Consider the following 139,093-nt stretch of genomic DNA (forward strand, 5'->3'; position numbering starts at 1 on the left):
ATTTACATTCTGCTCTTCCCTTACCTCATTTCCTCCCAGTCCCTCCCTCTCATCTCTCTTCCCTCCATCCTCCCTCCCTTTCACCTCCTAGAAGGAAAGGCCTCTCATAGATATCAACTCACCTTGGCGTATCAAGAAGGACTAGGTTCATCTTCTTCTATTGAGGCTAGACAAGGTAGCCCAGTTAGGGGAAAGGAAACCAAAGGCAGGCCGCAGAGTCAGAGACAGCCCCTGCTCCTGCCGTTAGGGCTCCACATGAAGAGTAAGCTGTATATCAGTTACATATGTGTAGGAGTTGTAGGTCCATCCCCCGTGCATGCTCTCTGGTTGGTGGCTCAGTCTCAGTGCGTCTCTGTGGGCCTAGGTTAGTTGATTCTGTAGGTTTTCTTATGGTGTCCTTGACCTCTTTGGTTCCTTCAGTCCTTCCTCCCCATCTTCCACAAGAGTCCCCGAACTCTGCCTAATGTTTGGTTGTGGGTCTCTGCATCTATTTCCAGCAGCTGGGTGAAACCTCTTAAATGACAGTTATGCTAGGCTTCTGTCTGCAAGTATTGCAGAATATCATTAATAGTATCGGGGGTGGGCTCTCATAGGATGGGTCTCAAGTTGGGTCAATCATGGGTTAGCCATTCCCCCAGTTTCTGCTCCATCTTTTTTTTTTTTTTTTTTTTTTGGTTTTGAACCTTTAATGAGAAAAAAAATATACTATGGAGCTCAAGTACACGATGGTCGGTGAATCATTGGGGAATTTGGGGGTCATACACACATCTAGTTAACAGACCATACAACAGATAACACACACAGTCACGAAACACCAAAGATGTGGCTAACAAGGTTACGTCTCGGTTTCCTCATCATTCAACAGCATATTGGGGATCCCACGGCTGATGGGGAAAAGACGACCAGATTCTGGGCATTGCAGGGTGCCCTCCAGCACATCAACCTCAAGCAACACATGGTGCATCTTCCTCAAAAACGTCTCATCGTGCTCATAGCCTTCAGTCGGCTCTTTGGGTACCTCGGCCAAGTTTAAGGTGTCCGCTGCCTGCACAAGCGCCGCCCACTCCACTTTGGGGATCATCCGCGCCACGAAGTCGGGGTTGAACTCCACAGGGTTGATGCGGACCTCCGTGGCCTGCAGGCGCAGCGGGAAGCCACGCGTGCCCACGCCCGGCACATGCGAGCTGAGGAGATTGTGGGTGAGCAGTTTCATGTTGTCGCACCGGAGCTCGGGAGGCCGGAACCGGAAGGCTCTGCTCCATCTTTATCCCTGAGAATCTTATAGGCAGGAGAAATTGTGGGTCGACAGTTTTGTGGGTAGGCTGATGTCCCCATTTCTCAATTGGAAGTCTTCCCTGCTTACAAGAGGCAGCCATTTCAGGTTCCGTATACCCTATAGCTAAGAATCTTAGCTCGGGTCACCCTCACAGATTTCTGGGAGTTTCCATTGTCCAATGTTTCTAGCTCATCCCAGAGATAACCCCCCAAGAATTATCCCAGTTTTCTCTCCAAGTTCTCTCTCCCGCCATTCTCTCAACACTCAATCCCTCCTGTTTATCTTCCCACCCTCTATCCTACCCAGTTCCCTCCATCCACACACCCCGATGTGTATTTTATTTCTCCTTCTCACTGAGATTCAAGCATCCTTCCTTGGGCCCTCTTTGTTACTTAGCTTCTTTGGAACTATGGACTGTAGCACGGTTATCCTGTACTTTATGGCTAATATCCACTTACAAGTGTTGTGTTTCTGGGTCTGGGTTATCTCACTCGGGGGGGTCTTTTCTAGATCTATCCATTTGTCTGGAGGGTCTTTTCTAGATCTATCCATTTGTCTGCAAATTTCATGACGTCATTACTTTTTTTTTTTTTTTTTTTTTTTTTGGTTTTTTTTTGGAGCTGGGAACCTAACCCAGGCCCGCTTCCTAGGCAAGCGCTCTACCATTGAGCTAAATCCCCAACCCCGGGTTTGTTTTTTTTTTTTAATTTAATCTTTTACACTCTAGATTTTGTTCCCCTCCCAGTTCACTCCCTAACCGTTCTACATCCCATACCTCCTCCCCATTCCCCTATCTCCACACCGATGTCCCCACCCCCCAACCCCAGACCTCTAAACTCTCTGAGGCCTCCAGTCTCCTGAGGGTTAGGTGCATCTTCTCTGACTGAACCCAGACCCAGGAGTCCTCTGCTGTATATGTGTTGGGGGCCTCATCTCAGCTGGTCTATGCTGCCTGGTTGGTGGTCCATGTCTGAGAGATCTCGGGGGTACAGTTAATTGAGGCTGCTGGTCCTCCTACAGGGTTGCCCTCCTCTTCAGCTTCCTCCAGCTTTTCCCTAATTCAACCACAGGGGTCAGCAGCTTCTGTCTGCATCTGACTCAGCTGTTTGCTAGGTATTTCCGAGGGCAGTCATGATAGGTCCCTTTATGTGAGCACTCTATAGCCCCAGTAATAGTGCCAGGCATTGGGGCCTCCCCTTGAGCTGGATCCCACTTTGGGCTTGTCGCTGAACCTACTTTTACTCAGGCTCGCCTCTATTTTTGTCCCTGAAGTTCTTTCAGATAGGGACAATTATGGGTCAATTTTGGCTATAGGATAGCAACCCCATCCCTCACTTGATGCTGTCTTTCTGCTAGAGGTGGGCTCTGCAAGTTCCCTCTCCCCACTGTAGGCCATTTCATCTAAGGTTCCCCCCACCCTTGAGTCCTGAGAGTCTCTCACCCCCCAGGTCTCTGGTACATTCTGATGACGTCACCCCACTTCCTGTCTACCGTGGTTGCCTATTTCCATTCTTTCTGCTGGCCCTAAGGGCTTCAGTCCTTTTCTATCACCCAATACCTGATCATGTTCCCCTCTTCCCCTCCCTATCTCCTTTCCCACCCATGTCCCTCCCTCCCCCCTTGTGATTCCTTTCTTCTCCCTTCCAAGTGGGATTGAGGCGTCCTCACTTGGGCTCTTTGGATTACTGACCTTTTTGAGTTCTGTGGACTGTATCTTGGGTATTCTGTACTTTTTTTTTTTTTTTTTTTGTTTTTTCCACTTATTCTTGTCATACAGATCTTTCACTTGTTTGGTTAGAGTTACACCAAGATATTTCATATTATTTGTGGCTATTTTTAAGGGTAATACTTCCCTAATTTCTTTATAGCATTTGTATGAAGGCTACTGATTTTTTTTTAAAGTAATTTTGTATCCAGCTACTTTGCTGAAGGTGTTTATCAACTGTAGGAGTTCTCTGGTAGAATTTTGAGGGTCACTTATATACACTATCATATCATATTATCTATGAGTAACAATACTTTGACTTCTTCCTTTCCAATTGTATCCCCTTGATCTTTAGTTGTTTTGTTGTTCTAGCTACACTTTCAAGTATTATACTGAAGAGCTATGGAGAGAGTAGACAGCCTAGTTGTGTCCCTGATCTTAGTGGAATTGCTTTAAGTTTCTCTCCATTTAATTAGATGTTGGCTTGCTGTATCATGTGTCATTCTGAGTCTGCCTTTGCATGTTATTTGGTCTTTTATCTTTGTAGCATTGTTTGTTTGTTTGTTTGTTTTTTCAAGGCAGGTTTCCTGGCTGTCCTGGAACTCACATTGTAGACCAGACTGGCCTTGAACTCAGAGATCTGACTGCCTTTGCCTCCTGACTACGGGGGTTAAGGGCCTATGCTACCACCACCCAGCTTCCTTGCAGCTTTTAACATCCTGTCTTGCTTCTATACATTTAATATCCTTTCTTTGCTCCATTCGTTTAGTGCTTTGATTATTATGTGTAATGTGCACTTTCTTTTCTGGTCTATTTGGTGTTCTGTACACTTTTTGTACCTTGATAGAGTCATCCTTTAGGTCAGAGAAGGTTTTTCTCTATGATTTTGTTGAAAACATTTCTGTGCACTTGACCTTGGTTTCTTGTCCTATTTCTAATCCCTATTATTAGTCTCAGATTTCCTGAATGTTCTGTGCCTGCATTTTCTTAGATTTAATATTTTCTCTGACTTCTACCTTGTCTTAGATTCTTGCAGGCTTGTACTCTGTTGGCAAGGTTACCTCTGGGGTTTTGTTTGATGTCTTAAATTCTTCATTTTCAGTTTTGTCTCAGTTTGTATTTTCTTTAGTGATTCTCTTTTCACTTTCATGTCTTGAAATATTTTCAATATTTTATCCAACTGTTTCTTTGTGTTTCCATGGTCTTTGTTAAAAGATTTATTCCCAACTTTTCTAAGGTCCCTGAACCCATTCATAATCGCTGTTTTGAAGTCCTTGTCTTGGCGCTTCAGCTGTCTTGCGTTCCTCAGGCTCTACTGTAATAGGATTACTGGGTTCTGGAGGAGGCATGCTGTCCTGGTTGTTCATATTTTATTCTTGTTCTTGAGCTGTTGCCTAGGCATCTGGAGTTAGGTTTGAGGTGTTTCTCGGTGTTGATACCTAGTCTTGTCTTTACTAGATGCGTCTTGTGTTCTTGGTGGTGGTGGTCTCCCAGGATGCTAAGGTAAGTGAGGTGCCTAGACGTCTAGGTTTTGTGGATTGATATCTTCTTCCACCTCATTTGGGAGACTATGGGCTTGCTTTGTCTTGTTCATTCCTTTTTGGACAGTCTGGTCTCAAACGCAATATGTAGTCCAGAGTGGCCTTGAGGTGTTGCTGAATGCCTATAATCCTACCGTACCTGGCTTATGTGGTGCTGGAAACTAAATTCTCTGCTCCTTGCTTTCTAAGTGAGCATTCTGTCACCAGAGCTATATCTCCAGTCCTGGTCATAGTTGCTGTAGATTTTTTCTACCCTAATCTTTCCCGCCTCGTGTTTTTGAGATTGCAAGTGCTTGCATGCTAAAATGCCTGATGGCGTCCAATGCTTACTTCCTTTTCCCAGCCTTTTCTGTGCACCCATGTGCATCTGTTGCGGTAAAAAAATAAAAATAAAAAAGCGGCGGAACCGGTTCCCGCGAGTTCTCACTCGGAGAGGATCCATGGGAGCCACGCGCTCCGGCTGTTTCTCTGCCAGCTGCTTTCACACACTGTCCCTTTGGCGGGCTGTTACCACACTTGACACACACATCGTGTTCCTCGGGTTGTTCTAGAGTGGCACCATGACACGCTAGCCCGGGCATTCTATAGCCTAGCACAGCTTTCAGAACTGAGACAGGTTGTCTCTGCCCGCCGGGAACTTTGCTCACATCCTCTTGGCCCGGTAAATCAAAGTTCTAGAAACTCGTAGTTTAACAATTAGATGTCTATGTTAAATTCTCAATCTATGATACATTCACAGAATAAATTCACTGCCAATTAATAAAGATAGAAACCGGGGATGGGGATTTAGCTCATTGGTAGAGCGCTTGCCTAGCAAGCGCAAGGCCCTGGGTTCGGTCCTCAGCTCCGAAAAAAAAGAAAAACAAAATAAAGATAGAAACCGCCACATAGACAAGATAAAATTGACCTAGACCACCTGGATAGGAATCATCCTCCTCTGCTCCATCTTCCTTCCTGGCTCCTCCTCCTCTCTCTTTCCTAGACTTTTCCCCGCCTACCCTTCCTTCTCATCCAATGATAGGCTTCACCTTATCCTGGACCCGCCCTGCTGCATAATGACATCATCCTACAAGCATCAGTCTAAAAAATGTCATCTTCTCACGTTCACTGGTTTTCTGTATATTCCATTCTACTGTTAAGTCCCACCCACTGAGTTTTATTCCAGGCGTAGTATTACCGGTCTAGAATCGACTTTGTTTCTTCATTACTGACAGTGAGTGGTCGCAGCTCACCATGGGAACTCGTTTCCTCCATGTGCTAACTTACCCTTACTTTCTATTCTCACAACAGCCACTTAGAACTCACTGTGTGCCCTGGGTCAGTTAGTGTTGTTTCATACATCTGTTTATAAATCCTATTTTTCTGTTCTTTCTGATACCTACGTTTACATGTCATGGTAGACATCCTGATTACTAAAGTCTTTGGTGTCAAGATTTGGTCATGATTCAGAATCAACTCACCTGAGCCCATAGGGGCTCACAGAGACTGAACCACCAACCAGGGAACCTGCATGGGATTGAACGTGGCCCTTTGCACATATGATGCAGTCGTGTGGCTTGATCTTCTTCTGGGAAGCTAACAGTGGAGCAGTAGTTGCCTCTGACTCAGGTGCCTGCCTTTGAGAGCCTTCCCCTGTACTGGGCTGCCTTAGCCAGCCTTAATAGAAGAGGAGGTGCCATGGCTGGATGATAGCCACTGAAGTCAGTCCTTTTCTGAAGAGAAATGAGGAGTGGATGAGGGTGGGGGATGGGGAGGGTCTGGGAGAAGAGGCGGGAGGGGAAACTGCAGTCGTGATATAAAATAAATAAAATAAAGTTTTGGTTGTGATTTTTTTCAGGCAGGCAGTGATTTGCTACTCCGGAGTCTTTTGAGCTTATTTTTAAGTTTCCTGGGAAGATCTATTTAGTCCACATTTTAGGACCAGAACAACTCTACTTCTGATACATGGCTTTTCTTCTATGTCTTTTTTTTAGGTTTGTTTATTTTAAATTTTTTTATATTTGTTCAATGTGTTTTGCCTTCATGCATGTACATGCCTTGGGCTCAATGAGGTCACAAGAGGGCATGGAATCCCTTGGAACTGCAATTAAAACTAGTTGTGTGCTACCACAGAGATACTGGGACTTGAACCTGAGTGATCTGTAAGAGCAACAAGTGCTCTGGACTGCTAAGCTAATTTCCCAGGCCCAATAAAAGGTTTCACATCGATAGATCGATCAATTGATTGATTGAGTGTGTGTGCGTGTGTGTGTGTGTGTGTGTGTGTGTGTGTGTGTGTGTGTGTAAAGTACATGTACCACAGCATGCATTCAGAGCTCAGAAGACAACTTGCAAGAGTCACTTCTCTCCTTCCACCATGGGGTCCTCAAAGATGAAAGTTAGGTTGTCTCGCTTGGTGGCAAGTACCTTTACTCACTTACCCATCTCACCAGCCCAAGGCACAGGTTTTTTTCTAGAGTTCCAGTTGAATGATAATATAGTAAGGTCTTTTCACCCCAGCTAACAGAGGTTTCTAGATCACCCCCAGCATGGCGAGGCCCATAGCTACTCTCTGTTAGGCTTCCAGAGTTTCACCTCAAACCAGCTTAAAAGTTTAGCATTGGCTGAATACTTAAGGACCCTATGGTACTGCGTCTCCGTGAACCCTCCTTTCTCACTCACCGACCCTCAAGTCCCAGCCATGTGTCAGCCTTTGCAAGCTCTGCTTGGATTCCCTGTCACTGCAGCACCAGAGGGTGTGTTCAGGAGGAAGCCAGTGGGACAGTGGGATTCACTTTTCTGCTTCTGTTCTACCAAGGCTCACAGTTTCTCCCAGTTTATGTACGATGGCCGTCAATCGCGTCATATAGTTCGTCCAGTTTGACAGTGGTTCTGACTCTGAGACTCTGGGGAAGTTGTCAGCCATGAGAAAAGGATGTAGGGTGACAGCTACTTCCTCACAGAGTTGCCTTGGGAAGCACATGAGATGCTGTATATGAAATGCTTAGGAATCTTTTTGGGACATGATAAGTACTCAAAGTTGTGAGGGCTTACACTATTATTTATTTATGATATCCTTACTGTTACAAAGAGCACAATAGTGAGCAGTCTAGAATATAATTTGTTTGCAATTTTTGTATGAGCTTGTCTTTGGAGAGCTTGATGTATTGACTATAGGCCTTTTTGTTTATTTTGCTTTGTGAGTATTTTTTTTTTAATTGGCGTGGATGTATGATGTGTGTGGCCGTGCACATGGATGTTAGATGACAACTCTGTAGAGTTAATCCTTTCCATTTGCTTTATATGTTTATATGTGACGTTGGGCTGGAACTCAGTTCATATGCATGTAAAGCAAGTGCTTTATCAGCCGTGAAGTCTTGCCAACCTTTGTTGTTATTGCTTCTTGTTCATCATTCCTTTAGATCTATCCATCTGAGACAAGGTCTCCTGTAGCCCGGGCTGGCTCGTATTCACTGTGTAGTCAAGGAGGACAACCATGACTCCTGATCCTCCTGCCTCTACTTCTCAAGTGTTGAGTTTACAGATACACATGACCACAACTGGATTGGTTCTTGACCTCTTACCAAATCTTTCTTTCAGCCCCAGTACATTTTAATGTCCCTGTTTTATGAGGAACGTATGGTTTTTGTATTCTATGAGTTATGAATACTATCTGACAAGGAAGTGTGTCATGCTTCAGTCACAGAGCTGGCGTAATAACTTGGGAACTGCCAAAGCCCAAAGAAGGGCACTGTTCATGCCCGAGTACATTTCAGGAACAAAACAGGATATTTAGTCAACCACCAAGCAACCCCATCAAAAGCATCAAGCAGCTGAGTTCGAGTGTGTGGGTAACACAGTTAGCGGAGTATCGTGTCACCTACCTGTTAACTCTGGGCCAGTTCATTTTGCTGTTGTATACTAACCAGAGAGACCAAGACAGATGGTCAAGTGACCCCCTAAGAGCTCTGCACTTGTTTTCCTTCCATAACCTGCTTGTCAGACTGTTGCCCAGTCTAAGCCCCAACCTGTAAACGCTACCAATCTGATGGGTGTAATGGTACTTTTTAAAATTCCATTTAGCCTTTTTAGGTTACTTAACTTTTTAAAGATAAATCGTTTGAGCAGCCACTTATATCCATTGACTCCTTTGTTATTCCTATGAGCTCCTGTTGTAGTCACTCATTTTAATTTTAAAAAGAATTTTAGGTTTATGTTATTATTTCACATTCATGGGTGTTTTGTCTGCAAGAATTGTCTATGGACTACATGCGTGCCTGGTGCCTTCAGAACTCAGAAGAGAGTGTAGATCCCCTGGGACTGGAGTTACAGATGTTTGTAAACCACTATGCTGGGGGCTGGGAATTGAACCAGGTCTTCCACAAGAACAAGTGATCTTAACCACAGAGCTAACTCTCCAGCCCACTTTTGATTTGTTTTAATTTAATTTTTGTGTATGTACATACACACCACATGACCCTGTCCTTGTATGGAGACCAGAGGACAACTTTTAGGAGTCAGCACTCCTTGCACAATTGGCTCTAGGACTGAAGTCAAGTCATCAGAATTGGTGACAAGTGCCTTTAGCCAATGAGCCATCTCACTGCCCTTTGTTATGTTTTCATTCCTCAAATCAATTATACTGAGTAGATATCAAAGACACAACAACAAATAAGACCACGCTCGTGGCGTTTCTGGCCCATCTACAGAGACAGAGGACTAAACATGCAGTAAAAACAAAATGGCAATACAATTATTTCAAATCCATTAAGAAGAAAACAAGGAGTCTAAGTGCCAAGGGCAGCAGGCACAGTGACTACCACTCTCCCCCAGGAAGAGTGATCTTCAAGGAAGGAGCATCTGAAGAAATGTGGTCCAACTTGTGAGCAAATGACTGAGAAGGAGACAGAGATCATTTGTTAGGTACAAGGAACTGCCACACACAAATCCAGTTCAGGAACGAGCTTAGGGGCAAGTAAAATGGCTCAGCAGGAAAAAGCACTTGCTGTGAAACTTGGCAATGTAGATCTGATCTCTATGCCCTACACGGTAGAAGAAGAATTGATTTGGGAAAAGAAAAGCCACTGTGGAGGGGGAAAACCACCTAAAAAGGTTGGAAGGTGGACAAGTACCACTGGGTTTAAGTTTTATTCAAATTCAAGGTAAAAGAGTGGCATATTTTAAGCAGGAAGCTGATTTGAGTGTTAAAGATCTCTCCAAGGGGCTGAAGAGATAACTTAGTGGTAAAAGTGTGGCGTCCCTGGTCAGAGTCTCAGAGCAGTGCCTGAGAAATGAAACCTATTGTCCTCTGATCTCCACATATGCATACACTCACTCCAGTGAGTCTCTGTGTCAGACAGACAGACAGACACACACACACAGAGAGAGAGAGAGAGAGAGAGAGAGAGAGAGAGAGAGAGAGAGATGCCTGTCCAGCCTCTTTATAGAAAATGGATAAGGTGATTCAAATGTAGATAAAGGCAGGAAGGCTAGAATCAAGACAAGCAAGCCCAGCTTGGGCAGGAACGCAGCCTTGCAGTCAGAAAGAAGTGACATTTGTTTCCAGGCGTAGAGCTAGCTGGACTTGGACTTGGTACTGAATCAAAGTGTGTGGTTGGTTTCAAAAATGGCTCTTCTCTTCCTTGTGGCCCATACATATACAGCCACCAAACTAGACAAGATGGATGAAGCAAAGAAGTGCAGGCTGACAGGAACCAGATGTAGATCTCTCCTGAGAGACACAGCCAGAATACAGCAAATACATAGGCGAATGCCATCATTAAACCACTGAACTGACATCAGGATTCCCATTGAAGGGTTCAGAGAAAGGACTGAAAGAGCTTGAAGGGGCTTGAGACCCCATATGAACAACAATGCCAACAAACCAGAGCTTCCAGGACTAAGCCACTACCCAAAGACTATACATGGACTGACCCTGGGCTCCATCCTCATAGGTAGCAATGAATATCCTAGTAAGAGCACCAGTGGAAGGGGAAGCCCTTGGTCCTGCCAAGACTGAACCACCAGTGAATGTGATTGTTGGGGGAAGGTGGTAATGGGAGGAGGATAGGGAGGGGAACACCCATATAGAAGGGGACGGGGAGGGGTTATGGGGATGTTGGCCTGGAAACCAGGAAAGGGAATAACAATAGAAATGTAAATAAGAAATACCCAAGTTAATGAAGATGAAAAAAAAATGGCTCTTCTTTGGCTCAGTTTATCAAATCAACAGTGTTTATAACAACGAGGAACTGAGAAAGACAAAGAAAGGAAGGGAGTTTAGGAGCAGGGAGGAGACAGGAAATTCAAGCTTGGACATGTCAATCAGACAAGATATCCCAATGGAAATGGCAAAAAGGCACTGGATACATGAATCAAAGATCAAAGGAGTTTGGTGTAGAAGCATATGTGGCCAGACTTTTGGCTACTTTATGGGTTCCTTTTCCCACTCCTCTCTCTACCCCAATCCCTTTCAACCTCCCAATATTAGGTAGGAGAGCAAGAAGAATAGGAAAGAGGGAAAGGGGGTGTCTATCTCATTAGACTACTTTCTGCTGATTAGGGGTATTGAGTTCCTTGGGGCAAGCTTGATCTTTGTTGTCAGGATATCTCCAGCCAGCAGCCAGCAGCCATCAGGCAAAAAATACTTTAAAAAACCTCAAAGTAATTAAAAATATTTTTGTTTTAAAATTTTCTCTCTCTTTTCTCTCTCTCTCTCTCTCTCTCTCTCTCTCTCTCTCTCTCTCTCTCTTCTGTGTGTGTGTGTGTGTGTGTGTGTGTGTGTGTGTGTGTGTGTTCTCATGCCATGTATGTAGGGATCGGAAGATATCTTGAAAACTTGATTCTCTCCTTCTATCGTGTGGGTCCTGGGAATTGGACTCCAATCGTTAGACTTGGTAGTAAGTGTGACTAATGGCTGAGCCATCTTACTGCCCTGTTTTTGTTTTAAAAACAGCATCTCACATAGCCCAAGCTAGTTTGGAACTCTACATAGCCGACAATGACCTTGAACCCCTGAACCTCTTGACTCCTACCTTGCAAGTGCTAAGATCTAAGCATGGGCTCTATGCTCTGCTTATGCCTACTGGAGGTCAAACTTGGGGCTTCATGCGTAGGAAGCAATCATTCCATCAACTAAGATATCCCCAGTCCCTAAATATATAAAATTAACTGGGAAGACTCTTAGTACTTTCATCATGAGGTCTGAGAGTATGGGAGTGTGTAATAATAAGTTCATAGAGTTTTACATACTGTGGTTGTTTAAGTAAGAATGGTCCCTATAGGCTCAGATTTGAATGCTTAGTCACCAGAGAGTGGCACTATTTGAGAAGGATTAAGAGGTGTGGCCCTGTTGGAGTGGGTGTGGTTTTGGTGGAGGAAGTGTGTTACTGGGTATAGACTTGGATGTTTTAAAAGCCCACAAATGGCCCAGTGTTTCTCCCTCTGCCTGTCTGCAGATCAGGATGTAAAGCTCTTTAGCAAGCCCCCTAATTAGATGCTTTCTTATGTTAAGAGTTGCCTTGGTCATGGTGTCTCTTCACAGCAATAAAATAGTGATTAAGACTCAGATTCAAAGTAATGAGTCATGAAGCAGCCTCGCACACAGTTTAATGGATGGGAGTGAGGAAGCATTTAGCAGGGAAGGCAGTACTCCATTGCAGGAAAGATGCTGCAGTCTGCGCCTCCCCCATTGTGTGGGGTAGCCGCTATTGGACAAAATCACTCAACCAGTTATGAAAAACAATCTCATTCTCCTTAGTTCTTAAACGCCCCTGAGAAGGGGCTTCTCTTTTCCAGGACTCCATGTTTAGCCTTTGTAGGTGAGGAGGACATTAGTCTGAGTGTAGCAAATAAGTAAATGAACAGAAAGTATTAGTCCACTGTCTGTATTGACTGAGCTGCTATGAAACCACAGCCCTACAGAGAGAGGGCATCTGCTTGAAGTTTTAAGCCACTTCTGTCCTAGAACCACGTCTCAAAGGATCCGTATTCTCATGAATCTCATGTTGAACAGGACTTTAAAAATACACAGAAGCAAACAGGAAGGGGGAAAAAAAAGAAATTGTGACTAACTCACCCAAGTTGTTTTCCAAGCAAGGTGACTGGCACAGACAAGCTACCTGAATGTCAGGGTTCTCGCTCTTGGTTGCTATAGCAACCCTCAATACTTTTAGGTTAAAAGCCATGGACCATGTAGGAGGGAAATAGAAACACAAGAAGAAGCTGAATTGTGAAGCTGTAGGTTACTCTGGAGCAAGAGGGAGTCACTGTGGGATGGCGGTGGGCATCTCCTAACTGGATGGTGCCAGTTGTAGTTGTCATTTCGGTATGTCAATGGCTTCTGAAAATTTGACGTAGGTCAAGAGTTTACCTTCATTTCATTCTGGGATGTGCAAAAGCCCCTTTCCCAAATGGTTCAATATCCTCTCAGTCTCATCATAACTGATGTGACTCCTTTTTCTCATGTTCTTTATGAGGGTCCACATCCTCCCTTGTGTGTGTGTGTGTGTGTGTGTGTGTGTGTGTGTGTGTGTGTGTGATGCATATGTGTGTTTTGCATGTGTGTGCACCTATGTGTATTCATATGCATGCACAACTATGTTTGTGTGTGAGAGCCAGGGGTTGACATTGGGTGTCTTCCTCAATCAACTCATCAATTTCTTTTTTAAGACAGGGTCTTTCACTGAGTCTGGAGCTCACTGATTCAACAAGAAGAGCTGCCAGCAGCAGCCATGATCCCACCCACCCACCTCCTGAATGCTGGTACTACAGTGTCCTGCTTTTTACACAATGTAACTCGGGGACTCAGCTGACCAAGCCATCTCCCCAGCTCTGTGAACCCCCCCTTTTTTTCTTTTCTTTTCTTTTTTTCGGGGCTGGGGATTGAACCCAGGACCTTGCGCTTCCTACGCAAGCGCTCTACCACTGAGCCAAATCCCCAACCCCTGTGACCCCTTTTTGATCCCAATCTCATTTTAGGAGCATCCTGTGTCAACATTTTTGTCAGTCACTCAAAGTTGGGGAATTTTGGACCTGTGGAGTGATGTCCACGCAGGAGGGACAGAGGAGCATGGGAGAGGAGGCAGAGTCATGAAACTACAGGTTGCACTGGAGCAACAGAGGGAGGCCTGCGGGATGGCGTGGTGGCCTGTGGAGTGTCGTGGAGTCTGGGCCACCCTAACGTGACAGAAGAAAACTGACAGCATAAGGAGTTTTGCTAAGGTAAAACACCATGACATGAAGCAGAGGAAGACTGTTCAGCTCATAGCAAGGGAAAGTAAGACAGAGGAAGAAGCCAGAGTCCTACCAAGTCTCTCATCCGGGACACGTCTCCAATGGACAGAAGGCATCCCACCTCTGACACGTTTAGCTGGAACCTGATGAGTCATTCTCCAAATCCAAAGAACAATTCAAATGGAATTAGATATTAATCTGCTAATGCGATTATTCAGATATTGCATCGGCAGTTTCCCAAACTCTCACTGTGGAGTACAAAGCTTGTTCCTGAGTGGGGAGGCAGGTGACCAGGGATCTGCAGGGCAGCACTCCCTCTTGCTGTCAGTATCAGCTGCAGGGACACTAAGGAATGTGCAGTGGGTGCTTTTTAAAAGTCACTGAAATTTGCTTAGAAGTGACTTGGCAGCACAAAACAAGAGCCAAAAATGTGTTTTTATATGTGACTCACTCATTGCACATGCAGAATTTATCCTAAGAACATGCTTCAAAATACAAACCAACATCTGTAACAAAAGATGTTCATTATAGAATTGATACAAGCAAAAGCTCTACCCAAAAGTCCAACAACGGAGAAAAGGTTAAATGCATTGTGTGTGTGTGTGTGTGTGTGTGTGTGTGTGTGTGTGTGTGTGTGAGAGAGAGAGAGAGAGAGAGAGAGAGAATATTCTATAAGATTATGGTGCTGCTGAAAGTTTTCTGTGACCTAGTGATGTATGGGACAACAGATAACATTCATCTTTGTGGAGATGCTGGCGTCAGTAAGCCTACTGTGCTGCCCATTGTATCGAACTGTGGTTCATGCGGTTATACATGCTTGATAATAGTGACGTGAGTATGTGCTATGGGTCACTTATTACCTTTTATACCTCCTCCTGTTATTTTAGGATGTATTCTTTCTCTTATAAAAAAGAAAAGCTGGTCTACCACCAACTGAGCCATACATTTTACTTCACCCTTTTTTGCATTGTATGTGACATGTACGCAAGCACGTGTGTTTAAATGTGTGTGGATACACATGTAGGTGAGCACATGCATGTGGAGGCCAAATGTTGAAATCAGGGGTCCGCCTTAATCATACTTATTTACTGAACAGGGGTCTCTCATGGAGCCCAGAACTCATCAATTAGTGATAGATTATAAGTGGCCCACAATTCTTACCTGGCTTTTATGTGGGCACTGGAGACAACTCCCGTCTGTGCAGCAAACACCTCACTGTACATCTACTGACAGCACAAAGAGGCCATGGCAAGTGACTGACCTATCTTGCCTCAGTTGAGTAAGGGTACTCAATGATGTTTGCACGGTGAGGAAAATGCTTAATCGCTCAGTGAATACATGTGTGTTTGTCTATGTGCGCGCACGTGTGTGTGTGTGTGTGTTTGTGTGTGCGTGTGTGTGACATATGCTGCATGCAATGATGACATGCTACACTGAAGAATCTCCACATTTTGAAATTCAGCTCAGCCTTCTTGCTTCATTTCTAAGAGATCCTGTGTAATGTTGCATCAAGATCTCTGCAAAAGCTGAATGTAGTAGTCGCCTTTACTCCAAGCACTCTGAGGCAGAGTTCTGTGAGGTCCAGGAAAAACAAAACTGCATAGTGAGATTCATTAGGGAAAAAAAGCCCAGTGGTGGTGGCAATGCCTTTAATCCCAGCACTGGGGAGGCAGAGGCCAGTGGAATTCTGAGTTCCAGACCAGGCTAGTCTTACAGAGTGAGTTCCCGGACAGCAGAGATACACAGAGAAAACCAAACAACAGACAAAAAAACCTGCAAAATGTTTTCAATAAGCCTATAGCACTCCAGATCAGTCCCGGGAGCAACCTGAAGGCCTGATGGAACCTTGCTTCCTTCATTTGAGAGAGGCAGGTGCACAGCTAGGAACAAGTGGGCAGTCAAAGAAGCCAGAATAGCAAGACTGAACCATCCTCCTTTCTGAACTGGGGGAGGGGAGGTCTTGTACCAAAAGCATACACTGAACCTGATGTCTAAGAAGTTCTTCAGAGAGAATCTGAAGGTCCGGAAGGAGTCTGGGGCAGCCCCAGTTGCCAGTTTTCATGGATGACTCTAGCTCCTAGGCTAGATCCTCCATCATATTGTCTCTAAAAGAAAGGGCCAACAGACTTACCTCCTGGTATCTTTGCTACAAGTAGCAGGAGCTCAGTAGATAGATACCTCTTGGGTATCTATGCTCCATACAACAATAGCCAGAAGACTGGTTAAGGACTTACTCTGACTTTTTCTCCACCAGATCCCTCTCAACCTTCTGCATTACTACAACTACAACTCTGACAGAAAAGAGGTTTTGGGACCTCTCTCCTTGGCTGAGCACTGTGTGCCTTCGGGACTTCTCTCCTCAGTTGGAACACCGTGTGGCATGCTTTCCTGATAACAATCTTATTTGATGTTCATCTGTCGAATCATTTAGCTAACTCCTACTCTGTGCTCAGTGCAGGCTGGCAAGCCACCAAAGTTTATCGAAAACCAGATCCCTCTACAATGAATCTGATCTTAGAGATGAGAGGGTCTTGGCCAAGTATCCAGCCCTCCTCAAGTGCTTGTGGACTTTGTAAAGTGTACGATGCATTAATGGTCCAGCAACTACAGGTACAACTCTGTCTAAACAGCACCCACCCCAGGCTATCCCAATGACCTTCGGCAGTTCTATTAGTCCAAGTAGACCGGATTTGAATTGCTAACCAGGAATTAAGCATATGACGTATATCATGAATACTGAGAGTTCATTCAGGATCAACAGAGCCCCGGAAGCAATGGAGTGATTTACCTGGCCCCACACAGGCTTAGGAATAAGATTTATCTTTGTATGCTCATCTGTGTAGGATGGTGGGGACGTAAAAGTACAATGGGACTTGCAGACCTGTGTTTGTCTGGGTGGAAAGCACAACACATTCCTGTGAGATTCCACACAGAACTCCCAACTAGGATGCCTTGATCACTGTCACAAGTTGTTCCACAAATGTGCCTCTAGGCAAACCCACCATCACAAGAACATCATAGAACCCACATGGTACAGACAGTGTATGTCTGAAGCATAGACTATCACTCCCAAGGCCATGATGGACAATAGCATGCCAATTAAAACAGGCGTAAGGGAAAGGATGCACTCAGGCCTTGGGTAAACATCAAGAGGCTGTCCCTGGCATAACAATGGGCATTGTTTGGCAGCAAAACATATTTGAAAGCAAAACAGGGCATTCTAAAACAATAGTAAAGGCCTGCAAAATGGTTTGGTGGGTAGAGGCCACTAAGACTGACCACATGAGTTCCGTCCTCCAGACCCACATGGTGGAAGGGACAGTCTGGTCCCCATAGGCTGTCCTCTGTAGGAATGTTATGTATGTGCAGGCAAGCATGAGCACACACACACACACACACACACACACACACACACACACACACACACACACGGGGGGGGGGGGGGGAAGGGGAGAGAGAGAGAGAGAGAGAGAGAATTATAATAAAAGGGAGCACAGCCGATACAAAGAAATGGCCAGAAGGAATAATTCGCAGCTCTTTTACTGAACCACAGACAGTGACTTCCTTGTGACTCACTTCTCTGACTTGACTGATCCTGGCCCACACAGTCTTGGACTGGGTGATAGACATTCCACAAATCTTGAATAAAATAATGATTAATGTTTGGTAGGGGGAGTTAGGCAGGACATCATCCTACTAGTAATATTGCTGTGCAGCTCAGGCTGACCGGGACTAGTAGCAATCCTCCTGCATCAGTTTCTTGAGTGTTGTGATTATAGGCTAGATAGGAACCACTACTCCTGGCTATGTTGGCTTTATTTTTCATTTTTTAGAGTAACTTTATAACCCAATTATAAAAGTAATACATTAATTTTTAAAAATTCAGTATATACTAAAAACTGTATAAATTATCTCTCTCTCCCCCTAGGCAATTACGCCTATAATTTCTTTCTAGTTTCTTTCAATTGAACAATTCATGCCAAAGATGAAATTCCATCATATTATTTTTAATATTCTTTGTTTGCCATTCCTTAAAATAGTGATTAAGGTATTTTTGGAATTTTGATGCTGTCACAATAAACATGTTTTCCTAATAAACATTTTTTTTCCCAAAAACGTTAATCAAGACTGAGGATATAGCTCAGTGGAAGAACACTTGCCTACCGTGTACAATGCATGGGGGTCAATCAACCTCTAGCATGGAAAGAAAAGGTAAGAACATTTTATCAAGGACTATGTCATCTTATGTCATTGTAACTCTGAAGTCCAGACTCCTCTTACTTCTACTCCTTTTGTACCTGTCAATATAGCTCACAGCCTGGCCAGTTAAACTTGTTCCTCGATTCTCATTATTTGGGCCTGTTCTAGAGAGTGGAGAGATTTTCTTACCGTCAGAACTTGGGGCTGTTTCCAACTTCTGCTATTAAGCATACTAATTTTTGCACCTTTGTGTAGTCTCTCCACCCCCTACTTTCCCAGGAGTACAATTACCCCATCAAAGGATCCCAGACCGATTTACAGCTCTGCCACAGCTGCCAAATTGCTGCTCAACGGTTTTTTGAAAGGTGTGCTGGTCATTCAGAGTGGTAGCTGCAGGGACCGTCATTCTTTTTTTTTTTTTTACATTGGTAGAAATCTTTATATTTGATGCAAAATTAAGATCATACTAGTCACATTGGTACAAAAATTTCATATATGGATACTGAAATTAGGTTTTCATACATTGGTATAGGTCATTATATGTTGATACATATTTAAGATTATGTTTGATACATAGTATATATATATATATATTTGAAAAACCATATTTATATAATTCTTTTTTGATTAGATATATTTCTTTTTTCTTCTTTTTTTTTTTCCTTCGGAGCTGGGGACCAAACCCAGGGCCTTGCGCTTCTAGGCAAGCGCTCTACCACTGAGCTATATATTTCTTTACTTATATTTCAAATGTTATTCCCTTTCCCAGTTTCCTGTCCATAAGCCCCCATCCTCCATCTCCCATCCCCTCCCCCTCCTCCATACAGGTATTCCCCCCATCCATCCCCCTTACTGCCCCCCATATTGCCCTGCACTGGGGGTCCAACCTTGGCAGGATCTAGGGCTTCCCCTTCCACCAACAAGGGTATTCTCTGCTACATATGCAGTTGGAGCCCTGGGTCAGTCCATGTACAGTCTTTCGGTAGTGGTTTAGTCCCTGGAAGCTCTGGTTGGTTGGCATTGTTGTTCTTATGGGGTTGCAAGCTCCTTCAACTCTTTCCATCCTTCCTCTAATTCCCCCCAAGGGAATACTATGTTCAGTTCATCTCTAGCATTGACCTCTGTATTGGACATGCTCTGGATGTGTCTCTCTGGAGACATCTATATCCAGTCCCTTTCAGCACGCAATTTTTAGCTTCATCAATCTTATCTAGTTTGATGGCTGTATGTATATGGGCCACATGTGGGGCAGAATCTGAATGGCCATTCCTTCAGTCACTGCTCTAAACTTTGCCCATATCCCCTCCTATGGATATTTTTCCCCTTTTAAGAAGAAGTGGCAGCATCCGCATTTTGGTCATCTTCCTTCTTGAGATTCCTGTGGTCTGTGGATTGCATCTTGGGTAATTCGAGCTTTTGGGCTAATATCCACTTATCAATGAGTGCATACCAAGTGTTTTTCTGTAATTGGGTTACCTCACTCAAGATGATATTTTCTAGTTCACTCCATTTGCCTATGAATTTCATGAAGTCATTGTTTTTAATAGCTGAATAGTACTCCATTGTGTAGATGTACCACATTTTCTGTATCCATTCCTCTGTTGAAGGGCATCTGGGTTCTTTCCAGCTTCTGGCTATTATAAATAAGGCTGCTATGGACATAGTGGAGCATGTGTCTTTGTTGTATGCTAGAGCATATGGGTATATACCCAGGAGTGGTATAGCTGGGTCCTCAGGTAATGGAATGTCCAATTTTCAGAGGAAACTCCAGACTGATTTCCAGAGTGGTTGTACCAGTTTGGATTCAACAACAATGGAGGAGTGTTCCTCTTTCTCCACATTCTTGCCAGCATCTGCTGTCACCTGAGTTTGTTTGTTTGTTTTGTTTTTTTTTTTCATCTTTATTAACTTGGGTACTTCTTATTTACATTTCGATTGTTATTCCCTTTCCTGGTTTCCTGGCCAACATCACCCTAACCCCTCCCCCCTTCTCTATGGTGTTCCCCTCCCCACCCTCCCCCCATTGCCGCCCTCCCCCAACAATCACGTTCACTGGGGTTCAGTCTTGCAGGACCAAGGGCTTCCCCTTCCACTGGTGCTCTTACTAGGCTATTCATTGCTACCTATGAGGTCAGAGTCCAGGGTCAGTCCATGTATAGTCTTTAGGTAGTGGCTTAGTCCTGGAAGCTCTGGTTGGTTGGCATTGTTGTTCATATGGGGTCTCAAGCCCTTCAAGCTCTTCAGTTCTTTCTCTGATTCCTTCAATGGGGTCCGTTCTCAGTTCTGGTTTAATGATGGCATTCACCCATCATTCTTAAGCAAAGTGTCCATCTGTGGTATCTTTACAGGAAGTTGGAACACTGAACTTTCCCAAGGGAAGATGGAAAGTCCCCTCCTTGTTCTGAATCTATGATCTCATCAGTAGATAGGAGATGGGCTTGTCTGTGGAAACTGCCAAGCTTCTCCTAAGCCTGTTTTGTGTCCCCCTTTCATGGATGCCAAGATCTCGGGTTTACATATGGTACTTGACTCAGTCATGTTTCTTCCATTTGGAATTGTTATGAGAGTTTTTACAAGTTGTCCAAGTCAGAACCTGGGTCCTGGCAGCCCTAAACAAACCAGGCCAGCCATTCTACCTCAACAGGCTTATTAAATATACAACTAATAATGAAAATCAGACAAGGGAAATTGACTCATTGTGACCACACTGGGAAGAGGAAAAAAGAAATGCAGGGAGACCTACCCTCCCCACTCACCACCTGCTCATCCCCACAACACTGCCAAATCCATCTTGGGGTCTTGACATGTTGTTCAGGTTTAAACAGAAGTAAAATTTATGACAACCAAGCCATCCTGGTCAAGGTGAGGCCTTGCCCATCACTACTGTCCAAACTCTGGTCTCTCTGCAGAATCACATGAAATTTGTTTCTGGAGACAAGCTCCTCCCCTGGATGGCACCAGGCTTCATCCTTTTCCTTCTCCCAGGATAAGATTCCTGAGGGAGGGCTGGCAGTGGTGCCACACATCTTTAATCTCAGCACTCGGAAGGCAGAGGCAGGTGGAGCTCTGTGGGTTAGAGTCCACAGAGCGAGATCCAGACCAGCCAGGGCTACAAAGAGAAACCCTGTCTTGAAAAAAAAAACCAACAACAACAACAGCAACAACAAAGAGGAATCACAATTTCTTAGGGTTAATTGTCTCAACAGTGTGCTAGCCCAGGCATCGTTTTAAGACACTAGACACTGGGGTCTGGAGAAATTGTTTCGTGGTTATGAGCACTCATCGTTCTTGCAGAGAACTCCCAACACCCACATGGTGGCTCACAACATCTCTAACTCCAATTCCAAGGGATCTGACACCCTCTTCTGATCTCCTCTGGCAACAGACACACATATGCTGGGTAGACATATGTGCAGTCGAACACATGTGCACATTCTATAAAGTACCTTTTAAGACAGACAGCAGACACTCAGGGTACCATCAGAGCACCCCAGAACTAGCAACATCAGAAAGGGTGGCAGCGCCGAAGAGTTCTTCAGGTACAAATCCACACTCGGCCACCTTAGCCCTGCGACACCGCGTTCGACCTTACCCCAGCTCAGCTTCTCCCCCTGTAAGTGAGGTTGGGTTAGTTTTTGCCTCTGCAACAGGAAGTAAATGTGTAAAATGCTGAGAACCGTATTTGACGTGTAAGTACTTGTTACCAACAAATACTTTTCCTGGGGACCCACAAGTGTCTGTTCACCCCAGATAGGGCACCGGTGGTGACCAAACAAACAACCACACCCACCTCTAGTTTAGCAAGCCAGCAAGCTTCCTGGAGTTACTTAAGGGAGCATGGGTAAATGGGTGAGGGGTGACTTACAGGCACACGGACAATTCAGGTAGCTGTACTACCTACCAGCCCACCCCAAGAGGCTGGAGAGGCGGCTTGGCAGTTAAGAGCACTGTCTGCTCTTCCGGAGGACACGGGTTCAATTCCTCAAGTCTACCTGGCAGTTCACAACCATCTGTAACTCCAGTCCCAAGGAATCCAATCCTTCTTCTGGTCTCTGGGGGGGGGGCATAGACACACACATGCAGACAAAGGGTACATAAATATAAAATATTTCTTTAAATCCACCACAGCGTGGGTGATGACTCAGCAAAGCAGCAGTTACTTGTACTCTAAACCACTTGCCAAGAGACTCCTTTCTCTGGCAATGGCTTGCCCGCTCACGGAATGCTCGAGGGAGGAACTGAGGATCTGGGAATGTTCTTGTGAATTTTATAAACCCGCTGCCCTGGTCATCTCATGAGGAAATACTTCACACTGGGGGGGGGACAGCTCCACAAGTGTTCCCTAAAGTGCTGGTTAAGGAAATGGGGGTGGGGAGACTGGAGAGATGGTTCAGCGGTTAAGAGCACTGGCAGCTCTTCCAGCACCCACAGGGCAGTTACTGTTTGTAACTCTAGTTCCGGGGACTTCAACCCTGTCACACAGACATGCGAGGAAGCAAAACACCAATGAGCATAAAATACAGAGAAATAAATATCTTTTTAAAGAAAGAAATGAGGGGTTGGGGATTTAGCTCAGTGGTAGAGCGCTTGCCTAGCAAGCGCAAGGCCCTGGGTTCGGTCCTCAGCTCCGAAAAAAAAAAAAAAGAAAGAAATGAAAGAATCAGAGCTGGAGACAGTGCTCAGTGGCAGAGCTGCTGCCTTACGGGACCCTAGAACTAAAGAGCCCTGAAAACGACATAAATGAATAAACGGTAAGGAAGAGAATCCAGCACCTCCACACTAGATCTCCTCAGTACAGCATCTTCTGAACTGACACACTCACTGCCTGTCAACTGTGTTCCCCTCCCTCTCCCTAAGGCCCAGAGATCAGAGTTTTAGCTTCTGTTGCAAAATCTCCTGGGGCGGGGCAGTCTCTGGATGGCCTTTCCTTCAGTCTCTGCTCCAAACTTTGTCTCCGTATTTCCTCCTATGAATATTTTTATTCCCCCTTCTAAGAAGGACTGAAGCATCCGCACTTTGATCGTCCTTCTTCTTGAGCTGTGGTCGGTGGATTGTATCTAGCCCATAGGCATACAGCCACCAAACCCAGATAATATTACTGAAGCCAAGAAGTGCGTGCTGACTATAGCCTGATATAGCTGTCTCCTGAGGGGCTTTGCCAGAGCATGACAAATGCAGAGGCAGATGCTCACAGCCAAACATTGAACTGAGAACAGGGTCTCCACTGGAGGACTTATAGAAAGGATTGAAGGAGCCAAAGGGGTTTGCAACTCCATAAGAACAACAATACCATCCAACCAGATCTCCCAGGGACTAAACCACCATCCAAAGAGTACACACAGACAGACCGATGGCTTCAGCTGCATATGTAGCAGAGGATGGCCTTGTTGGGCACCAATGGGTAGAGAAGCCCTTGGTCCTGCCAAGGCTCACTCCACCCACCCCCACCCCCCAGTGTAGGGAAATGTCAGGGCAGGGAGGTGGGAAGGGATGGGTGGATGGGTGAGGGAGTAACTTATAGAAGAAGGGGGAGGGAGATAGGATGGGGGCTTATGAACGAGAAACTGGGAAAGGGGATAACATATGAAATGTAAATTTTAAAAAATCCAACGAAAAAAAGAAAGAAAGTAAAAAAAAAAATCTCCTGGGGCTAGAGGACAAAGGTTTGAAGTTCTGGGCTCTTCACTTGAGCTGCCTAAAAGTCAGGAGATCATTAGTTCCATAGGATCTCAATTTATGTAAAAAAACAAAAGAGAAATGAAGACAAACAAGATTATAAAAACTGTGGGGTATTTTTAATGTTATACAAAGTAAATTACTAGCCACCACCCAATTCAATAAATGATATAGTTTGCTAAACTGGCAAAGGCTCTCAGAGAATTCTTTTGAACAGCATAACAAGCCCAATATTTTAGACAGTGAAGCAATGGGGATTTTGATTTATGGAGGCTTGGCCCTGGACGGTGGTGCAAGTTTCCTTGGCTTAGAACTGGCTGTGCTATTCCTCCTTCACTGGAAGCCTTGCCCACAAATAGCCTTGACCCTGGGATGACCTCAGCAGCAGGGGTCGGGCCCCCAAGTCCCATCCCCTCACCATCAGCCCCTAAGCAGACTCTGAAGGAGCCAAAGGGGTTTGCAACTCCATAAGAACATCAATAGACCCAACCAGATCTCCCAGAAACTAAACTACCATCCAAAGAGTACACACAGACAGACCGATGGCTTCAGCTGCATATGTAGCAGAGGATGGCCTTTCCTTCTATTCACCTGTCACCTGACTGAGCCAAAACAGAACTGAATACGGTCATGCACTAAGCCTAAGGGGGTTTATTCATGTAACAAATAAGAGAATCTCAATCACATCAGCTGAACTTTCAGCCAATCACAGTCTGCACATTGCCCAGAGATGAATGCAAATACTGAGATGTAAGTAACCAGGTTCTTCCTCTAGATCACTTCCTCTTCCCGTCCATAAATATCCCCAGCCTGCTTTGCTCTTGGAACCTTCTTTCTGAACCTTCTCTTGGCTCAGGCGACTCTCTGATTCCTAAGTCTTTTCTCAGCACAAATAAAGCCTGATAAATTTAATTAGTCTAAAGGTGTTTTCTTTTCTTCTTATATTAACAGATGGGTGTTGACTTAATTGTGTAAACCAAGCTTATGTTATTTTTTTAAAAAAATATGTATGACTGTCTTACCTGTATGTATGTATGTATGTATGTATGTATGTATGTATGTATGCATGTGTGCCATATATGTACCTGGTGGCTGTTGGGGTCAGAAGAGCATATTAGATTCCCTTGGAATTATAGTTAAAGATGTTTGCGAGTCACCATGTGGGTGTGGAAACCAAACCCCTGACCCTCTACAAGAGTACCAAGTGCTCTCAACTGCTCAACCTTCTCTCCAGTCTTGGGCTCATATTATCCTATGTAGGTTTACAGAGAAAGTGAACTCATGGTCTAAAAATTTTCAGCAAAAATAAAAGCCCCACAATGATGGCTAGCGTTTTAACGTACCATGTCTGTAAGCCACGATGATGGTGATTCTTCGTCAGTATCGACCTGATGGACCACCATCGCCTAGGAGACACGCCTCTCGGGATGACTGTGAAGGGTTTCCAGAGAGGACTGCCGGAAGAGAGAAGGACTGCTCTGAAAGTAAGTTCCACAATTCTATGGGATCCTGGACGCAGTGAAGTGGGTAGAGGAGAAAGGCATCCAAGTGCGAGCAATCCTCTTACCTGTCTCCTGGCTCGCCTCGCTATGACCAAGCTCGCAATGCTGTTGCTACTGCCGTGGCTTCTGCTTACGCCTACGCCTACCCTCACATGAGGAACCGTAATAAATCCCTCCTTCTTAAGCTGTACCTTGCCAGGTGTTTTGGCACAGCCATGAAAAGCAGCCAATGCAGCAATCTAAGCTTTAATTGTTCAAACTTTGTGGTAAAGGGCCAGCGAGGCAGCCTAGCAGGCGAAGGTACTTGCTGTAAGCCTGATGGCCTGAGTCCAGTCCCAGGGACCCACGCGGCAGAAGGAAAGGACAGATTCCTGCAAGTCGTCTTCTGACATCTACATGTAGGCTGAGGCATGTATGGTATTGCACTGACACATACAGGTAAACGCGTACCCCAAATAAATAAATATGATTAAAATTTTCATATAAAATTAATACTTCTTATGCCAGAATGGTCGAGCACTGTTATCAAGAATAGAAAACTGTCACCTCACCAAAGAGAAGAATGGTGCTAAAACGGATTTCCAGCAACAGGTGCTTTGGCGGCCTCCAGAAAGTTTTCGAACATAGCAGCGTTGAGATGAAATGTAAAATGAAAGGTGTCTACCACCCCGGGGCTGAGAGTGGAAAGTGCCCTGCACTTTACTGGCTGCCTGGCTTAACTTGCACAGAACAAAATTTCATATCAAAGTCTGGCTATCAGCAAGCTGCCTCAGGACACCGTCTTGTGGTCATTGCTCCTAGAGCAGCACCCCTGATTCCCAAGTGGCTTCAATGTTAAAGGGGAAGATGACATTTGGGACTTTGGCACTGATGCTGGGTTTTACGTGAATGCCACCGAAGATCCTTGGAACGCTAACTGCAGAATGTAGGCTTACGTAACAGAGGAGCTTCCGCAAACTCATAAATGCCAATTTCCCGGTGGACCCACAGAGGTCACTCCGTGGGAGGCCACGGAGCTCTGATTTGTGCTTTGAGAAAAATTCTGGGAAATACAGATCTGTGTCAGCATTTCTTCCAATTTGCAACCCTGTGCTCTGTCCTTGGGGCAAAAAAGCTTTTAATGGATGTTTGGGACCAGATCAAAGTAAACGGAAGGCATAGGAGGCAGCCTGTCTCATGAAGGCCTATTGGGGCTCACAGACTGACATACTAACTGATCAAGGAAAGATGAAGAGTTTCTCTCAGATAGGCAGTTACTCCCTGACAACTTCACCGCTGCCTGAACAGAAAAGAAAATCCCTGTTGATTTTAGGCTCCAAGAGGGTTATGATCATAGCTACCACCTCATTGCAACCTTCGTCAGTGACCACATCAGGCATCACGCAAAGTACCTGAGTGCATGAAGAGCTTCAGACAAGAGAGCCTCATCAGGATGAGAAAAGTTGGAATCAACAGGATTGCTGACTAAGAGATTTCCTCTCAAACGTCATGCTCCTGCAGTCGCTTTTCTGGATAAATATATCAAACTTTCTGCTTTAAAAAAAAAAAGAGAGAGAGAGAATAGGGGCTGGGATTTAGCTCAGTGGTAGAGCGCTTACCTAGGAAGCGCAAGGCCCTGGGTTCGGGTCCCCAGCTCGAAAAAAAAAAAAAGAACCAAAAAAAAAAAAAAAAAGAGAGAAAAAAAAAAGAGAGAGAGAGAATAAAACTGAGGCTGAGGAATGCGGGACAGACAATCTAGCTCTCACACTTAGCCAAAGCAAGAACAAAACCTCCTAGGAGGATAGAGGTGAAGTTCTGGTCCCAGGAAAGTTCCCTATTACAGAAAGGCTAACAATACACGGAATTGTTAGAGAACAGGCCCTGTGCCATTGAGAGGAAGCTTCTCGAATGGAGATCGCTAGACTCACCAATCCACACACTGCTGGTGGATACCACCGCTGAGGCTGTGATACAAACTTCATGATTAATCGTGTCCTAGTGTCTCCTGACAATTAAGGCCGCTAAAACTGGATAATTCTGACTAATAACTAGTGACACACAGAGGTGGTGCCTGCCTGTGATTGCAGCACTTGGGAGACCGAAGCAGGGTGATCAGATTATTACAACTTGGAAGCTAATCCGCTCATCACAGTGAGTTCCAGATCACCCCGGGGCTATGTCTCCAGGGACAAAACTAACAACAGTCAAACACAATGTGGAACTAAAATCACTAGAAATAGTAAATGTTAAAACTATATACAAAGAAGGCAAGGCCTGCCTTTCTTCATTTTTATTTTTGTCTTTAAATCTTTTAAAAGCTGTATTTTTCTTTGTTTATTGGTGTGTGTGTGTGTGTGTGTGTGTGTGTGTGTGCGCGCGCGCGCACGTGTAGGCAGGTAGGTAGGTAGGTAGGTAGGTAGGTCAAGATGCATATGTGAAGGCCAGAGGATAATTAACAAGTCAGTTCTCTCCTCGATACATGGGCTCCAGAGATGAACTCAGGTTGTCAGCCCCATCACCGGTGCCATTACCGACTGAGCCATCTTGTCAACCTTTATTTTTCTTCTTTATTCAAAGGTTATTAGAAATAGCATTTACTCTGTGGGGCATTCCCGAAGACATCACCAGCGAACGAGGAAGACTAACTTTCACTGAGCAAGTTGCAAAATGGCATAAGGTACCACAAACCAAGGCCGTCCATCAGACAAAGTGAAGTCAGGTGGATCATCTTAATCAATGTTCCTGATGGCGATCACGTCAACTCCCACCGGGAAACACGAATCTATGAATAAGGACTGAGAGCCATCTCCTGACAACAGAATCACTATAAACTGTCACACAGGTAATATGGAGCCAATACCACAGCATTTTTTTTTTTAACCAGGTACAAGCGGTACTTTGAGATCCAGCAAGTAATAGCACCCAGACCTTACACACACTAGAACCTGGAGACAGGCACTTTTTAAAAATAACATCAGAAAACAGCTGACCTTGAACTCCATTGGAAGGACCCTCCATGCAGCAAAATTTCAGAGCCTGAAATCTTAGATCCATATCACTCTATTCCAAAGGATTCCTTGGATCTGGGAAGATGGCTCACTTGGTAAAGTGCTTGCATTTTCCTTTTAAAATGTTTGATCTGCAGAACCCATGTTTGAAATAGCGGCAAAGTGTTTGGAATTGCAGTACTGGTGAGATGGAAATAGGGTCTTTTGGGGATCAGTGGCCAAGCACGTCTAGTCAAGGCTTCAAGCCAGAGACCTTGCCTCAAAGGAGGGGGATGGCATGCCCATGATTGTTTTCTGACCTCCACACATACATGTACACCTGTGCGTGACCATGGGAACACACACACACACACACACACACACACACACACACACACACACACACACGCTCACACACATTGTGGATTAAGGTCCCCAGACTCTTGGAATTACCCCTTTTTATCACTGAGCAAAGGTGATCAAGGACTTTGCCTCCTGAAGTAGCAGGCTCCCCAGACACAGACAGCTTTCCCAAGATCAAAGGTCAGGAGTCCTTTGTCATCCAGAAGGCTTTATTTCCCTCCATCCGTTGCTATCCTCAGTACCCCTCTTTCTTTTCGTAGGTGTGTGAGCATGCTTGGAGGTCAGAGGGCAACTTGTAGGAGCTGGTTGGTTTTCTCCTTCTACCATGTGGGTCTCTGGGATTAAACTCAGGTCTTCAGATGTCAAGGGCCTTTATCACACTGACACATCTTCAAGTTCCTAGCATTACGTTCTTGTAAGTCAAAAGTGTTGGCCAATCATAGCAGACAAGCCTTCTGTTAGCCTTGGTTTACAACGTGAGCAAAAGCCGGGAACTGTAGCCAGTCTATTTCTTTAGGTCAATTCCCTTTCTTTCCGCATTTGTGAACTGCCCACCTTGCTAGGAAATGGATCTCTGAACGTCTACTGGGCCAGGGTGCTGTTTTGTTTGTTAAAGCCACTGTGTTTAATTTGTCACGTTTCCTTGGGGCAGGAAATTAATAGAACATTTGCCTTAGCACAATGCGCTGCATAAAACAGGACGTGGGTAACTCGTGCCTGTAAATCCAGACCTCAGGAGAATCAGAAGTTCTAGGTCATTCTCGGCTACACAGTGAGTCCGGGGCCAGCCTGAGCTACATGACAACCTGTTCCGAAACTATTTTCTCTTTTGTATGTCCACACCAAGATTCTATGCGCCCTCGGGGCTTCCGCCTTAGCCACAGCAAGCTGTGACTCACCGGAACCGTTATCCCTACCATGCTCAATAAAACCCCATTCAAAAGTGGAATCGCCTGGAGACCACTTTCAGGCACCCGCGAGGGGGCGCGTCTCTGCCGCCCGCAGTAGCCGGAGTCTCTCCCGGGAAGGGGTGGGGGTGGGGGTCGATCTCTGCTGGCCCGAGAGAGGAGGAGCTCGCTCCCACGCCACTCGGCTCAGCCAATGGGAGAGCGCGCCGCGGGGCTTGGAGGTCCGCACCAACGGTGCTGAAAACCCTGCGCGCGAACGGCGGTCTCCGGGCGCGCGCTCGCGGCAGCCCGACTCACCCCTAGTTGGCGAGGCTGGCGTGCGCTGCCCCGCGGCCCCCGAGCGCGCGCCTCTCCGGCTCCGGCTCCGGCTTCCCCAACCAGGCTTATTATGGCTCCCGACCCGGTGCAGACCCCTGACCCGGCCTCCGCCCAGCTCCGCCAAATGCGCTACTTTACTTGGGAGGAGGTGGCACAGCGCTCCGGGAGGGAGAAGGAGCGATGGCTCGTGATCGACCGGAAGGTGTACAACATCAGCGACTTCATTCGCCGCCACCCGGGAGGCTCCCGGGTCATCAGCCACTACGCTGGTCAGGATGCCACGGTGAGCGCGGACAATAGGCGCGTCTGCACCCTTGGGAGGGACACTGGCGAGGGGAGAGGCCTCTAGACCCAGAATGCAAGCGCCAGAGAGACCAGGGCTGCAGGCGGTGGCCAGAGACACGCACATTCAAACAAAGGGCTGGCTGCAGGTCGGTGCTTTGCCTCTGGAGTCTCAGGCACGGGTTGGATCCGGAGCTTGATAGAAGGGAGTGAGCTTTTGAGGCACCCGGACCACGATGCTTGCAGCCTAGATTAGTGGGAGGAGGAGTCTGAGAAAAGAGTGGGAGTCGGTCTTGTCTGCAGGGCTGGGAGGGTGAACACAGCCTTGTCTGACGGGATCCGGAGCGGGAGAGGACCGCAGGCGATAGGGGTAACACTGAGAACCCCGTGCTTTTGCATCACCTGTACATTGTGAAGACCGGAGGGTAGGGTAGTGAACCTGTGCGGGTCCAAGAACTTGAGGTCGGAGTCGTAAAACTGTTCTCGGATTCTTAGTGCGATGTCACTTGGCGGTAGGCCAAGGAGGTCTTCAACTATTCCGAGAATAGGGCTCCCGCGTGATTAGACACTTCGCGGGATCGCGTCCCTTTTCTGCTGTAGCTTATTGAAGGCAGAGTCGGTCCGCGCCCCCAGCCTCTGTCTAGTGGCCCTGTTTTCTCTTTATAGACCACATCCTCCTGACTTACCCCCTTAGGACCCTAAAGTTGGGGCAGAGCATTCCTTGACATGATTGCCAACTGTTGGATCCCTACATTCGGGTCCATCTACCTTCTAACTACCTAATGCTATCCCTCCTACCTCTTATTCCTTGGCTGCTAGTCTCACTGGCTCCCGGGGTCACTAGGGTTCCTATTAAGTTGTCCATGGAGTTAGAGGTGGAGGGCACTCGGATTCAACACCAGCCTTAGAGATCAGGCTAAAATGAGCCAGTAAATAAAAGTAACCACTCCAGAATCCAAACAGCAGTGCATTCCTATACGGATTTATGAACAGATAGAGCAGACCTGCACCGTCTAGGCTTCCCATTCAGTGTGATTTGGGAGCCTAGGATTTCATAGCAAAGACAGCGATTGGTCTCGATGTGTGGTGCCATGCCCACAGACTCCACCTCCCCTAAGGCCCTCCCACTCACCTTGTATAACCCTATCAACTCCTCCAGAGCAGGGAATGGTCAGTATTGGGGGAAATGGGGAACCCTGTCCAAAAGAGGAAGCAATGTGAAGAGTTGCCCAGCTCTGGCATAGGGAGTCCAAAGAAGGGACTTGTTGAAAGTGCTATAGGAACAAAAGCCTCATAGCCCCACCTATTCCTGCAAGCTGCTTCTCTCCATGCTAAATTCCTACACGAATGTCTGTAGACATGAAGCCAGCGTCGTAAGGTCTTTCTGTGTGGCATTCAGGGGAGTCTTTCCAGTCTTTGGTGTTTCAATGGGAACCCAAATGCTGGGTGATCTGAGGATGACAGACAGCTGAAAGCACAGTAGCCAGAGGAAGGTGGCCTTCGCCTCAGCGTTAATGCAAACCTTGTTGGCCTGGAGGATGATCTTTGATGTGAGGCCCTTGGGAGCCTAGGGGTCCTCACTGTCTTCTCCCTGTATTTTCAGGATCCTTTTGTGGCATTCCACATTAACAAGGGCCTTGTGAGAAAGTATATGAACTCTCTTCTGATTGGAGAACTAGCTCCGGAGCAGCCCAGCTTTGAACCCACCAAGAATGTGAGAGGCCATATTTGCTGTTTGGAGACTTGGTTGTGGAGGGAGAGGGGGAAATGCCTGCATAGGACATTTCCAAGAACAGGTGACAGTTCTTGGGCGTCTTGAGTAGTCATGGGGTAATAGTAAGCCCCTTGGAGCAGGAGCCTATATTTCTTCCAATGCTGCCACCACCGATGCTCCCCACAGTAGTGCTCCCCTCAGCAGTGCTCCCGTCAGCAGTGCTCCCATCACCCGTACTCCCATCACTAGTGCTCCCATCACCAGTGCTCCCATCACCAGTACTCCCATCAGTAGTGCTCTCATCACCAGTGCTCCCATCACTGACAGCAGACCTAGTTACTGAGCATTGTGCATCAAAGTAAACTCATAAAATAATCTTTACATATGTCTACATAAGAAAATAGGCTCAGAGAGGTTAAGCTGCAGAGCCAGAGATCACACAGTGGAGACCCAGACCATCACTGACAGCAGACCTAGTTACTGAGCATTGTGCACCAAAGTAAACTCATAAAATAATCTTTACATATGTCTACATAAGAAAATAGGCTCAGAGAGGTTAAGCTGCAGAGCCAGAAATCACACAGTGGAGACCCAGAGTAAGTCTGTTTAGCTGCTGGACATGAGGCCGTTTGTAGGTACTTCCTGTCCTCTTTCCCTATCAGGGTATCTTTGCCTAAGACTGACTTCCCACAGCTACCTCCCTGGGAGGGTCTCTTCAAGGGCTGGGGTGCCACTGAGAAGAATTCCAGCCCCTGTCTCCCACAGAAGGCGCTCACTGATGAATTCCGGGAGCTGCGGGCCACAGTGGAGCGAATGGGCCTCATGAAAGCCAACCATCTCTTCTTCCTCTTCTATCTGCTGCACATCCTGCTGCTGGACGTGGCCGCCTGGCTCACTCTTTGGATCTTTGGAACTTCCTTGGTGCCCTTCACCCTCTGTGCAGTGCTGCTCAGTACAGTTCAGGTGAGCACCCTCGCCTGCTGCCTGTTCTTGGAAGTCCTAGTGAAAACACCAAGCCAAGAAGCCCTCCTGGAATCTGTAGACACACCGGGACTCGGCACGGGGAGAGAACACACACCCCATTGTGTGGCTTTCACCTGCTCTTTACCCACGGGCTTATTTTGGTTCAGTCACAGCCTCTTCAGCTTCACTTCCCTTTCCTCCTCTGAAATTTCAAGTTCAGGTTCTACCACAGGCCAAGAACCAACGGCTGGCCCCCTTCCCACCATTGCTGTTACCTAGCATGCTACCAGCCAGTCACGGTCCAGCACCAGGATTTGGACTAACAGTCTGTCTACTGAATGTCAGTTTGTCCTAAGTCATGGCACTTCAGAGGAAAGAAGGGAGTGTGGTCTGCCTCAGCTTACCTGTGACTCGGGGACCAAGAGGGATTGGGACCTGGGTCCCATGGCTTATCCCAATGTCCTTCCTTTAGGTAGTGCAGCAGTCCAGTATGGAGAAGCTGAAGGGGCTGCCAAGGTCTGTGAGAAGGACCCTAGCTAGGCGCAGGGTGCCCTGAGCCTAACCTTTCTCTTTTAGGCCCAGGCAGGTTGGCTACAGCATGACTTTGGGCACCTGTCCGTCTTCAGCACCTCAACATGGAATCACCTGGTACATCATTTTGTCATTGGCCACCTGAAGGTCAGTGAGGTTATCGGGTTCCCCCAAATCCCAGTCATTCACAGTTGTCAGAGGGCGGGAGAAGTGCTTATGACCCTGGGTTTTCTTTCTACAAAATATATTTATCTTATGTGCACGGGTACCCTGCTTGTGTGTATGCCTGTGTGCCATAAGCAAGGGCATCAGATGCCCTGGGAGTAGAGTCATAGACAGTAGCGAGCGGTCGGTCGTGTGGGTGCTAAGAACTGAAGCAGGGACTCACACTGGGTTTTCGTCTCTGTAGGGGGCCCCAGCCAGCTGGTGGAACCACATGCATTTCCAGCACCACGCCAAGCCCAACTGCTTCCGCAAAGACCCCGATATCAACATGCATCCCCTCTTCTTCGCCCTGGGGAAGGTCCTTTCTGTGGAGGTGAGCTGGGTGTCAGTGCAGAGGGGAATGGAGTAACCTGTTATGCAGGCTAAAGGGAAAAGTGCTTGTTTGCTCTTATCAGAGAAATAGGAAGGACATCGGAGGCTAAGCTACAAGGTTCTTGCTTTCTGGAAGTTGTGGAGGGCAGATAAACCAGGACTGTTTAAGACCAATCCGTCAGCAAACAGTTACGACATTAAACTAACCCGGGTACTCTGCCAAGGATTCAGTGGGCTACAGGGGAGTCTACGCAAGCCCCTGCTCATCTCTGAAGATGACTAAGATAGCTCTTTGGGGTGCTGTTTGACAACCCTGCTCCAGGAAGGCACCCCACAGAACTTGGTGTTTCCGTCTCTTATCTCTGCTGTGGTATAGCCTGCCTTGCCTAGGACCTCACTGTCTCACATGTCTGACATCAGTGCCCAGAACACTGCTGAATACAGCTGGCTTCTGTATCTTTAGACTCTGATCAGTGGATTTAAGCAGATAATCTGGGAAAAAAACCCACATCCATCCTGAACACGTACAGGCTGATTGTGTGTGGGCACATGTGCTACGGCACATGTGTAGAGGTCAGAGGACAACCTTTGTGGGGTCACTTCTCTCCTTCCACCTTTATGTGGGTCTCAGGGATGAAACTCAAGTCACCAGGTTTGCATGGCAAATACCTTTACCCACTGAGCCATCTCACCAAGCCTAGTGGGATTTTCACCTTTAGTTTTGGTTGGGCGCCTAGCATGTAACAGCTGAACCATCTCTGCAGCCCAACTTTGTTTATTATTATGTGAGAGCACGTGTCAGAGACAGCCTAGTGGAGACAGTTCTCCATCCACCTTCCCTTGGGCTCCGGGTTTGAGCTCAGGTCATCAGCTTCATCAAAACTGCTTTATCCTCTGAGCCCTCTCAGGAAGGCTTCTCATCCCCTGGCTCTAGATCTTCTTGATTATTAGTTCCTAAGTAACACATTATAATAACTATTTTTACGTAGTGTTGACATTGTATCAGGTATAAGCCATCTGGAGAGGGCTTATTATATGCCGGAAGGAGGCTAGATATAGCTTAGTGGTAGAGCATTTGCCTGGCTTGAGTGAAACCCTGGGTTCAATACACAGCACCAAAAAGAAAGAAAGAGAAAGAAAGATCAGGTAGGAGGGAAGGAACAAGGCCAGGCATGGTGGCACATACCGATAATCCCCGCACACAGGAAGTGGAAGCAGGAGAATTAAGAGTTTGAAGCTAACCTGGGTTACATAGCAAGACCTATCTTAAGGAAGAAAAAAAAAAGACCAAAGTCTCATCTCCCAGCCTTCAGGGTTAGGAGGGCATGTGTCAGTTATTACATGTATGATGCCACTTTATACAGGGGACTTTGACATCTGTGGACACCTGGAACAAGTCTCTGTGAATACAGCTGTGCTCTCCCCCTCCCTCCTGAGTCCGGCCTGTTGCGATCAGCATTGGCTTGGAGCAGTCAGCTGAGGCTGTGATCTGGAGGAAGAATGTCCCAGGGTGGAGAGCTGGTGAATTGGCCTGGCATAAGCAATAGAAAGTTCCAAATGCCCAGCAGAGTTCCTTGAAAAGTTAATTAAAAACCCTCCCGGAGTTCTGCCAGCTCCCCTCCCCCCACCTAATGGCAGCTGCTTGAATTAAGCTGTCGAACACAGTTCATTTCCAGGCATGAGTTCAAGGTAGTCTGGCTGCCCTGTCGTCTCTGGCTGAAACCTATTGTGGAAGAGCCTTGGCAGCTCTGGCTTTGCTGGCACAGGGCACTCAGAGCTTCAGACTTGGGCTCCATCTGTCCCTAAGACTCCCATTTTCACAGTTCCTGAGCACTGGCCTCTGCTGGTCTGTTCTGTGTGTTCTCTTTTGCCCCGACAGCAGTGCACAGTAGGGAACAGGCCTGTGTCGTTCCGAAACAGGGCAGACAGCTCATCAGGAAGAGCACCGGGCTCGAAGCACTTCTCTTGTCTTTAAGGGAAGGAAGGGAGGCCCTGGCTGGTTCTCGGTACTGTGGCTTTCAAGAGACTGTAGTCCACAGATACCAGAAAGAGACAACAGGGGCTAGGGAGATGGGTCCGTGGGTAAAGCGCTTGCCGTGCCAGCAGGAAGACCTGGGGTTGGATCGTAAGCACCTGAGCACCCAGCAGCTATGTCTAACCCCAACCACAGGTATAGAAGACAGCGTGAAAATAAGTACATCCCGAGGCCTCATTGGTCAGTCTAGACTAAAAAGGAAAAGGTGAGCTCCAGGTTCAGCGGGAGATTCCAGCCCAAGAAACAGATCAATAGAGACACGCAGAGCTGACCTCAAGTCTTCACCTGCACACATGCATACACCTCTCCCCCCGCCCCCCGCCCACAGACAGACAGTGAGAATGAATGGAAGTAGGAGGCTTGGCTTGGTCTCTCTGGGGACAGTTTACCTAGTGATGCTTGGCTTCGTGACATCTGCCCAATGCCTCCTAATACTCTTGGAGTGGTACAGGGAACACTTTGCCCTTAATCCTCAGAATTCTGAGAGTCTAAGCACTGTGGGCAGATCATAATGCACTTGATCTCATTGTCTAAGGGGGTTAGCAGGGGACAGGATTCTTTCCCATAGCAGTTCCCACTCACCCCACCAACCAAGAGGGGTGCTTTCCTTCTATGGACTCTCCCTGGTTAATGTTGTATGGCTTCTTTACCTGTCTCCAGATTATATGCTAATTTCATCAAATTATCCAGCTCCAGTGCCCCCTCTATCTGGTAACTGTAGATACCACTTCGTGTCACTGTAGCAAAATACCTGAGGCGGGGACTTTATAAAGAAAATATATCTGCTTAGTTTATTGTTTTCAGAGACGGAAGGTTGAAGATGGAATAGCCCCATCAGTTTGCCTCTAGGAAGAGCTCTGGGAGAGACACTGGTGGGAGTGGCTGTGAAAGCGACGTGGGGTGAGATAGAAGCCAGATTAGTCTTGAAAACAATTCACTCTCAAAGCAAACTCGCTAGGCTCCCACTGGAATCAGAGGAATCCCTTCAGAGGCTGATTTCATTGGCTCGCAGCAAGCTGTGCCTCTTGACATCACTGCATCGGTGACCAAGGATGCAGTGTGTGAACCCCGGGGAAACAAAGCACACTGCACCGCACCCCCACGGCAGCACTCAGCCTGACCCGTCTTCTGCTTCATTTGCCCCTGTAACTGTATCTGCGGTTCACTTCTGCTCCTCTGGGCAAAGCCACCACACATAAAACACAGAGAGGACCGTATGTAAGTGAGTCCAAGGCCTGCAGTACAGAGTAGGTGGTGGTCAGACTTCCTGAGGCCTGAGTAACCCAGTGGCCTTCCCTAGTTTTCGAGGGTGAACCTCGAGAACTTCGGTTCCAGCTCTGCCCTGTGCTTCGACCGCCTTTCTTTGGATTTGTGTGCACCTGCCACTCCCCATTATTTAGCTATCAGGTCCCGGGGAAGCCAGGCCTGAGCATCTTTGCCCAAATACTGCCTTTCTGTCTGTCCTGGTCTCCCATCTGTTATCTGTAAATGATCTTGAACTACATGTTTATTAACCACTTCATCTCCTCAGATGATAAGTCCCGTGTGGATGAGAATGTCCTACTGTTCACCTCTGTCCTCTCGGCACCTCAGACAGTAAACAGTGGGGTACTCTCACACCAGGGATGGTTGATTGACTCCATGAATGTAGAAAGATTGTCTCATCCAGCCAAACGGGCTTGCACAGAACACAGCTTTGATGAATGATTTATGGACACGGCTGCAGATATGTGTGAAGATAACTCAGAATGTGCTCTGGATTGAGGTCACCAAAACTAATTGGGGCAAGAAATGCCAGAGCCATGGAGTGAGCCCACGTGAGTGGCTCTGAACCAGTTGCATGGTCTGGTGACTCCCAGCCAATTTGTTCAGTAGCTTGGCTTTTAAAACAAACAAAAAAACAAAAGAAACAAAACCCACCCAGTGGGCAAAACTTTCCCCAAACCCTCAGATTGCTGGGTTGTTCTTGGTAGTCTTTCTACATATATTACTAAACTTTCAAGGGGTTATGAAATTCATGTTGAAGAGTCTACAAGAGAGGCTGTAGAGATGGCTCAGTGGTTAAAAACGCTTGCTTCCCTTCCAGATGACCTGAATTTGGTTCCCTGGAACCAGTTGGGAGCTCAGAACCATCTCTGCTGCCCTCTTCTGACCCCCACAAGTATTGCATGTACTTGGCGCATAGACAACAAGCAGGCAAAAACACCCTACACATAAGTTTTTTTTTTTCTTTCTTTTTCTTTTTCTCTCTCTTCTCTTTTTTTTTTTTTTTTTTTTTCGGAGCTGGGGACCAAACCCAGGGCCTTGTGCTTGCTAGGCAAGCGCTCTACCACTGAGCTAAATCCCCAACTCCAAGATTTTTTTTTTTTAAAGAGTCCAAAAGATCATGATGGAAAGATTCAGGCTACCTATACAGGGGCAAAAATAGTTTTCTGTGACATCTCTGAGGTCTAAAGTGTACCAGAAGCAGGAGGGGGTTGGGTCTGGAAACCATGTGACAGAGTCTTAAATAGCTATCAGGAATCCTATACACTGCCTAGTGTACACTCTTGTGTGTTCCTTGTCATAGTAGAGTCATAGGTCACCATCCAAGGCGGCCACTTGCTCCAGGCGTTAAGCCTGACAGAGACTTTCAATGGTAGCAGCAAGCTAAAGGCTCTGGAAGTAGGCCTTCGTGTCAAAGCAGGGCAAGCCGGCGACCCGGTGGGAGAAATGGCTGTCTGGTCTCCGCTGCTGACTTGCATTTGTTTCTTCACAGCTTGGGAAAGAAAAGAAGAAGCACATGCCATACAACCATCAGCACAAGTACTTCTTCCTGAGTGAGTGGCAGCCACAGGGTGGGGGCCATAGGACGAGCGGACTCCCCTAGGAGAGGCCTAGGAGGAAGTGCTGTCTGCTGATACCCGTGACCCGGAAGCAGATGGCCGGTCCCCCTCAGTAAAACCAATGGACTAAGGCTCAGGCAGTCATTTGTGTTCAGGGACAAACTCAATCCTCCACTCTTTCCCTTCTTCCAGGAAAGAAGTGGTCAACAGGGGCCTCCTGGTTTAGTTTTAAGCCTTGTCTTAAACCCAGTCATAGAAAGGTGGGGTCCGTTAGGATGACTCCTTGGACAGTGGGGTCAAAGAAGAAATTTTCTTGACAACTGAGCAGAAGACATTTTGGTTATATACTCCCTACTTTAAAAGCCTGCTGCATACGGCCTTAAAATTCCTTTAAAACCTCAAGTTTTGGGAACCAGTTCCTTTTAATGAGCTTTGAGGGTTTGCTTTTGCATTTTGAGTGGAGTTTGTGAACCGGCTTCACACTTGCTCTGTAGGCACCTGTATCTCAGGTTTTTAAAGGAAGGCAGGGAAGACTTGGAGGAATTTATCTAACTGCTTATTGCCAACTGCCCCTTCTAGAAAAAGCTGAACATGATAGAAGGCCTGGGTACAGACTTCTATAAGGAATAATTTTAGGCCTAGGGGGATGGCTCAGTTGGTAAAGGCTGGCTGTGATTTTAGATTTCTAAAACCCACAAAAAAAAAAAAAAATCCAGGGGTGGCAGCACATGCCTGTAACCCCAGCATGGGGGATGGGAAGGGTGGAGAGGCCCAGGGACGGGTGGATCCCTGCAGCTCAGAATAGCTTCATATTTAATGAGAGACTGTCTCAAAAGCTAAAGATGGAAGGTCCGTGAGATGGCTTAGCCGGTAAACCCCTGACAGTGGTGGAAGGAGAGGAAGCAACTTGTGTAAAGTTGTCCTCTGCCCTCAAAATGTGCAGTCTGGCCCACACAGGCCATACATACATTGTATCTATGTCGGAAGGGAGGAAGGGAAGGAGGGAGGGAGGGAGGGAGGGAGGGAGAGAGGGAGGGAAGGAGGGAGGGAGGGAGGGAGGGAAAGGGAAAAGAATTTTAGAGTCTGGGGCATATCAAGATGAAGAAGCTGTGGGTGGGGACTGTCGTGCAGTGGATGGGACAGCATCAGGTGCTCCTCAGGCTGTGACGGGTCAACAGAGTCCTTCCCCTGCCCTTTGACCTACATGGTGGAGCAGTAAGAGTATGACAGGACAGTGGGGGCAGGGCTGTCGTCCAGGCATCGTGGGAGAATTAATGTGCCCTTTTAAAGGCCTGGGAGGAGAGTACATTCCATGCTTGAGACTTAAGCTCCCACATGCCCTCCTCCAGGAGGAAGGGATACAGCTCCCAGCCCTCAGCTTCCCTGGCATCCTTCTGCCGACTTGGCCTTCTCTAGGCTTGTGTTCCTGCCCAAGCGCCCATAGCTTGTGGCTGATGGAGGAGCAGTGAAGTGGCTAGGGGGTGACAGGAGGCAGTCCTGTGCTGGGGACCATCTCACCATAGCAGCCCTTTCCGACCCCTGTCGCTCACACCTCCTCCATCTCCTTTTGCTCCCCAGTTGGACCCCCAGCCTTGCTGCCTCTCTACTTCCAGTGGTACATTTTCTATTTTGTTGTTCAGCGGAAGAAATGGGTGGTGAGTATCTCTGGCCCGCAAGTCTCATGTGCCGGGTTCTCCAGCACAGCGTAAGGAAAGGTGTGCTCTGTGGAGCGTGAAGACTGACTCCAAACCTGACCGAGCAGAGTAGAACCAGGGAGAGAGGCTCTTCTCTAGATGGGTTGAAATGGCTCAGGCTCACCGGTGCTCTGCCTCCTCATGTCGGGCTTCAGGCGGCTGGGTCTCCTAGGGTTCCCAAGCTACCCAGCACTCCAGGAACTGCAGAGAGCAACGGGGCGGGGCGGGGCGGGGCGGGGTCTGCGGAACACAGCAGCGAATGGTCCCTACCCTCCCGGAATGTAGGATGAAGCTGAAAGTGACAGGCCCATGAAAAGTCATGCAGTCCGAAGAGGCTTTGGGGGTCCTCAAAAAGGGTCTGGCTGGGTCTGCTTTTCCAACTGCGTGGGTGTGGGATAGACAGGCTCTGAGCAGACAAGCTGGGAACTGAGGTGTGAGCTTGGACATTGGTCTCAGTGTAGAGGACTCAAGTATTGGGGGAAGAGTTTAGGGCTTGGTTCACTGCGGAAAAGGACCCGGAGCTTCAATCAGTACAGTGGCATAGACAGAGCCTTGGTCCTGGAATGTTCATCTGGTAACATTTAGCTGGGGTAGGAAGGTGCTGTAGCCAGGGAGACTGCAGGGACCTCTGTGAAGGGACAGGCGGGGGGCTGGGGTACCACTGGCAACAGAAGGGGTGCCGTAGATGTTGAGGACAGGCAGCTAAGAGGAGCTGAGGATCACTGGGTGCTAGACACCCACACTGGGGAGGAGGTGCGCACTGTACAGGCAGAGATGGGGAGGGAAAGCAACCGGAGCTGCTGGGCCAGCCTCCTCTCCCATTCCCACTGCAGGACTTGGCCTGGATGCTCAGCTTCTATGCCCGAGTCTTCTTCACTTACATGCCGCTGCTGGGGCTGAAAGGCTTCCTATGTCTTTTCTTCATTGTCAGGTATGGACGTGTAATGGTTGGCAGGGAAAGTACAGGTGCTGGATGGGTCTGGGCTTTGGGGATCACTTGGGGCGTTGGCTGGGGAGAGTCACAGGCTGGTGTTGCAGCTAGGGAGTAAGAACTCCATGCTCTGCTTGTACCGTTTATGGCCATACGCCATATTCAACAGGTTCCTGGAGAGCAACTGGTTTGTGTGGGTGACGCAGATGAACCATATCCCCATGCACATTGATCATGACCGGAATGTGGACTGGGTCTCCACCCAGGTAAGGGGCCGTCACTCGGAAGACCTGGACATACCACAGCTACTGAAAAGGGTGGGTGGTGGACAGAAATAGCCAAAGTTGTTTCCTCAAACAAACCTTGTTAGCTTGAGACACCAGAGATAGGGGGATAGCCCCACACAGCCTCCCTAGGGAAGCCCGAGCCCTCTGCATAGAGACCTGACTTTCTCCCCAGCTACAGGCTACCTGCAACGTTCACCAGTCAGCCTTCAACAACTGGTTCAGTGGCCACCTCAATTTCCAGATTGAACACCAGTGAGTAGGAAGACCCAGGAAGCAGGGGTGGTGGTGGGGAGTGGTTAGAGAAGCAGAAGCCTAACTACTCTGCTGTCCCTAAAGCCTCTTCCCTACCATGCCTCGACACAACTACCACAAGGTGGCACCCCTGGTACAATCTCTGTGTGCCAAGTACGGCATCAAGTATGAGTCCAAGCCCCTGCTCACGGCCTTCGCGGACATTGTTTAGTGAGTATGAGCCCGGAAAGCCAGGAGGAAAGGCCGATGATGGGCATGGAGTGGGGTTGGGGGAGGCCCCGAGGAAGGGTTCCTGGTCATCAGCAATGACATCACCGCGGGGGTGGCAGGGTGTGTTGTTCTGTGACCAGGCCAACTTCCTCCAAGCAAGGGGGTGAAGCCTCTGAGAGAAGGGGACCTATCTGCAGGTGAGTGGCTCAGCGCCCTCACTGTCTGCTCGTACTGTCCCTACAGCTCCCTGAAGGAGTCAGGACAGCTCTGGCTGGATGCTTACCTTCACCAATAGCAGCAGACCTCCACATGGAGGAGGAAGAGGACGATTGGAGCCAAAGCAGGAGTTTGGGGGACAATGCCACTATGAATCTAATGTTTAAAAGGTTAGGGAACGTAGATATTTCTACTCACACCTGCCCCCTTGGCCTTCTGGATACCAAACTTGAGAGCGGAGAACTGTTGGGGCAGGGATGCAAAATTGTTGTTTCTTCTACTTTGGCAGGGGCAAATGGTGGTACCTATAGAGCCCTGCATGAAGTAGGGACCTCACACTAGACATCCCCTCTTGTAAAGTACAAGCCCATCTCCCTGGGCTATCTGATTCTCACCCTCCTTCTTAGTCCGAGGAACAGCGTGACCCCTTGGAATGAGATTTAGAAAGAGGGCATTCATGCACAGAATTCTGGGGCCTGGCACAGCTCCCTGCCCAGGAGCTCAGCTTGCTGCTGAGGGCTGGGTGTGACCATGTCTGCCTCCGGCTGCTGGGAGAAGCTGTTTTTCAGTCTCAGAAGCAGGCGGGGCAAAGGCCAGGACTGTGGTTTGGGAGGCATTTGGCCCTGGAAGATCCTGGCACACACAATTCTTGAGTCTCATTCCATCCGGGTTCCAGAGAGAACATTAGATCTTTAGATCTTAGCTCTTGACAAAATGTGATGGCAGAGTTACCGGCCTTTGATTCATCTCTTCTAATCAGTCCCCAAGGAATACGTAAACAAAGAACGAGGTCTTTCCTCCTACTGAAGATTCCCAGAGTTTCCTTTTGCTCCCCAACCTGTAGTTCTAAGTTCAACAAAACAGTCATCAACGAAAGTGACGGAGGCTTCCATCAGTGTCAGGGCTCTGTGCAGACCCAGAATCCCTGTTCCCTATGTCATGTTCCAGCATTGTATAGCACGGTTCCATGTCACAAACAGAAAGGTTAGGAACACTGAGGTCTGTGAATGTCACTGCTGCAGCGAGGTCATGTCACTCCTCTGTCTACTCTGTCAAGTGTCTTACTCTACTGGACGCCAGATAGAAACTTAAGGTAACTTCTGACATGTGTCAGTCTAACAATAAACTAGGGCTTCGTCATCTTCTGGTTGGTAAAAGATGTGGTCCAGAGAACGTAGGAACGTGCCTGGAGAGACCTAATGTGCTCTTGTTCTGCAAACCCATGGGCATTATTTCCCTCTCCGCTCAAGAGCTCATACTGGAAGCATGCTGACCACCTGGCTGGAATTCGAAAACCTCAGGCCTGAAGGCAAAGTGCAGCACATGTCTGTGGAGAAATGGCAAGCGGTCGAGATGAGGGTGTTAAAGGATACTGGGGTATGGCATAGAGACAGGCAGGTTGCAGAAAAGCTCAGATCTTTCCCCGTGGTTGGCTGTGCTAGAAAAACTGAAGCAGAGCATAGGAAAAAGCGGGATTAAAGAGTATACCTTTATTAGCTCCTTCCCTCCAGAATAGGTGCAAATCCCTCCCCATGCCCGTTCCCTGCCACCTGGGGTAAGGATGTGGCACTGCCAGTCTGTCAAGCCCACTGGCTTTGAGTCTTCAGCTGCCAGTCTGAGCAAATACCAGCGAGCTCTGTTGAACCAAGACCAGGCCTTCAGAGCATCTGAACCACTGTGGCCTTCTCTCCTCAGCCTTCACTGTGGCTTTTGCCTAGCCACGGGGGACATGGAGCAACCAGACTCAGAATGTGACAGTGGTGAAATGAGATATCTCAAATCCACTGACAGATAAGAAAACAGGGTTAGAGGGACAGTCACCTCTGTCACGTAGAGGCAGAATACACGAACTTAACTCTAGTTTCCATGCCTGTCTTTATTACCTTCATCTTTCTACTTCCTGGCCACAGGCGTTTCACTTAATTGAGCCTAATGTCAGTGTGTGTCAATGTCGTTACCACATTCTGATGAAGCTAAAAAATAAAATTTAATTTGGGCCAAAAGAATGTTGTTATTCATTTGAAATCCATGCTGCTTGCTTGCACTTGCCTAGCAGATGCCCTGGTGCGGAGAAGGGGAGCCGGCTCAGCTGGGAAGCACTTCCTGTCCAGGTGTGGAGATCTAGAGCCCAGCACAAGCAGAGGTGTATCCTTGGAGCTTGCTGGCCGGCCACCTTACGCAAACTGGTAAACTTCAGACTCAGTAAAAACTAAGGTGGACTGACTAAGGCAGGGTAGCTGACCCTCTGGCCTTTTAGACATTCAAACACGCAGGAATATGTACACACATAAGTATACACCCGATTCCTTGGTGCTGCTGCTAAGTCCCTTCCCACCTGTGAGCTCAAACCCCCTTGTGTAACCTGGGCAGGACTGTGACTTGCTATGTAAGGACGGTCTGACAAGGCCAGGTACCCATTTGTAGGGCACTGTACTACTGGGATTCTCCTGCTGGATCTCGTGGATGTCATGGTTTTGTCTTCACCCTCTGGTCCTTCAACGTTTCGAGTCATCTCTCCCTTTGGACCTATTTTGAATTTCAGCATGGTTCTATCTGTCTTGTTTGCCTTTCTCTCTGCCAATACTACCTCAATCACGCTGCAAAGCCAACTACTCTCATCTCTGCATACTTCAACTGCTGAATGAAACATCAGAACATTCACGGGGCCAAGCACAAATCGGTACACTCAGAAAAGGCTGAGCAGTTCAAATTTAAAAGAAGCAAGCCAGACTTCTAGATGCTTGCCGACCACCAGGCACACGCCCCTGAAGGCCACTGCGCTCAGGCAGTGCAGCCTTGGCACTTAGCTCACTGCCTCCGCACGCTTAAAATCAAATTATGGAATCAGGCAGGGGGAAAAAAATTCAAATTTAATCTGGCAAAGTCAGTTCCACTCATCAACCGCTGAGAGCAGAGAACAAACTAAGTGCTCTGCCCTCGGGATAGAACGTAATGTCTACATTCACCTAAGACTTCATTTGGGAAACAGGACGAATTCAAGGCTTCCTGGTCTACTGAGTTCCAGGCCAGGGCTATACATAGTGAGACCCTGTGTGTGCTGGGGGTGGGTGGGGGAGTAGGGGTCAGTGACCAGGGGAGAAATTGAAAACCATTGTGCAATGACATGGCAGGTAAGTTCTGACAACTTGAGTTCCACCTCCATGGCATGCAGTGAGGAAGATCCCTGAAAGCTGTCCTTTGACGTCCACGCACGCTCACCTGCCCCCACCGTATAGTAGAATTCAAAGGACTTGAACTCATAGTACTAGTCTAATACTCAATCTGTCAAGGCCTTTTCAACTTACTCGTGTGCTGTTAATAACACAATTGTGAGATCAGAACTCAAACAAGCTAGCTTCCCACTAAGTTTCACCAGTTACAATGGCTTATCAACTTGCCCTGCCTGGAATCCACTAGAACGCAAGCAGCATGAAGGTCGGAAAACTCACCCTAAATCTGGGCTACGCCTTCTAGTGGCAGCCCATACAAAGGACGTGGAGGCTTGTTTCTTCCCTAGGATCCTCTCGCCGAGACATCCTTCTCTGGTACAGAGCTTACATCTTTGGCAGTCTTCACGTAGACTGAAGACCAGCTGAGACATCCCTTGAAGACTGAACTACTGAATTCTTGGCTTTTCTAGACTAGCTGGACCACACCCCGTAAGCCACTCTAGGGAATCTGCTTTTAACATATACATAACTTATTCTAGCCCTTCTGCTCCTCTGGAGAACCCTAAGTGTACTAGTACTTAAAAACTTTCGGGGTTGGGGGTTTAGTTCAGTGGTAGAGCGCTTGCCTAGCAAGCGCAAGGCCCTAGGTTGGTCCCCAGCTCCCGAAAAAAAAAAAAAAAAAAAAAAACTTTCAACTGTTCTCCCTGATCACATGAAATCTCAAAAAGAACAAGGCTTCTTTTACTTACTTACTTGTTTTATTGGTTTGTCAAGACAGGATTTGTGTAGCCCTGGATGTCCTAGAACCTGCTCTGTAGACCGGGCTGACTTGAACTTGGAGACTGACCTGTCTCAGCCACCTGGACGCACTGAAGGTGTGCCCCACCAGCACCTGGTGGGACAAGGTCTCTGAATGGCAAGTGTTTATCAAGTGACCTATCGAAATGCCTGGATGTTATGAGATAGTTTATCTAAGTAACAAGACTGTTCCAGGGGACTCCTTTATCTCAGACCAGTGAACATGTGAAATTCAGCCAAGCTATTCAAACTCCTGAAGTACGAAAGGCTGGTGCCACCACTGCTGCTGTGGCCACATGACATGGGTACAGCGCCACCTTGTGGTCACTCCTAAACAAACACTCGCTACCAGGGCAATCCCAGGCTATTGGGGATTTAAGAGGGGAAAGAAGACCATTCTATTTATTCTACAGGAAACTAAAACACTCAGGGCATTTTCAAACATTCAGAAAGCCACATTCTGATCGCTTTTATAATTTTATTGATTTTTTTTCTTCACATCTTTTAAAATAGAAACAGCCCATGAACAAGTTTCTTCTTCCAAAACCTCAATTAAATTGATTGCCTCAGAAAGGCCGTCAGAACATCACTTGGAGCTACAGGTCAGTGGTACACTTAATTCCTTTGCCCTGGGTTCAATTCCCAACACTGGAGAGGGGAGAGACAAAACCAAACACTACAAACCTAAACCTAAACACTGTGTTTTCACTCCCCTGCGCAACTACTGGGCTCACCAGACAGCAAGTCCACAAAACAGCCAGTCAGTATTAAATCTGTTGTCGCCAGACTCCTCTGTTTCTCTCTTTGCGGCTCTCTCATCAGCTAATCCCAGACTGATGGCTGTCTTCCAGGGCACAGTGAAATTAGAAAGAGCAGTCGTCAGTCGCGCTCTAGTCACCTCTCCCCCACCAGCTGGCCAGCTGGGAAATTATCTCCTACACTCTCTCCCTGCTTCATCTTCTCCCTTAAAATACTGCTAGCAGTTACACAGAACAATGGATAGTGTCCATTAACCTGAGAAGTGGTTTGAGCCTGACCTCTTTCCTGAGCTAAAAATGAGGAAAAGCAGAGCTACGGTCTTCCTGCCACAGGGTCAAGCGAGGGAAAGCTCTGAAGGGCAGGGCTGGGAAGCAATGAACTTGTCCTCAAGACGCGGGGCGAGGGACGAGGGACGAGAGGGATGTGCTCTAGCTGAGGGTACAAAACACTGTCCTGGGGCCAAGGGACAGCGGAGGAAAGGACACATTTATTTTCCCCTTCTGAACTTCCCTGCTCCCCCAGTCTTTGCTTTCTTCTTGGCAGGCCCCTTGGGCTCCGGCTCCTTGCGCTTGGCTGAGGAGAGTGAGCCTGTCACCTTGAAGAAATCATCTAGGCGTCCCTGGGTGCTGCCTTGGCGGCTCTTATTCAGCCGTTTGACCCCACTACGAATCCGCTCCTCAGAAAACTGCTTTTCACCACACATAAATTTGACCAACTCTTCTTCGTTTGGCTCACTCCACTTCAGCTCCACAGACTCTGGGTCCAGTACTTCGGGCTCCAGGAAGAGCTGCTGGGCTTCCTTGTGGAGCCAGTTTTCCGGAACAGGGTACTTGCTGGGATCCAGGCGCCTCACGATCTCCTCAATGCTCTTATGCTTCTGGATGAGGTCCACGGCCCGCTTGGGTCCAATGCCACGGATACTCTCACAGTAGTCGCTACCCAGCAGGATGCACAGATCCACAAACTGCTCCTGGTTCAGACCCAGCTCTTGCAGGACGCGGCTCAGGTGGAACTCTTGGATGGGCAGCTTCTTGGCCTCACTGGCAGTTAAGTGTCGCATTAGCACGGGGCTGCCAAAAGTGAGGCAGTCCATGTCCTCCGTGGCTGCGGCATAGACTTTGCCAGCCTTTGCCAGGGCAGCACAGCTGGCCTCTGCCTCGCTGGGCGCATCAAGGTATGGGATGCCCATGAGGCTCAGCAGGTGTTTGCACTCATCGTTGTGTTGCTTGGTGACCTTCACAAGCCGCTTGGTGAACTTTTCCACCTCCTCCTCTGCCCCCGCCTCCTGAGCCTGCTGCAGCTGCTTCTCGGCCTCTGCGCGCCGCTCACTGCGTTTGGCCAGCTCCCCTGACTTCAGCTGTGGTGGTTTGCCATCAAAGATATACACCGGCTTGATGCCATTCTCCATCATGCGGATGGTACGGTAGAACATGCCCATCAGGTGGCTGGTGGTCTCCCCCTCCTCGTTCTGCAGTACGTCCCCACCCTGACGAACAGCAATCAGGAACTGGTAAATGCTCATGGAGGCATCAATGGCCACTTTGCGACCAAAGTAGCTCTTGATGTCATTCTCACGGATGGCACTGGGAGCCACATCAGCAATTAGTTTGGCAAGGCCTTGAATTCCCATGGTAACACAGGAGCAATGGCTAAAACAAAGAACAAACAACAACAACAACAAAAGACAAGTGAGAGGAGGATCTTGGAGGATACAGAAGGAACAAAAGTTTTAGGGTGCATTTGATTAACCCCATGCTTAATCAAATTTAATACGACGCATAACTGGACTCTAAGTCAACAGAGCAGAAGATGCAAAGGGGAACAAGAAGCCTCATTCAGGACATCTACAGCGCACCCAACTAACAAGCAGGCCTCCTGAGAACCAGAAGCTGAGCTGGTGCTTCAAGGAATGAGACCCTGGATGCTCTTGAATAACTCAAGGGCTCTGAATAACGCAACGGCACAATCTGTCACACAGAGTGACTTCAACTCTAATCTTTATCACGGACCCTAGAAGGCAAGAGTGCTTGGCTCAGCTTGAAGGGTCCTGAGATCACAAAGGCCGACGTGAGCCCTTAAGAACAGGTTAAGTAGGGGTTGGGGATTTAAGAACAGGTCCCCAGCTCCAAAAAAAAAAAAAAAGAACAGGGTAAGTACCGGCTATGCAAATATGACCATGTCTGACTTATTGTTTCTCTGATGCTTAACTGATGCAGCAGACCTAAGGGATACACCTCTGAATGAGGACCAGTGGCCATCTCATATGCTGGTACCCTTCCCTTCCCATCACCCTTAGTGCCTAAGGGTCTGTTTTTATCAGGATGTCAGGAGAGTTTTAAGTCCTCCTCTTGTACTCTCTTCCCACAACTAAGTCTGAAACATAAAGCCCATGACTTCCACTCATATCCTGATTTAAGGGCTGGCCTTCTGGATTCACAGAGCCCAGTACTGCACATCTGTGGTTCAAGACTTCCCTCAAATTGTTCCAAGGGAAGCAATTCCAAAACTTTCCTCACAATTTTTGGCTCTTCCAACTGGAGACATTAATTTTCCTTTTATCTAACCATTTTTCTTTAAATGGATTTTAAAGAAAAAGAGGTAAACAAAACCAAAACGAAACAAAAAACTAGTTGTGAATGATGGCACATCCCTTTAATCCCAGCATTTGGAAGGCAGAGGCAGGTGGATCTCTTGAGTTCAAAGCCAGCCTATTCTCATAGCAAGTCCCAGGCCAGCCAGGGTTACACAGTAAGACCCTGTCTCAAAAACAAACAAAAAATTAAGTTGGGAAAAGAGAATCAATCTTAAACAAAAATATCTGCATTGTACCAGTCATATCAATGTGTTAAATGTATAATAAAAGAATTTTCTAATATATAATTTATTAAGGTCATCATGCTCGCCCAGTGTGCGTCCACGCCATAAGAAAGTCCTGCCAGTTCCTCTTATTTGTTTCCAATCTTACTTCACTCTCTTTTCTGAAGCCCAAGAGGCACTATACATACAGTCCCCTTCCTGACTACAAACACCTCAGCACACATGGCACCATTGCTTGTATAGTATGGAAGCCTAGTAAAAAGGCCCGCCTCTCTCTTGCTAAGCTGTGTCTTCCTCCTGCCATCCTTTCTTACTTCTTCCTGGTCCATACTACTGTGGTTCCTTTAAGAATACAAACAGCAAACGCTCGGCCTTGGGGCTGAAGATTGTCGCTCTCACTAATACAGTAGTTTGCCTAGAATGGATGAAGCCCCATGTCGAATCCCTAACCCAGAAGTCAAATAAAAACACTCAACCTTGAACCTGGTGTGTTTGTGTGTGCGTGTGTGTATACCAATGGGGACTGACCTAGAGACCTAGCAAGTGCTCTACATCTTCAGGATTGTGAAACAAGAGTCATTTCTGAGTTGTAAAATAAGAACGTTAATCATTTCTGCCTTGCAGAACTGGTCAACCAAAACACCAGATGGAACACACACATCACCAAATGCTGGGCCATGTTCCCTAGTCAACCACAAGGTTCACACCTCACTACTTTGCTAGAGTGAATATAGGATATTACCACCCATTAAGTCACACAGGGGGAAACCTGTTCTGTTCTTATAGTCTCGGTCCAGCCTCCACAGGACCTTGCAGATAGCAAAGCCTTAAATGAAATGGCTGTAGGCAGGATAAAAACACACCTAGCTTCCCTGCGCCCCGGTGCCCGAAGGCCAACTTATCAATCACCTTATTAACTAGGCCCCACTGTTCTGAGGAATCTTCCAGGCTTCCCTTACCCAGAAATGTCCTTGGGACATTTCCAACACCTGCCTCAGCCAGAAATACAAAAAAGCACACACTGTCTATTGATGTCAGCAGACCATAAACCTATTTCCTTAAATAGGAAAACCTCCCCGTTCCATACTCCTCACAAGGGCCCTAGGAAGAACCCGCTCTGATCTCTTAGTCCTCACGAGCAGGAGGGTATCACCTTCTTCCTTCCAGCGAAGAGAGATGTTCGGATCAGTGTGAATAGCCCAAGCCCCGGGCTGCTTGGTGTTGCTCCGCGGCCCTCGCCGCTCTCGAGACGCTTCCGCGAGACCTCACTCCACCTCGAGTGCACGAGGCTTCACCTAGCTAGCAGTGTTTTGGATCCCCAGTGTTCTGTGGACAGCCACAAGCCTGTTCTTACAATGTCGAGCCGAAATCGTTTCCAGCTTCGCCGCCTTCCAAAGCCCGCGCTCTCGTCACGTGACCTACCAGGCGCGAACAGCCTCCTGGGAAGTGTAGTGTAGGCCGTGCCACGTCCGTTAGCAGATTTCACAGTGGGCATTCTTTCCGGGAAAAAGTGAATTAAAAAACTAAACTTTACACCACCCTTTCCCACAGTCCGACCCCATGATACTCACAGTAGGTCCCCAAAGTCCTAGTTCCCGTTACCCTGAAAACATGGGACTACAAGTCCCACAATGCCACGCGCAACGGACCACATCCTTTTCCTGTTGCTCAACGCGCTTGCTCCAGCCGACGTGTTCTTCCGGTGGCGGATCGGTGGTTTATCCTGTGCGGGGCAAAATGGTGAGATGATGGGAGTTGTGGACAGCGCAGTGGGTCCGGACCTAGGGCTCTTGTGTGCCCGGTCCTCACCGCGTTCTTCCGCAGAGGCCTCAGTATGCAGTGCCCGGTGGGTGGGGCGCCGCTGAAACTCTAGTTTGAGTTAGGGACGGGAAAGCAAACCACTTACCATGTATTCCTCAGGGTGAGATTTCCATCACAATGCTTATGAAGTCATTGATTATAAGTCTCAAGGTCACAGGGTGCACTTTGAAAACCCTCGTGCTTTTGTTTCTCTTTTTTTATGATCAGTTATCATTATCTGGAAGGCTTCCCTTGCTGAAATCTTACTCACCCCGCAAGGCCCTTGTATAAATGTCATTCCCTGATAAAACACTTAAATCTCTCATAGGTGCTTGTCTGTCTTCTGGGAGCTCTCAGTCTATGCACACCTCTTGCCACGTTTCATGGACTTCTCTTTTTCTCTGCCACGCCTCCTAGTGACCACCATCTGACGTGCATCTAGTTCTGGGATGATGTCTATTCGTCTTTGTATTCCTGTTGCCAAACACTGGGCCTGCATTTGGAGGTTCCATAAATGGCAGCAATTGTCCTTAGCTCTTTTAGGGGGGGAAGGGGGACATAATTGTTTACTGAATTGAATTTCTGTGTCTCTTAGAACAATGGGCTCAGTTTACTTCTCTGGAGTTGTTATGTTCTGGACTTTAGAAACATTGGCTAGGGAGTGACAATGGAAGTTAACATTTGTACAGAACTTTACGTTTATGGCCCTTTCACAGGGATTATCTCATCGTCTTCTCTGCAACTTTAGGAAGGAAACAAATACCTATTGAGGAATTACTCTATGCTGGGCAGTAAGCTAGCTGTGTCAACATTCATCTTTCTCCAATCATGCATCAGCCTTGTGACAAAAATAGTGTTACAACTACTTAACTCAGACGCTGATGATTCACTAGGGCCAGAATTATCCCAATTGTCTTCTGCCAGGAGATCCCTGTGGCTCCCTTCTAAGGCAGTGAAAAAGAATACTCCTGAATTAGAATTTGAGCTGTCTGTGCTAGTCTAGGTTCTTGCTTCCTGCACAAATCAACAGCTTAGAGTGTGGACACAGATCCAAAAGCAATGGAAATTGTGAGCAAGCTTTTTCTTTATGCATTTTCTCCCAGGCAGAGCCATGACTTACGTAGTGATCATTAGCTAGAAAACCCTAAGAGCCATTTTCCTCTATCCCTTTATATGCCTGGGCCTCTGACTCTTAGCCACTCTTATCTCACTGGAAGAAAAGCTGCTGCTGCCATTCTTCATTGTTATTGTCGTTTTGTTTCCCAGCACTGGGGATCACACTTTAGACTTCATGCATGCTAGGCAAATGCTCCACGACACAGCCTTCCACGTCTCTACTTTAAGATGTGATAGAGGGCTGGGAGATGACTCATGAACTGAGTTGGATCCCAGAACCCACATTATTTTTTAAAATCCAGATGTGGCCAGGTGATGGTGACGCACGCCTTTAATCTCAGAAGGCAGAGGCAGACAGATCTCTCTCTCTGAGTTTGAGGCCAACCTGGTCTACAGAGTGAGTTCCAGGACAGCCAAGGTTACCCAGAGAAACCCTGTCTCAAAAAAACAAAACAAAAAAAGCCAGATGTGATAATCCCAGAATCCACACATAGCAAGATGGAAAATAGATGGAGGAGAAATGCCCAGAAGCCTGAGGGCTAGCCTGGGATACGAGTCACAGTGACCAAAAACCAAGAGAGACCTTGCCTCAATCACAGCAGAAGGGGACTCTCAGAAAGTTGTCCTCTAATTTCCACCCAAATTTAAAAAGAAAGTGGGAAATGGCCTGCAAAATGGCTCAGCAGGTAAATGCACCCACTTTCAAGCCTGGTGACCTGAGGTCAATCCCCAGGACCCACATGGTGGAAGGAGAAAGCCAATTCTTGCAATTTGTCCTCTGACTTTCCCATGCACTCATTGGCACCTTAACCCACACACATACGCAGAGTAGATAAAGGTAATTAAATGTAACACACACAATGATTGTATATAGTGACTCACTTGAAGGAGTTCTCAGCAGTACACAGCAGCTCTAAGGCCTCCCCAGATTGAAACTGAGACTGATGTGCTTTCTTCTCTAGGAGCTCGAGGCCATGAGTAGGTATACCAGCCCAGTGAACCCGGCTGTCTTCCCTCACCTGACTGTGGTACTTCTGGCCATCGGCATGTTCTTCACTGCCTGGTTCTTCGTGTATCCTTTATTTGCGCCCAGGGGCCAGAATTAGTGACCATAGAACTGAGAGAGATACCACATTGGATAACTGCTCCTTGTTTCCTTTGGGGTGGGATTGAGACGAAGTGAGTTAGGAGGAGGCTGGTGCTGCCTAAGGACAAGCCATGGCCTTGTTTTCCAACATCAAGTTAGTTCGGTTTGCTTTTCAAACTGAGGTTCGAAAGGTGGTGTGTTGGTATTTGGGTGTTTGGTTTGGTCTGGTTTTGAGACAGGGTCTCACTGTGCAGACATTGCTGATGTGAAACTCATGGTGGTCCACCTGCCTCTGCCTCCAGAGAGTGCAGGGATCCCATGAATGTACCATTACACCCAGCAGAAAGCTGATTTAAACAGGGGTTTGCTCAGGCGTCAGGAGCTTGGCACATAGTCCTACCTGTACTCTGAGTGATACACAACTAGAGGCGATTGGCCCAAGTACTGTGGGCTTCTTCTCCTCATGGACGTTCAAGGTATGGTGTGGGCCATCAGTCAGTGCCATGTCTTGGGCCCCTCTGCCTGGCTGCATCAAGCCAGACAAACCTCCCAGGAATCCCTTAGCCTCTATGTCCCATGAGGGTTAATCCTAGAGAGCTCCTGCACTGTAGCCCATCTTTGCTTCTCCTTAGCGGTCCTACCTAGTTACGAGGTCACCTCTACCAAGTACACGCGCGATGTTTACAAAGAGCTCCTCATCTCCTTGGTGGCCTCCCTCTTCATGGGCTTTGGAGTCCTCTTCCTCCTGCTGTGGGTCGGCATCTACGTATGAGTGTCCAAGGGTAAGCGCTGGGACGAGACAGCGCATGTCTGAAGAAGCCTCAGAGAGCCACATCAGTGGGTCCCCTCCATGCAAGACTACGGTTCATGGGGACGGAAAGACTGGGGACGATCAGAACTCCCCACCCTTCATGGGGATTTGAGCCAAGTGACCTGGTGTCTCCACTCTGTGTTCTCCATATACTCAAGGGCTCACTCAAGCTTTGGGGTGTACTTGGTAGGGGTGTGGGTGAAGGCTAACTATGGTCTTAGATCTGCATTCTTTGAAGTCACACACAGATGACTTGGAAGGGAACTGGGACTCAGAACAGATAATACACTGAACAGGCACTGAAGTCACTTCTGGTGACCCACCCTCAGTGATCGTTCATTCCTGTTGGCTCTTGGATAGCCCTTGCTCAAGGGGCCTAGGGTTACAGGGAGGGAATGCGAAACGTCATTGGACTCATTCTCAATTCTACTTTCCTCTTCCAGGTACCCACCAGGCAGCTCACCAAGTCTCTGCTTTTGTAAATTAATTTTTTACCATTGCTACATGTCCCACCTGCTGTTTATAATAAAGGCAGATGTGTGACAGGCCTGCCTCATGTCCATTCTGAGGGGAGGGAACCAGGTTCCGTGACTATTGAAGTCCCTTTTCTACTTCCTAGCTGCCTTTCACTAGTACCTGATGCTAGAAATCTGTGTCCTCCCCAAGGGGTCAAGGGCTATGTAGCAGTGTCACCTTGTCATTAGTTTCAGGTTTACCTGTGGATAGGAAAGAAAGGTCCATGCCTACCTCTATGTTGTTTTAGAGCAAACTTCTCCAGGACCTAACAGCAGTCAGTTTTCCCCTGGACCAGTCTGAAGGCAGCCACTGTCTTTGGGCTGTGGTCCTCTAAGGTCAGCCTGTTCCCTCAAATGGATTCTTTTTGGATGGGCAGTGGCAGGTACATGAGGAAGGTCTTTTGGACGTGTGTGTGGTCAGCCCAAGTCCAAGGATGAGGGACATAAAGATATGGAGTAGCTTTCTAATCTTTTTCTGTGGTGGCCAGGAATCCTAAGCCCCTCAGACTAGATTCTAGTCAGCTTGGTCTGAGATGACTCCCACCAGAACGATCTGAAGAAGATGCCAGAGGCAAGTGCAGATACAAAGCCGTATTTATACATTTATTTATATGTCTATTCACTTACGAAGAGGACCATTTGGGGGACAGGAAGCAAGTAGGCTGGGTGGCACCTCCCTGCCTTCCTCAGAGTCAGAGTGAGTACATGATAAATAGGAGTCAGAGCCATGGAGAAAAGGGAGTTAACCAGAAGGGAGATGCTCTATGAACACGCAGGCTGCTAAGGGGTACAGCATGGGCAGGGATCTGTGCTGGGGGCCCTATATACAGCTTAAAGCGAGGGGGAGATTAGCCCAGTGGCTATAGGAACAGCAGAAGGAAGAGAGGAAGGGAGTGCCAGCTAGGCTGTCAGCTTCCAGCCTGCGGCCCTTACACCTTCCCCTAAGCCCTTCTACATTTGGGGCTTAAGGCAACTTTGGTCCAAGGTTGACCCCCTCAAGCAGCTTGGAGCCCAAGTTTGGCCCCAACTCACTGAGGACCTCTTCCCAGGCATGCGAGCAGGCAGCTGCCAGTGGGCCTCGGGCTGGCTGTGTCCAGATGGACTCCAGGGGGTAGAAGAGGGTCACTTTCCAGTTAAGGACTGAGGGGCCACAGTTGAACACTTGCCTCTCTTGTAAGGGAGCCCCAGCATGCCACTAAAGCAGTGAGGCTGGGCAATCTTAAGGTACCGTGGGCAGGACGACCTTGTGGGAGAACAGAACAAGGTCAGAAGGCAAGCGTGACCTGATGTGGGGAGTTGTGATGGCAGAACGGAGGAATGGAGCCAAGCTGGGGAGAAAGCCTGGAGGCAGGGCATCCCTGCTGTGTCCCTACCCTGAGGGTAAGTGCTTTGAGGTCCTTGGCAGGACCCACAGTTCATAGGCTTCCCAAACTCAGCGCCCGATAGAGATGCCTCCCATGTAGAGCTCAGAATGGGAGGCTGGAAAAGTAGGGCCTGGTTTCCCAAGAGCATTATTCCCTTTCCCACTGCTGAACCCAGGGCATGCGGTAAATGATTGGCACACTCCTTCCAGGAGCCTGCATGCAATCGGAATGCTGTAGGTGCTACCAGGAAATGCTGACATTGCCACTTGAGTAAAATCTCTTAAACCCACCACTCCTTTCCTCGGGGTGGAAGAGGCAGAGATGAGACCCACTGGGCATGGACCCAAGCCAGGAGAGAGGACCTGGGAGTCCTGTCTGCTAGTGTCCCTCCATGCTGAGGCCCACTCGGCTTCCCTGCTCTACCCTGCTCCTTGGTACCGTGCTTTAAGTGCATTCAGTAATTACATCATTAATAAACGTTCTCTGCGTTCACCTTCCAGTGGAAACCTGTCTACTGCTTGCAGGGATTCCTGCTCCTCTGCTCGTCACCCACTCCATCATGAGTTTGGGAGCTCACAGGGAGCCACTCCTTCCAGGGTACTCCAGGTTCAAGGGTCCATGGCCTGTCAGCCCCACTGGTTCAGCCCTGCGAGGGTGGGTTCCACAGGCACTAGTACACTTAAGGCACAAGGTCAGCTTCTCCAGCTATTCAGGGCAGCCCTGACTACCTCAGGAATTCTTAGGAACTAAGCTGTCCCAGGGAAAACTCCTGAAACCAACCACACTTAAAGCTTAGAAATCCAGGTCTAGTGTAACAGTCAAACCCCAGGAAGTTACTACCAAGCTGTCCCTCCTGGGAACAGCATAAAGGGTGAGTTATTAACTCCGCATGGACTCATGGGGTCCAGCCAGGTGTTAGAGGTCTGGGTCCAACTGCTGTGGGTCTTCGCTCCACCACAGCTCAGAAGGGAAGGCAGGGAGAGTGGGAGTGGGCAAGCCAGCCCTCCAGGATCCATGACTAAACAGCCATGAATTAGTCCTGTGATGTTCCAAGGAGATGGCCAGAAGGAAAAGCCAAGAGGCTGCCCCCTCTAGCCCTCTCTGTGCTGTGTGAGGGTGAACAGTTGGCCCAGCAACTCCAGTGTAAGGACTTCCAGTCTCCAATCAAGGGAGGCAGTGAAGAGCAGAGAGCTGGCCTGCAGCAGGCTCCAGTGTAACACATTTGCATCCAGTGTTGAGGGCCCAGGGACCCCAGTCCCGGCTGTGGCAGTGCCTTGGGAGGCAGCTCAGTCACACAGGCGGTAGAAGTGGAAGTAGTAGTCTGTGGCCGGCTGAACGGCGGCCTCTGAGCTGCAGTCGGCCTGACCCTGTATGAAAGGAAAGTGAAGATGAGTAAGGTGGTTGCCCCAAGCCCCACACTGCAGGCGTGCCTCAGCCTCTATGCTCAGCCTGTGTGCTCACCAGCAATGCCACCCGGAAGTGGTATGTGAATTCACGGAAGGACAGGATGGTTACTGGCCACTGGTGAGAGGTACCCTAGAGAGAGAAGAGAGAGGTCAAGGCAGCCTTGTCCTAACCAGCATTCCTCTCAGCGTGGCCATCGCAGCCCAGCACTTGGGAGAGCAGGGGTAGCCACCCTCCGCAGACTGCCTCCCCTAGCCGTGGCCTCCCTTTGTCTGTAGCTCCTTACACTCGAGGCCGTGCAAGTATCTCATTAACTGTGCCCACAGCCACAGTGCAGTGCGAGCAAAGGTGCTGCTACCATCTGCAGCTGCTCGACTCCTTCACAAGGCAAACATGGCAGGGGTGGGTTCAACCTCAGGTCTTTACAGCTATCCATCACAGTATGGCGGCAGGGGCGTGGGGGTGGGCAGCCACGAACTGCTTGCCTGTCTTACCTGAGGCCTCAACAGAAACTAGAACAAATAAGTGAGCAGAAACCACCATGAGCAACAGAACCCACACTGGCCTTCCACCTGGAGCCCCGGGCTCCTGTAGCACCATCTGTCAATCACTGCCCCGCCCTGAGTATGAAGGCGCTGGACTTCACACTTGCTTCCTGGGAAGCGGGGTGGGGAGCTCAGCTCCGCCTGCAGTGGGCACTGTGCTCATTCCAGATCAGCCCTTATAAGCTCTCCTCCCTGTGCACTGCCACGGGGATGCAGATGCCTCTCAGAATGGATGAATGAAGACTGACGTGCATGTCCCCTCCCCCAGGCACAGGGGTCCAGCTTTCTGTGCCCCAGCAGACATAACTGCCCTGTGCTGCCCACCATTTGGTGACCACTATCCAGACAAGAGGAAGGTTAAGACCTGGCCGGCCCACAGCTTCCCCCTGCCCCTACCTGGGTGTCCTGATGGGTGTGGAGCCTCTGCAAAAAGCCTCCCTCCTCACAGGGCTGCTCCTTCGAAATCAGGCTGCACAGTGCCACGGACACAGGGGCGGAGGAACTAGGGAATAGGTGGGTTCCCATTCCAGTGGCTGTAGCTCCCCCACATCCTTGTCCCATCCAGCCCCGAGACAAGCTGTATCTTCGCACAGCCTGAGAACCACATAGACTTGTCCAGGGCTTGGGATGAAGGAAACCTCTCCCGCCATCCCATGTAGTCCCCATGAGGCAGGGTCTTGTAGCCACTTAACCCCGACCAGCAGTCCCTCTCCAGCCCTTCTCCTGGAGGCCTGGAGCCTCCACATTAATTTAGAAAGTTAGCAAACACTTAGCTTTGACTTTTCTGAGGTTCTGGGGGCTTCCCCTGGCTCCCTCCCTCCCCCACGCCAGCACTCACTTCATCTGCAGGGTCAGGCTGAGGTGCAGTGGTGTGCTGCTGCTGACAGGGATGTGGTAGGTGAAGTTTCCAAGCCTAAAGGGGCAAAGATGGACCCAAGCAAGGCTACTTTGCCAGTCCCCTCTCTCCTCCTCAGCCTCATTCTATACGGAAGCCCTCGGAAACTGGGAAAGGGGCTGCCCAAACTTATGGGAAAAGTTCCTCCCCAAAGAGCCAAGATCTGAGCATCCAAACTACTTGGGCTCATGGCACCTGAGGGGACCCTCCTCGCAGCAACAAGGGAGCCCACTGTACCTGCAGGCATCCTCTGGTACACAGTACTGGGAGGTGATGGGCATGGAATTCTCCAGCAGCTGGATGGAGGTCAGGGACGGCACTGGGTCTGGAAGAAGAGAGGTTGTTGGGGCGATGAGGAAGGATAAGATAGAAAACAAATGACACCACACTTGGACTTTCATACCTCAGTGCCAGCAAGAGTTCTTTCTAGACCCTCACTACAGTACCCACCACACCCCTTTCCCAGCAGCCCTAGAACCAGCTAGTTCTCACGAGCTGCCTCTTTGACAAAACCCAGGCACTCAGAAGCAAGCAGAGGTCCTTCTCGGGCCCCTGCTCCTGACCACACACATTTCTTTCCCAGCCTTGGGCTCAGTGGTTGTCGCTGTGGCAGCAGGACAGCAAAAACCGGCCATGAAAGATAGGACAGAGCACACCACTGGGGCTGCCCCCAGTGACTGTCATAGAGGTGCTGAGGTGCACCATGGGAGATGAGGGTACATGTCCATCTCACTATCTCAGGCCTGCTACTGCCTAGTCCCCCACCCCGGAAGTGTCAAGCTATGGTCACCAGCCTCTCAACATTTGCTTGACCACATACATTTTCAACTCTTTAAGGAACAAACTCAAGGTCTCCAGCAGCACCCAGAACACCCTGTGAAGCTACCTGATACAGAAAAGATAGCTCAATGTCACCTCTTCTGGGAAGCCTTTCCTGGTTGCTTCCTTCCTTGGTTCTCCTAGATTAAGTTCCCTTCCTACTCCTGGGCCAGTCACTCTGGGCTGTCTTCGCCTGTGCGCACTCAGGTGGAGCTGAGGCGAGCTTCCAGCCCTCGGAGCTGCCCCACCGCTGTGAACATCTGTCTGCACAAACCACACTTTCTAGGTTTCAGTTTGCTAAGCCACAAAGTGGAAGTGAGGAAGCCACACAGAGACACTGGTTACAGCTACCAGAAGGCCAGAGAACACAAGTCAGCCCGGAGAAAACCACAGCCATGCTAAGACGAGTTCTATCTTGGTAAGAACCAAAGGTTTGAGGCTGAGGTCCTAGTATGTCACCTTCCCCACCCTGGTAGAGAGAGGAATAAATGGTATCTGGAATTTGGCAAACTAGAGACAGAATTTTAGCTGGACTGCTGCCGGGCTGGCTATATGACCATCGCCTAAGTCTCCAGTTCCTCTTCTGAACCATGGCAATAGGGGTTTCCCTCTTTTGTCTGAGACAAGGTCTTTCATTAGCTGGAACTTGATCAAGTAAGCTAGGCTAGCTGTCCACCGAGCTCAAAGAATCCGCCTGTCTCCACCTCCATCTTGCATTAAGGGAACTTAATCTAGGAGGACCAAGGAAGGAAGCAACCAGGAAAGGCTTCCCAGAAGAGGTGACATTGAGCTATCTTTGAATTGCAAGTGTGTGCCACCATGCCTGATACATTCTGGGAATAGACCATTCTGGCCTTCGTGCTTTCAAAGCAAGTAGTGCCTTCTGAGTGACCTCCCTAGCCAAGTTGTGAGGATTCAATGGCATGATCTACGTGAGGCCTGATCCCTAGTCTCTGCTGACTAGCAATTCTGTGCCCAGAAGGCCCTACAACTGGGCTGGAATGGGCCCTAGACATGGGCCTGGATAGGCTGGGCTATGAAGTGCTGTGAGAGTCAAGTACCTAGCTGGCCCTGGGTCTGAGTGAACTGGGCAGGGCTTGGGCTGGGTTGTGGGGCTCCTCTGCGGGCGCGACTTTGGAGACTGAAGCTGGGGCTGTTTTTGGTCTTGCTCTGCCCTCCAGGAAAGGGAACCACAGGACTGGCTAGAGGTTCCAGGCTCTTGGGATGTTTGGAATAGCTGATGCCATTAGCTGAAATGCCCCAGGATTTGGCTCTGATGTTGGTGACTGGCAGAGGGGCCATCTGGCCAGGGCCTATGGACAGAAACAAGGATAAGCTGAGAAAAGGGAAACAGCTGCCTCCTGGTCCAGGCTTCTGTGAGCCTTCATGTGTTTTCTGGTTCCCGTGGGGGTGACTCCCCAAACTTCCAAACCAGGAGTCCCTCCTGCCCTCTCTCTGGGGCCTTTCTCTGGATGTAAATAATACCAAACACCCCTGCCAACCCTGGTCCTGTCCCCAAAACATCCGTACCTGAGTGCTTGGGGTTAGGGTTGGGGCTAGGGCTGGGACTTGGAGTAGGAGTAACAGTGGGGCCAAGGCTGGGGTCTGTAGCAGGACTGGAGACGGGAGTAGAGCAGCAGACGATGGGGCAGGGCTGGCTGGAGCACAGGTCCAAGGCACGGAGAGCGGGACCTGAGGCTGAACTGGTAACTGAGAAAGCCAGAAGCTCTATGAGCTGGAGGGGGACACTGGAGCCCCACACCCAGCCACCTGCTCCACCTCATTCCTCCAGACACGCACCCAGCAGCAAAGACGGCTGTGTGCCTGGTAGTCCAGTGGTCATAGAAGACTGTCGGAGCTGTGTGGTCCCAAAGCTCTGGCTGGACCTGCTAAGAAAGGGCAGGCTGAGCTCAGAGGCACTGGGGGAGCCTTGGAGCTGGGGCTGGGAGTCCCAGAGAAGCGGGGTGGGCAGGAACTGATGGAGAGGAGGAATGTGGAACAAAAGCAGGAAGAAGGGGATAGCAGGAGGTGGGGGGATGCTTGGTTAGACATACCATGGGCACATGGCCACACTCCCCCCAGGGTCCTGGGGCCGGAGCAGGGCCAGAAGACAGGAAGTGGACACGGCAAGAGAGCTAGGAGACAACAGAGAAACCAGGAGGGAAACAGACACGGGAGGAGAGAGAAAAAGACACAGTCAGAGGTAACCCCATGAGCTGGGGTGTGACAGTGACAGAGAGAGCCAAAGGTCCTGCTCTGGTCCTCCTTCCCTGTACCACGCCCCACCCCTGCCCCCTTCCTACAAGTGTCCTCCAGACAGCTACTGAAGGAATACTGAGCAGGCCAGAGGGGCCTGTAGAAAGCACCCACTATCCAGGAGACCCACCCCCACCACCCCTACTATAGGCTGTCGTAGACCGTAAGACTAAGTCTGAACCCTGTTAGAGAGCTTCCCTGGCACCTCTGACCCAAACCACCCTCCCTTAGTCCCACCTGGCCTGAGGGCTTAGCAGTAGCCCAATCTCCACGGACATACCCGTCAGCATCCACCAGGTCCTCTTCAGAGCGCAGGCTCAGCACATACAGTGTGGACATGGACACCACGCTGGGAGCCACAGAAAAGGGTCACTGAATGCAAGCCACCACCCACCACCGTTTCTCTATGAGGCTCTGTGGTCTTCCCAGGTGATACCTGTTATCAGCCTTCCTAGACCGTGGAGGGGTTGACAGACTAGGCAGCCCACGTTCCCTGATTTCAGCTGCTTGAACCCCGGTCCATTCTCCTCCCCCCAGCTCCAAAGCCTAGACCCCAGGCACATCTGATTCACGGGGTAGCTCTATTCTCTAAACCAGCCTCCCCAGAACCTAAGAGACAAGTCACCTGAAGGCCATGACCACCACCAGAGCAATGATAGTTCCCTGCAGAAAGCGCTGACTGATGCAGGCCTGATCTGGGACCACTGGTGATGACTGGGGACCGAGAAGAAAGAACACAGCAGAAGACGGTGGACTTAGGATGCCTACTTCCTTGCTCAACCCCACCTCCAGTCCCATCCCCATCCCATTCTTCATAGTCCCATGCTTCATAGAGGAAGCAGAAGAGGGCTAGAAGGGCTCCAAGGTCGAGAGGGGAGAAGGAAGGGGTTAGAGCTGGAGTCAGTGAGGTTGGGGTGGTGCAAGCTGGCAAGGAAAGGAGATGAGGACGCCCTGGCCCCGTGAGCCTCACGACCCTGCACAGCCTCACCTTATTGGCCAGTTTAGGGGGCCTCTTTTTGTGAGGGACACTGCCTGCCCGGCTAAACTGGCTCCCCGCATGGCTGCAGTTAAGAGGACAAGGATCAGGGTGCTTTCCAGAAGGAGGTCTCTCCGTCCCCCAGTCCCCCCCGGTGCCTGCACCTGAGCGCGCCCGAGCTGCCAGTTGACTTGAGGCTGTCGAGACGCCGCAGCTTAGCCAGCTTGTGGCTCCAGCGCTCCAGCTCATCAATGCGAGTCTCCAGGTTGTCTGTCAGCTTGCACAACTCCTTCACGGCCCCCACGTTCTCCATGAAGATCCGCTCCTGCCCCGGGGGAAAAACAGCCTTGAGGGCCGCCATCAGCCCAGGAAGCTTCCAGCTTCAGTCTGGATCCGGGCAGGAGCAGAATCCCCATTCTCCACAGCCAACAGAGGCCCTAGAAACAGTCCTGCTTGACCGTGGCCTCTGCTCTAGCCAAGCTCTGGTTCACACAGCAGGCGCGCTGCCCTTGGCCTAAGCCGAGTGTCACCCACACAGCCTTGCCTCCCTCAAGTCAGAGCTCCGTCCCTTGGACCTACTCCCTCGGGTAGGTAAAATCACGTCATGTGTCTGTGTCTAAGTACGTGTATTCAAGGTTCATGTAACTGAGTACAAATGTCACCTTCATAACAAACTACCTCTTTGAGCCTTGAGACAACAAGGTGACACATCTTGTTCCCCTCTTTAGTTGATGGGGGTGGAGGGAGTGCAACCTCTGTGGGATTTGCCTTGCCTTGTACCAGCCTCTGGTGGTTAACTTGCCCCTCCATCTTGAATGCTGGCCCCCTTCCTGTATGGCGGGGAGGGGTTCTTGGAGCTACTAGGAGGAAGGCTGTCCCTTCTTCCCTCTCCCAGGCGGGGCCAGCAGCTGGCCAGATCCTCTGACCCAGAGCCTCATTCCATTCCCCATAACTGACCTTGTTCACTACAAGGAAGTTCTCTATGGTTTTCCCATTGGCAAAGACTACATCCCCCGTGTCCTTCACGGCTTCCGGCAGGATCTCCTTCACTTCCTGGGCGATGACACCTGGGGAGGGACAAGCCAAGGGTGTGTGTTTGGGGGTCCTGTTCATAGCTTTCTGGAGACGTACCTGAGCATTGAGTTTTATGGAGTAGTTTTATTGAGCCCTGGAGTAGGGACTTTCTCAGATAACTGTTCATAGCTTAAAAGTTCCCAGGCTCGAGCTGTGGAATTTGTTGGATGGGTAGGATCCTAGGGGAACCTTGGAGGAGGGAGATGGGGTTCTAAGAGGACACAGAATCTCTGAATGCTGTGTGATAGACTTCAGGTCAAGTGACTCTTAGATGATAAGTCCACGGGTAGAGATCCAGGGACATGAAAAGCATGATATCCCAATAGCGGAGGTGCAGGGTCCCAAAGGGTCAATATTTCAGAGGATGGAGCTCCAAAGGCCAATGCAGGGGTTTCTAGGAACAGGTCCCAGGAGACAGGACAGACCGGCCAGAGCTTAGGGACACAGGTACATTTCTACCTGTCTCCGGTGCGGTGGCTTCAATGCCTGCACTAGCAGCGAACTCAGGCTTGTATCTGTAGTGCACCAGCCGCATCCGAGAGATCCTCTTCAGCTGTTCAGTGGTGTCCACCTAGCAGGGGATAGGGCCGAGACTGAACCCTCCTCCCCTCCTGCAGTCTTGCAGAGCAGGCCTCACGGGCTGCAGTGCAGAAGGGAGACCCTGATACAGACCCACAAAGCCAGCCTTCCCACCCCTATCCCGGCGTCCTGGTCCTTCTCAGCACCCCCAGCACTGCCCCTCAGCCATGACCATTTCCCTACCTCCTGCACATGCTCCTTGGCCCGCAAATCTGAAGGGTGCATGAGCGACCCCATCACCTTGACGTTCCCGTGAACAACCAGTGCCTCATCTGGCCGGTCGGTGTTGATGCCCACACGTCCATGGTGGAAGACGGTGTCTGGCAGCTGTGCCCGTTGCCACAGCACGTCACTGTCACTTTCAAACTGGCCTGGGTTAGAGGCCTATGGCAAGTTGGATCTGGATCAGTCTTGGAGGTAGGGGAAACTTTAGGGCCCTGAGCAAAGGGGAAAGCCCCAGAACAACTAGACCAGTCAAGTCTCCTTACCCCACCACGTCCAATAACCCATCCACTGTGACAACACTGAGTCACCTGTGGGACCCAGGAGGCTTCTAGGTGTGACCGGTCCACCATGCTTTACAGTATAGAAGGCCCTGCGGCCGAGACAGGGTGACAAAGCCCAAGGCCACACAGCCACTGTCCAGCAAGAGCTGCACAGAGACCCAACCCCATCCCATCGTATTTTTCCTGTAGCTATTTCTTCCAGCTTGGGAGAGGGGGAGGACATTGGCCCTGGGGAGGGATGCCTCTTACCCGAACGATGATGCGCTCTGAGATCTGGGCTGCCAGTGTGTAGTTCTGGTTCTGTGCATGTGCCTGGAGAGCCACCACCAGCATGAAATACCTGGGATACACCGGGGACTCAGTAACACTCAGGGGTGCCCTAGCCATCCTCCCTGGCCCAGATGTTGGGGTACATAGCCCCACTCTGTCACGGCACAGAGGTGCGAGTTATCACAGTATCCCAGAGAAGAAACACGAGCCTCCACTAGGGGGCAGAATTCCTCCGAGTCCACCACTAGGAGCCCCAGAACTGTTTCTGATCTTAAAAGCCATTCTTCTGTGCCTGAGTCTCTAAATCTGCCAAATATTTTGAACCTCAGGTTCCTCCTCTGGGAAACAGGCCATCTGTGGACCTTGGGACTGGCACGCTCTGTGGAGGCCCCTTTTTGACCCTGCTCCTCAGAAGGGGGGCTCCTGTGGCCAGGTTGACCTTCTCACCTCTGGTCAGGGTTGGGCTTGCCCTTCTTCCGCATGTTGTTGGCAGTGGTCTCACTGAAATGGAGTCGCCCCACGGTCACCTTTGTGACCTGCTCAGGGGGAAGATTGACCCTACAGAGAATGGGCAGAGTGCTCAGAAGCAGGAAAGGAAGCTGCCAGGAGCCGTGCTGCAGAGCGACTGCAGGCGGAGGGCACCGGGGGTGCCTGCCTGTCTCCCTAGCTCCCACGCCAGTGCAAAGATGGGCCCTTCCAAGCACCACCCCACAGGGCTGGATACTCACGTGACGGGGTTGAAGGGCCTCTTGCTCCTGTCTGACTGTGACTGCTCGATGTTGATAGACTGGTTCAAGGCCTCTAGCTGGAGAGGAATGGGGCCGAGGGCATTTCAGGACAAGGTTCCCCACCTGGTCTTCCTCCTTTGCCCCTTCACCCTGGTCCACAGCATAATTCTACCTCTATCTCACTTCCTCACAAGCTCAGGGGCCCCCACATCCACACCCCATACTCCCAAGCCATTTCAAGGGCACACACATAGCCTTTGGTCAGCTCACATTCACTGCCTCCCTTACTTCTGTATGGTGACTGTGGTCATCTCTGTGATGGCCTCACATCAGTATCATCTGACTCCATAACTTCTCCATGCACGCCCATGTTTTCCTGTTAGCCTGACCATATCCATACCTGCACATGTTTTCTCACTTGCAGACAGCCCACACACACACACACACACACACACACACACACACACACACACACACACACACACACACTGCACCCCAGACACTCTCACATACCCACAGCCTCTCATCTCTTCAGAAACACTGGCTGAGTCATGCCAACATGCCAGGCCCAGCCTGTGAAGAAATCAGACAGACCAGGTCTTGTCCCCTGGGAGCTCATGAGCTCCAGTGTCTGTGCTATGGAATCCCTCAGTCACAAAGGGCCTCAGGGAAGGCTTCCCAGAGGGGCATCAGAATGGAGCTGGACAAAGTAAATGGAACAGGATGCTGGGAAGGGACCCTAGGAGGGCATCTCAAAGATTGCAAATGTGGGACACAGCACACACGGAATCGGAGTGAATGGCTGGATTTCTAAGGGCCCTGTAGGTGCCACTTAGAGGACCACGGTGGCTTTGCTGGGAAGACAATGGAGTCTTGGGAGGAAGGGGTGTACTGCAAAAACGTGTGTTACAGAGATTGGGAGCAGAATAGAAGGTGATTGAACTTCTATTCAGACATGGGATGGAGGTGACTCTGGCCAAGGAGAGGGAGCAAAGGCTATTCCAGAGCCACGTATATGACAAGCTGAGGGTAGGAGGGCCTTTAGATATGTAGTTTGAGTGGGGCAGGGGAGAGGAACGAGTGGTAGGGAGTTTGGTTTGTGTCTGAGAGCTGAGGCATCAGTAAGAGGGCCAGGAGATGGCTCCTGGATGTTGGAGAGGGAAGCAGTGCATAAGGGTGAAGCTGAGGTCTGAGCAACCCTACATCTAATGGCAGGCACTAGAAGAGGGGAGGGGCAGGGCAGCCGTGGAATACAGCTTTGGGGTGGGTATTCCCTCATCACTCGAATCTTGGAGAGTCCTGGCCCTCCTGATCTCCCTTTCAAGCCAACCCCCAAACTTGCCTTCACTCCATGCAGCTTCAGATAGAAGCAGTCCAGGGGCTTGAGGCCTTCCGGCGTCTTGACATACTTGGGCTCGCCCAGCATGCCAATGTACACGGTCACCTGGAAGTGGTTCTTCTTCTGGCACACAAAAGCATCGTCACCCACGGAAAAGTTGAAGCCCTTGTCTGCATCCACACGATAGGTGAGCATAGGCCTGAAGGTGGGAAGGGAGGAGACTCACCAGTAGTCCCCCAGGCTGAAGATGGAATATTGCTTCCTTCTACAGATCCATACTCCAGTCCCATTACTTATGCTGTATCCCCCAAGACTCCCAGACCCCAAGGGGTCAATCTCTATTCCAGGTACGGACACTTAAGCCTAGAAGAGGAACTGCACAGGTTTTCCATTATGTGCCTGAGGCCTCGAATTTTTCTGTGCTGGGATAAAGCAAGACAAGGCTCTGAAGGCCTGGGATGAAGTGAGGGGACTCAGAGGAGGGCCTTCACCATTCTTTAGTATCCTTAACCACTTCCCACACACTCCTTGAAGCCCCCTCCCTTGTGGGAAATGGGATGAGAGGACCTGCATCTGTGGAGTCTCACTGTGCCTGACAGCTGGTTGCCATGGAAACGGTGAAACCAGGAGCCAGCTCTGCCTTGGGCCCACCCTGACCCACTCTGGCCCACCTCCTTGCTCAAGGCCCCCCCAGTGCCCTCATTCTGACTCCCCCAACTGTCCTAGAGACAGGGGAGTACTCCGAGTTTGTGACCTCCCCATCAGGAACAGCTGAAGCTTGCCATCTGTCACTGAGACAGTGTCTGGAGCCTTTAGGGCACCTCCGGGGGCAGTAAAGAGAGCACTTGTTGACTTATGACTTGTTTCATTCTCCCTTGGGTCACCATGCATTAGAGGTGCCCTACTGGGCACACAAGTGCCCACCCACAGAAAGCTGGACAGGAAGAATCCTTCCCCATGTAACAGCAAGTACCAAGGGAAGACCTGGTTTCATTCTTTCTTCCCTTACAGGGCCCACCCATCTGTCTGACCTAAGAAAAGTACCAGAAAATTCCTGGATCACACTGCAGACCTCTGCTGCTAGCTCTCTGGCTTTGGGGCCTAAGTGGGGAGACAGCAAGGTGCCCAAGGGTCAGGAGGTGTGAAGAGAGGGATCTCTCTCCAGATCATAGGGACTAGATCCTACCACAACTGGGCATCCCACCCCATCCAGCCTGGGAGCTACTAGATAGCCATTCCATAGCTCAGGAAACCCACTCAGGTCGCCTGTCTCAGCCACTGTCCTGATGAGAGGGCCCCAGCCCCAGTCACCTAGTTCATTCTTGGCTAAGTCCAAAGTATTCGGACTTACTGGGGGGGAGGGGGAGTCACCCTCAGAGACACCCAATGGCCTTCTAGGGGAGGAAGGGGAGTGGTCCCCACTGGGCTTTTGGGACCTGGGAAGCTAGATCCATGTGGTGTTGAGGAAGGACCAGGGACAGCTTGGGCAGTCACACCCCCAGTCCCCCCGCCCCTCCTCCCTCCACAGGGAGGGGGCTGCTGTAAGGGTCCAGCTTATGCTAAACTTCAGACTATCTTCCTGGAATGTAGGAGAACATGAAGGAGGGGCCAGAACACATGTATCCGCCCACTTCTCCCTGACTTGGCTCCCACACCCCTCCCTGGAAGATACCACTACTTTAAGAGAGACTTAGGCTGACCAGAGGCCCTGGAGCCTGAGCCCTGGGCCAGATTCTTCCCTGAGCTTATTGGCTCTCCTGTCAAACATGATTCTCTTATAAGCAGGCTCTTTCTAGGCCCTGACCGAGGAGTTCAATGGGGTCCTAAGCTGTCCCAAGATGAGGTGGTTAAGTGGCACAGGTCACTCACAGCTCCTTGTAGTTGGCGTCATATAGGGTCGCCCACTTGTTCTGCTGATGTGGTTGCCATTTGATAGATTGGTAGTTGGGGTCCAAATAGGAGCCACTGAGGCTATCACTGTCCTGCAGGAGGCCTGGAGAGAAGGAACACGGGTGAGATCTAGGCCCAGGGCTTCCAGTTCCCAGCAGCAATGGTCAGTCAGTCAGTCACCTACCTGGGGAGGGTGCACCTGGTGGGTGCCAGGGTGGAGTCTGGGCTCGGGCAATGCTGAGGGGCAAGGAGCCAGTGCCAGGTGAGAGTGGGCCCTGAGGCCACGGAGGGGACGGGGCTCTGGCAGGGTGTGGAGGCAAGGCTGTGACAGTCCCAGGTTCCTGCTTGATCATTCCATTCAGCATTTGGGCATTGAGGGTGTTGGGGGGTGATTCGGAGTGCTTCCTCTTCTTAGAGGGCTGTGGAGGGAGCCTGGGGCACAGAGTTGAGTGCCATGGGGGCTGAGCCCTCTTCTATCAGTGCCCACCCCTCTCCCTCAGGAAGCCCTTAGGTACCTCCCTCTCCTCTACCCTGTCACTCAGCGTTCCCATTCTCTGTCTTTGCCACAGCCTTACCCCTGTGGAGGTAGGTGGGGTCACACTTGATTAGTATGTGCTCCACAGAGCACCTGTGTCACACAGAGCGTCCCGCAATGGTCATTCTTAGAAACCTAAGGATCTCATGGGGGCGGGAGAGATGGCTCAGTGATTAAGAGCACTGACTGCTCTTCCAGAGGTCCTCAGTTCAATTCCCAGCATCCACACGGTGGCTCACAACCATCTGTAATGGGATCTGATGCCCTCTTCTGGTGTGTCTGAAGACAGTGACAGTGTACCCACATACAATAAATAAAATCTTAAAACAAGCAAACAAAACAACCCAAAAACACCCCTAAGGATTTCAGTAAATGGACAGAAAAGCATTGCAGTCTGTGTTAAAAATTCAGTTCCAGGGGTTGGGGATTTAGCTAAGTGGTAGAGCGCTTGCCTAGGAAGCGCAAGGCCCTGGGTTCGGTCCCCAGCTCCGAAAAAAAGAACCAAAAACAAACAAACAAAAAAATTCAGTTCCAGGTTTAAGTCTTGGCTCTGCCTTTTCCTAATCCATTACTTGGGAAAAGTATTTTCCTTTCATAGAACTTCAGTTTACCCATCTGTGAATGAGGTAGCTGTCACCAATCAGCTATGGCTATAGGCCTCAAAGCATCATTCCAGTAAGGCCTCTGTTTTCTCTAGGGTCACTCCGTTCCCTCTACTCTCGATGCTCTGACTTCCACCCCACCTTCCCACCAAGGAGGCTCTACCCAAGTCTTACTCAGCTCCGTGCTGTTGCAGCAGCTGCTGTAGCACCTGGGTCTGCTGGGTGTGGTGGAGCTCAGGGGGCACCAGACCCGGCCCCATGGCAGCATAAGGGGGTACAGGGGGCTCAGCCTTCATGTAGATGTCCCGTTGCAGGACAGGGTAGTGAGGTGGGGGAGGCGGGGGTGGCGGGGGGCCTGGCAAGTGAGCTGGAGGTGGGGGCGGGTGTTCCAGGCGGGAAGGAACTCCCACGTGGCACAGCGTCTCCGGGGTTATGGTGCGCAGAAGATGGGGGTCTGAGGAAGAGATGGAGGACAGGGGTCAGAGACCCGTCTCACCCAGTCTCCCTAGGCACAGTATCCTGCTTCTGTGCCTCCTGAGTCGTGCCAGAGGCTGGGTGGAGAGACGGCTGGGTGCTGCCGCTGAGCAGGGAAGCAGACTCTGCGAGAGACGCTCCCATGCTAGCCAGTTCTCTCCCCTAGGCTGTTTGGATGAAGCCCCTCAGAAGATCCCCAGTCTCTAACTCCTTTGAAGCCTGAGGAGTCTCCCGGAGACCCTAGCCCAGTCCCCCCACCCAGCCTCCTCCATCCAGCAGCTCCACTCCCAGTTCCAGGGGCCAGTCCCCCAGCCTCAGGGGGCTGCAGCTCTCTCTTTGTTCCTCAGGAAGCATTCCAGGGATGTTTCGGTAGGATAAACAGAACTCTTGACCCCTCTTCAGTGTGCCCACGATCATTCTACTCTTGGCCACGTGGGGGCCACTGGGCCCCTCAGCACCCTGTAAAGGTGGGCCCAGCAGCAGCCTTCCTCAGCTGTCCACTTACCGCCAAAGGGCGCGTCCATGATGGCGCAGGGGGGCCAGACGGTGGCATCACCAGCAGGGACACTTATTCTGAGGCAGGACCGGGCTCCCCACCCGCCCATTGGGGAACAATAGCCAGCGCCGAGGAATATTTGACCAGCGATAATCTGATCCGTTGGGCAGCCGCTGGCCCCCTCCCTCCCTCCTCCCTTTCTCCCTGATAAGGCTGCACCAACCACTTGCCCAAACCCAGAGGGGGAGGGTGGCACTGCCCAATGGACTCACCATTCACCTGCTGAGGGGAGTAGGCCTCAGAGCCTGAGTCTGGGGGCGAGTCTGGCAGTGTGCTGCAGGGGGCCGGAGGAGGGAAAAGGTTGGCCCAGCAGCTGAACCCCCAGACCCAACCTTCAGGCCAGGCAGCTCCTCTGGTGGGCAAGGTTGCCAAGACCCCACCGCCCCCATTCCGTGCCAGAGACTGAGACCATTGAGATCTCTTCGCATCTATCCCATCGCTGCCCGCCTGTCCTAGAGCCCTGGCAGGATCCAGGGTTTAATGTGGGTGAAGGACTTCAAGATCCTGCCCTGGCTCTTCAGACCTAATAATGGTTATTTGTGGGCCAGTGGCCAGGTCTCTGGTGGTGGCACTGGGATTGAAAGACCCCACTCCCCTAGACCGAGGAGCTAGGCATCTGCCTCTCTTGAGCACCCACCGAAGCTTCCAGCTTCCTGGAAATCCTAGGACCCGGGGGCTGGGTCCGAGGAGGTTCAGTGGGTCATCAGGAGCTGCCTTGCCAGAGGCAGGTGTGGACTGGGCAGGCAGCCAGTAGTTCTGGGCCTGGGCTCTTTTTTTCTTGCAAGCTTTATTTTATCAGTGGTTCAGGCAAAAGAACAAACTCAAGCCCAGAGGTCAACACGTCCTGTACAAAACATGTACTTGCCGAGAGAGAGAGAGAGAGAGAGAGAGAGAGAGAGAGAGAGAGAGAGAGAGAGAGAGAGAGAGACAGAGGAAGGAGGAGGAGGAGGAGGAAGAGGAAGAGGAAGAAGAAGAGGAGAAAGAGGAAGGAGGAGGAGGAGGAGGAGGAGGAGGGAGAGAGGGAGACACAGAGAGAGACTGTGGCTGCCCAGAGACCCAACCTTTGGTCATCTCCACATCTGGAGAGACTCCCTTCCATTATGCCCAGGGACCACCAGAAAGGCTCCAGGGCCATCATGGACACATTCCTGCTCTGACTGCTGAATTATACCACATCCCTGGACAGGCAATGGCCACTTCTTCCCACCTCCTTCCCTTACTTGTGGAGGCCTCACTACATCTCTGAAATTGGTTCAAGAATAAGGACCCTGAATCTGGTGCAGACATGCACCCCAAGCTATGCAGGAAACTCAAGACTGAGGGTCACAAGTTCAAGGCCTGTCTAGGCTGGTAAAACAGTCTCAAAACGTGAAAAGATGGGAGGCTAGAGAGATGGCTCAGCAGTCAAGAGCACTAAACACTCTTCCAGAGGACCCGGGTTCAATTCCCAGCACGCACATGGCAGCTCACAGCTGTGTGTAACTCTAAGATCTGACATCCTCACACAAGCATACATGCAGGCAAAACAGCACGCGTGCACACACACGCACACACTCACACTCACATGCACACACACAGACACACAGATACACACACCACACAGACACACAGATACACAGACAGACAGACACACACACACACACACACATGTGAGAAAAAAGACCCATGGTGTAGCTTGGCAGTTGAGCCCTTGCCTAGCATAGATGCAGCGCTCTTGGGTTCAATCCTTAGAACCACAAGAAAATATAGACCCTAAGCCTAAGCCTGTGGTGACACACACCTTATCCCAGCACTTGGGATGCAGAGGCCGATCTCTAAGTTTGAGGCCAGCCTGGTCTACAGACTGAGTTCCAGGACAGCCAGAGAAACACTGTCTCAAAAAAGAAATGTGGCCCCTAAAACTAGGTTTTCTAAGGATATCATGGAAAGGTGACAGGATCAGGCCGCCGATCCATTGCTATGGCCCAGTCCCTGAGCTGACCCAGCTCTGTCCCACTCCAAGCCCATCCCCCACCTGCCCTGGGCACTCCTTTCCTAACAGTGTTCTTGGGCTCCTCGGATAGGTCAAGGTCTCTCACACCCTCTAGTCCCTGCCATAGAACGTCCAGCCCACGTGACCCTGCATTCTTTCATATTCTCACCTGTTATTTCCTCTTTGGAGTGAATTATTTTACTTTGTATGGTGCTGGAGAGGGAATCTACTTTACCACTAACTAAGCAGCACCCTCAGCCCTGCGACACCTCTATACCTCTCTCCTCACCCACGATGGGGCGGGAATACGATTGTCTCGTTTATCACTTAGAACACAGCCTAGACAGGGTACATAGACTCTGGACAAGCTCTACCAGGGCCACCTGGAGCTGGATCAGGGGAAGGCCAAGGAGCTCTCTTGTGCCTGCTAAACCTAAGCTATTTCCCCTCCACCCTCAGGCAGCCTGACTTTTAGAGATACCCTCAAGCAATCAAAATTTGTCCCTGGCACTGTGTGCCTGGCCTCCAGTATGATCACCATAAGCCAGGTACTTAGGGGTCCCTGCTCACAGTGTTGAGTATCTACCCAAAACTTCCTCTCTGCTCCCTCCCACTTAATTTCCACCATGAATATGGGGCTCATTCTACAGATGAGGACCCCCAGCCTCTGGCAGAGGTCATTGGTCACCAAGCCCAGAGGCTGGCAAATGTAAGAACCAGACTGATGCCCGCCCACTGCATCACCTATGAATCCTGTAGCTTTACTGTACCTAATGACAAGACCTGTGCCCTGCTTCACTGAGGTCTGTGGAGGGCCTGGTTAACCCTGGCTCTGGGTACTTTCCCTTGAGCACTGCTCTGGAACAGTGGTTCTCAACCTGTGGGTCTTGGCCCCTTTAGGGGTCAAATGACCCTTTCACAGGGGTCACATATCAGACATCCTGCATATCATATATTTACATTAAAATTAGTAATGGTGGCGGGATCACAGTTATGAAGTAGCAACAAGAATGATTATAGCTGGGGGGTCACCATGACATGAAAAACTGTATTAAAGGGTCACAGCATTAGGAGACTGAGAACCACAGAATCTGGAGGCTGGCTGGGCTATGGCTGCAGGTGGTCAAAGCCAGGCAAGGGATCAGCCCTGGGCCAGGACATCAGTGTGGTCTCAGAGGGATGAGGGAGCCCGGCAGGAAGAAGCCTCCTCAGGATGTAGCTCCACAAGGCAAGGGCAGAGCCCAGGTACGGGCAACAAAGTGTCGGCAAAATGCTCCATGGGTAGATGGGCAAGGAGTGTGCTTGAACGCCCCTCGACTGTGCATACGTGGGGTAGGGTTCCTGTGAGTGGCAGTTGGGTTCCCAAGCCTCTCTTCTTCTGTCCCTACATTGCTTTGAGACTTTTCTGGCACCACCCTACCACAGTCCTCCTCTGAACCCTGATCCTCACTGCCTCAGAACAAAACATGGAAATCTCTCATCAGCTTGCTGTCACCCCTATCTGAACCTAACCTTAAGGGAGTCCGTCATTTAAGTGCTTCCTACTGAGTCCACAGGCCAACCTCTGCTGGACAGTGGCCACTGTGCCCCTAAATCCTGTCCCCACCCACTCCCTGCCCCCACTCACCCTGGGGCATAGGGAGCCTTGGGCTCTGCCTTGATGGGAGGCCCAGAGCCCCCCAGGAAGGGCTTAGGGGCGGTGCCCATGCCGTTGTTGTTGTTGCAGTTGAGTGGGGTGCCGTAGGTCGGGGGTGGGAGGGGGCCATGGCGCCCAGGGGATGGTCCGCTCCCAGGGGGGCTCAGATGGTGGAGCCCGCTGGAGCCGGGAATGGCCGGTGGCCCGTGGGGGAAGGAGGCAGTGCTGGCTGGTGCAGAGATCTCAGGGAAGCAGCTGCGGGGAATGGAGGAGCTCAGCCCCCAGGTCCCCAGGCCTGAGGGGAAGTTCCATCCCCTCCCTCAGGGAACTTCCCAAAGGTCTCAGATGAAGTGACTCACAGGTCAGAGGCGTCCTCTTTGCCAATGTACTCCTCCAGGATACTGGTGTCTATATTGGAGGGCTCCAGGGCACCGCTGATGTCGTGGCCTGAAAAGTAGGGGCAGCTGGTTTTAAAACAGCTCCCTGAAGACCCCAGGCGAAGGCCCACCAGCCTTCCTCAGGCTAGGCTCTCTGAAACCTTTGACCCAGCTCCCCTCTATGTATGGCCCTTCACTGTCCACCCCTAGTGCCCCTCCAAAACTAATGCCTGTCCACAAACCTCAAGGATACCCCCAGTTTCCCAGGCCAGGTGGTCAATAGCCAATGTATGGGTATGGGGTATGGGGGACAAGAGAAGTCACTCTTGTCCTTTCTTTAGCTATATGACAGGATCGTCTCCCTCCCTCTCATCTGCCCTTCTACCTTACAGAGTGCTCCAAGAAGCAAGCAAGGTGATGCCACCCCAGGACGGACCCACTCGGACCTAGAATGACTTTACTACCCAGGAGACCCAGCCTTGAACACACAGAAGCATGAGGCCTGGCTGTGCAAAACACACATCCTGGGACCCAGGAATCAAGGAATCACTGATCCCCAGACTCCAGCTTCAGGGAGAGCCTGAGATCAGGATTAATAGTGTCAGCAAGGCCCATCTCTGGTGGCTAGGCCAGCTGCCTCTGTGATGAGATGGGGTGCTCAGCCCCCCACACTCCAGAGGAGACAAGGATGAGGAAGGCAGTTTGTCCTGCTTCAAACAGGAAGGAACAGTGGCTGGAACTCTGCTCCTCCACCTCCCCCTGATACCCTATTTGCAACCCTCTCCTGGGCCCTTCCCCTGGGCCTCGGCCCCCTGAGGGGGAAGGACAGAGAAAAGGCAGTCCAGGGCTCTAGGTTTCCTCGCCCAGGGTCACCTTGAGGGGCAAGGAGGGGGGTAGCCAGAGGGAGAAGTGATAAGGGGGCTGACGTGAGAGATGCGTCAACCCCGATAATGGAGGACACCCCACCCACGCTGCAGATGTGGGCTGACCAGCTCCACTGAGGCAGGAAGGACCCTCTAGACTCTAAAGCCTTAAATCCTGGGTTGGCACCTGGAGTCCTCCTTTGGGGAGCTTGGCAACAGGGCTCCGACTGGTGAGGGACAAATCCCACCCACCTCCTGTTGTGTGACCTCAAGCAGGCCATCCCCTCCTTGGCCTCAGTGTCCTTCTTAAGAAAGTGGGGTGAGCAGCTGTTTCATGGGGCGACTGTGATAGCTGCAAAGCTATAGATCACACTGCACCCAGCACACAGTGCTCCCACAAATGCGCCCTGCAAATGGAGGGGCTGGCTTCACCTCCCGAACCCCAGCACCCTGGGGTCTCTGAGCCCCCAGCCCAGGCTCCTTCCTGGCCCCAGTCTGGCATTTGAAGAATGCTGAGCCCCGCTTAGGTGATTAATGAATTAATGAGCATGAGCCGCTAAGCCTTCCTAGGAGTCACACGCTGCCTGTGCCTCTTGCTGACCCCCCACCCAGGCTCACTCCGGCTGAGAACAGAGGGCACCCACCCACCATGCATGGTCTTGCTGGCCATGCTCTGTGGGGCTGTACATGGTCAGTCTGTCTGCCCAAGTTCCAACCCCACCTCACTCGTTTCCGGTAGCCACAGATCCCAATAATTGAGGGCCTACTGTGTGCCACACTCATCACCCGGTTTATGATATACGAGGCATTCTGCCAACTTCGCACACACCGTGTCACTTAATCCTACCAACCCATCTTACTAGGAAAATGACATTGTTGGTGATGGCAGGTCATAAGGAAGTGTCTAGGGCTGGAGAGATGGCTCAGTGGTTAAGAGCACTGACTACTCTTCCAGAGGTCCTGAGTTCAATTCCCAGCAACCACATGGTGGCTCACAACCGTCTGTAAAGGGATCCCATGCACTATTCTGGTGTGTCTGAGACAGTGACAGTGTACTCATATAAATAAAAATAAATAAATCTTATAAGGAAGTGTCTAGCAGTCCTGAATTCACACCGTGCTGGTGAGAGTGATGGAGACTCACGCTCGGGTAAGGCACTGCTTAAGTATTGACACATTGAATTTCACCGCTCAGCCATTCCCATGCGCTGGGTGCTACTATCTCTGTTTCTGTTGTTCAGAAACTTCATTCCTCACTCTGAACGAAGCCACACAGGAAAAGGAGCCGATGTGATCCCACGGAGGAAGGTGTAGTTGCTGTTTCTGTGTCCTTCCCCAGCCTGGTCCCTGCCCCACAGCATTGCTAAAGATTTCTGAGGAAGGAAGGAGGACAGCCTAGAGCCCAACCCCCACACTGCCCCAGCTGCTGAAGCTGCAGGTTTTTGAGACTGAACTTGGCACCTTGGGTGAGTGATGAGCTGATGCGGTCATGGGCTGCTGTTTATAACCATCCTCGCCCCTCCTCTTGGGGCTCCTCCTTCCCTGGCCAGGAGCACTCCTAATCACCCCTAATCCTGCTGTCCACCTCCCCCGGGGGATGGGGCCTTCAAGCCCAGGCATCCTGGGAGACCCTAACAAGAACCAGATGTGGCTAGGGGAGGAGGGACCCTCTCGTGCCAGGGTCCGGGAGGACGGAGGGGGGAGGAGGAGGCTGATGGCAGAGTGAGGTGGGTCTAGGGCTCTGGAGGGGGAGAAGCTGAGGCTTCCTGAGGCATGCGGGACCCCCCACCTCCTTCTCCCCACACTGCCCAGACTCCATGCAGAGGTGCTGGCGGACAGTAGAGGTCTGTGTAATGGAGGCTTGCAGGGCCCTGGGGATCTTGAGGCTGAAACAGGGACCCAGGAGAGGGCACAATCCTCAAGGTACACTACAGAAGTGCTGCCCATTGCCCAAAGAACCGAGAAACACTGGGTCCCAATGAGGAGTGCCTCAAGGCTGGTAGACTCAAGACAGGATCTCCTCTCTAATCCTCAAGACCACCTGGACGGTGAACCTTGGACTGCCACTGGTCAGAGAGTGGTACCCCAGTGCCACCGATCAGTATCCGTCCTCCTCCTCCTCCCCAAATCCTCCAGCAAATTCGCCCAGCAAATGATAAACCCAGAGCTCCTTTGAAAAGCCTGACAGTGTCGTGTTCTGCTTCCCCTCAGCCTCCTCCCCTGTGGGCTCTCGGGGAGCCCGGCTTCTACTTCCTTCCGGTAAGAGACAAACATACCACCCACAGGGACTTTGCATATGCTGTTGCCTTTACCAAGAAAGCTAATTCCCATTCTTTTGCAAGTTTCTATTATCCAACCCAACCCCCAAGACCTTCAGGACTTCCTTTGTCCTCCTGTACTTTGCCATCAGACTGTCTACCGCTCAGCTCACACCTCCCTGGGGAAGGTGAGTGCCCACAATCTGACGTCCACGTTCTAAAGAGCATCTCTCCAATAAAGCAGATGGCGCAGATGAGACGGCGGCCGAGAGTGGGTATCTTGCCTATAGTTCCAGGGCGGGGACTGGGCTACGGCTCCCTGCTTTGTTTTGGATCCAGTATACCGTAGTCATGGACGAAAACCACAGAGTACATGAACAAGACGATGAGCCGGGGACTAGAGGTGACTTTGCCAGGCCTGGAGACCGTGGGCAGACCATGAAGGACCTACAGACCAGGGTTGGACAGGGCCTCTCCAGGTCCCACACTGTCCTGCAGAGGTGTCCCCAGGAGCACCACACTAATTAGGGCCTTTATTACCTGCTAGAAACAAGAACCAGACTCAGAAGAGGCTGTTGCCTCCCAGGCAGGCTAGGGTCCAAGCTGTGGGGAAAAACGGTTTCCTCTTTTCTCCTCCTCCTTTTAAGACCACTCATCAAGGAGGACCAAAACACCCAAGCCAGGTGCAGCAGGCAGTGACCCAGGTGGTCCCTCCACCCTGAACCCCTCCCTGTCCCTGTCCCCCTTCTCATCCCCCCACCCCCCACAGCTGTGGCTGCTGGCTGAGTCTAGGCCATTGTCCTGGCGGGTGGGGAGGGTGGAGACACAACACAGTGAGAGTCTTGTACCCTGCCTACCCCCTCCCCTGCCCGTCAATGGAGTACTTGTCAATTCATACCCCAAACATGGCGGAAATCCCGTCAGCCACGTGGCCATGGACAGGGTGGGCTGATCTGAACTCAGGGTGGCCAGGGCATCAGGGCTCAAGGCCCTGAGTATCAACCTCAGGTGTCTGAACCTGAGGATACCTTGGCTCCATCAGTGACTTGATGTCTGTCGGATGCTTGTCACCTGGGCATCCTTGTCATCCTGAGAGGCCTGGCTGCCAACATGGGCCTCAGCTTAATTGTAGAGTGACTCCTTGACCTTGCTGACCCTCAGCAGCCTTCTCCACCGAGTGTACATGGTAGCACCCCAGAAAGCTATCCCTTGGTCAACATAGCATCCTGTTCCTCCATTTCCAATGTCCCCACTCCATTCCTGCCTTCCTGCCTCTGCTCAAGCTTTCCTGGTGCCTTTGAGCTCTTCTGTACCTTTGAGTTTCTGAAGGCCCCTGCCTGCCCCTAAGTCCCTGCAGGTGTGTGACCAGTACTAGTCTGCTTCTCCAACATACCCCAGTCGGGATGCCTTCTCTGCCTCCCTCCCAGCCTGCAGACAGTCTTTCCCGGTCATCCAGCCACAGAGGACCTCCAACGCTATGGTCTGACTCCCAGGGTGAACTAAGGTACAAGCTCCCTCCAATGGCCCACAAGGCGGTGAGACACAGTGGGTTGTCACAATTCTCTGACCTAGACGTTCTCTTTTCATTGATACTCAAAGCCGCTGGTTGGCCCTGTTCAAGCTTCCAGTTGCGACTAGGGCTTTCTCAATCGAATGCTGCAGTTTGGCTGGGCGAGCAGCTCCGCACTGATACATCAGGTTCTCAGTCAGTTTGGGTCCCGCAGCCACACCTGAGGGCAGTGCAGCTCTAGTCCTAGCGACCCTCAACCCCAAGTCACGGCCATCCGTGTCCCTCCCAGTAGCTCACCAGACTCAGAAGAGGCACCGTGGCCTGATTCGAAGCACCAAAGAAGTGGGTGTGGTGGAGCAGGCCTGTAAGTCTAGCACTCCAAAGGAGAGGCAGGAGAAGCACAAGTTCAAGGTCATCCCCAGGAACATATGAAGTTCAAGACCAGTCTGAGCTACAGGAGACCCTGTAGCTTGTCAGTTGACTTCGTCCCTTAGAATGTCAGATGCACGTGGCAGGAGGTGTATGTCTCTTGTCTCTGAACACTAGCACCGTGCTTGACGCACAATGGGGGTTTGAGGAGACCTTCCTGAGTAAGGAAGGAGCCCCGGTAGAACGTGCAGTGTATGCTGCCTGTCTGTTGGACTGTATTCCTAAGGGACATGCTGGTGTGTTAACACAAACCAGCAGGAGTACTTGATAGAGACCCAAGCTTTCCATGCTACGGGAGCCTCCCACAGTATTCATGGTGGGTCCGCCCTGGTTCCTGTGAGAAAGGGTTAAAGTCACCAGGCTGGGTTCCTCTTTGCCCTTGGAGTTAGAGCCTTGTGACCCCAAAGTGAAGAGCAAGCCTCTTAGAATAGTGTGGGTTTCCTAGGAATCAGCTGTAGATGGGTTCAGGAACCTCTTGGTGCTGAGCTCAGATTAGGTTATCCTGAGTACAAGGGTTTGGCTGTGTGGGGACCAGGGGAGGATGCAGTTATAGCCCAAAGGTAGCTCCCCTGGAAGAGCAGAGTTTCTGAAGGCAGGCTGGGGGTGGTGCAGAGGACTCTTCTGTTTCTGGCGTGGAGTTGGGGGGAACCCAGGCAACTGTGGCTTGGACTTAGGGATTTGGTGGGGCAGCATGTGCATGCCAGCAAGGCAAACACTACCAACTATGCTACATCCCCAACCTTTCTGCTACAGTTTTAAGGGTGCAAGGCAAAGCCTTTGGCACACGTCTATGGGTCCGAGTTTACATCTCAGCATACTTCCCAAGCATGTCTTCAAGAGCTCACGCACACAAGGAAGACTGGCCCAAAGCAGGCTCCACCACCACCCCTCCCAGACACAGGTTCATATTCAAGTCAGGGTCCCCGCAGTACAAGCTTCTGCTGTTTTCTTTCCTCCGATCCCCCATGGTCCAAAGTCAGACCTTTCCATCGGCTGCAGCTGGACTCAGACAGGACTAAACACGTTCATGTCACAGGCCCAAGTCCCCCAGAAAGGCAGCTCCTTGCCTCACTTGGTGAGCAGTTTAGAGGCCACAAACCCTGCTGCTACAAGTAAAGGAAAGGCAAGGCACCAGGCACAAGGACAAGCTGAACATCATACAAGCCAGTGGGGGCTCTGGAGCCAACTGTCCCACCCGTGAGCTTTACTCGTCTGCCTCTCCCCCTCTCCTCCCTTCCACTTGGTACTCTTTGGGTCTCCCTGTTGGCACCCTGTAGCCTGGATCATTCAACTTGTGTCCAGAAAGACCAAGGTCTGGGTAGACATCTTTCATGGCTATCAGCCGGTCAGGCCCTGAAGTACAATGAGAACCCCTTCCCTACCTACCCCGAAGAGCTCTGACTGTGGCCAGAATCCCATTCCTGCTTCTACTGCTACCTACATAGCATGGTCGTCCATCACCTTCAGCCCCTTCCTCTTGGAAAGAGGCTGTACGAACTGTCTTGGCACTGTGGTAAGGACTGCACATCTGTAGAATACTCTAGCCAGGATGCTGTACACAAAGACCAAGGGTGGTCAAGTTTCTTTCTGTTCCAGGGAACAAGCTCCACATCTCTGGGATGGAAGGAGGAGGTGGGCATGACTGGTAGGACCGGACCAAGACCTGACACCAGAGGAAGCAAAGCTAGGTCTATCACAGTACGTTTGCCCTAGCATAGAACACACTCATCAGGTTATGACTGCCATTCTCCCAGAGTAAGGATCCCAGAGAGGGTGAGGGTCTTTCTCAAAGCACATAGCGCTGTCAAATATGAGCCCAGGTCTAAGGCATCAACCTACAGGGTGAGTGGATCAACAGTCCTGAAGATGGGCACAGCCACCTGTCCTAGGCCATACAAAGGGTCTGTGCAAGCCCATGGGAGGTAGATTAAATAAGGCTAACATTCATGGAGCCATATACAGATCCTACCCAGCACCACAGAAGCTCTGAGAGGTGACCATTAACTAGTTCAGTTGTGTGCCCTTTTGACAGCCGAGACAATAGAGCCCAGCCAACTGTACTGACAAACGCAAGAGAAGGGCCACGTGGATAACAGGGCTAGCTGCAGACCCCTCTACCTACGAGTGTGCACACAAAATCCTCCAATCAACCATCACAGCTCCTGCTCAGTGGGCCACTGACACCCCGTGATAATGGCCAGAGGCTTTGAAATGGGAGACTAGCCACCCCGACCGAGGGAAACTGAGGTACAGTGGAATGCCTGAAGCCTAGCTCGTGAGTAGGAGGAAGGGAAGGCAGGCTGCCTACTCAGGGCGGGGCCACCCCAGTTAATAATCCAGTTAATGATTTCTGCTTTGTTCTTATCAGGGAGGGCAAAGTCCGAGGGCAACAGCCAATCAGCAGCCTAGCTTGGTGGTTACCCAGTAGCTTCCGCTGCCAGCCCCCAACACCCCAGAGCTGTAACCCTTTGAGAGTTGTCTGAGCAGGTCTCCCAGGGAGATGCCCTTCTACCCAGAGTGGTCTGGCCCCAAATAGCCTTCTTGGCCTACCTAAGGCCTCCAGGGGTACACTATTCAGAATCCCCAGACTGGGGAAAGGCCTAAGGCCATATACATGGATAGATCAATCATGGTCTTCATTGGCAGGGAACATTTCCTGCCTGCCCTGTGCTATGTGGCTCTGTGATAGGTGTGGAGAAATAGGGATGAGTCAGACCCCTGGACTATCTCTCCCCGCCTACCTGGCTCAGGGTCTGAAAGGGTGGGACTAGCCATCAGCTTACTACAGCTACTGGGGCTGGACCGAAGACTGGTGGGACTGGGGGTAGGTAACCACGTCCTCAGGGGGATTAAGAAAAGCTTACATAGGGTGGCTCCCCACCAACCTGCTCCTGGGTACATCACCAGTGACAGGTAAGTGACAGAGGTCATAGAGCCACCCCCATCTCACAGCCCAGCTATGCAGATGGTGGGTGGCTTCCTCCCTTCTGAGTTACCAGGTAACCTCCACATGAGACTCCTGCCCTCTGGAAGGGATGAAGGATGCCATCCCCAAGTGGCTGCTCCTCCTTGATGGCAGAGGAGGAAGCTGGAGCCTGAAGTCAGTCTAGACTACCACCCAGCTAACCTTGTCTCTCAGAACCTCAGTTTTGGCCCCTGGGAAATGGATCCATTCCCATCCTCCCTCCCTCCTCCTCCCACCCAAAACTCAGTTTACCTTGTGCATCCCATCATAAACCATGAATTAATGTTAGTTGCCTAAAAATGGTCCAATTAGAAGCTCCTACTCTAAACTGGGTGGTGGTGGTGGTGGATGCCTTTAATCCCAGCTCTTGGGATATAGAGGCAGGTGGATCTCTGTGAGTTTGAGGACAGCCTGGTCTACAGAGTGAGTTCCAGGACATCCAGGGCTAAACAGAGAAGCCCAGTCTAAAAGAAGAGGAGGAAGAGGAGGAGGAAGAGGAGGAAGAGGAAGAGGAGGAGGAGGAAGAAGAGGAAGAGGAGGAGGGAGAGGAGGAGGAGGAAGAGGAGGGGGAGAAGCGCAGCAGCTCCTACTGACTTACCCTACCAGGAAAATAGGAGAGTATCAGTCCAGGCTCACCCTTGGGTTCAAAAAGAGTGAAACTCAGGTCTCCTCCTCCAGCCCAGGAGGCTTCCAAGGCTCGCATCAGCCCCTGACCCCTCAGTGGGCTATTCACACCTGATCAATCCCTTCAGTATCCAAACTACTCCCTACATAAAATTGCTCTGGGGAACAGTAGCTAGGCAACATGAACTGCTAGCATCACCACGAGCAAGCCTCCACCCAGAATCCTCTGTTCATACTCTAAAATGCCTCCCTTCCCAGGATTGGGACGGAACGCTCATAAGATCTGGGGGCGTCAATGGAGACCTCTGCCACTGACTTCTATGTGTCAGGTGAGAGAAAAAAGTCACAGAGGCTCTGCTTAGGATCACACAGCTCTCAGTGTCCCAGCATGAATCCGTCTTTCGAGGTCTTGGTCAAGTCCTGAACATGGTCCTGCTCCATCCCTGACTTGGTTCTAAGAGGTCAGGACCCCACTGGTCAGTGGTGGAGAAATATACCATCCCCCATACCCAGTTACCTGCTGGGAGCCAATGCATCCTGCCTGGAGGGTCCACTCTCTATGGGCCTTGTGCCTCCCACTCTGGACTGCTGGTGCCTATCTCCAGGGGATTAACTGGGCAGTCACGGGGACCCAGCTGTACCAGCCTCCAGGGGGGACGCTCTGTCCCAGCCTCCCACCGAAGGCCCAAAGCGCCTTAGCCCCTAGTCTCACTATCCACCCAGAGCAGGGCAGGACCTGCTCCTGTGTGCTGAGCTAGAAGGAGCCATGACAGAAGAGACTCTTTTGATTGCTCCTTCAGCAAGGGTCAGTCTGTCTCCCAGGCCAGAACCCAGACCAGGGAGATTTCTACCCACTGCCCTGAGAGACTGGCTGAGGCCATGTGGGAATCTGGATGAGGACTCAAGAGTCGCCATTTGAGTGTGAGAGCACACACTGTCATTGGGGGCTGAGAAATGACTCATCGACTCATCGAATGCATAAACCAAGGTTTCACACTTTCTCCAGGGGCAGGGTGCACTCGTCTTTGTAAGCACGCGCTGCTCTACGATTGCTCCCTCAGGCCCTTCACCTCACAGTGAGAACCTCCATCGTACCACCCAGTGGATTCCCTGCCAAGGCCTTCCCTTCTCAGACAGCCAACCTTACAGTTCTTGACCCAGGTGTCCGCCCACCCTGCCCCTATTCCCAGGCTCTGGAAGACTGGCCCTCCTGAGCAGGCCCCACACCCCGCCTGTTCCCCACAGACATTCTTGAGTCTCCTCTTATCTCTCTGGAGGGAGCAACACAGCCTCCCTGCCAGGCAGCCGCATGGCTAAGCTGTGGCGTCAGCCTTCCATTCCCCCCCCCCCCCCAGGCCAGGAGGGAAAGTTTGGCTCAGAAGTGAGGAGCCCAGGCCAATTAGGCCCACCCCTGTGCCCAGAGCCCAGGTGGGGGTGGGGTGAGGGGAGGGAATTTAGGGATACTTTCAGAAACCAAGAAGTCCTGCTTCACCGGTCACTAAGGGCACTAAGCAGGCACAAGGCACCCCAATCAGTACTTGTACCCAACAAGGACTACTAACTTCTCTCCTCTCCTAGGGTTTTTACTCACAAAGTCCCTGAACATTCTTAACCTAATTGCACAATGTTGGGAAGCTCCCAGAGAGCTCCTAGGATAGAGGGGTGCTGTCTAGCACCCTCAAATGGCATAAGCTGCCTCTGACTTGATCATTGAATCTAAAAGCATAGCATTTTAGGGCCTCAAGACCTGTTCTGCCTGGGTTTCGCATCCTAGAGTGAAGTTAGCTGAGACTTGGGGCTGTCCTCTCCTGGGCTGCTCAGCAAATAGGAGTGGACAAAAGTCCACTCTGTGGTTCCCCAAGTCACGGAAAGAGAAACAAACAAATCCTCCTCTTGTTCAGGAACTGGGAACTGGGCTTTAAACTTGGGTCTTGATTTCCATCCTGTAACTCACAGGCCCAGCCTGGTACGTCTAGGGCAACAGGTTCTGCTCATGGAAGCCTCTTCCAGTACTTTAGGAGCAAGATGTCAGCTTAGAGACTAGGATGAAGGTAAGGCTCCCAACGTAGTGGGGACAGATACAAAAGCGGCTCCAGTGTCTGGCCTCATGCTCCAGTAAGGGTCTGAGAAACCCAGCAGGCTGGGAGATGTCAGCCTGCACTTCCCCTCCCCCTCCCACACCAGTCCCTTCCCTCCTGAACCCAGCTTTCAGGGGGGAGGGGCGGGGGCTGTTCAGGAAAAGCTGAGGCGGTATTTAGACTAGGAACAGACTCTAAAATCAATGCGGGGGTGAGGAAAATATATATAATGGAGCGTACTGGAGAAGTTCAAGTCAAAGGGAGGGGAGCCAGGTCAGCTCCTGGGTCAGGTGTGAGGGACCCAACCTTAAGGCACCTCATAGGGCTGGTGGGGTGCCATTTACAGCACTGGAGGTCTCCTAGGGCAGAGGTAGCTGGTGGCAGAGATGGAAGTCAGCTTCAAGGGGGTTCCATCTCTAGGAAAGCATACGAGAGAGAGTCCTGCCCACGCAAGGAAGCAGTAGCTGCTTAAAGGAGAATTTCAGCCTTACTGGATGGAGGAAGCAGCATTGCCCAAGACAGGTGACAGTCTGCAAGGATGTCTCAGGAAGCAGTCAGGAGGTCCCTGCTCCTAGGAGGTAGGCTAGGCTCAGGGGTCCCAGCCTTAAGGGACAAGGGAAGTCCCAGGATAGATGGAGTAGGAGGTTGGCATGGATGGAGTATAGCGTCCTTAGACTACAGAAGTGTGCTGAAGATTGGAGTTATCACCACTCAGAGAGACTGCAGGACCCGAAAGGCTTCAAGGAGCCGAGCACGGAAGGGAACCCATCCCCAAGGAAGTTGAGTGTTGGAGGCCAATTCGGGAAACCCAAGTCCAACCGGAGTGGGCAGACACTTCCTAAAGACTCCCAATCTCGAAGCCATTCATCTCGCTCGAGGTTGCCAGTCTGGGGTAGAGTCCCAGCCCAAAAGGAGGCTTTCTGTGGGGTCCTTGAACCGAGGAAACCCCATGGGAGTCCAGGGAGATCTGCTGGCCTATCCCAGAGCAGAAGGTTGATCGCCCAGTCAGCCCCGCGGTCTCTCACCTTCGAAGAAGCGCTGCAGCGCTTCGGTCTCGTCCACCACCTCCATGGCCCGCCTGCCCGGCGCGTGCGCTCCGGCCGCAGCCCCGCTACAGCCTGGCCCGGGGGCGCGGCATCGCCGGCGCGGCCCGCGCGACAGTCCCGGCTGGGCTCCCGGTACAGTCCGGCCAGGCTCGCCTCACGCTCGCTACCCGCCGCCCTAGCCCGGCCTCCGCCTGCCCCGCGCCCCGCCCGCCGCCCTCAGCGCCCTCTGGCGGTACGCCCGGAGTCGCAACCTCGGGCAGCAGGGAGCTGCGTCGCCTGCAGGGGGCGCTCGACGCGGCGGCGGTGTCTGAGTACTGCATTGCTTTAAAGTCGTTGGGAAGCAACGCGAGGATCAGTCGCTTTTCATTCTTTGCTGGGATAGGTAAGGTTCCAGATTATGAATCTGAGGGTTTCCAGAACCAGATCTCAGAGATGGCTCCTATTCCTTTCGGGACTCACCCTATCCCAGAGAGAGCAACGTGCGGGCACCAAAAAAATGTATTGTGCTAGGCCTGCACGGAGTACCCTGTAGGTGTTATTTCTGTTAATCCTGGCAGGTCTTTATTAAGGAGGAACATAGCCCCCGCCAAACGCACCAAATCGATGTAGGTCTTGCTGTTCTGAAACTCACTGGTTTGGCCTTAAACTCAGAGAGAACTGCCTTCTTCTGCCTCCCCAGTGTTGAGATTAAAGGCATTCGCCACCTCGCCCATCTGGAAGGAACCATTACAATTTGCATTTACAGATGAGGAAACTGAGGCTTAACGAGTGCCCGTCTAGGGAAGTGCTTGTATACAGAACTTTCTGGATTGATGGAAATCAGTGGCAGTGAGCATCTGAAATGTGGCTCTGGCGACTGAGCACCTGACTTCCCAGCTTCGTTTTATTTTAATTATTCTGAGCTTAGTCACATGTGGCCATGGTGGTATTGGGCAGTACAGGTGGAAAAGTTCAAGGTCAATAGGGTTCAGAGTTTAATGAGAGTCACTCTTTATTCCTCAAGAGTCACTTTTTCCCTCAAGACAGGGTTTCTCTGGCTAGCCATGGCTGTCCTGGAACTCACTCGGTAGATCAGGCTAGCCTTAAACTCAGAGGTCTGCCTGCCTCTGCCTCCCATGTGCTGGCATTAAAGGTCTGTGCTACCACCACTCAGAAAGAGTCACACTTACTCTCTGCTGCCCTACCTGATGTTTAATCTGAAATCATATGAGGATGAAGCCATTCCCTCTTTTATTTTGACTCTCACTTCCATCTTGCCCATTACCCAGCATCTCTCTTAACGATTCCTCTGCAGTTCTCCCAAATCTTCATAAAGCAGAAATCAGATTATACCATGCCTTCGATAAAACCAATGGTTTCCCCTTGCACTCCAACATCTAAGCTCTTGCTCTAGTTTCTCAGACCTTCTCTACTTGAAACAATGACCTCAGCTTCAACTGCTTTCTCCGGGGCTCACTAAACCTTTGCTACCAAGACCTTCTGCCATCACCCAAACAGGCCAGGCACACATCTGCCACAGGGTCACGGCAAGTGTTAGCTCAATCTGTGATGGTCGTTCCCAAAAGGCTAGTTCTTCTCAGCCACCAGGCCTCAGTGCACACATCAGTATTCTATCCAAAGCAGTTTACTGCACCTCAGCCTGCCTCGCCTTCACTGGGACGGAGCTTTCCACATAGTTCCCACTATTCTCCTTGAGGAGGGCCTATGAGGGCACTGCTAACTTCAACACCAAAATAATAATAATAATAATAATAATAATAATAATAATAATAATAATAATAATAATATCACGCGGCACAGAGAAGGTGCTCACAAAGTCCAAGTATGAAGAATGGCATCTGCAAACGTCAGAACCCTAGATCTAGGATTCCAGAATCCCAGACCCAGTAAATCATCTCACTACAGAGTGGTTTGGTGCACAACCTCAGAGAACCCTTAGGCATAGGCAGTCAGAACCAGGAAGATTTACCCCCGCTGTAGCACTGTCTGGGAAAGATGAAACCTAGCAGCCTTCCACAGCATGGGGGACACCCCTGTAATCAAGGTACTGGAAAGGCTGGGTCAGGAGGGTTGCAAGTGCAATGCCAGTGGGGGTTACAAAGTAAGGTCCTGTCTCAAAACAACACACACACACACACACACACACACACACACACACACACACACACGCGCACCAACAATCACAGCCCAGACTGCTGGGAAAACTTACTATAAAATCAAGACACTAATCTAGCTAGCCTAAAACTTTTGACTCTTCCTGGCAGTGGCTGCCAAACTAAGGTGAGGTACAAGCCCAGCTTTGCAGGTAGTTGAAACCCCATGAGCTCTCCTATCGCCCCATCTGCCTCCCTCCTTCTCAGTGGCCAGCATGGGGGGAAGGGCAGCCAGAGCCTGAGCTCCAGATGTGGCCCAGTCAGCAGGCTTGTGGTAGCCCTCCGAGGAGGGATTGGGGGAGGGGATGCCTAGGCTGGCGGGTGCCTCACAATGAGGTTTTGTCCCTCTGGGGGCGGTTCTCAGAGCTGCCTCTCTTAGGTATATAGAGTGGGATTTTGCTGGAGGCCCAGCTGTGGGCACTGACCACAGCTCCCTCTTTCCAGCCGGGGCCCCACCGAGGGGGGAGGGGGCCACACTGAGCGCTCCATTCTTTTCCAGCTTATGCATCCAGAGGTTTGTCTCCTCTGCAGACTCCCCTAAGACAATTGTTATTCTGCACTCCAGCCCCTCCTCCAACCAGGGTCAGGTCTGCCTACAGACAATGTGAATACCCAGTCAGACCATGCAACTTTCAAAGATGAATTGATTTCCTGTGCTTGGGACCACTAGAGAAATAGCATCCCTTTGAGATCCCAGCTACCCAAAGATCTTTACTGCGTACTTCACACCTGAGTTCCACACCTAAATGTCTACTGTCTAAGGGTGAGCTGGTGGCCTCAGTATTCATCTTGTCAGTTCCTCAGGGGCTGAGGCTTGAGGGGGGGAGGGTCTGCCATTATCAGGATGATGAACAAACACTTCTTTAAAATCCAGCGTAGCCCTGGGGTTAGTTAGACCAGGCAGAATGCAGGGCCCTTTTAATCTCAAGGAAACTGGTCCAACTCAGGGAACTCAGGCCCTGCCAACACCCCTATTCCACTAGGCCACAGACCAAAACAACAGTCACACCCAGGGCCTCTGGTGTCTAAAGACTCAGGGGAAGGAAGAGGCTTAGACACTATGATGAAGTTGGGGTCCAGGCACAGGTGGGCCTACCCCACAGCAGGGAGGTGCTGGGCTGCTAAAGGAGGCTTTTGTACCGGATTTTGTCATCTGTGGAGATACTCATCAGCTCTATGACTCTAGGCAAGCCACAGTATCTCTCTGGTCATTTGCTCTGCTTCTCCTCCATTACAGCCAGGACCATTTACAGACTAGTAAGAGGGGACACCACTATTAGGTGAGGGTAGCAGGCTAGGAGGACAAATCTCTGGATTTGGTCCTACATCTGTCTGTACCTCTGGTATAATCCAGAGCGGGCTGTTTCCTCTGCTGTTCAGAGGTTGGGGCTTGGGGCGGGGGGCTTCAAGGTCAAGAGTGCTAGCCCCTCATCACGTGGACTGATACTAGACTTGGGGCAGTCTGAGTGGGAAGATGCTCACGGCAAGGCTTGGCTGGGCATCTACACCGGCTCTGCAGGCCAGAGTGGGACTAGTTGGAGAAACAGTGCCCCCTGCTGTGCGGAAGATTCCGGGCCAGAGGCTTGCCGGATGCTCAGCACTGCCTGTCTACCCTCTCCTGCCATTTCCCAGCCCCAGTGCTCTGGGCTGAGGTCTCTGTGGCTGCCCAGATGTTTATACTCCCCCAGAGACACCCTTAATAGAGCTGGTGGCTTCACACTTCCATGCTACCTCCCTGGAATCCCCATTCCTGCCCTAGCTCGCAGCATGGGGTGGGAGGCAGAGGGTGGGTGGACATGATGGAGCCTGGTATTCCAATTGCTGTCCAATTGCTGTTTCAGCATCTGGGGCAGGCTACCTGCTTTTGAGTCCCAGAGTCTAGAAGGGCAAAGGGACTACATGCTTCAAGGGCACAAACCCTTCCCCAAAACATCTCACACGGGCAGGGTTCCACGAGTGTCTGCTCTCACACACGTGGGGACTTCTGCTCACTTGACAGAACTCAGTGCTGTCCTGGGCCTGGATACTGACACGGCAGGACACCAGTGAAAAGCACAGGGCCCTCCCTAACTTAGTGAACTACGCCTGTGTCTGGTTTTTAAGTTTGTATCGTGTTTGTGCACTTATTTTCGGGGAGGTGGTGCATGTGACATGCATGCGGACAGTTCCCTGGGAGTCACTTCTCACCTACCATGTGACTTCTGGGAATGGATCTCAGGTGGTCCAGCTTAATGACGAGTGCCTTGACTTACCTGCTAAGCCATCTTGCTGGCCTAGCACTTACATGTTAACAAAACTTTGGGAGCATGAAAGACTGATCCTCAAGTTTTCCCTTATGTTTTCTGGCTCGTCTAGGAATGGTCTCAGAGGTGCACACTCCCTTACCCTGCTGCCTCCACCCCAGCTGAGGGAGAGAGACCACAGGAGACAGAGGCGTGCTTCTACATTCAGTTTATACACAGCTCTATACAATATACAGAAAACTTTATATACAGATATATTCATAGAATAAGCTATATTAATTTGTCTCTTCTCTTTACAGCGATATTAGTGTGGATCTTTCATACATTAGGTACAAAAGGTCGTGGGAGACTGGCACGTGGAGTGCAGAGGGTGCATGGGGGCCTGGCTGTTCACTACTAGTTGCATATGGAAGTCACCCAGATCCCTGGGAGGACAGGCCAGCACACGGCTGGGAGAGCTTGTGCTGCGGGTCTGGGGGACAGTGTGTGGGGGGTCAATCTGAACTGGGATGAAGGGGGTGGCTCAGACCCCCCAGAGGTGGCATGGAGTGAAGGGAACGTGCATCAGGGAGGGAACAGGGAGGGGTGGGCTGGCCCTTCGTGTCTAGGGCTGAGTCCAAGCCTGCCCCAGCCCCAAGCCTGTAACACAGTATGGCTGCAGTCTTGGGGGTGGGGGGATGTCCCTGATGGCTCAGTCCTGGGCATAGGGGCACACCCCAGAGGGACCCCCCAGACCTACCCTGACAGAGAAAAAGAGTTAAAAGGCCAGACCCACAACTCTCCTTGTGCCAGCTGGGATACTTGCTGGGTTATTCCTCTGATTTAAGATTTTTGTCTAATATTTGAGTTCTAAGAACCAGTGATTTTTTTTTATTGTATTTCTGTGCTAGGCTGAGGCACTGCCTTGGCAGGGGACAGGGTGACCAGGAGTCAGTTGGGGGTGGGGGAGTCACAGAGTAAGGGGAGGCCCAGCTCCCAGGTCTCTGGCCTCATCTGTTAGGGTGGATAGCTATTCAGGCCACCCTAGCTGTGGGGGTTAAGAGTCAGGACTCAGGCCCGGATACCAGTGATCATGAGGTGGTCAGGGGAACCTAGGCAGCTCAGAGAGGTTGGGAGTGGGGCTGGAGTGGAAGGGACCATGCTTCCAAGGAGACAAGGGCACAAGGGTGGGCAGTTGCTTGCCTGCACACCCCAGTGACTGACTTGTCCCAAGTCTTCACTTCACAGGCTATATTCTTGTCAGGTTAGGAGGAGCAGGAGGCAGGCAGCCCTCTGCAGCCCCTTTCCTCAGGAGTGGTGCACATTCATGCACATGCACACACACACCTGACACTACCATGCACAACCTCCCCCTCCCCCCAGCCTGGGGAAAGGGCTGGGCTCCTACCTCCTGAACTGCTTCTCCAAAGCATAGGAAAACCTATGAAGGCCTCAGGCTAACCTGGGACAGCCCCTGAGTCCCGGACCCCTCCCCTTGGCAGTGGGCAGGGGTTTCCAGCCAGGTCCCAGAATACCCTACTCTTGGCCCCTCTTCTTATGGGCAGGACACAGTGGGGAGTTGGAGCCCAGACCCAGAAAGGAGCGAGGCAGCCAGGAGAGCAAGTGGGCAGAGGCGTGTTTGGTTTCAGACCCCAGGGCCCAGAGCTGCCTAGGCATGGTGGGGGGTTAGAAGGGGTCAGGCAGGACACCAAGGAGACAGGGCTTTGGATGCCTTCTTTCCTCCCAGGGCCCTGACTCTGCAGCCAGGGGTGATGTCACAGGAGTGTCCACCACCCTTTGAATGGTCAGAGTCCTGGGAGTAGAAGGTGAGCCAGGAAGCCAGGAAGGGCAGGTAGGCAGGCAGGCCCAGTGGCCAGGACCCATGAAGATAAGGGGCACCAGGCAAAGAAGCGGCATCCCTGACCCCACCTCCCTTCAGGGCCCCTCTGGTCCTCAGGTCCCACTCAGAGGGGACAACTAAACACATGATTGGGAGTTGGGGCTTATGAGCTCAGGATACAACCTGAGCCCAGCCCAGCAGATTCTGTAAACATACCCAGCACTGCGGGCCACCTTGGTGGGGATCACCCCAGGGGGCTGGCCAGCAGGCACCAGATCTGGGGAGAGTGGCCAGGGCAAGGTGCCAACTTGAACTACATGTGAGGACATGTGGGGGTGGGGGCTGCATTCTGCCACGGTTCCGGGAGAGTAGCAGTGACAGGAAGCTAGCTTGCCTAGTGCCATTCCCAGAACAGAGATACCATGCTGCCCACACAGAGGAGTCAGGCCGAGAGGGCTGAGGACTGACCATCCAACCTGAAATCTCCTCCCTGTTACCGAAGCTACCCCCGCTTTTCCCAGACATCTTGGTTCTGGGGGTCCTAGGCTGAGGTAGGGATGTGGACCCCCTGCTCAGCAGCAGTGCTTCAGGGCCTGAGACCATTTGGCCTCTGGGAGCCTCTCCCCACAGCTACTGGGCCCCGAGCGGCCATTAGGTGCCCACAGGGCCTTGAGTTCTGGTTGGGGAGGAGCTGGCGGCCACTGCCAAGTGCTAGCGTGCTGAGATGACCAGGTCATCCTGCTTGGTAGGGCTGGCCCCATGGCCTGTGGGGGTGGAAGTCCGGATCTTGTCTGTGGCCAGACACTCCTGGCTGCTGAGGCCCGTGGGTGTCAGGTCCATGAGCTCCCCTGAGGAGCTGAGTGGGAAGGAGGGTGAGAGTGAGATGCCAGAGGAGGGCTCGGCAGATCCTGCAAAGAGCCTGGGGGGCTTGGGTACCAGGTTGGGCTCAAACTGAGCCCGAAGCAAGATTTCCTGTTGGCTGGGGGACTTGGGGCCCTCTGTGTAGTCACTAGTGGGGCTCTCAGGCACCATCATGCAGTACAGGTCCTGGAAGGAGCTGCTCTTGCTGTCCAGGTTGAAGAGGCTGTCAATGAACTCGGCGAATTCTAGCACCTGAGGGCTGGGCGAATCCCCCAGGCGCCCATTGTGCAGTGCCAGCTCTCCTCGTGGGGCCACCCCACCACCCTCACTGCCACCAGCCGCCTCCTCCTCGTCATTGGCTGCACTTGGTGGTCGCTCAGGAGTCACACCCCCGCTGCCTAGCGCTGCCTCCAGGGGTTGGGTGTCCTGCGAGTGCTTGGACAGACTGTCGGCTGCCAGCAGCTCTGTGCGGGAGCTGAGGGATGGGTTCTCCTCTGGAATGGCTGGGTCGATGTAAAACAGGTGGCCCTCATCACGCTCCAGTACTGCATGGAGGCTGGGTGAGCCTCTGATGCTGCGGAAGCCTGAGGAGCGGCGTGAGTCGAAGCTGTACAGTGACTCAGTGTCTGAGAGGCTCTCCATGGTGGCCAGTGGTGCCCGCCGGGACTGCAGCTCCGCGGCCAGTCGTTCCTGGGTGGACAGCAGCAACAGCTCTACAGGGTCTTGCCGGGCTGCTGAGGCAGCAGCCACTGGGGACAGCAGCCGTCCTTCAGAGAAGCCCTCTAGACTCATCTCAGACTGAGACTTGCTCCTACAGAACGAGCGTAAACGAAGGGTAAGAATCAAACCGCAGATGAGACTTCCCTACTTCCCAGGCTAGAAGGAAGAGGGGACAAAGACAGAACTGCTGAATAGTTTGGGGCAGGGAATCTTGATTTGAAAACTAGCTCAGAGTCTGGAGAGATGGCTCATTGCTGTAAAAAGCTCTGGTTGCTCTTCCAGAGGACCTGAGCTCCATTGCCAGCACTGACACGGTGGCTCACGACCATCTGTAGCCCCAGTTCCAGGAGAGCCAACACCCTCTTCTGACTTCCAAGGGTACCAGGCACAAGAAACACAGGCATACATGCAGGCAAAACACCATACACACGAAAAGAAACTTAAAAATACACAAAAATAAGGGTTGGAGATATGGCCCAGAGTTACGAGTGCTTCCTGCTCAGTCCTGGGTACATGAGTTCAGACTCTACCATCCACGTCAGGCAGCTCACAACCCCAGTAACTCTAGTGCCAGGGGATTCAATGCCCTTTTCTGGCCTCCATGAATGTGTGCGCGTGCATACACATGTGCGCGTGCGTTCGCACGCGCACACACACACACACACAGATACATAGACACATGCACACAGATAAATAATAAAACTAAATCTAAAATATAATAAAATAAAACCAACTCATAAGCTAAGGTAGAAAACAAAAGGCAGAAGCTAGGTGGACAGATACGGAGTCTCTGAAAGGCTTAAAACCCCACCAAAAGCATTAAGATCTCTAGAGGACTCTGGGTCCTATACATCCATACCTATCATGCACTAACAGAAGATTTAGGCATCAAGAGATTGGATGCTCTGGCTCAGTCAGGAGGCCACAGTGAATGGGAGACAGAGGGAAGGACAGAGAGACAGGGAGAGAAAGAGAACAGGGAGGAAGAGGAGAGATTCTGCCACTAACTCTCAGGCCAGCACCTTCCAGAGCCTCGTCCATCCCTTGCTCACCCCAGAGGCCCCTACATCCCCTACATCACAGTCCCCTGCTGGACAGTGGCAGCACACTCTGGAGCTTCTTGGTCTGTTGGGAAGGAGGGGCATTTGGGAAATGGGTGGTTGCCTCATGAACAATGTCAGGGACAGACACTGGGCTCTTCATGGAGACATGTAGCCACCACAGAAACACGAGAGTGTGCGGGCGTCCTCTACCAAGTAGTGACACCAACCCCTACTTCTCAGCAGCTGGACACAGGGCCTGGGAGTCAGGGTCCTAGCAAGGCAGGACAACCTTCCCCCAGAGAAGCCTCTACTCCAGAACCTGTGATAATGTGTGTACACATCTGTGAGTACATTGTGTGCCTCGGTACCTGTGTGCAGCTGGACCACATGTACCTGAGTGCTGTGGGTCTGGCACAGGAATAGCCAATGCGTTTACACGTCTACCTGTCTGCGTGTGCCCATAGCCAGTGTGTTCTGCCTGCCTCGGTGTGTGTCCTATGTGGAGTATTCTGCGTATTTACTAGTAAAGCTTGTTATAAACTCTAAATATAGGCACAGTGTGTAAACGCCTGGGTATATATCTGTTTGGACTAAGTGGGAATGGGAAAATTGGTGTTTGGATCTGGTATTCGTAGGTCTGTGTATGCTCTGAAACCTCCTATCGTACTTGGGAAATTCTGAGCCACTGATTGCAAGGTGAGAGGCAGCAGCAGCAGAGTGAGGTCCTGAGTAGAGATTGGCTTCTGCGCTGAGCACATGGACACAGTTTTGGGAATAGGCATGGGCCCAAGAGGCACAGAGAGCACATGGATGTATGCACACACAGCTATGCAGACCCTGAACTCCCTTGGGGCGCAGTGGGGACGCAGGGCGCACCTGACACTGCTGTTGCGATGCTCTGTGGCAGGCAGCTCCAGAGCCAGCCCAGTGGGCAGAGGTGGCCCCGTGGGCAGCGGCTGTTGCTGGAAGATGAGCTCAGGAGTGAGGTCTACCTCAGTGGGGCTCACCATGACCTTTGCAGCAGAGAGCAGCGCTGTCTTTCCCTTGTTGTAATTCTCCAGCACCTGCAAACAGGATACAGGGCCTGGTGGTAGAGGGGGTGGCCAGCCCAGCCCTGTGGCTTCCCAAACCAGTCTGATGGTTCAGTGGGTCCCCCTGCTACCTCATGGAAGGCCAGGCACTTTCTATGGGATGCTTGTCTTTAGAGAAGCCAAGTTGGAGCACTTTCCTCTTCAATCCTTCAGGCACCCATGAGGGTAGATGCTGTCCCCACTTGACTATACATCTGGTAATGGCCAGCTGGCCTTTAGAACCTCTCAATTCAGTCTTTCTTAGATATAGGCCCCTAGGAATCTTCTAAATTCCCTCCTTTCTATCGTGGAGTAACGTGCAGGTCTTTCTTACTACCAGGGCCAACTGGGAACTGTGGTTGGGCTGGCTAGCATCTGAGTCTGAGGCCCGTCTTTCAGAAGGGATCCAGGGACTCAATCTGAGGGCACCCACTGGCCCTGCCCGCACTCACCTTATTGAGCCCCTCCATGACCACGTAGGGCAGGTGCTCATGGAGCATGGCTGGTGAGATGATCACCTCGTTAAAGGCTTTGTTGTCGCCCCAGATGGCAAAGTATGTGGGCTCCTCCTGCTCACAGCAGCTAGGACATGGGTAAGGAAGAAAGGGGCAGGAGGCTCAGCTCTGTGCACTTGCTTAGGGATCGACAGGCTGATTTGGAGGCCCCCTGTTTACCCTAGGCAGCAGGTGTGTGTTACCAGGCCTGGCTACTTTGCCCACAGCCTATGAAAGGCCTACCTGGAGCCTCAGCTGCAGTCCCTATCAGGTCTCCCATCTGCTCTTGGTCTAGGCTACCTCTGCTATCCCTGGTAGAGCTCAGCTCCCCAGCTTTCTGTCAGCAGGGACAGTCTGTGATAAGAAAGAGAGCCCAGGGCCCAAGACTCTAAGAGTATGAAGCCGAGGGGTCAACCTACTGGCACACTGTTCTTGTTCTTTCCTTGGTTCCCTTCTTGGCCACATGTGTCTGCCAATTAACCCAGGGACACTGAGGTACGAGCTGGCCCAGAGCCAGGTGGTTGCTATAGGCCATCTACTCCCAGATGCTCCCAGAATAGGATTTCTGCAGCCTTGGGAGACACCAGTGAAGGGCTGACAGTAGGTGCAAGTCAGAAGTGGAACACACCTCAGTTTGACCCAGCTGAACCTGCCAGGCTTGGCTGCCTTTGGGTCAGGTCCCTGATTCTGAATCTGGTGAACACATGGGTCTGGCCCTGTACAGGGCAGACAGCGCTGCTTCCTTTGGGGAGACACAGAATGCTACATTCCTCCTGGAGATGGATGTGGACCAAGTGTTTGGTTCCCTTTCCATGGCTAGAAGCTGGGGGAATTTCTCTGGGGTGGGGTCCTGCACTGTTGCCTCCGTCTCTGCCCCAGTTGTGAGTGGCTAACCGAGCAGAGGCTACAGCTCTCAGCAGCCCCTTCCCTGAACCCACACCTACAGGTCATCTACTCCCAGATGCTCTCAGAATAGGATTTCTGCAGCCTAGGCCCACCTTCATCAGCACCTACCAGCACTGTTCAGCAGGGTGGTTATGGACCACATGGATGATACGGCCAGGTGGGTAGAGTGGGGTGCTGGCTGAAAGGGCGATGGTCAAATCACTGGGGTGTGTCCAGAGCCGTGTGCTGGCCAAGGCAGTCACCTCCACCTGATCCTCAGGCAGCTCCGACTTGGGGATACACTTGGTGGCCCCCACGATGATCCGCCACTGTATGGGACCATGGAGATGGGGGACAGAGCTGAGCAGCTCTGGGTAGAATCAGGGGTGCTTGCAAGGAAGGGCTCAACAGGTGAGAGGAGAGGGGTGGTGGTGGGGGCAGTAGCCGGAGCATTAAAGGTCTGTGCCCACCTGAAGAGGTAGTGGCTGAGGTGTACTGTGGCCAGGTGGCCACTAAGGTGCCAAGGACAGGTGACACAGATTTGTAGCATTTCAGAGCTGGCAAGGGCTTGCAAGACTAGCCAAACCCTCATCAGGTGGGTAGGAGACACACCTGGTGAGGGGAGGGATCTGTTCTAGGTCACTGTGCAATGCAGAGGTGAGGCAGGCTTAGTATGACCCAGCTGGACCTTCAGGTGATATGCCTGGGCCCGGCCCTCTGAGAAGCAAACACTGTTTCTCAGGACTAGGTTTTCAGGGAGGCAGCCTCAAAGCTATGCTGACCCCAGGGTCCTTTCTGCCAGAGGGTCACAGGCACCGAGGCTAGGAAGAGTGCATATGGGCAGCAGAAGGAGGGTGAAGACCCACCTAGGGTTGGGGAGATGTCTCACGGGGCACCCACTGATTGAAAAGGACCTCCTACGTTTGGCCTACTCCATGATGCTTGGCTATAAAACTTTGTCCCACCCGACCCCACCTGCCTGGCAGTGAAGGTCTCTGCATAGAAAGGGTTCCTCGGGATTCTCCAAGACCTGCTGCATGTTAGAACAGGCTGGCTCTCTCCTAGCGCCAGCAGAATAGCAGAACAAACTAAGCCAAACGCTCTGCATGGGGTAGCAGACTTCCACAGGTCTGGGCAACCTCAACAGGTCTTCCTGCAGCTCAAAGCACCATGCCTCAGGGACTGCCCTTCTCACACCGCTACGTGTGGGAGAAGCACCTGAATTTCAGTTATGACACCAGCACAGCTTAGAGCAAAGCTCCTTCCACACTGGGCCTCAGTCTCCTCACAATGGCAGGAACTGGATGGGTTGAGCTTGGGTCTGATAGCACGAATCACCTACAGCACAGCTGTGGCCTCTTGCCCTTTGTCCCTGATGAGTGGGGAACAACAAGAGGGACAGCCAGGACTTCCCAGTGGTCAGGGAGCTAGTGGGAGCTCACTTTGGGCTTGGTGCTTCGCTGCAGGACATCCAGAAGCTGCCGGCGGAAACCTTCGAGCTGGGAAAGGCCGATCCTGTGGAAGGGGATGAGCATCAGCCAGGACCAGTCATGGATGAGGAGAGGGGCAGTGGGGGCACCTGGGCCCCAGGGAAAAGATGACAAGTCCACCTGGGGTCATGATGTAGAGGAAGTGTGCAGGTCAGAGAGGCCACTCAGGAAGGTATGGTGCCTGTACCTTCTGTCTTCTCCCCACAAGGCCACCAAGAATGGGAAGGGGGCACTAGAGTCCTTAGGAAGAAGGTGAGGGAGCTGAGTGAGAGCTGTGAGTGCTGAGGAGTGAGGTGAGGCCTTGCTAAGAGACTGCAGCAAGAGGATGAACTTACCTGGGAACAAGGTCTTTGCCCAGAACCACAGCAGTCACAAACTCTTTGGAGTACTCCATGGCATCCTCACTACAAGAGAAGTCAAGGGGAGGGGCTCAGCCCAGAGCAGGGCCTTGGTAGGAGCGGCCCGACTCTGCACCTGGGTCTCGGTTTTCCAGGAGCGCATAGTGCCAGGCTGTGATGCAATTTCTGCCTTTCCTGCCTGTGTTTTACCATAAGACTTGGGGAGGGGGGTGATGTTAAAAGCACCATCCTACTATGGCAGTGCTGCCCTATGCCACCAGTTCCCAGTCCTGGCCAGCCCAAGTCAGCCCTTGACTCTCAAGGGTCCTGGTTGCTCCAGCCAGCTCTGAGGCCCCAAGCTGCTTACCTCAGCAGGCCTCCTGGAGGGGAGTAGGCGAAGCACTTGAGGGTCGGGTACTGAGGGCGCAGGAGGAAGGAGAGAATGGCGGCTGTGCCTGCTCCCAAGGAGTGGCCTACCACAATCAGGCCATAGTGTTTGGTTCCACGGCCCTGGGGGACCAAGAGATGCCTGAGAGCCCTGCCTCAATTTCCCAGTTGACAATGGGAGGATGAGAGGTCTTCTCAGTCTTGGGATCATGCTGTCCAGCATGGATGCTAGGGCTGAGGGAGAGTCAAGCTAGGTCCTTACAGAGCAAAGGCTTAGTGAGACTGTTTTCACAAACTCCTACTTATCTGCCAAAGCAGGTAAGTTCCCTCCTCAAGGAAGCCCTCCCTGATTTTCCAGAAACATCTCCCTCTGTCTTAGGCACTGCCCTCACTCTTTGAGCACTCTGGTGATTATGGTTATAATAATTTGTCTGTCCTTATTCCTCCATGCTAACCACTAGCTACAGTATGAGACATGGGAATGGGGGGCTGGCAGCACCCCCAGGAGTTATCAATATATGGTGCAGAGGCTGGGCTGACTCAGGCTGCCGCCCGGATCAGGTGCAACCTTCTCCCTACTTGTAGCTGTTTTTGTCACTAGTCTGTGATGTGACAAGTGGTCCTGACCACAAGGCTGGCAGAGTACACATTTGGTAACTGGGGTGCAGTGTATGGAGAAAGGATACTTTGAGAAAGGGGGCCTGGGAGGTAGGATGGGGCAGGGTGGAGCCAGCTAGAAGGAGAATGTGGGCGGGAGGGGCAGCACTAGTGTTTGGGGAAGGGGTGCCGCCATTCACCCCTCCTCTCCAGGAAGGGATGTCATAGAAAACTCACCAGGTCTCGCCCAAAGGCCTGGGACAGGACCATCTCCTGCTCCAGCTTCTTCTTGATGTACTCAGCTGAGAGTACCATGCCCTGGGTAGGAGGAACAGAGTGGAGCTGTTGGGAAGCCTCGGGGACCAGAACAGCCAGTGATCTCAGCCAGTGCTCCTTCCATCCCTCAATGAATAGGCTGTGAGGGCCATTCCTTGGGTATTTCCTTGGCTCCATTTTCTCTCAAGATGTATTTATTTATTTTTTTATACAACACTGTAGCTGTCTTCAGACACACTAGAAGAAGGCATCAGATCCCATTACAGATGGTTGTGAGCCACCATGTGGCTGCTGGGACTTGAACTCAGGACCTCTGGAATAGCAGTCAGTGCTCTTCACCTCTGAGCCATCTCTCCAGCCCCCTTGGCTCCATTTTCAATTGCATTTTCCAAATGAGAAAATGGAGGTTTGGAGGGATGTCTACCTGATAGAAACAGGAGTGACATCTCCCCAGCTGTCTGCCCAGATGTTTCTAGGGACAGCTCCTGAGCTCCCCAGGCCTTAGTGGGCAGGCAGACTAAAGCACACCCTTCTGACTGAACTCTGACAACAGAAGATCCCCCTGCTAACCGCAGGTGCTGTCAGGGGTGGGGGCAAAGGTGAGGGAATCTCAAGTTGAGGTTGATACCTTGTGGCCCAACCAGGTGCCTCGGTGTCCCTCCACAGGGAGACGCTCAGCATCTCCTGTCAGGTCGGTCAGGGCATCCTTGGGGAAAGAAAAGGGCAGGCAGGTAAAGGGTGTTTGAGGAGAACAGGCAAGGGCCACAAGTACTGGAGCCTGTGGAGCAGACACATGGGCAGCTTACCTTGGGGGACAGTGTTCCCCGGATACTGATCACCACCTTCTTCTTGTCATGGTCCACAGCTACGTAGAAGGGAGTTTCATAGACCTAGGAGTACCAGCTCATGAGCCTAAGTGACCCCAGAATGAGGCCAGACCATAGTGACGAAACTCCCCATGGACTAACACCTGCCAAAGCCAGGGTCTCTGGAGGTCACTGAGGATTCTGTGGTACCTGGCACCACTCCACTCTGCCTCAGGCAGACCTGTGCTCAGTCCAGGTGGCTCACTGCCTCTTCCCAGCGCCTCTTGTCTCTTCCAGTCCCTAAGGCTGGGCCTAGAGACCCTAATACTGAATGAGATTGGGATTGGCATCCATTTCTCCATTTAGTCTGAGGCAGTGTGGATCTCAGGCAACAAAATGGAGGAGACGATCCCTGGACTATCTGCTGGAGATGATTTGGAAACCCTAGCTAGCTCCACTGGCCTGAGGAGTGTCTTTGGTGGTCTGGATCCCCAGTGGCCTCCAGAGGGCCTCTGACCCCAGCCTGGCCCCTCACCGCATCATGACAGGAGGTATAGACGATGTCTACAGCAGTCATGTTCTCATCCAGGAAGTGACGGCGGATGGCAATTGCATTGCAGCCACAACAGTTGTCTTCCTCAATGGTGACCCCAGGGGCGAATCGGGGGCGTGCAGGGCAGAGACAACACCTGGAATGGGGTGGCAGAAAACTCAGGGCAGGCCAGTTGGGGTGACTATTTTCCTTTCCATCCTCTCTGGAAGTGGCCCCCGTGTCTGTCGTTGTGAATCACCCTTGCAAAGCCCTGGTGACCTTTGAGTGGTCAAACCATGAACCAGTTCATCACAGTCTCCTAACACGTGGTGCTGCAACCTGGACCATGAATCCTCCCCTCTTGGCTGCAGACCTCACTGCTCTTCTTTCTTCCCACGCTTGCCCTTGATTTCCAAGGTCCTGGGTCTAGCCTGGACCTCCCTCCCCTCTAGCAGCCCACTTCATGTGTTTTCCATAAGTTTACCTAGGACATCAGTAGACCCACTGCAGACCTCCAAAGGCGCCTTACGGATTCCTACACGGCATCTCCCCTTAGCTGGTCTCCCAGAACCCCAGCCTGCTCCCTGACTATCATAGCTCCTCCCAGTCACCCCATATCAGTCCGCTTTGTCTTCACATTTAAAACCAAATCTGCCCACTGTCCTTCCCCATCCTCTCTGTCTGCAGACTGACCTCTCCCTTGTCCCCACACTAGCAACTCAGCACAGGGAGGGACCCTTTGAAGTCACATTGAACCACGGTCACGTTTCCTCTGCTTTTCATCACAAAGGTCTGAGTCTTTGCCAGGCTCTGCCCCATCTGGCCTCATCTGACTCCACACACACCCCTCATCTACACCACTCTTACCTTTCCTTCCTCTCCCTGAATTCCCTCCCTCACCAGATTCTATGCACATAACACCCCCACCATACTCTTTAGTCTCCATCCAAATGTGACCCTACCTACTCTAGGTACCTCTCTGACAGGGCCAATCCTGACCTGCCTCCTGGTCTAGCACTCAGCTATGCCCATCCATGACATCCATGTGCTCTGCCAATCTGCCCCCAGAGTCCCTCATCTGTGTACTGCCATGTCAGGTGCTACACAGGGCAGGGTCTGCTCTGTGCTAGTCACAGATACTTCCCCAATCACCTAGCCTGCCAGGCATACAGGAGGCTCCCCAGGGTAGACGAGCCAGGGCTGAACTGCTCACTCCACTGGGGTTGGAGGCAGGGATGGGTTGGAGAAAAATGCATCTGCTTCTCAGGCCACCAGAGGGAGCCAGCACCCAACAGATTGGGTACCAGGAGCTAGGGGCAAGTCTGACCCAGCTGCCAGCTGTCTTGAATTGACATTCAGTGTGAGGTTTGTCTTCTCAGAGCAGCACCTGTGGGACAGTGACTTCCTAACAGGGAGAGGCGTCACAGAGAAACTCCAGAGTGAAGCCAAGACTTGAGCTTGCCTGAGCTTTGGGTCCGGGACTGCCCCATACATAAAATACAACACCTAGGATAAACCCCAGAGCTGTGCCTGGGGAAGTCACCATCTCAAGGTTCTACCTTCAAGTCTTCAGGAAGTTCCCCTCTTCCCTCAGCTGAGCAGAAGGCTCAAATGAGGTAGAGGAGCGACAGGACTTGGGTTCAAATCTTTCCTGCTACGTCATGTTCTATTTCGGTAACCATGGTCCAAACAAGACTTGGCTTCCTCCTGTCACAGTCAGCACCGACTGCTTCTTCCCAAAGCTACTAGACCTCAGCCCATTCCCTAGGCCATTCCCTCGTCCTGCTCTACTATCCACACAAAATAGGCCCTTACAAAGTGGTGGTGTGTCATCCACTGTGGCAGACAACCAAAGTTCAGGATCTGAGAGTTCATGGAAGTGACAAGCAGCAGGCAGATAGCAGATGCTAAGAACGGTGCCCAGCCATCTCTGTCTCCAATTATCCCCATACTTTGTGGTTTTGTCTCCACCCCACCCTAGGTTCGTTCTTCCAAGAGTCCCAGACCTGATTGTGCCCCACCAAAGTTGAGGACTCTGTCCTCTGCCATTGCAGTATTGGCTCAGGCAGATGCTTATATTCCCACTGATCCAAAGCACTCAGAGCTCCAGTGCCAGTGGCTCTGATCCCACTGTCCTGTGGGCTGATAGCACCTGCTAGAATCGGGGAAACAGGTTCCTGAGAAGTGGAGAGGGCCCACCTAAGCACAGGCCTAGTGGCTCCTAGCCCAGAGCTCATCTTGAGAATCTCTCCATCTAGACTCAGTGTCCCAGGAATGCAGGGGAAGTGACAAACATGTACTTTAGCAGAGATGGGAGGAGCACACAGTGACCTGGTCCTTCCTCTCTGATCAGCTGGGGATAGTGAGAACAAGGTCCCAAAAGCCACCAGCTTTTTCAAGTGGAGGCACTATGGAGCGGCAAGGATGCTGTCACCTCTGGGAGGAGGCATGGAGGTCAGAGGCACTCCCCACTAGGTTGGCTTTTCTGGAACAGGAGCCCAGGGAACTGTCCTGCTTCTTCCTGTCATGGACTGAGGATGGAGACACCATAGAAGGACAGGGTCCTTCCAGAGCCCTTCTCTGGCCCACTTAAAAGCACAGAGCCCCACCCCTCTTCCACAAGGGCAGGGCTGAGGGCAGAGCCAGTTAACAGGTCAGATCTGGTCTGGGCTTTTCCCTCTGCTCAGAACTTTGTACCAAAGTGCCTTCTTGGTGCATTTCTAGACACCTCCACGGAACGGGCTTACTTCCCAAGAAAGTCCATTCTTCTAAACAGGCAGCGCACAGCAGAGCAGCCAAGAAAAGGGAGATGTAGGCAGAAGGGAATGTCTGTAGGGGGCAGAGGAGGGCCCAAAGAAAAGAAAACTAGCAGTGCAGACACTGCAGTATTGGATCTCAACAACAGATGTATTAGCATCCCATTCCACAAATGTATAAAGTGAGGCTCACGGAAGTGCACTGACTTGCCCAAGGCAGCAACTGAAAGTCTGCCTGTATAATTCCAGTCCAGGGAGGAAGCCAGTGGCCGAGTGACAGTATGGAAGAGAGGAGGACACAGGAGGTAGGGGCGGATCAGCAGTTTCAAAGCTCCAGGGGAAGGGGTGCCAGTTCATCCTTGCACCCTCCCTCCAGCCTGTGAAGTGTGGCTGGGACTGGCTGAGTACTCACGAGCAGGACCGAGCCAGCTGGCAGAGGCCACAGGTGGGCTTCCTCATCAGGTACATGGGCCAGCCATAGGCAGCGAGGGCAAAGAGCATGTAGTAGCAGACTTCTTTGTAGCGTAGCATCTCGTGCTGGAAGACAGGATGCAGAGGGTGGTGACTTCTGCCCTTCCTGCCTGCTACCTCAGCCACCACCAGTTCCTGAGGTGGGAGTCTGCCTACCTGCTCCAGTGGGGAACAGCTGCAGGGCCCCAAAGAGGAGCAGTCCCTCCAGACACTAATTACGTTTGCCCAATTATCTCCCTATACCCAGGCCAGCACGCTCATGAGATCTATCCTATCACTTGTCTCAGAATTTATGATTTGGGGACAGAAGACCCCTTGTTTACCCAGGAAGGAAGGGACATGGGGTGTAAGTGGCAGTCTGCCCCCACCCCACCCCCACCTCAGCAATCAGGCCTTGGGAACTTAGCCTTGTGCAAGCTTAGGGCCTGAAGCTGGGAGTGTCTGTGGGCAACCAGATGAGCCACACTGGGCATGGAAACCGGTCACCAAATGTCTCTGGCCCATCAGTCCTCTCAGGTTGGACTCCGAGTCCCAGGTTCCTGAGGGGGGCTGTCTCCCTGAGATTGCGACCATGTTAGAAAAAGATGCCAGTTGGAAACCCAGGAGTCTGCCGCCCAACAGCTGCCCTTGGTGGTTGGTATCAGTGCTACGAGCTGTCCAGAGGCTGGGATGGCAGTGTCCCAGCAAAGCCTGTCAGTCAGTCCCCAGCCCCTGGGCACCAGGACTGCAGCACTTAGAGGGAATTAGTCACCTTGTAAAAGTTAAGGAGGGTGATTAGTCATCTTGTGAAGTGAAACAGGTAGGCCTCAATCAGCACCCTCTGCCTGCTCTTCAGGAACTCAGGAAGGAGCCAGTAGCTGCAGAGGCAATTACCCTGGGTGACAGGACAGGGAGGCGGGGCGCTGGTAGCCTCTGCCAGGTGGCAGGTGCAGACTTTGCACCTCCCCCCAGGGGGTGGTAAGAGCCAGCCAGGCCAGGCCCGAGTGAGTGGCGGACAGCTGGCTAGGGGCCTGGACTGTATATGTATGTAGCTGGTAAAATGCAGTGATGTCTGCTTTAAGGAGACAGATCCCCAAGGGCCAAAACTTTTCCAGCCCTGTCTTCCTTGGCACCAAGCTTCCAGCACCTTGCTGGCCTGGATTTAGGATGGTCAGTTCTTCCTACTGCAGCTCTGGGTGCAAGGTATGCCTAGGGCATTCGTTGTATTTCTGTCCTGAAGGCTTTGAGGATGACAGGCTTCCTCCAGGTAGCAGGGAGAGGCCATTGAGCAGGGATGCTCGTAAATTAGTTTGCCTCTCCAGGGCCAGGCTGACTTCCTGATACCCAAGGTGGTTCCTCGCTTGGCCGCACCAGCCTGGGCTGTGCCTTCCTTCATACCCTGGGACCCACGTTGCTGTACACATGGGCTTTCTACTAATGGTACTTGAGGAAAGTCCCTATTGCTGAAAAGGCTTTCAGGTGGCAACAGCCCACCCGCTGCCTATTATGAGGGCAGCAGCAGCAATAACGCCCCAGCTCATCCCTGTAAAGCACTGTGCAGTCTCCAGAAGCAGGGGTCAAATGTCTTGGGGCTTGGCTAAGAGATTCAGGGTCCTGCTTATTGAAACAGCATGATGTATGTGAGAGGTCTTGAGGACCTGATCTGAGACTCCCTGGACAGTTGAGCAAGAGTGGTGGGGGTTGCCTCATGCTATGTCGTTGTGGGGAGGTACAGAGAGGCACTGGAAAAGGAAGAGGCCCCACTTACCGAGTTCTTGAGGTCGAGGTACTTGGTGTTTCTGGTCACTGGCATCCCAGACAGGAAAGCCAAGATGTCATTGTTTGCCTGGAAAACAGGCGCGGTAAGATGGACAGTGGTCAGATGTAAAGCTGAGGAGGGAGCTCAGTTCCAGAGTCTGAGGGAACCACGTGGCTTGCAGCTCTTCTAATATCCAGCAGTTTTCCAAAATCACATTTCCCTGCATTTCTAGTTTTCTCCATTCTACCCAGACCTTCAAACCCCAAGGGATGGTCCTGAGCCACCAGAGGGAAGGGATTTTGTGCACAGAGACGAGAGCTAGTGTGTTGGTGGGGCCAGGGGGCCAGGGCAAACTTCAGACAGAGGCTGAAGCAATGGAGCTAGCACTGGCCATCGAGCCCCAGTGAACAGAACATCCTCGGAGGCTAGGCACGGAAGCAGCCACATGCGGTCCAGACAACTCTCCTTATCAGGAGGCAGTGCAATCGCTGGCAGAAGGGTTCAGCTAGGACAGTGGACGGTGATGAGCAGTAACAGTGGCCCAGGGGGCCATGGGGAGAGGATGCCCCAGGATCTGCAGCAGGGGCCCACAGGAGAGCTGGTGGGTGCTTACCTCATCCAGCACCGCATTGCGCTTGGCTCGCTGCCGCTGCCTAAGCAGCACCAGGCCAGCAATGATGTCGGAGGGCACTATGTCGAGGTCACGGAAAAATTCAGCAAAGAGGTAGGCAATTTCTGAATAGGCATCCTGTCAAGCAAGGCCCAGGAAGGCGGGAGGCGGTGGCAGGGCAGCAGGAGAAAGGAGAGACCATGAGTGAACACCCAGGGCAAATTTACCAGAAACCTCCACAATCCTGGGCCACTTTCCCCTCAGGCGTGCGGTACCTCCGGGGCAGGAATCTGGAGACCCTGTTTTGGGTTCTGTGCCCCTTATCATCTTAGCTGCTGACCCTTCCTCCACCTTCCAGGCCACTTCTCTCCACCGGGGTCCTGAAGGGACCATGCTACCCTTTGCTCACAGGTGCCAACCAATGCCTTTACCTCTTCTCTCTCTAGATACCCAGGGTCAAGGCCCAGGCAGCTCTTCTCTAGAAGAGAAGCCACACAGACCATCTGGCTACCACTGCCTGTGATTCTGGAAGTCCTGCTGAATCTCCCAAACCTCAAGCCCCCCCTGCTTCTCAGCAGCCTCAGCTCAGTGGCCCTTGTAATGTGCTTGAGAGGTATGATGTCATAGTCAGTGGCCTCTGGCTTCCGGTGGCCCTGGGCCTTGGGTGGAAAGGAACGGACAGAGGCAGACAAGCCCTGCTAGTTGAGGTCCTGGGTTTCCGCTGCCTTTTGTTGCCTTGAACCTATCAGGAGAGGGAAGAGTGAGAACAGCTCATGGCGACTGAATCTGTCTCACTGGGTCTCATCCTTGAGTGCCTGGCAAGTCAGGAGTTAAAAACACCAATGGCTATCAGCTCAAACCTCTAAAGGCCACATGGAGGAGTACTGCTCAGCCGCCCAGCCCAGCTCAGGGTGCGGGTTTGTACAGGCATTTATGTAAAGTTCTCCAGTGTAATTCTTTGGCAACAACATGCAAGCTGGGGGAAAATCACTCCCCTGGGATCTACCCTGTGCTGTCTAACAGGGCCATGCTCCGGGTTCACGTGATCTCACAACAGCCCTGACCTGGGGAGAAGAGTATGCCTACCACAGACCCAGGCAAGCCTGGTTTCCACCTCCAGGGCTCCTCTACAAGGCACACCCGCAGCCACACCTGGACCAGGATCTCCCAGGTATCCCTAGACAGCCCCACGAGGTACTCACCACCTGTCTAGGAACACTGAGGCTTCCTTTCTTAGGTACTCACTCTAAGGCCCCTGGGGGGTGCTGTTAGGGAGGGGCCGCTCCAGGCTTCCCCAGGGTCTGAGGAGGGTACTTCGCTGTCTTCCCCAGGAAGGAGTGGTCTTCTGACTTCTCAAGCTCTGCTACTACCTAGCTGTGGGATACTGAGCAAATTGTTGCATCTTTCTGGGTCTCAGCTGACTGATCTGCAGAATGAGGGGTGGGGCTGGATGACTTCTAACCTGCCTACCCTGCATGGAGGGGTCCTATCTCCCTTCCTGCTCAGAGACAGCTTCTGCAGAGCTTGCTCTTCAACACACACCTCAGACTTCAGACATGTGTAGCACCCAGCCCCAGGCTAAGCACTCAACAGCACCCCAGACCTTCCAGATCCATCCACTGCTGACCACATGGTATTTTTCTTTTAAACTAAACCATGTTCCAAGGGTAACAAATCACTCATCAAGACTTTCTGTTTCCACAGTGAAACAGGTGAATGGCTTTGCGGGGTGGGGCTGTACCTCAGTGAAAGGGTAGACTATCCCACAAGCAGGCAGTCACTCTGCTCACAATGCCCCGCCCACCCGGCATTACCAGAGGAGTAAAAGGCACTTGTACAGCGGAGAGAGGACTTGAGGCAAGCAACTATGGGTACTTACTGACTGGGAATCCTTTGTCCGGGTGCAACAGAGGAACACTTTTAGACGGCGGGACCAGCTGGTGGCCTGACCCTCCTCTAACCGGTGCCTGTGAAGGTAGACAGTTGACACGTGTCAGGTCACGGGGTCTGGATTAGAGGAGCTGGCCAGATGTTATAGAAACAGGATGACCTGTTCCCAGGATACACTAAAGAGCTCTCCAGTGGGCTTGGGGAGGATAAGCAGCAGGCTAGCTACAGCTGTGTGACCAGTGACCCGGTGGTCAGCCCGCCAGTGTATTTCTTGGACGCTCTTGCTAGCCAACATGAGGAGCTGTTGAGGCCCTCACACTCCCCAGCTGCTGTCTGGGTTGGGCAGGTACACTGCCTGCATGGTTGCCCCCTGTCCCTCCTGTTCTCCCTCCTCAGGTCAGCTGGGGAGGCAGTGAGCAGAGAGAACAACAAGCTACTTTGCCACGAAGGCATCCCCATCCTGGGCGCCTAGGAAGCTGGTACATTTTGACCACAAAGATAACAGAATATCTCTGGTAGCACTGGTCTTGGCTCATTTCTTTAAGCCCAGCACTTGGGAGGGAGAGGCAGGTGGATGGATCTCTATGAATTCAAGACTAGTCTGGTCTACAGAGCAAATTCCAGAAAAGTCAAGTTAGGGCTACACAGAGAAACTCTAGAGAGAGAGAGAGAGAGAGAGAGAGAGAGAGAGAGAGAGAGAGAGAGAGAGAGAGAGAGAGAATAGTTCAACACTAAACACTGTGAATTCCAAAACAAAGCCAGAAGAGGCTGTGACTGGGTTTTGAGCCATGTTCTGTCCCCTTAAAAGCCTGCCACCGAGTCAGGGCAAAGGCAAGGTGGCACTCAGATGCATCCAAGTCACTTAACAGTCATCAGGAGTGACAGACTGGCTCTCGATGTGCCTCTTGGCTCTTAGGTGCAGCCAAGAACTACTTTCCATTCCTTTAACCCTGGTTACACAGGCAGCTGACCAAAAAGGAGGCACCGGGAGGGGCTAGGGATGATGTAAGAGACCAGCTGTCCTGGAGACCTGCAGTTCCTAGAAAATGGAACAGCCTTGTGTCCTACACCAATGCCTGCCACTCAGGGGCTGATGAAGAGGGAGAGAAGCTCGAGGCATCACAAACATTGTGCTTTCTGATCCAACAGGGCTTTCAAATGCAGAATGAGAAATTTCCTCCCCAGCCTCCAGCCAGATGGAAATGCTCACGACACTGAGAACCTAGAATGGACGCCAGGGGGCAGATGAGCATAGGGTTGTGTGAGAGGCTGACAGGCTGGTCAAGTGCAACCACCCTTCAGGCTATGGTTACGCCAGGGAGACACATACCAAGTCTGCACAGGAAGTTCATGGACCCCCAACAGCCCTGGCTCACTATGTAGAAGGGGGCAGACATTCCTTCTACAAAAACCCAAGGTCAAGGCTCCTGGGAAAGAGCCGGGAATAGCACCCTCCCCCGATCCCCACCAGACTTCACTGGGAAGAGAAAGGGCCAAAACTTAGACACACTCCCGGCTTTCAGAAACCAAAATAACAACCATGTGGCAACCGGGGTGTGCACGTCCCTGCCCTTGGGAGCTGATAGCTTGAAAAATGTCCCTGTAAGAAAGAATGTTAGTTTTAAAGCCAGTGGAGGACAGTCAGGCAGGTAGTCAGCCTGACTGTGCTCTCCAGCCTTGCAGGAGACCTGGAGAAACCACAACAGGTCAAGGGCCTGTAAGCTATGGCCTCGACAGGGCCTGGAAACCACAGGGAGCTTCCTAATTAAAATGGCAGTGAGCGCCAGCCCCTGCTGTACAAGCTCCTATCCCTGGAGCCCCAGAGGCAAACTCCCAGAGTCAGGGAGGGAAGGAGGTTTTCTCCAGAGCCCAGGAACCCAGAAACAGGTCGGGTGCAGCATGTGCTCAGAGCAGGCAAAGTGGGACAGGAGCGGTGGCCAGCTGCACTGAGGGAAACGGGCCGTGAAGCCCTGGCTCCGAGGCCTGACATTTCAGGCTGGGAGGTGGCCAGACCAGGCATGGGTGTGGTGGTGGAGGCGGTGACAAGTTGGTGGCTGACATGGAAGGTCTGAGGCATGAGTTGGGGTGGGGTCAGGCCTGCTGGGCAGGGGTCTTGGCAGCCTGCTCCCCTGGGCTGGAGATGGATGCCACTCCACACCCCACCACTGCGGCTTGGGGCAGTGACTCAGACGCTTCATCCCTAGAAGGGGGTCTCACAGCTGCACTAGGATAGCAAAAGGCCTGATTAATCACAAAGGGCTGAGCATGGGGCCTGCCTTCCAGAAGTCCGATTGTGGGGGCTATGGTGACTCATCCTGGGAGCGTCCCTTGCTTTCAGTAAGGAAGTCACTATGGCCACGTTGGATGCCCTCATCTCACTTTCTCTGCCACCACCACTTGTTTTAAACACCAGGTGAAGTCTCCTCCAGGAAGTCTTCCTTGATTAACTTCTTACAACCTCTGAGACCTGGAGGCAGCCTCACCTAACTCTTAGGTAAGGGCTCCGAAGTGAGTCTGGGAGCTGGTTCCCAGCTTCACCACGTAACCAGGCAACCACTTGAACTCTGGACCTTGGTTCTCCACCCCCATTACAGGCAGGACCTGGGTTGTGACTCACCCTGAACAATGCTTGTGTCTGCTGCTGTTACCATAACTGAGTATGTGTCCAGCGGCCGCCGCCGCCACCAAGTGGCTTTCCATTAACTCAGTCTTGCCCAGTGTTAACAACTTGGTATGTATTATCTCACTTAAATCTCACAACGACATCCTGCACCAGCAACTGCTATTCTTACTTTTTTTCAGATTTTATTTTTTCATTTTTATGTCTGCATTGTGCCCACAAGAATAAGAACTAATAAAGAAAAAGATACAACTCTTATTTTTAACATTGGCGAATGAATTTTATCCCCTTTACCGGCAATACTGTCACAGGCAGGTTTTTGTTTTTGATTATTTCTTTTATTCTTGAGAACATAATATAATTACATCATTTTTCTTTTCTCTTTTCTCTCTTCAAGCCTTCCCATACACCTCTCCTTGTGCCCGTTCTTTCTCCTTGCTCTTTTTATTAATTGTTATTATGTACCATTGTGGTTTATACACACCAATGTACTTTCTTAGATATCTAAAATTTAAAAAAAAAGTCAGAATCTCACTGTGTAGCTCTGGCTGGCCTCGAACTTACCATGTAGACTAGGATGGTCCTGAACTGGTCTGAATGCGTCTGCCTCACTACTAGTGAGTGCTGGGATGAAAGGCATTGCCACCACACCCAGCCTATTCTTACCTTTTCAAGAACAGAAGGGGCAGTGAGACTGTGAGGCCTTCACAAAGAGCAGTGGCTCAGTGAGGTTGGCATGCGGTTTGGAGGGAAGAGGACCCTCCTCTGCCCACCGGTCTGCAAAGCTCACTAGGGCACCGCCCACCCACCCACTCACTAACCGCAGGTTGTAAGTCCGCAGGTTGCGCTGCCTCCTCTTGGTGGCTCTCAGCTTGACGAAGGTGCGGCCGGTGGGGTCAAAGACACAGAGGACAGTGATGCAGACGCTGAGGATGACCACCCAGTTGCAGACGACCATCCCTGTGGCAGCAGCAATGAGAAGAAAGAACTGGTTTTGGGTCCACCTTCCTGGGTCATGAGCAATGAACAAAGGACACTGTGGCCACTATGTCCCCAGCTGTTTCTTAGGCTCAAAAGCAAGGCTCGGAAGGCTGTGGTCTTCAAGGCCCACGCATGGCACAGAGCGGACTTTTGAGAGGTGATGAGCAGCCGAGTGCTGCCTGGACAGTTCTGTGTCTGCTGCTGTTCACCTGGTGAGGACCCCAAGTGAGAGGGCAGAGCACTGGGTGAAGGGTGCACCCGCGCTTGGGTGTCTCCCTAGAGCGGTGCCTGAGCCCCTTTCTCTGCAAGCTGGGTCCTATTTCCTCCACCCCAGGGCTGGCTTCACTGATGGGACAGATGGGGTGCATACCGAGGGTGACATTCTTAGCAGTGAGGTCATTGCAGGAGGTGTAGTACTGTGTGAGCCAGACGATGCCCACGATAGCGTAGATGAACTCGATCACCAAAATGGCTGCAAGGAGAGGCAGGTTCTGACTAAAGGCTACAGGCCACTGTCTGCTACCATGAAAGGGCCCAAGAACCTCATCCTGGCTTCTGCTGTCTGACCTCTACATCTCACAGCAGGGATACACAGAGCCAGGTCTGTTCTCTTGCATTGTGCTCTCAAGTCCCCATTGCCTCCCAGGACTGTGACTGCACAGGTGAAGAGGGAACAAGTGCTTCCCAGCTTCTTCACGATTTCAGTTTCCTTCCTGCAGGAGCTCCGGAATCAGACTCATTGTAGACAAGTTACCTAATCTCTCTGAGCTTCTATTTCCTCATCCCTATTAGAGACTGCTAATAACTTCATCACAAGACACTGAAGACTGGCACTTCTCAGAAGACTTAGAAACTTGGTTCGGTGGGGTAGGAGGATGAGAGGAGGCCCAGGATCCAAGCAATGGTGGCCATGTACTCAGTTCCTCAGAGTACTAAGTCCAGAGCCCCAGTGGGAGTGGAAAGGAGAGAAGACAGCTGGCAGGGCCAGCAAAGTAGAGCAGCTAAGAGCCCAGACAATGCAGCTAAAACAGCAGGACGGGTTCAGATCCCAGCTCTGATTCTTCTATCTTGATTTAGCTGTGTGACCTTGAAAGAGCTAATTAGTCTTCCTGGCCTCGTGTCCTCATCTTTAAAACAAAGCTAACACTTTCCTCCCCAGGAGCAGTGGAGACGTTTGAGAGAAGTGTTCCCTGGGAATACCCCAGAGGCTGCTGGGACATGGCCCAAAAGTGATATAGGCTAGTCCTCTGGGGAGCTGGTTCAGCCTGGCCTCAGGGGTTTCCTGATCTGTTTCAGAAGGATCACCAAGCATTTTGCAGACAGGCTCACAGTTTCGAATAGGGCTCAACTAAGTTTGTCTACACATGGCCACAGGAGCAAGCATTTCAGACTCTGTGGCCATCCAGTCACAAAAGAAATTTCTCAACTGCCATTATGGTACCAAAACACAAAAGGCAACATATAAATAAGTGGGTGTGTTCCCTAAGGAAAAGATTCACAAAACAGCTGGTGGGCTGGACTGTCAGTCCAGTAAGGTACTCCATGCTCCTCAGGGTTTGGCTTGTAGTTTGTGTTTGTAACCAAAACGTGAGGGAATGGAAGAGTGCACAAGGGCATGGAGCCCTAAGAACGGTCCCGGCTCCCCGTAGGGTCCCTTACCCAGGCGCACGTAGAGCACGTACTGCATGGAGTCCCGGGGTTCTGTGTAGAGGATACCCCCACGCATGCTCAGCCAAATGATAGCCATCTCAGCAATCATACAGCTCAGAAGGATGCCCAGGTAGCCGCGGCCGTGGTCCACCAGGTTCAGGGAGCAGGCCTCGTGCGGGTTGTAGACCAGGCCGAAGAGCACCACAGACAGGATCACGAACCTGCAGAGCCGTACAGTGGACAGAGTGGGCTGCCTCTGTGCCTCACGCTGCCCTCACGCTGCCCTGGCCGGCACACTCGGGGCAGCTCAGTAGGAGGAAAAGAAGACAGGTACCTCCCCAACAAGAACACTGTCCACCTGGCTCTGGGTGTCTCCGATGTGCCCGGCTGTCAGCACGGGGAGGCATCGGCAGTGACTACTACTCCACGGCCGAGGTCAGAAAGACCGCTGGCCAGGAGGGGTCCTGAGCCCTGGGGGATACCTACCTGGAGGAGTGCCTGGGAGCAGGGCAGACTCAGCTGTGGACGTGGCATGGAAGCACAGGGGAAGGCTTCCCTCCAGACCTTGCTCCTCACACCCAGGACTGTGGCCTCAGTGCTGAGACTTACCAGGTGGTGTGCAGCAGGAAGAGGAAGATAGCAGGCAGCACGAGGTCATCGCTGCCCACAGACCAGCGCCGCCGGAACACCACGATCCCGGGCATGGCTGGCAGCTCTGGGAGGCTCAGCGGGCCAGGCGCTCACCTCCTGAAAGCAAGAAGAGTACCCTGGAACCGTCTGGGCTACCACCGGGTGTGCTCAGGCACCTTGGGTGTTGGCACCAGTCCCCACCCAATTGGCCTCCAGGCACTAGAGATGCTGACCCAGGTAGAAGCTGCCCACTGCCCTCTCAAGCTCCCTAACAACAAAGGTCTTGACAGCACCCTCAGCCTGTCCCCTGAGGTCACTCCTGCCCACCACCTGATTGGCACCTGCCCAATGGTCATTCCTGTAGTAACTGCTCAGCTCCACTGAAGACCTAGGCTCTGGTTGGCTGCCTGCACTTGGGAGACTTAGGACCATGATTCTGAGGGTAGCCTAGGTCTCAAAAAAAGAGACAAAAAGACCCTAAGCTCACTCTTTTGTCACATGTGGGATCAATGGGATGTTTGGCTCCCAGGGTCCTGTCTTTCCACAAGGAAATCTGACCAGTACTTATGGTTCTGGGCCGAGGCTTTCGGAACTAAGAGCAAGGGTCCCTGAGCAGAAAGCCCTGTGGAGTGGGAGGGACACTAAAGGCCTGGGGAGACTGGGAGAGGAGTGTGTGAGTGGCGGAGGGTGAGGATGCCCAGCATGTCAGATCTTCTCCTTAAGGCTTTGCACAGCGAGGCCTTTGGTTTCTTGTTCACCTTTGAGCTGTGAGTGTGGTTTGACTCTTACAAAACTCTCAGCCACTGTCATGGTTCAGGTTGGGATTCTGGCTAGTGACATCGGCCCCTCACTGTGAGGAGGGCAGCTGCTCTAACACACCCTTGGCCTGATAGCTTTCACTGCTTGACGCTTACTTCTCTGAGGTAGCTGGGTACAGACCAGCCGCCAACAAGCTCAGGAGTGGCCAGGCGCTAGGGGCCTCCTGTGGAGCTGGGAGAACACTGTAGCACAGGTGGAAGGCTGGTCTGAGCAGAAACCCAGGACTTGGTCCAGGACAGCTCTATGTGTCCTGTGCAGAGAGAAACCCCTGCTACAGAGGGCTGGGCACCCCACGAGAGGGCAGCTGTCCCCCAGGGCCAGCAGAGGTTTACATGGCACCTGGTCCAAGGGTAGACAGCAGGTCCTCCTCTCTCTAGTGACAGGTCCAAAGAAAACACATGTATATGGAAGGAACTAGCCAAACCTTCCTGGACCTTCCATAGCCCTGCCAGTGGGAGAAGGGGAACGGGGCCAGGTGGCTGGGCAGCATGTCATGTCAGGACAGGCTCCGCTGGGCTTATCTCTCAGGACCAGCCAGTGAACACTCCCAAGGAGTGCCCAGAAGCAGAGCTGGCTGCCTGAGCAGCGGCTGGGGTCGTGCCTACTCCCCCCACCCCCAGGAAGTGACATCATCCCACCCTCGAGGAGGAGTCAGGCAGATTGTGAGAAGCAGGAGAAAGATGCAGAGTGAAGAAGCAGCTGCTGCTGGGGTGGCTTGAGGGTGGGGAGGTCTACTGTAGACTGGAGCAAGATCCGGGACAAGGAGGCCTGAACACAGCTCGGAGTTTGGAATAATGAATGGGAGGGAGCTAGGGCCTCATGGGTGGCAGCAAGGCTGGGGCGGGCAGAGCTGCCAACAGCTGCTGTACCTGTTCCCCCCTTATGTGCAGGTGGCTCAGAGTGGGAAGCTGGAGGTGGCACCGCCCTGCCCACACACATTCAGGGAAGTGGGGCGGGGGCAGCACCATCACCTGTTGAGGCCCTGCATTTTGTCTTCATCAGGCCAGGGGAGATGCCATGCTTACCCAGTGAGGCCGGTCAGGGAGGGTCCTACCCCTGCCAGCGACCTGGTGCATCACCTCAAGCAGAATATGGCCCTTTCACAGTCACACTGGGTGTGACTCCTCTCCCACCCTTCCTCAAGGAGTCTAGAAAGGCTAACACTGTAGCTCACCAGGTGCCCAGTACCCTGGTCCTTGCACTTAGAACCCTGGCCTGACCTTACCTTGCCCTCTCTGACCCCAGGTCTTGCAGCCATGACTGCAGGACCATGACACCGTTGGAATGACAGGGCCAATAGCACCTGTACTCTGCTGGGACGGGGTGGGGGAGGTGATGAGCATCCATGGCTGCTGGGGCGGGGTGGGGGAGGTGATGAGCGTCCATGGCTAGCAGCTGTGCTCGGCACCAGGGCCTTCCTGTGATATGGTAGATTTTGGAAGGCTGACCCCACACATTTCCTGTTACTGGCATTTGGGGTTCCATACCTCCCCAACATCCCCTCCAGCTTCCCAGCTTCTGCCCAGGGCAGCTAACACGAGTCCTGGACTCCGTAGGCATTAGTCCTGACCCAGGAGTTATATACCCAGCATCCACCATCTAACTATGTAACTTACTGCTTGTACCTGTGGCATGTCAGTTATGTTTTCCTCTTAAAGTTCCAGCCAGGATCCCAAGAGAGAAAGTCTGCAGAAGCCTCACAGTGCTGGACCAACGCCACAGCACATCAGTGGGGGGGGTTGGGGGGGGGTGAAGGAGTGCGTGTGAACCCCTAGCAGCCCAGCTGCCCTCCCAGACAAGGCAGTGGAATCTTCGGCTGGTCACCACTGGGTCACGGGGGGGGGAGTAGGAGCAGGGGGCATCCCCTGTACAGATTCATAAATCCTAAGGCTTCTATTTTTATGGGTCTGAAAGACGTCCTTTCTTTGGAGACCCCAGCCCATTACAATGGGGGGCCTGTTCCCTTGCTGGAGCTGTGATTTCATTTGGAGGAAATGTCTTGGAAGGGGGAGGGCCCAGCCACTTCCTGGCCTGGGGCAGCTGTAGAGCACCTCCTCAGTTCCCCCAACCCCATTCCCAGAGTGGCCCCTAAAGACTAAACTGTGGTGGGGTCAGCACTCTCCCCCCAGACCCTGAGGACTTCCAGGGCAGGCCACATCCACTCCAGCGGGAGCTTAGCTACCCCTACCTAGGCAGGAATGTAAGGAGTGGCAGGAGTAAGGGAATGTGGGGGGCACCAGGACTCTGGAGGGTGTGGAGGGCACCAGGACTCTGGAGGGTGTGGAGGGCACCAGGACTCTGGAGGGTGTGGAGGGCACCAGGACTCTGGAGGGTGGAGGGGGTGGAGGGGCACCAGGACTCTGGAGGGTGGAGGGGGGCACCAGGACTCTGGAGGGGTGGGGGCACCAGGACTCTGGAGGGTGTGGGGGCACCAGGACTCTGGAGGGGTGGGGGCACCAGGACTCTGGAGGGTGTGGGGGCACCAGGACTCTGGGGGAGGACTCTGGAGGGTGTGGGGGGACTCTGGAGGGTGTGGAGGGGCACCAGGACTCTGGAGGGGTGTGGGGGCACCAGGACTCTGGAGGGTGTGGGGGCACCTGGAGGGTGTGGAGGACTCTGGGGGGTGTGGAGGCACCAGGGAGGGCACCAGGACTCTGGAGGGTGTGGAGGGCACCAGGACTCTGGAGGGTGACTCTGGAGGGTGTGAGGGGCACCAGGACTCTGGAGGGTGTGAGGGGCACCAGGACTCTGGAGGGTGTGGAGGGGCACCAGGCCGCAGACGGGTGTGAGGGGGTTACCAGCTCTAAGCAGGTATGAAGGGGTACCAGGCCCAGGTGGGTGTCAAACAGTTCCAGGTCCCAAGCAGGTGTGAACAGGTACCAGGAGTACCCTTCATGTGGCTGGAATGACTTAGGTAGACAGCCCTAAGGGGTCTCTTTTTCTGCCCCCTCCCTTACCATGGCCAGATTTTCCTGGTGATGATTCGGGCCTCTGGGTTAAATATTGACCATTCTGCGAGTTCCTCTTCCTAAAAATGCAAACTTCTTTTTAAAATGCACATGCTGCCTTCTCTGTCATCATCATCACTACCACCACCACCACCACCATTGTCACCATCACCATCAGCAACATCATTATTATCTGGTTATAGGGTCTCTGTATCTCAGGCTGGCCACAAAGTATGTGTCGAGACCTTAAACCTCTACCTGCAGAGTGCGGGAATTACAGGTAATATACCCCATACCTGGTTTTATGTGGCAATAGGGATCAAACCTGGGCACCATCTTTGATTCCGTGCACGGTTGGGGATGCACACAACCTGCCCTCACCTGGCAGGAACCTTCTAGATAGGGAGGCTCTCCAACACCTCACCTTCCACACACATTTGTGAAGTGACCCCCACTTGCACCAAGCTTACTGCTCTCTGCAGAGGCTGTGATGAAGACGATGCCTTGGTTACTCTGTACTCCTGCCACACAAACTCATCTTTCTAGGCCAGACAAAGGCACCTCCCCTTTGAAGTCCTCCTTGACTACTCCCTTATGGGGGCTGCAGGCCCCTCAACCCAACCTGGCCCCTGACGGACTGCCTTAGAGTTAACTTCCTAAATCCTTACTGCTGCCTTTGCCAGTCTCCATTGAGAGCTTCGGGAGTTAGGATTCAGTAGGCATACAATGCCCTGTGACATCACCCCAAACCACCACTGTAACTCCAAGGCTTGCAACAGCCCTGTCTTGGTCAACACCTTGGCTCACACCTGCTCTGCTTACCAGGCAATGCCCCCTTGAAAGCTCGCTGGAGCCCCCTCCAACCACCTGAGCGGTGCTATGTGGTTCCTGCCTTTGTACAGTGGGATGTCGCCTCCCCAAGGCTAGAGTGAGAACGAATGGGTGCCAATCTACAGGGCTTGCCTTAGACCTGACCATGGCTTAGGTCCTGGCGTGGTGTCACTGTAGTAGAACCCGCAGGTCTACTCACACCCTAGAGCTTCCAGGAGCCAAAGAGAGTGTCCTCTGCGTAGACTGAAGACCACGGGGAGGACCAACAGTAGCCTGCGTTGTCGGTCAGCCTGACACTGCCTTCTCAGGCACACAAACACACCAGGGCCATTCCTCCAAGAATCCCTGAGGAAGTATTGTCTTTCTCATTTCCAGGCCTACAGCCCACCTGGGCAGGGTTGCCAAGGGGCTGGCCTTTGAAGGCACAGGAAGGGTGATGGTAGCAAAGGAGGTGACAGAAAGTTGTGTGGGCTGAGGGCCGCGTGTGCCACCAGCCTGTGCCCGGGCGTGTGCAACCCAAGTTAGGGGCCCAAAAGCTGTTGCTTTTCACACATCAGCTGTGCTGGAGCAGAAGGCAGAGCTGAGTCTGCCCAGGGCCGGGGCAGAATTTCAGCAGGAGAGAGGTCCTCAAATGCCTGGCCCCGTGGAGCATAGACAATGTGCCTGGTGCAGCTAGACCGGGAGAGGAAAGCCAGTCTTCTGTCCCCCAGCCAGGGTCTGAGGCTAACAGACACCTGACACACTCTCACCTGCACCTATGGCCTCGAAGGACAGAGTTTCCCATTCTCTACCCCTAGCATTAGGGGTCCTCACTCCACCCCTCCAGCTTAGTCTGCCTGTCTGCAACTCATAGATGGGGAAACTGGGGCTCCATGAAGTTAGAAATACAGCAAGGGGCAAGTAGAGGCAGGCTGTGAAGCCAGCTCTGTTCTGTTGGGCTTGTGACCAGAGACCTTTTCCTATAAAAGTGCCATCAGGGGGTCAGGCTTGGAGTTACAGGAATGGGGCAATGAGAAGGCAACCCTGCCACTAGGGTGATACCTGCACTGAACTAGATATGCTTCCAACAGTTACTCAGCCACGCGTGTTTTTAAATTATATAGTGTTTCAGACTGTTAGATGTGGTTTCAAGCAGTCACAGAATCCCCTTTCATACTTCTAACACTCTCCATGAACTGCTATTTTTCTCCCCATTTTATAGGCAAGGACACAGAGGCTCAGAGAGGTTCAGGTAACCTGCCCAAGGTCCCTCAGTTCAGTCATGTTGGAGGCAGGCACGAGGCTCCAGAGCCCTGCTTGGCCAGCCCCTCCCCACCAAACGCTCACCAGGCTCCATGTATCGCCAGCTCCACTTCTAGTTCTCACGCTAATTATTTTCCAACTCCTCTTCAATGAAAAGAATTTGCCATCTGCCACCCGGCCCTGTCACTGACACCAGCCAACTCCCCAGGAATCAATTGGGGCCTTTCGCTTCCTGCTGGCTGTTCTGAGAGGGCTGCCGGCTGAGAAATGGGGAAGGAAGGGCCAGAGAGAGTGGCAGGACCCTCTCCCCACACTCTGTCCTGGGCAGGGGTTGTTCCTGAAGGTGAAAGGACCCTCAGCTTGGCCAGGCTTTCCTTCTAAATTCTTCCTTAGAGATCTTCTTCTCCCCATAGGCCTCTCGTACTTGTTTCATTCAGTTCTCTGGGCAGAAGTGACCTGGAGGGGCTCAGACACGCAAGCAAGCCAAGCCGTGCTGGCCTCAGGTTGCATTCTTCCCCTGGGAGCTGCAGGGCTGAAGCAGGCAGGTAGCAGTAGGCCTGCAGCCAGTCTCCTCCCATCCCTTGCCGTGCAGCTCACTCCACTGGATCTCCTAACCACTCCCTCCTTCAAGTACACAGAGCTGGAGGCTGCTCCAAGAAGCAGCCACCGCCTTCCTCCAGTTCTGGATCAGGGCTGACATGGTGCAAGATCTTGGTTCTGTTATTTCTATTGGCCTGTGCCCATCACTTTTCTGAGCCTCATTTTCCTTGTGTGCAAATGAGATAATGCATGAAGTCCCTCCTTGGAGGGGGACGGGCTGTGAGGGGCAGCTGAGCACACAGAGCGAGTAGTTTGTTCCCACTCTGATGCATACATCAGTTTCCCTGCAGTGTGTGCAGGATCTTTACCTCTGCACCAAGCCTGCTGCCCTGCAGCAGACAGTCCCTGGCCCTCTATTCCCAGTAGCAGGCAGACCTGCACCAGCCCCAGTCCTTGAGTGACTTCTTCTCAGGTAGGGTTGGTGGTGCCTCTGATGAAGCTAGCAGGGTCTTCACTCCTTGGACCCACACGTCAGTGAGGCAGGAATGCCATCTCTCTAGAGGGGACAGCTTGGGCTATTGAGCTCCTGCCCAAGGCCACAAGGCTGCACACCACTCCAAATCCATATTCCTATGAAAAAGCTGAGTACCTATCTGCCTTATCTGTCTGTGTAACTGAGTTTCAGGCTTTCCTACTGCAGAGCTCTTCCCCACCTAAACGCAACACACACCCTTGAGGACAGAAGCCTCCACAAGCTCTCCCAGTCCAACGTAACTCCTCACACAGTTCTTCCCTGAAAGCCTCCCTTTTGCTGGGGCTACATGCTGGGAGTTCTTGGCTTCCTAGATGGCCCCCTGCAGGGAAGTTCACCAGATCTCAGCTGTCCCCCATTCTCAGCTCCTGAGAACTTCCTCCAGAGGAGACTGTCAGTCTCTAGTGCTGGTGACACCTCAGAGAGGAATTAGCACCTTCCGCTTCCTTAGGGGATCCCTAATGAGGTCGTTAATGAGGTGTTAAGTGGGCACACCAAGCGTGACACCTCCCCTCTGGGACCCACCCCCCCCACCCCTTGGGCCCAGCCTACCCTGGGCCACGTTCAGCCCCACCTCCTCAGGCAGTGGACCAGCCCTTGGATCTGGTCTGCTTGGGGTGCATGCTGCTCAGAGGTGAGAGAAAGCCTCCAGATGAGTTATATGTGCCTTAGAGAGACACCTCCTGGGCAGTCCAGCCATCTAGGGCACAGGCCAGAAGCTCCAGCTCTTGGGTTTCAGCCACTCTCAAGTCATCTTCAAAGCCAGCAGGGATCAAATGACAGCAAGCAGAGCTCCTTCCCCGGGGAGCTGCTCTACAGAGCTCCGGTGTCTCAAAGAGGCAGCACCTACCCTCTGCCCCAACTGTGGAATATGGGACCACCGACAGCTCAAGCTATGGCCCAGCCTCTCCTTTGCTTGGCTCTCCTTCTTTCTGTGCTATTTGAGGGGAGCCCTGATGAAGGGAGGTGATCACAGCAGGTAGGTCTCTGGGGCCTGGCACTCCATGTCATTTAGAGCCAAGGTTTAACTGCTGTACACATCTCTAGGTTTTGGACTAAGTGCTCGAAAATGCCTGAGAGCCATGAGACAGAGGAGCCCTCTGGTCAATTCTGGCATTTAGGGAGACAGCCTTGGGATGCTGTTCAGAATTGGGAGGCCATTCCATATCTCCTCCATCTCCCGAGCTAGGAGAGCAGACCAGTCTACAGGAGAAAACAGTTGACCTCAGGCCACAACTTCTATTTTCACACTCCCTCTTCCCTCTTACCCGTCAGTAGGACAAAGCTGGACTCATCACAAGTCACACAGGTCTCCAAGAAGGAGCAGTGCCTGGAAGGCCCCTACTGCTGGGTGGAGCACAGGCTGGACCTGGCACTGGTCCCAGGGACTTATTTCTCAGCCATCCACTGGGCGAAGACTTCAGAGTGCAGTGCAGGAGGGGCCAGCCACTTCCTATGATGAGTCAGATGAGTCAATGACCATTTCCCCATCAGTAAACAGCTGACACTGATGACAGTGCTTCCCTCGTGGGCTGAGGGATGGTGGGGACAAAACCATTTCAAAGTTGTGGAATGTTGAGAGCAGGCTCTGACACAGACAGGATACTTGGGTGCTTGGCAGTGTGAACTACATACACTGCTTAGGAACCGATCTTTTCAAAAACCTAGCATGGGCCAGAGAGATGGCTCAGCAGGTAAAGGCGCTTGCCACACAAGCTTGATAACCTGATTTGATGGAGCACGGGCAGAACCAGCTCCACAAAGTTGTCCTAGACTTCCATACGCATGCTATGAAATGCGTGCGCCCTCCCCCATCACATACACTTCCAATAGTTTTTTTTTTTCCTTAAAGCATATCATGGTTCCTAAGTGGACTTTAAATAAAATTAAACTCTCGAGCATTGGCTCTAAAGCTTTCTACCAAGTGCTCAGACCCCCTGCATCCTGCCATGATCACCAAGACCAACCTTTATATCCCAACTCTTGGTTCTGTGCCAGGCCCTGCTCCCCTCCATGGTTCCCACCAACTGCGCCTGGCCAGAGAGTCTGTCCTCTTGTGGAGGTCTGTTTGGGTGCCTGTCCCCACCTGCCCCCAACTCCAGCCCTGGTGGGAGGTGGTTCAGCCAGTGGCCTACTTTCTGCAGGTTTCTGGTGTGGGCTTCACCTTCTCTATTACACTGCACGGTCCTGAGAAGAAAACTTAGGCTCTGCCTACTTCTGTCCTAGTCTGTGATGGCTTAGCAACCAGGAGGCCGAAAATCAGAGACACTGGGGAATAAGGCTCATGCTTCCAACACAAAGCTGCCCATGTGGAATCTGGACAGAACCCACAGTCCACTTTGTTCAGGATAGGTTAAGGCTGAACAGAAGCAGGGCCCAGTCTGTTTGGTTTTACCTTCCTTTCAAGAGGCCTTGCCCCTGATAGGCAGGTGCCCAGCCTTGTCACACTGTCACTTCTGTGGTTTCACTCCCTTGGTGTAGCAGGAGGTGGAGCTGGGGCCCTCTGCTGCCACTTGGCAAGACCAGAGCAGGGGCAGTAGCAAGGGTTTGGCAGGCCCTGTTTCAGTCAACCTGGGGCTACTGCTCACTGTGGAGGGATGAGGCAGGCTTCTGTGCTGGCCCTAACCTAAGAGAGAACCCTATCTTGGGGGGGGGGGCAAACCTTTCAAGAAAAGAGTGACTGGCAGCATGCATGAAGACTAGCAGGCAGGTGAGCGCTAATAGGATGCCCACCCAGTGTCTTCGGGTCAGACTAGGTCCTGGTGAGACCAGAGAGGCTGAGGCTCCGGCCAGGCCAGCACTAGTGCCTCATCTCCCTCAAGGCTCAGGGCGGTAATGTGACAAAGCCTGTTTCCTCAGCAGGCACAGTCCTTTCCTGCACATCCCAGGAAGGCTCTGGAGTGGGGGATGGCAGTGAGGGGGGTCGGGCCTGCGTCATAGCTCGTGCTGGCTTCTCCACCCTCAGTGGCCACTGGCGGCTATAAATACCACTCCATTCTCTGGATGTTGCAGGAGATGACCTAGAATCGTGGGCTTGGAGGCCTCCAGCGGCCCCCTCCCTGCTCATTTCAGACACAGCCTGTCTGACAGAACATCCTTGCAGCTGGAGCGTGGGCACCCACCTGAGGAAGGGGCAAGACTAGAGCAATGCCTCAGCCAGCATGGGGAACCCCAAACCCAAAGGACAGCACTTTGACTCCAAACCCTCTTCACAGGCCAGGTATTAAGGACACCAGGCCCCGACCAACCCAAGAGATAACAAAGAGACAAGGCCTGCTGCTATTTGTACCACAGCCCCTGGCTTTGGGTTTTCTCTGGAGTCCCACTCAGAGACACTGGACCCTAAGCCTTCTCTTCACCTTCTCACCCCATAGTCTCCGCGTGACTTTTAGTTCAAACTGGATTCCAAATATGCCATTGCCCTGGGAGCCTCTTTGGGACAAGCCCCATTTTGACAGGTCTCTTGGGGTGTCAGTTGTTTATACAGGTGGTGGTGGCTTCCTTCTCCTATCTGGGAGCCTGCCTCTGAGGGAGACCTCCCTTCTTAGAAGTCCAGGCCTGGCTGACCAGGAGCACAGGACAGAAAGCAGTCCCCAGACCTGGTAGAACAAGGACACTGATCCTCACAGTGGTAGGCTTTGGTTCCAAGTTTTCTAGCTTGGGGCAGGGCAGGCTTTGAGGGGAGGCGAGAAACAGATGATGAGAGAGAGCCCAGGGCTGTGCGTACACAGATGGGATCTGGCTAAGAACGTCTTTACTGTAGCTATCCTCTAATCTCTGGGTGCCCACCACATGCCAAGGACCTAAGGGGTGTAAGAAAGACAAGTCATGGAGTGACGTGGGATCAGAGTCCCATGTATCTCCAACCCAGAAGAAAAGAAGGTAAATCCAAGCCACTCTACCTAAGGCAAGGGAAACTCTACCACAACAGAGGTCACACAGACCTGAGTGTGGCTGCCCAGAGAACATGGAGGCAGAATTGGGCCAAGCACGGCAGAGGGACCACTGGAGGGGACAAGAGGGGACAAGCACAGGACATGCACCTCTACACAGGTTATAAGGGAGGACACAGGGTGGGGCCAGGTTAGTAGAGGCAGGGATAGAGAGGAGCTGAAGAGGAAGACTGGTGGGGTGAGATCCTGGGACCTTGGCCAAAGTGGATGTGAGGTGAAAGAATATGGACAGTCCAGGCTGAGAGTCGACATACAGAGTCCACAGTGATAGGGAGGGAGGGCACTCATGAGATGGGCCTTTAAATCACAGGCCTGCAGCTGCCTGGCCCCACACAAAAGCACCATATTTCCAAAGAGTTCTGATTCAGCTCCGTCCTGATTCAGGTGAACCTGTGCACAAGTACAAGGGAGCAGACCCATGACAGGAAACCCTCAGGAGCGGTCACTGGGTTCTAAAGTATGCTTGAAGTTTGAGGCTTTTCCCCCTGGATAGCCTGTCATCCAGTCCTGACCATGTGAATTCATGTGACCCAGGCAGGGCTCTAAACCTGGGCTCCTCCTCATATGATGAAGACAGAAGCAGCCACTGCATCTTTGGACACTGGGGAAAGGAGGAGCATCCTGAGCATTGAGCTTACTCATTCTGCCTTCCTCCCTGGGACTCTCAATGCTCTCTGCTGACTTGCTACAACAGAGTGCTATAACGGCCACACCCACTATCCCTGTGTGAGTGTGTGAGTGTGTGAGAGTGTGTGAGTGTGTGTGTGTGTGCTCTCGAGCACACGCATAAGACACATCCTACCACAGGGTGGTAGGGTTCACCTCAGCTCCTATTCCTCCTGCTTAGCCCAGTACTATCCCAGAACCAGAGGAAGGGTGCAAATGAGTCTTCACCCTAATACCTCTTACTCAGAGGCTAAGAGCTGAGGAAGGGCAGTTGGTTGTTGCTGGAGCTAAGACTGGGTAACAGCTGATTTGAAGGCCCTGTGGTCCATGGGTGCCAGCCCTTCCCCATCATCTGCACAGAGCCTCCTCATAGCTCTTCTGGGGCTTTGACAGGATGCATGAGATCACGTCTGGGGCTTCCAGAGAGAAAAGGCCGGAGGGATAGAGGTAGGATTAATTATGTATTAATGTATTTATTTTATTAGTGCTTCTGTTGACTGCACAGGCAGAGTGGGAAAACACAGGGGAGTTAGGGTCAGTCTGTGTGGGCTACCACAGGGCCTGGCCACTTAATAGGTCTGTGTAAGTTGCAGCCACTTTGAGCCCTGGTACCTGGAGAAGAGGAGTAACAGCTGTGGGATGCTGGTGGAAGGGCAATGCAGACCAGTTTTCTTACCTGTAAATGAGAATGCCAAGAGTCACAGTCCACAGGGCTGCCCCTGGGGAGGAGTCATGGCAGGCCTCTGGTGCCAAGCTGTATATGGGTGGTAAACAGTGGGCATTTCTTCCTCTATTGGAGGACAGGTCATAGGAAGAAGGCCCCAGGACGGGCTCTGCAGTCCCCCTCCCCACAAGGCTAGCCAGCTGTGTTTGTCCCCAGGCCAAAGCATGGCAAGACAACTCTCTCATACCCATGCCTATCCCTGAATCACACAGCTCTTTCTCCCACCTGCTTAGTCTTGGGCATCTGGGATCCCTGTGGCTAGAAGCCTGTCGGTCAAGCTGTTTGGTTTCTTACCCCTAGCACATGGGTAGTCTGAAAGTGACCAGGCAACCTCTTGCAGCTGTGCCCACCTGGAAAAGTTGTTATCAAGTCTGAGCTGATGTGTCCTCCTAGCTCCCCTCTGTTTACAGAGTTCTTCACCCATGGGAGGTATAACACAGCTTCTTGGTGACAGCCTGTTTGCCCTCATGGAGCATATGAGCAGGTACCGGGTGGCACAGAGGTCATGGGTCATAGTTTTGACTTTGTTAAAGGTGACTACACAAAGAAGAATGGAAACCCAAAGATGATGCATAGAGTTCCCATCTTACAGGACTGAAAGTTCTCCACAAAGCTGGCCATAGGCAAGACTACAGAGAGTGAGGCATTCGGCTCCTAGCCTAGCTAATGTAAGTCCCACCTGGGACTACCAGCAAAGGGAGAAGGAGGGTTCTTCATCCTTGGATCTATTTAACTTGTTCTCGTTGACATAGAGGACCCAGAACACAGCTTCCAGGAGCCACTGTGGACGAGCTGTCAGGCAGTGAGAGATGCTGGAACACCAGACCCTTAGGAGGCAGCACCGTACTGGAGAAGTTCAAGTTCAAGATGCTAAAGCAAATTCAGCTGAAAGGGGTGAAGGGAAGGTCAGGGATAGGATGGCTTGAACCAAGACACACTCTTCTGCTAGGAGGAAGGGTAGAGGCCTGCAGACTGACCATTCCAGGACAGAAAGGAGCAGATGTATCTGCACAGGGCTCCTGGCTTTGGCCATGTGTTCCTTTGCCCCAGCCACACAAAAGTCCCATTGATGCTGCCCCTCACCCCCGCACCCTGGGGCCAGTGCCCCAGAACAGGGCCCTGTGGGCCTCTCCTGCTCCTAGCTAACAGTCCAGCTGTTGCTGCTGCCGCTGCTGCTGACCAGGCACGCCAGGCATGCCAGGCCTGGGCAATATGAAGTCACATGCTCTGCGCGGGCGAGGCCATGCCCTGCTGGGATAGGTCATGTGTAGTACAGGGCCTGCTGAAAAGCAGGGTGCCAAGAAGCACTGTTGTCTTCCTGCCACTCCACACCCCCCAGTCCCGCCTATCTTCTAGGAGGGCAAATCCTTGGGCAAACAGTCAGACAGGTGCAAAAGACAAAGCAACGGGGGAAGGGGGGAAGGGGAGAAGGAAAAGCAAACACCAAGGCCTTGGCTCTGCCTGCTGCCTGCTTGACTGTGTTGTCTGGCCCTGCCTATAGCGGCCACTAGTGCCCCAACAATTTGCCTGTGGTATTTGGAGAGTCTAGAAGAGCAAATGAGTTGACTCCCTGCTATCCACTCCCCCGGAAGGCCTGACTATGAAGCAGGGGAGGCAGCAACAGGAAGAATGAATAGGGCCCGAGGCCTCCAAAGTTGCTTGCCAACCACCTAGGCCACCACACATGCTCCCTCAAGTTTTGTCTAGGGGACAGGGTAAGTGACCCCACAGACATGCTGGAGAGGGCAGACTTGGAGTCTGCTGAAGGACTTTGAACAAGTCCTAGGAGCTTGGGGCTAGTGATGCCCGTCACTCACAACCTTTAAAGTTAGCTGGTTGAGGCCTGTGTAGGAGTCCTTGGTATACGTGTGGCAGGAGAGAATTACTCTAAAGAGAGACACTTGTGCCCTTCTCTTCGGTATCAGGCTATAGAAACAGTTGTCCCCAAAGAATTAAAAAAAACCTCACAGTGGGGAACAGAAAGGCTGAAGCCTGGTGCCAGCCAGAGAGAAACCTGCCTCCTAGGAAAGGTCTCACACAATCCCCACCACCTTGTAGAACAGTGATCAGCAGTCCACACTCCTACCAGTGCTGTTTAGTTACACACACCTCTTGCCTTCTGTTTAAGCCTAAACATCATGTCAGGACCCTGGGGACAGACTTGGAGGGGTCGCTGGACCCTTCTATCTCTTCTTCCCATCGGCATGGCCACATTGCACTCTCTTTTTCAAAACTACTTGTCTCTAACTGGCCAACAGGGAACAGATGGTCAATCTTGTTTGTTGGGTCTGCTGCAGCTCAGGCTTTGACCCTAACAACTCCAGTAACACACTTAGGGCTCAGCACACATGAGCCACTCACTATGTGGATGCTCAGCCTAGAGCTTCCTGTGGGTGTGGGTAGACTGGAGGCAGGCTCAGAATGAGGGGCAGTGCTGTGGGGTTGCGGGGGGATCTAGCATGCTCGCCCAGCTGTTCTTGGACCCCATGGGAAAACACTTGGTCACTGACCTGTGGCTGAAGGGTCTGGCAGAAGGAAAGGATAGGCCACATCTACTCCACAATCAGGGGCTGCTCTTTCTGGCCTCAAACCCAGGGTCAGAACCCTAGAGCTGAGAGAGACATGCGTCACTCCCTTTTGGGGCTTTGGCTTTGGGCTGACCCCAACCTAGATGCAAACAGAGGACAGGCTATATTCTAAGGGTCTAGAGGAGGTAACATGGTCTCCCTTTGCTCCATATGCCTCAGTTGGATATGCTGCAGGCCTCCTGTTTTCAGCCCACATTGCTTTCTTCAATCTTGCTGTCTACAGAGCTCTTCCCAGGATTAACCTAAACACTGCCTCCAAGATGTCACTGGGGTCCACCAACCCCTTAGGTGGGACAATTATTTCTCTTCCATTCTGCGCTCCCCAAAGGCTGGGGGCTGCTACAGGGCAGGGCTGCACGCCCTGCATCTCCATGTCCTTGGCATCCAGCACAGAGCCTGGTGCCTAGCAGCTGCTCAAGAAATGTCAAACAAGGCCCCAGCCCGGCTCCTTGCTCCTCTCAGATTGCACTGCCAACACACATGGCCAAGAAGACTCAAAGTCAGCTAGCAGGAGCCAGGGCAAGACTGTTCCTGAGCTGGGGAGAAGGTTTCTGCTCCCTCAGAAGGTGCCCACCTTGCATGCACCAAGCATCACCCACAGTCAGAGGCATGAATGCTGCCTCCCCATCTCCAAAAGCAGAAACCAAAGTTAACAGGGGGTGAGCAAGGGAGGTGCACCGGAACTGCAGGGAGAAAGGCAGTTGTGGCTGCCATCTGCCGTGAGCAAGATGTTTGGAGAACATGCGCTCCTAGCTCTGAGGTCTCCCAGCCAATTTGGGAGGGTGGGGTAGCCCCTCTGCAACCCACACTCAGTCCCAGGATAGGGTGAGGGGGGCCAAGTCTGTACAATGTCCTAGGGCCAAGACTGGAGAGGCCATCAATGGGTGCCAGGGCCAGTCCTACCCTCCCAACCTGGCTGCACCTGGTTGACCTGCTGATTCTTGAGCATACGGGGGCCAGGATGCTCCTGGCTTTGGGGAGTCAATCCCACAATGAGAGAGTAAAACTGAAACACAGGGCAACAAGGATGACAGTATCAGTTCATCAAGGCAACGTCCTATCATCACCTCATTTCACCCTGCATCCCCACAGGAGAAAGGCAAAGAGGATCCAAGAAAGGGTGGCCAGGTCCTGCTCCGTCCTAGAGAGGACCTGGCTAACTGTGATCCCCAAACAAGGCTCTGGGGTCCTTGACTAATTTTATTATTTATGTATTTTATTTTTTGGGTTTTTTAAAACAGGGTTTCTGTGTGTAGCCATGGCTGCCTAGAACTCACTCTGTAGACCAGGCTGGCCTTAGACTCAGAGATCTGTCTGCCTCTACCTCCTGAGTGCTGGGATTAAAGGTGTGTGATGTCACTGCCTGATCCTTTGAATTTTTTTTAGAGCTCTGGAAGCAATAAACAGAGCACCCCAGCGAAAAGGAGACTTCCAGACCACTGAAGACCAAGGATACAAAGACCTGTCATAGGCCACACAAGTTTAGCAGCAGGCAGGAAGAAAACCCAGAACCCTTCCTGCTCCCCAGGTTCCTGTAGCTTTGCACCACCCGGTGCAGAGCTGGCCCTACAGTCCTGTCCACAGAACAGCTTCACTTACTGTATAGGGGCACACTGCCCCCATACAAGTAGCTCGACAAATTTTCTTTAAAGAGAGCCTCCTGAGAGGTAAAAGACTATGCTAGCCCACTGGGAAGAAGCATCCTGGCTGGGGCCTGATGTTCCTTCATGCTGCCCATGAACGTTACCTGCTTAGGGCCACAGCTGGCTTGGTCTCTGTGCTCCTTTCCCCAGTTGTAGGCCAGGCTGAATACCAGGTTAGGCTTGTGGCTGGTCAAGCCAGGGCTTGCCAGCCTCATTCCTGCCTGGGACACCTTACCACTGTGCCTGTGTACAAGGAATCAGTACACTTTGGTCCAGATGTGCTGTGAGCATTCAGATAGCCTGCTTGTCAGAGGTGCTGGCTCTGGCACCTGAACAACACTGCGCGGCTCACAAGGCCGGAAGGATTGACCAAATATGCCAGAGGCGCAACTCTCACTCCGCGAGGCAGCCACCTCCTATGCCTCCAGCCCAGCGAGTCAGGGCGATGCCCTCTCCCACTGGTAACAGGAAGACAGTGCTTCTGGGGCTAGTCACTCAGAACTGCACATCCCCCCACCCCCCCAGCTCACCCCACGCAGCACTGCTGCCACCGCCCCCACAAGCCTGCTAGCAAGCCATGCACTCCAGTGCTGTCTGCTCAGTCCTCCCCCGCCCCTCCCCACACTGTGATTGCGACACCTCTGTCCTACTGCCTGCTGAGGGAGGCCTGAGGACGAGCTCTGGGTGTCTGAGAACCAAGTACGCAGGACCTGGGGGGTTTTCTGGGAGCAGGGAATCTAACAGTGTTCTCCTTTCTCCCAGGGGTCTTTGGCCCCAACCAGGTCACTGGGCTGACCCCACTTCCTGCCTCTCACAGTCCTCAGCCTGGCTGCCCTGTTCTGTTCATGGGAAGTGTCTCTGAATCAATGGCTTCCCTATTCTCTAGTCTCTCGGCAGAGGCAGGACAAGGAAGGCGTTTGGCCCAGGAATCTTCAGGAGTAGCCACGCTCAAGACCTGAGTCTTACTTGTCCCATGCTGGGAAGGAGGGGTGGCGGGCTCTCTGGAGGGCCTAGGGCACTGCACTGACTCTATCACCCTCACCTCGGCCTGGGACTGAGTGTGAGCCGTTCTCAGCACCCAGACACCCTCACAACTCCTGCCTCAGCAGAGGCACAAACAGGCCCAGGGTGAGTCAGCCAGGGAAGTCCCAGCACCAGCACCCACCACTGGAGAAGCTCTGCTGACACCTATGAGTGGGGTATGTAGTCCCTCCCGCAGAGGGTGAGAGGAACACCCGGGCTCCCCCACCTCCATTTCTGCTCCCTGAGAGGGGAGCCAGGCAGGTGGAGCAGAAGGAAGTCACACTGCAGGCAGCCCTGAAAGGTACTCCATGGGCACATGGCTACCCTCCTATGGCCCAACCCCTCAGGTTTAGCACGTTAGTGAAGAGAAATTCCTGACGGTTCCTGCCCTGTGTCACGTATCCTGGCTTTTTCATTCTATGCTTTTACGGATTTGACACCACCACGACTCCAGAAGATGAAGGGATGGGTACTCTACCTCATTACTGAGGGGCTTCCTCCTTGTCAAGCCATGATGGAGAGAGGACTGAGGCCCAGACCATCCCTTTCCCAGAAGGTGAGACCAAGGCCAAGCAAAAGTCAAGGCCAGGTAGACCCAGCAAGATGTCCTTCCTGTTCTGGAAGAAACAGGAGGAATGGCCAGGCCTATAAACCTACCAGACCGGTTGGTGCTGGAGGTCACTGGCTACCTCCTGCAGCTTGCCTGACAGTGTAGGAGAGATTGCTGGAACATCCGCCTCAGGACGCCTCCCCCACACATGCTCACAACTCCATCCCTTTCTGGTCTGGCACTCACCTAGGGAGGGCCCTCTACCTCTGCCTAGGTAAGAGAAATGAGGTAGATATGATGCTCTGGGCACGCTCCACCCCACAGCCTTGCAGGGCTCAGAGCCCAGGGCACGGGACAAGATCTATGGCCTGGGAACTCACAGACCAGGAGGCATTGGCCTCACTCTGCAGGACCTCAGGAGATGCCACCGTCCAACCTCTAGGAGTCCTCTGGTCAGATTGACAAAGAAACCCAAGGTGGGCAGGTGAGTGCAGGGTTACAGTGCAAGGGACCTTGGAATGGGGTCAGTGCTCAGTCAGGAGACAGAGGAGGCATCCAAGAGGGAAGATGCCTGTGTGGCTCATATTTCCTGCCCTCCATCCACCCCAGGAGCAAGCGGGAGATTCGTGATGCATAGGGCCCACTCTCCTGCCACTGATGCCAGGAGGCTCCTGAGCTGAGCCTGAGCTGAGCCTTCTCTTGGCCACATGCAGCAGCAGCTCCTCTGGGCTCTTGGACCAGGGTGCACACCGGAGAAGACACAGGGGCCCAGGGACTGCTTCCCCAGCTTGGATCACATGCATGCTGACTATGGCAGGCCTTAGCCCTATGCATGGGCTGTGAATTCCAAGCTCCCATTTAGGCTTCAGTAGGCCCTGCTAGCTTTGATCTTCAGCTCCTGCTGGGCTTCCCCTTTCTTGGTTCTTCCTAAAGCCTGGCCTCTTGCACTTCCGGGACAGGGAAGTGGGTGCTGGGGGAGATTCAGAAGCCTGTCCACTATTTTGAAAAAAGCCTGGAAACATGTGGCCACATAAATCTTCTGGGTTTATTTAAATGTCTTTCAAACAAATGTCTTGAATGGCTTTCTTCTACCCCCACCCCTCCTGGAACTGAGCCACTCAATGGAAAACAGTAGCTCAGAAGTCTTAGGGCTGCTGGGAGTTGTCACTCAGACACAAAGCCAGCACTGCAGCACTCTGGAGGTAGCTCAGACCCCACCCACGAGATCCAGGATGCCAACCTTTGGGCCAGGATCACTCAGGCACCCTGAGTTCTGCAGTCAGTGGGTCTACAAAGACTCCTACTACACAATCCATACCACTGTGACCCCCAGGCATGGAGGCCTAGATATCACAGACAGACAGCCCCATTCAAGCCCTTCTCTAGCGGACCATGCAGCAGCAGCCACTCAGAGATATAAGGCTAGCAGCTGGAACAGAGAGGAGAGGTCTTCTAGGCAACTGAAACTGCTCAGAAAACCAGACAGTATAGTTGGAACTTTCCAAAAGACCAGAGCAGAGCAAGTGGTGCTAGACTTAGAGTTCAGGCTGCTCCATCCTCACAATCTGTAGACGAAGACCTGAAGTCCAGGGGCATACACCGCCACGGCCAAGATCACACAGCTTTGGGTTTTGCCCTGCCAGAAATGCCACTCAAGCCTCATTTACTTAGCACAATCTATGAGCCTAGATTCTGGAGTTTATTTTGGGGCACCCGATGGAAAATGAACTGTACCTCTGAAGCATTGCAAACTGGGAGAGAGGGGGCTTTCAGATGTCTCTCTCTGCGCTTTCCTTCCATGTACCAGACAGATATCCTTACCAGCACTAGAAGAAACAGACAGAGAGAAGCAAGGAAGCGATAGACTTTCTTCAGATCAAAACGACAGCAAGGAGCATCGGAACCTGGAGAAGACAAGGGGACCTGGACAAGGTTACTACAGCCAGAGTGCCACAGTCCTGGCGGATGAGCTTTCCACTAGCCAGAGAGGCCTCTTGTCTCATGCTGGGTGAGTCTTCTGTGCCTGGGACCCTAGACCAGACGTGTTTATGTCACATTTTCCTCCTTCCTACGAAATTATGCTCTCTTTGGAAAACAGAAACCACCACCACTAACAATAAAGAAACCAGAAGCTGCCCCCAATCCCACTAGGAAAATTAACTCTGAACTACCATCTAGTCCTTTGCTTCCTCTGTCCAAATATAGTGTGTGATGGTTACTGTTGACAGAATCTACCATCACCTAGGAGACAAACCTCTGGGCATGCCCGTGAGAGTTTGGGGATTGGGTTAATCGAGGTGGGAAGACCCACTCTAACTGTGGGTGGCACCATTCCATGGGCTGCAGTCACAGACTAAATAAAACTGTGACAGTAAGTGGAACACTAGCATCTGTCTCTGTCTCTCTCTCTCTCTCTCTCTCTCTCTCTCTCTCTCTCTCTCTCTCTCTCTCTCTCTCTCTCTCTCTCTCTCTCTCTCTCTCTCTCTGCTTCCTGACTCTGGATATAAGGTAACCAGCTGCCTCAGGCACTTGCTTCCATGAAATTCCCGACATGATGGTCTTGAACTCTGAGCCAGAGTAAACCCTTCCTTCCTTGAGATGTCTGTCCAGCGTCATAAATAGTCGTGAGAAAAGTCTATCGCAAGGGACTGCTCTGTGTCTGCTACTTCTCTTTAGGCAACCGGAAAAGTGAGCTCTGCTTATCAAACGCTTTCACCTCTACCACTTCTCAGCACAGCGAATTACAACATGTTACTGACCCAGTCCCTCAGTTCCCCTCTCTGCTGCGAGGAAGCCTCGGAAGCAAGCCTAGGGAATATACCTTTGACGCAGGACCCTGCTAGATCCTGGCTTTTTAACAGGGAAGCTTTTCTGCTCCCTTGAGTTTGAGGAGCCGTGGTTCTGCTCTTCGCAGAGCTCTCAGTAGTGATTCCCAGAGATGTGCAAAAGGAAATAGCAGCTGACTGATAAATGCAAATCCCCGTGTCCCTCCCACTTCCACCCAGCAATCCTGATTCAGTTGAAGGTGGGGCCCAAGACTGTGTTAAAGGAGCACTGACTTAGAGAGTGGGCCCCAACAGGGCTGCCACCTAAGCATGCAGAAACCATACATCCAGTGCTGGCCACTCCTAGACCCTGGCTACCATCCTAGAGAACTCAGAGGATGGTGGTGCTGTAGATCAAGTAACAGTCTGCTCTCTTGCCTGTTCCAGGGTGAGGCCACATTCCAGAATGCTGACCAGGACCAATGCAAGCACCTGTGGAAGTACTTGGCAGTGTCAAGACAATCATCACACTCACTAAGGATCACACACTGCCTTTGCCACTCATGGTCCATGGACCAGCCCAGCCCATTGGAGGATAAAATCCCAACTTATTAGAAATACAGATGGGGTCCATCTGGCCTGAGCTACAGCCTGTGTGAGCAAGCTCCCCACATGACATGTGAGTGTCACCGTAGCGCCATACCCAGTCCTGGACAAGGGACTAGAGAGTATATTCCATGTCTCCCTCCTAGTGTTCTCAGAGGTTCAGCCATGCCCATTCTATAGGGTTAAGGACCCAGAAGCTACAGCAGGACCCCCACACCAGAGCCCTCAGTACTCCCCAGGGACTCCCAGATCCACTTCACAGGTCAGACTGTGGCCCAGTTACAAGCCGTGGTCACAGCAGCAGAGGGGAAGTCAAATCAACAGCTCTGCAGCCCTCCCTGGACAGCGGAACTGTAGCTGACCCCCGCCGTCTGTCTGGAGCTCCGTTCCGTCCTGGCCCACTGTGCCTGCAGTCTGCAGCTCAGAGCCAGGTTGGATGTCCTGCCTCCAAAGCATTCAGTCTCTGCAGACACAGCTGGGGACAGGAAGTAGGATCTGGGGCGGAGGAACCAGGAGCTCGGTTTGGTCTGAGGACATTTCTTTCTTCGCAGCCAGACCCAGTTCTGTGTGCCTTTTGAAAGGAAGTAGAGAATAGCTGTGCTCAGCCCAATGAGGCCGGCCGCTTTCAACATTCCAGTTGCTGCCATTTCCAATTACAACTTCAGAGGGCTCCTATAATTTATACATCCCAGGATGCACTGCTCCAGCTGCTTTATGATGGGAGTTCATTACACCATTAAGGTTAAACTTTTATAAAGTACTGAGCAGGTGGTGGGCTGGGCGCCCAGCTTAGTTACCGCTCCCAGAAGCCTGCTGAATGGGGTTCACCTGGGGAAGGGAGGGGACAGGCTCTCTAAAGGGACCAAGAAACAGAGAAGGCGGCTCCTGAGGTGCCCAGAGCCTCCATTAGCCTGTTTATTAAACTGCATAGTATAGCAGGCAGGCAGCAAGGAGAACAATCTGGAACAGCTCAACAGCACTGGCAGGGGGCATGCGGGGTGAGAGGAACCATCCT

The 139,093-nt window shown here is 51.8% G+C and overlaps 6 protein-coding genes and 1 pseudogene across 11 annotated transcripts in view; 3 read left to right on the forward strand and 4 right to left on the reverse strand.

Moving 5' to 3' along the window:
* Positions 1–660: 660 nt before the first annotated feature.
* Positions 661–1,245, reverse strand: LOC116890944 (multifunctional methyltransferase subunit TRM112-like protein). Its single transcript, XM_032891587.1, has one exon. It carries the CDS (start codon positions 1,211–1,213, stop codon positions 836–838), a length of 378 nt encoding a protein of 125 aa, XP_032747478.1. The 5' UTR covers positions 1,214–1,245; the 3' UTR covers positions 661–835.
* A 24,427-nt stretch (positions 1,246–25,672) lies between these two features.
* On the forward strand, positions 25,673–26,516 carry LOC116890946 (annotated as a pseudogene).
* A 3,080-nt stretch (positions 26,517–29,596) lies between these two features.
* Fads1 (fatty acid desaturase 1) lies at positions 29,597–44,148 on the forward strand. 2 transcript variants are annotated; one of them, XM_032891585.1, is made up of 12 exons: positions 29,597–29,951; positions 31,554–31,664; positions 32,430–32,627; positions 33,204–33,305; positions 33,568–33,696; positions 38,489–38,549; positions 40,134–40,210; positions 41,083–41,180; positions 41,350–41,446; positions 41,640–41,719; positions 41,804–41,929; positions 42,173–44,148. In XM_032891585.1, exons 1-12 carry the CDS (start codon positions 29,739–29,741, stop codon positions 42,222–42,224), a joined length of 1,344 nt encoding a protein of 447 aa, XP_032747476.1. In that variant the 5' UTR covers positions 29,597–29,738; the 3' UTR covers positions 42,225–44,148. The 2 variants fall into 2 exon arrangements, with proteins under 2 accessions (XP_032747476.1, XP_032747475.1); XM_032891584.1 differs by having other exon boundaries at positions 29,601–29,951; positions 32,358–32,627.
* Positions 44,149–46,577: 2,429 nt separating this feature from the next.
* On the reverse strand, positions 46,578–51,305 carry Fen1 (flap structure-specific endonuclease 1). 4 transcript variants are annotated; one of them, XM_032891591.1, is made up of 2 exons: positions 51,261–51,305; positions 46,578–48,521 (listed from the first exon to the last, which is right to left on the reverse strand). In XM_032891591.1, exon 2 carries the CDS (start codon positions 48,500–48,502, stop codon positions 47,360–47,362), a length of 1,143 nt encoding a protein of 380 aa, XP_032747482.1. In that variant the 5' UTR covers positions 48,503–48,521; positions 51,261–51,305; the 3' UTR covers positions 46,578–47,359. The 4 variants fall into 4 exon arrangements, with proteins under 4 accessions (XP_032747482.1, XP_032747483.1, XP_032747480.1 ...); XM_032891592.1 differs by lacking the exon at positions 51,261–51,305 and adding an exon at positions 51,112–51,130; XM_032891589.1 differs by lacking the exon at positions 51,261–51,305 and adding an exon at positions 51,044–51,100.
* Positions 51,306–51,347: 42 nt separating this feature from the next.
* Tmem258 (transmembrane protein 258) lies at positions 51,348–55,048 on the forward strand. The gene is made up of 4 exons (XM_032891595.1): positions 51,348–51,429; positions 53,568–53,677; positions 54,338–54,474; positions 54,947–55,048. Exons 1-3 carry the CDS (start codon positions 51,427–51,429, stop codon positions 54,462–54,464), a joined length of 240 nt encoding a protein of 79 aa, XP_032747486.1. The 5' UTR covers positions 51,348–51,426; the 3' UTR covers positions 54,465–54,474; positions 54,947–55,048.
* A 1,905-nt stretch (positions 55,049–56,953) lies between these two features.
* On the reverse strand, positions 56,954–87,720 carry Myrf (myelin regulatory factor). 2 transcript variants are annotated; one of them, XM_032891594.1, is made up of 27 exons: positions 87,568–87,720; positions 75,798–75,885; positions 75,430–75,693; positions 72,043–72,104; positions 70,975–71,254; positions 69,848–70,095; positions 69,643–69,766; positions 67,777–67,972; positions 66,435–66,511; positions 66,154–66,264; positions 65,686–65,776; positions 65,114–65,314; positions 64,811–64,922; positions 64,235–64,344; positions 63,442–63,602; positions 63,290–63,362; positions 62,927–63,015; positions 62,582–62,650; positions 62,100–62,180; positions 61,846–61,931; positions 61,576–61,755; positions 61,107–61,358; positions 59,464–59,551; positions 59,170–59,244; positions 58,728–58,833; positions 57,844–57,918; positions 56,954–57,749 (listed from the first exon to the last, which is right to left on the reverse strand). In XM_032891594.1, exons 1-27 carry the CDS (start codon positions 87,611–87,613, stop codon positions 57,669–57,671), a joined length of 3,426 nt encoding a protein of 1,141 aa, XP_032747485.1. In that variant the 5' UTR covers positions 87,614–87,720; the 3' UTR covers positions 56,954–57,668. The 2 variants fall into 2 exon arrangements, with proteins under 2 accessions (XP_032747485.1, XP_032747484.1); XM_032891593.1 differs by lacking the exons at positions 56,954–57,749; positions 57,844–57,918; positions 58,728–58,833; positions 75,430–75,693 and having other exon boundaries at positions 59,142–59,244; positions 61,846–61,934.
* Positions 87,721–92,175: 4,455 nt separating this feature from the next.
* Dagla (diacylglycerol lipase alpha) overlaps positions 92,176–139,093 on the reverse strand; it is a 56,610-nt gene continuing 9,692 nt past the window's right edge. Inside the window, exons 2-20 of the mRNA XM_032891596.1 lie at positions 116,628–116,765; positions 116,028–116,239; positions 114,739–114,840; positions 114,209–114,347; positions 110,757–110,844; positions 108,881–109,015; positions 108,277–108,354; positions 106,471–106,595; positions 103,306–103,459; positions 102,771–102,854; positions 102,593–102,670; positions 101,926–102,006; positions 101,072–101,214; positions 100,702–100,770; positions 100,319–100,391; positions 99,006–99,205; positions 97,950–98,079; positions 97,304–97,491; positions 92,176–95,475 (exon numbers count right to left, since the gene is read on the reverse strand). Of these exons, the coding sequence (XP_032747487.1) occupies positions 94,515–95,475; positions 97,304–97,491; positions 97,950–98,079; positions 99,006–99,205; positions 100,319–100,391; positions 100,702–100,770; positions 101,072–101,214; positions 101,926–102,006; positions 102,593–102,670; positions 102,771–102,854; positions 103,306–103,459; positions 106,471–106,595; positions 108,277–108,354; positions 108,881–109,015; positions 110,757–110,844; positions 114,209–114,347; positions 114,739–114,840; positions 116,028–116,239; positions 116,628–116,722 (3,135 nt within the window). The 5' untranslated portion in view covers positions 116,723–116,765 and the 3' untranslated portion in view covers positions 92,176–94,514. The remainder of the gene's footprint in view (positions 95,476–97,303; positions 97,492–97,949; positions 98,080–99,005; positions 99,206–100,318; positions 100,392–100,701; positions 100,771–101,071; positions 101,215–101,925; positions 102,007–102,592; positions 102,671–102,770; positions 102,855–103,305; positions 103,460–106,470; positions 106,596–108,276; positions 108,355–108,880; positions 109,016–110,756; positions 110,845–114,208; positions 114,348–114,738; positions 114,841–116,027; positions 116,240–116,627; positions 116,766–139,093) is intronic.

The sequence above is a fragment of the Rattus rattus genome, chromosome 2, assembly GCF_011064425.1.
Source record: "Rattus rattus isolate New Zealand chromosome 2, Rrattus_CSIRO_v1, whole genome shotgun sequence".
Taxonomy (NCBI): Eukaryota; Metazoa; Chordata; class Mammalia; order Rodentia; family Muridae; genus Rattus; species Rattus rattus.

Excerpts from the sequence above, each read along its gene's own strand:
- Fads1 (XM_032891584.1), top strand. The coding sequence starts at position 29,739 with ATGGCTCCCGACCCGGTGCAGACCCCTGACCCGGCCTCCGCCCAGCTC. Across the intron at positions 41,447-41,639 it reads TGGACTGGGTCTCCACCCAG|CTACAGGCTACCTGCAACGT; the intron begins GTAAGGGGCCGT and ends CTTTCTCCCCAG. Across the intron at positions 41,720-41,803 it reads AATTTCCAGATTGAACACCA|CCTCTTCCCTACCATGCCTC; the intron begins GTGAGTAGGAAG and ends CTGTCCCTAAAG.
- Fen1 (XM_032891591.1), bottom strand. The coding sequence starts at position 48,502 with ATGGGAATTCAAGGCCTTGCCAAACTAATTGCTGATGTGGCTCCCAGT.
- Myrf (XM_032891594.1), bottom strand. The coding sequence starts at position 87,613 with ATGGAGGTGGTGGACGAGACCGAAGCGCTGCAGCGCTTCTTCGAAG. Across the intron at positions 69,767-69,847 it reads ACCAGGTGCACCCTCCCCAG|GCCTCCTGCAGGACAGTGAT; the intron begins GTAGGTGACTGA and ends CCTTCTCTCCAG. Across the intron at positions 62,181-62,581 it reads GACCTGGTGGATGCTGACGG|CTCTCTTGCCGTGTCCACTT; the intron begins GTATGTCCGTGG and ends GTTGTCTCCTAG.
- Tmem258 (XM_032891595.1), top strand. Across the intron at positions 53,678-54,337 it reads TTCACTGCCTGGTTCTTCGT|TTACGAGGTCACCTCTACCA; the intron begins GTATCCTTTATT and ends GGTCCTACCTAG.
- LOC116890944 (XM_032891587.1), bottom strand. The coding sequence starts at position 1,213 with ATGAAACTGCTCACCCACAATCTCCTCAGCTCGCATGTGCCGGGCGTG.